General features: G+C 35.0%; 1 protein-coding gene and 1 pseudogene across 5 annotated transcripts; both read left to right on the top strand.

The window, feature by feature from the left end:
- Positions 1-9,179: 9,179 nt before the first annotated feature.
- LOC100517245 (DNA primase small subunit pseudogene) lies at positions 9,180-10,211 on the top strand (annotated as a pseudogene).
- A 49,169-nt stretch (positions 10,212-59,380) lies between these two features.
- On the top strand, positions 59,381-140,561 carry SCN7A (sodium voltage-gated channel alpha subunit 7). 5 transcript variants are annotated; one of them, XM_084999379.1, is made up of 25 exons: positions 59,381-59,673; positions 72,235-72,476; positions 75,669-75,781; positions 76,134-76,223; positions 77,297-77,425; positions 79,147-79,238; positions 83,143-83,349; positions 84,343-84,406; positions 86,144-86,285; positions 90,213-90,331; positions 97,119-97,212; positions 98,157-98,395; positions 105,113-105,286; positions 107,016-107,372; positions 110,541-110,978; positions 117,781-117,883; positions 119,568-119,722; positions 121,666-121,839; positions 123,849-123,956; positions 128,272-128,550; positions 129,277-129,330; positions 130,469-130,606; positions 132,328-132,429; positions 132,746-133,016; positions 137,673-140,561. In XM_084999379.1, exons 10-25 carry the CDS (start codon positions 90,224-90,226, stop codon positions 138,737-138,739), a joined length of 3,861 nt encoding a protein of 1,286 aa, XP_084855505.1. In that variant the 5' UTR covers positions 59,381-59,673; positions 72,235-72,476; positions 75,669-75,781; positions 76,134-76,223; positions 77,297-77,425; positions 79,147-79,238; positions 83,143-83,349; positions 84,343-84,406; positions 86,144-86,285; positions 90,213-90,223; the 3' UTR covers positions 138,740-140,561. The 5 variants fall into 5 exon arrangements, with proteins under 5 accessions (XP_084855505.1, XP_020930947.1, XP_084855502.1 ...); XM_021075288.2 differs by having other exon boundaries at positions 90,125-90,331; XM_084999376.1 differs by lacking the exon at positions 77,297-77,425 and having other exon boundaries at positions 90,125-90,331.
- The last annotated feature ends 3,618 nt before the right edge of the window (positions 140,562-144,179 follow it).

Here is a 144,179-nt window from a genome sequence, read left to right as displayed (position 1 = left end):
AAGATGAATGAACCACTCTATGGTTTATACACCAGTAGTTTCAACATATTTTTCTTCATATTATTTTTGCACTGCATACATGCTTCCTGAAAGTAACAGTGAACTAATAACTATGTGTTTTCATGTCTTCCTCGTCTAACATTCTAATTTAAAAATTAAAATACCTAAAGTAAGGCATCATAATTTTTTTTAATTCTTTGCCCTCAAAACTTTATATGGAATCTTATACATGGTGGGCATTCAGTACTGGTTGATTTGAACTTTAATAAAGGTAGTTTTGTTCAAGAAAAAAAGCTATTTTCAGCCATGTAAGTCATACTATTAATTTCCCTCATCGGCACACTGAGAAATTTTTTTAATTTGAATAAGCTCCCCTCTCTTAACATGGTTGCTATGTTTTAAATTTCACTGCCCTCACTACAGAATTAGCGTTAAGCACTGTGTTAAGAATCCAAATTATGTTTCTACTTATGTCTGACTTACTCTTTGTCCTTGTATGTCACTTTTTTTCTAGATCTAAATTTCAGATAATACTATTGATTTTTTGTGTGTGTATGTAATGTAGAGAGGTGCCCTTTATCCATTTTCAGTAGGGCATGATTTTCCAGTAAAGTAATATTTTGATGCAATACTGAATGAGCTACCATAAATCCTCTCTCACATATTATTATATAAACATATATGTTTAAATATACATACATACAGAGTCTCACCTATTTATCTTTCATATCAATAGATTCTATTTGTCTAGGGTTTGGGGGAAAGTTTGTATCAATAGAGTAGAATGTGTCCTGTTCACATCAGCGCTCACAAAAAAATGTGGTTTACAAAGGGGTCTAAGATAGCTTTATACAATGATAACATTTTATCAAGATACCAAGTCTTCCCCAGCAAATTCTTGGCTGCTTATAATAGTTTCTTCAACTTGCATAAATATTTCTCTTTTTGTCAATGTACTGTAATAAGATATTTTGATATGGGAAAATTTAGATGAACTCAGATATGACATGGTGATCTTATTTCAATCAGCCTATACTAGGTTTTTTTTAAGCTCCTTTTCTCTGCGTAATATATTTTTTCTCCTTAAGAACATTTACCAGTAGTTAGTATGAACCTATTCCAGTATGTACAGATCACACCCTTAGAGCCTGGGTCTTTTCAGATTCTTTTGAGTAAACAGCCTACTCCATGACCTTCCTTGCCACCTGCCACAGCCAATGGACTAGGTGGACAGTCAGTCCAAACTGGGTCAATTGTAATGTCTCCAAGGAATGTAGAATCATTACCCAGAGAGATTAGAAAATGTAGTCTCTGCGTGGCTGTCACTGAGCTATCAGGAGCAATTTGAACAGAGACAAAAGATGAAAGAAGCTGACTCACAAAAAGAAGCAGGGAAGAGAGAGAATATGAACCCAGAAAGAAAGGCAGAGAGCAAGAAATAGAGGTAATAGCTTTCTTAGTGTCTGATTATTTTACAGTTCTCAGTTCTTGTTCCCCTGACTAAATTCCATTTGGAATTAGGAAAAGTAGAATAATCATAAATATTCTTCACCAGAGCTTAATTCAAGTTGGCGCTGCCAACAACTTAGGACTATATAGGCCTCATAGTAAATACTAAAAAAATGGTTATTGATTTTAAAAACTATATAAATATAGTTTATATATACATATGTATAGACATTAGTTTGTTTAGATAATTTAGTTCCAAGGAATCAAATGGATTATTTAGTAATCTCATATCTGAGAGAATCATGTTACAGAGTCCTTCCTACGTGACAGGTGTTAAATCAATGGTTTTACATTATCTCATTTTATCCTCCAACAAACCTGGAAGTTATATGCTATTTCCAGCATTTTACACATGATGAAACTAAAACTTAAATAACTTTCCTAAGGTCATAGAGGTACTAAGTGGTGACGCCAGAATACAAATTCTGGTCTCCGTTCTCCCCAAAGCTCATTTTTTTTTTTTTTTTGCATATTTAATTCCTGTAAAGTTGGTCAGGTTTATTTTTAGGTACCCAGTTTTTGACTAGGCTATTTTTCCCGTGTAATGATTAAAACACAAAACTAAAGATCACTGAAGATTGCTTAGAATATTTATAATTATAAACTTGTTAAATTAATAAAGTAAATAAAGTTGTGATTAAAGGACACATGAGGTCAAAATTAGCTAATTGCTCAAGAGTAAAAGATCATGGAAATCACTCAAATGCAATGATTTAACATAGGACTGTATTCTGATTGTGTCTTATAGGGAATAAAATGATATATTTCCAATATCTTTAATTTCAACATTATTACCTTTTATGAAGATAAAGTTGGCAACTTGTTTGCTGAAAAATATATACACTTAGTATTTTCTAAACATGTAAGGAAAAAAGGAATGGATAAATACCTTTGTAATAAGAAAATCTGAAAAAGATGATTAATAGAAATGAATATTTTTACAGTATTATTGTATAAGCCCACATTGAAATAGCTTTTACACATGTGAGTAAATGTTTCTTATTAATAAAATGTTTATCTCTGTCAGCAAGTATGCAAAATTAAAGCACTACATTATTTTTAATATAATTTCAAAATTTTACCTTTTAACAAGTGTTAGTGTGAAACTGCCTGTCCAATGAAGAGACTGGTCCAAATTAATGACTCAGGTAAAATATATTCAATCCCTAAATCTGATTTCTACAAAATAAATATATGCAAATAAGTTCAACTAAGCTACTAAAATAAGTCTATTATTAAGCAATATTATTTGCAATTCTGTTTCATTAGTATGTCTAAAGACAAAAAAGGGACTTAATTCTTGTAAAAGCTATTAATTATAACATTTAAAGTTTTTTTTTTGGGGGGGGGGGCTGTGCCCACGACATATGGAGGTTTCCGGGCTAGGGGTTGAATCGGTGCTGTAGCCACCAGCCTACACTACAGCCACAGCAACGCCAGATCCTGGCTGCGTCTGCGACCTACACCACAGCTCACAGCAACTCTGGACACTTTAACCCACTAAGCGAGGCCGGGGATCGAATCCACGTCCTCATGGATGCTAGTCGGGTTCGTTAACCGCTGTGATACGATGGGAACTCCTAAAATTTTAAAGTCTTGCAACCAGCAGGTTAAAAATAATTTGCACATATTTAGGAAAATAATTTTTAAAGCATCACTTTTCTGAAAAATTTTAGAATAGAAGCTAGAATATAGTTATACATTTTAAGACTCTGAGAAAGTTTCCTTCAACGATTTCAAAAGAATTTCTTTTCTTACAGTTATTTTTTTGTTTTTAATGAAAAAGAGATTGAGAGACCAGTACACTCTTTGAGACAGCCTCTATATATTAAACAAATTTGAATTACAGAGAAAAATCCGGAAATGGAAAAGGTTTTCTAAGTGCAGAAATCCTCAAAAATAAGATAAATATCTATGGAACCAAAAATGGAATCAGATATGAAAATCAAAAAGCAGAATTGAAACTTCAGATCTCCTGGGCTTTGCCTACAGCAGCAGGCAGAGTAGACAGGGAGAAGAAGAGATTTAAAATGCCTCATGGAAATAAGACACTAAATTCAGGCTCACTATTTGAATCCAGACCTACAAAGGGAGAGGGGGAGAAAAGAAAAGCTATAACTTTTCCCAAGGAAATGATATATAAAGAGGCATAACGGAAGACACGGGGATGAAACAGAAACATCTTTCCACTGAGAAAAGGTACCAAGCTGCTTGCTAGGCCATAACACAATCTGAGTTTTTCCCAATAACCCCAGAAGATTAAATTACTAAATAGATAATATAAGATCTGGTTATATACACAGGACCATAAGAGCCAAATTAAGACACACAAAACTACAGACAAGGGAAACACAAGCATAGAGAAGGGATGGGAGGCAGCAACCTTCCTCAAAGACAGGCCTACAAACCAAAATTCCAAAACAAATGAGGAAAAATTGCTAATAGCAACAGCTTTAGAAAATCAAAATTCAAGACATTGTTATTTTAGATGCAATACAAAATAATATACATAAGATGACCTTAAAATAAGAACACTGCAGCTTCTCAAAGGTATAGGAGAAAGGAAACCATGAAACACAGGAGCAGGACAACATGAAAAACAACTGGTTGCAAATATCAGATATTAAAAATGTAATGACTGAAATTTAAATATTAAAAGATTGTTTAGGTTGAAAAGGGACACAGTCAAAGAAAGGACTAGAGTATTTTCTTATTTTTGTAAAGAATGTACATAGAATATAGAAGAGCCAATAAAATAAAGAGTAAAAATACAAAAAAAAGATATTCAGAGACAGATGTCAAATGATAGATTTAGTAACAAGATCCAATTTAATGTCTCATAGGAATGCATGAGAAAAACACTGAAGAAGTGCTAGAGAAACAACATTCAAATATGTAAGGCTAAGAATATTCTAGTACAATTGGAAAACATGAATCTTCAATTGGGAAGCACACATGGAATGGCAAGCAGGATAAATAAGAATGAATCACTATAGCAATGCAGCACTGTAGTGATATATGGTAGTAGCATAGTACTAAACAATAGTAACAGTCAAAAATTAGTGCAAGAATAAGTAATGAAAAAAGAACTTCACATTTAAAAATAAATCAGGGCAGACTCTTCTCCCTACAAGGCCTAATAAGTTAAAAAGTTCAGTGTATTCCTTTCTAAAATAAAGTGTTAAATAAAACTTTCAGAATTCCAAGTAGCAAACACTAAATATTAGGGTTTTTTTCTCTTCCATTCTTTTTCCATCCTTTTTTTGTCTAACAGAGCTCAATTTGAAAGAACTGAATTAATTGAATAACCACACCTTTAAATTAAAAAGCACCTTACCACTATCTCTGCCAGTAATCTTTATTTTTGCCATTCTTTCAAGATCACTATTCTTATTCCCCTCATCCCATAGCTAATATGCTTGATCCTCCCCTTAAATATAACTTTTATAAAATATGTAGTGTTTTGTGGGATATTTCTAATTTACCTACATGGTATAAATCTCATTTTGCTTTCTACTTGTTATCCAAACCTCTGACTAGAGGTCTTTCTTTTACTGTTGATGGAACATGCTCCTTTGTTCTTAATATTTCATAGTGAATTTCTGTAAACACCCACAGCATTTAAACATCCATCACATCTTTCCATGATGGACACTGAGGTTATCGCCAACTCTATTACCACAAGCAATACCATAATAAATATCCTTGTCCTTATCTATGTATGGATGCTCTGAAAATTTCTGTTACATCATACAGATCATATGATCATAGAATTTGATTAATATTTAACTTAGAAAAAATTACTTTCCAGATTACTACACCGTGAGTGAAAGTTAACACTACATACACATTTACCAACACTTGTTGTTTCCACCCTTTTGAAATACGGTTTTTCTGACATGAGTAAAGTGATCTTTCACTGCTTTAATTTGCATTTACATGATTATAGGTATAATAATTAGACTGCACATCTGGATACTGTTCAGATGTGCAGTCTAATCTACGGTAATTTGCCTATTTCATTGGTCTACTTTTTTTCCCATTGGAGTTCTAGGTTTTTCCTTGATTAACAGAAGTTATTTCTGTATAAAAAATAACAAACAATCCCTTCTTAGTTTTAAATTTAGCCAATAACTTACCCTTTGTCAATGATATCCTTCATTGAAGGGAAAATCTTACTACTGACATCATAACAACTGGTTTTTTCATTTTGTAATTTATGCCTTGGGGGTCTTGCATAAGTCTTTTCCTACCTATTGTCCACAAAACTATTCTGCTAATTTTCTTCCAAATAGAAGAAAGGTAGAAGAATAACTTTATAGTCTATGGTGCTCATGCTGCAAATTTCACATTATTTGTCTATAATGTATCTGAAACCTGTCTTTGTATCAGAGATAAGAAATGCCTAGGTTTTGTTCTTTCCCCTAATTAGAGAATCTGTTTTACGTAATATCTTTTAACCATTGATTTGGGGTGCCATATTATAAGATATCATGTTTCCATAAATTCATGTATCTATTTCTAAAGTTTCTATCCTATTTCATTTATCTACTTGTCTCTTCCAGCATAAAGATAATATTAGTTTTATAACTAGAGCTTTGCAGAGTGTTTTTTTTTTTTTTTTTTTTTTTTTTTTTTTTTTTTTTTGTCTTTTTGTCTTTTGTTGTTGTTGTTGCTATTTCTTGGGCCGCTCCCGCGGCATATGGAGGTTCCCAGGCTAGGGGTCTAATCAGAGCCGTAGCCACCGGCCTACGCCAGAGCCACAGCAACGCGGGATCCGAGCCGCGTCTGCAACCTACACCACAGCTCACGGCAACGCCGGATCCTTAACCCACTGAGCAAGGGCAGGGACCGAACCCGCAACCTCATGGTTCCTAGTCGGATTCGTTAACCACTGCGCCACGATGGGAACTCCTGCAGAGTGTTTTAATATCTGATCAGTATTCTCATTTATCTTCTTCAAGTAAACCTAGAAATCTATAGATGTTTAGCATAAAATACAAATTTTTGAATGAATTTGTTCAGTTATACCACAGATCTAACACAATTTTTTTGAGATTACATTGGATGTGTAAACTAATTGGGAGAAAACTTGTATTATTTGACATTTAGTATGTTATGCCATTTCACCATGAATGTGATATACCTTTTTATTTATTCAAATTTGTTTAATAAACTTAATACAATAACCATTTACATTTTCTTTTCTTTTTCTTCAGTAGGTGGCAGCAGTTTTAATAAGCAAGGGAGTTAATAAGCAGTTTAATAAGCAGGAGGCTTGTTTTGGGCAAACACAAAACAAGGAGATCGCCATCCCCACCTGCCAGAATCTTAAGAATTTTTAAATAGCGGTCTTAACAGGGCTTAATCCCATATACAGTCCAGGTGGTCTCAATAACACATTACTCTCAAAGCTGTATCCTTGAAGTGGCTTCTAATATGTTCAGAAAAGGGAACATATACTCCAAGGAAGAAGAGGAGAGGGGGTTAAGGAATTTGTGAGTTAAGTGGCAATCATGTCTTCTCAATGACCTCCCATGAAAATTACTGATAGAAAAATAAAGTATAAAATATTCTATGCCATATGCTCTTTTTTAATTGGACTTCTTAGATTTTATAGGATAGGACAATAATGCTATTCAGCTGCAAACATGCCTTATTCTTCAAGAAAAGGGGAGAATGACCCCGGGGAAAAAAAAAAAGGCTTATATATACAGAGAAGAACAATTTGGTGGTTGCCAGAGGCTGAGGTGGAGTTGGGTGAATGAAATGGGTGAACTGGGGTCAAAAGTACAAACTTCCAGTTATAAAATAAGTAAGTCATGAGCATGCAACGGAAAACATGGTGACTACAGTTATAACATATTTAAAAGCTGCTGAGAGTAAATCCTAAATATTTTTATCACAATAAAATATTTTGTAACTGTGTATGCTAAAGGATATGTACTAGACTTACTGTGGTGATCATTTCACAATATATACAAATAGCAAATAATGTTGTGCACCCTAAACTAATATAATGTATATCAGTAATATTCATATATGATTTTGCTATTTGGATGAGACTTTGGACTTTGCCTTTAGAATTAACTCTCAAAAGATTTAAGACTTGGGTTTACTTGAATGGCATGAATGATGAGAATGGCATGAATTTTGTGGGGCCAGGAGTGGAATAGACTCAATATAGACTCAATTGTGTCCTTGGAAAATTCACACTTTGGAAGTCCTAACTGCCAATGTGATGATAACTGGAGGTGTGGTGATAGTTAGATTTCAATGAGGTCATGAAGCCCTTATGATTAGGGTCCTTATAAGAAGAGACATCAGAGAAATTACTTCCTCTCTCTCTCCACCATATGAGGACACAGTGAGAAGGCAGACTTCTACAGCCCTAGAAGAAAGCCCATATCAGAAAGCTGAATGTTCATGTTCAACTTCCCAACCTCCAGAAATGTGAGAAATAAATTCCTGTTGTTTAAAGCCATCCAGTCTATGGTATTTCGTTTTAACAGCCAAAGCTAACTAAAACGAATTTTGTCCAAATTTCTTTGTATTTATTTTATTTGTATTTTTTTTTCATTTTTCCTTTCCTGCCCTGAACTTGACAGAGCAAATTTCCTTTGATGGGTTTAAATTCATACATTCTTCAATTTTTTTTCTGGTTGCTACCCCTCATTTTTTTAATTTAACAATATATCTATCTTGCTAAAATATAAAATAGATACTTTAATATAGAGAAAAGATAATAGATACTTTAATATATTTTACCTTCCATGGCCTTCTCCTCCAGCAAGTTCTTTCACTAGACTTTTAAAAAATGCATTCTAAAGAAAATAGAGACACATATTTATGATCTTAGGATAAGAAAAAATATTCTTAAGACAGATCCTCTCCCAAAAATGTGAGTAATGCTAATTTTTTGTGTTGTTTCAGACAGGTAATAGAGAGTCAAATACCAAATGCCTGGTTTCATTCTTTTTTGAAATTTTGATTACTAGGTCAGAAAGAATCAACTGAAGTTTCACCCAGAGAGAAACTATGTCTTATTTTGCCCATGAAGATTTGGAGACTAAGTAGATTGGAGAGGAATAAGTAAATTCTGAATCCCATCTAATGTTAACTCATACTCCATGGTGCTCACACTCCTGGCAATAGTTCCACCTGAGCAGAGTGGCGAATAAGCTTGATCCTTCCCCTCTGTTTCAACCTCCTCGTTCTCAGCTATAGACAGGTTTTGCAGCACGTAAGCCGTGTCTTTCTAAAAATCACTCTGGGATCTTCTGGGAACAGAACGGAGATTTGGGAAACCTGTGCGCCTCAGGAGGACATGGAAGTTGCCGCCCCTTCCTACACGCCTCGCTCTATGTACGTCATCTCTTCACCAGACTGCCCATTCTCAATATGCTCGAGGGCCCAGCTTTCTGCAGAACTTCTTTCCGGAAGAGGCACACCCTCTTTCCGTCCACCTGAGCGGTGGACCCACTGTCAGGGCAGATGAGAGGTGGGACAAAGGCCCCAGGATCCAGGTTGTCTCCCAAGCGGGAACTGCAATTCTCTGCGGCGGCTGCCGCGGAACCGCTGAGGCCACACTGCGCCTGCGCATCCACGGTTTGTTGTTCCCGCCAATTCTCGTGGACAGCTCGCCTGACCCAGCGCCGTGATCTGTGGAGATGTTCGAGCCCGCGCAGCTGCCGGAGCTGCTTAAGCTTTAGTACAGAGGCCCTTTCCCAACATCCAGTACTATTGGCAACTCAACTATGGCGGAGAGGTAAAGAATTACTTTCGACCCTATGGATTTTCATTTGCGCTGGCGGATGATATTTACTTTCGCTACCAACCCTTCAGCAACTACAGAGATCTGGAAAAGGTGATGTGGAGGTGTATTGTAAATGCTGAACTCTCATGACAATGCCCATGTATATCATCAACAGAGCACCGATGAAGGACTTTGGAGTTAAGCATCCTCTCTAGAAGAAGAGGCGTTTGGTACTGGGTCTGAGATAAATCAGAAAATTGCCTCCCACAGTGCGTTCTGAAGTAATTGAGTATTTGAGGCTTATTAATGTGGTTGAAACGTTACAAAGTTCATCTAAGTGAAAAAGTTACCCCTTTTGTCAGAAAAATCTATAAACATGATTTAAAAAATGTATTGAAGAATATACTTTGGTTAATCAAGATTTTCTAGAACATTGGTTTAAGATTTTAGCCCTTGTTTCTGAAACAGTTCTTGAGGAACTTCAACAAAGCATCAATGTTGGGAGCGTTTAAAGAAGGTAGCCAGCATATATCAGCGTTTCATAGAAAATGCCAAATGTGGACCTTGGCATGAATGAGAGATCATGCTCCGGTACTGTTTTCCACAGCTGGATATCAGCATTAGTGAAGGAATCAATCATTTTCTGAAGAGCCATTTTAGGGTTCATCCTAAAACAGATTGCATCCTGTGCTATTTACTTTCAGAAAGTGAATCATTTTGATCCCTTTACTATTCTAGCCATAAACTCCATCTGCCATGAATTGGATACTATTCCCACTAGTGATGAGCGAAAAGAGGAGAAGGAAGTTGAATCTGGTATCAAACACAGAATCTATAAGACCAGTCTAGCTATTTATGTAAAAGTTTCTGAACAGTTTCTTGAAAGTTTAAGTACATCCCAAAAGGAGAAGTAATCAGGAAGAGTGATTTACAAAAGCGCTTCTGAAGAACCCCCTTCAAGCCAAGGTAGGTATCTTCTACCTTCAACCAAGAATCAAATACTTAAAGAACCATTTAATATTGTAGAAGCCATGTGTGAATTTTTAATGCTCAAAGCAGGTTTTTTGTTGTTGTTGTTGTTCCTAAGAAACAATTATGTTGAGAAGATTCCTAAGACCACCGAAAGAGAATGTCAAGTTTCCTGGAAGGAGCTGTAATGGGCAGAATAAGTGGATTTCAGGTAAAATTTATAAAATTTAATATTATACAAATAACTTCTAGGATTTCTGATATGAATACACAGTTCTACCAGTTGCCATATTCAAAGGTAAGTGAGCAGTAATATGTCTAAGACTTTAATCTTGGTTCGCTGGATACAACCTCCACATATCTGAAATGAAAGTTCTAGGTGAGGGAGTGCTTTGTCCTTAAGTCTTGGACAATTACACATGGAGTGTGTATTCAGCCAATCCCTAATTTTGCTTACTAATAATATTGGTCAAGCCACACCCCACTGCCTATCTTTTAGAAATTATTTTGAACTGGACATCTAAATCTTCCAAAACTTCAATTCGAAAGATATGTTACTAGATCTACAATATTAGGGGCTAACAAAGTAGAGTATTTTTTTTACAGCTATTGCAGTTGTTGCTCCGAACTTCTTCCCTCAGAGAACAATTAGATTAGTCTGCCTTAAAGAAGCAGCTTAGAAAAAATAACCAGCTTCATTTCACCAACATAAAACCAGTTGTATTTTTCAAAATTCTTGGACTTTCTATATATCTACAAAGGTTGAATTTTAAAGGTTTTGTTTCTTCTATGTTTAATTTTTTGTGCAATAGGTTTTTTTAAAAATTATTGGAGTAGTCAACTTACAATGTATTATTTTCAAGTGTACAACAAAGTGAATCAGTTACACATATATCAATTCTTTTTCCCATGTAGGTTATTACAAGCTATTGTGTAGATTTCCCTGTGCTTGTTGATTTTCTACTTTTTATATATAGTAGTGTGTATATGTTATTCCCATCTTCCTATTTATTCCTCCCCCACCCCATATTTTCCCATGGGGTAAGCTTAAGCTTCAGAATCTGTGAATTTGTTTCTGTTTTATAAATAATTCATTTGTATTATGTTATTGGATTCTATGTATAAGTGAAATCATGTGATATTTGTCTTTCTCTGTATGATTTACTTCACTTAGTATGATAGGTCCATCTGTGTTGCTGCAAATGCCATTATTTCATTCTGTTTTGTGACTGAGTAGTATTCTATTGTATGTATGTACCACCTCTTTATCCATTCTTCTGTCGATGAACATGTAGGTTGCTTCCATGTCTTGGCTATTGTAAATAGTGTTTCAGTGAACACTGGGGTGCATGTATCTTTTAGAATTATGGTTTACACTGCGTAGATGTCCAGAAGTGGGATTGCTGGGTCTTATGGTAGTTCTATATTTGTTTTTTTAAGGAATCTCCCTCCATATTGTTCTCCATAGTGGTTTCACCAGTTCACATTCCCACTAATGTGAAGGTGTGTATTACCCTCTCCAGAATTCATTTTTTGTAGACCTGTTAATGGTGGCCACTCTGACTGGTGTGAGGAGATACCTCATTGTATTTTATACATGCATTTGTCTAATAATTAGTGGTTGAAGTGTCTTTTTCATGTGCTTTTTGGCCATCTGTCTTCTTTGGAGAAATGCCTATTTAGATCTTCTGCCCATTTTTTGATTGGGTTGTTTGTGTGTGTGTGTGTGTGTGTGTGTGTGTGTGTGTGTGTGTGTGCGCGCGCGCTTGTGTGCTGCATGAGATGTTTGCATATTTTGGAGATGAATCCCTTGTTGGTTGCTTTGTTTGCAAAGATTGGCTCCCATTGTGTGGGTTGAGTTTTTGTTTTGTTTATGGTTTCCTTTGCTGTGCAAAAGCTTTTAAGTTTAATTAGGTCCCATTTGTTTATGCTTGTTTTTATTTTCATTACTATAGGAGATGGATCAAAAAAGATACTGCTGCAATTTATATCAGAGTGTTCTGCCTACATTTTCCTTAAGGAGTTTTATAGTATCCAGCCTTACTTTTAGGTCTTTAATCTATTTTGAGTTTATTTTTGTGTATAATGTTGGGGAATGTTCTAATTTCATCTTTTACGTATAGCTATCCGGTTTTCCCAGTTCGTGTGACAGATTTTGAAGTGTCAGAATTATTTTGCCTGGTTTACAACCAATCTAAACAAAATAATTATTTGGGTTTACATTCTGTCTTCTGAGAAACAGTGAAGAGCAAGCTACTGGGCTAGTGCTTTCTGTGACTTAATGAAAATTTTCTGTCCTTTAACATTGTTTTCTCCTAGAGGCACACAGTCTTTTTATTTTTCTTTTATGTTTTGGTTTTTGTAGAACAGATGATGTAATGCCTTGAATTTCTTTCTTTTTTCTATTCTTTTAAAGAAATATTGAAGACTGTGCAAAAAAATGAACACTCTGGATTGTGGTCTGTATATGAGTATCAAGGAAGTGGCTCTGTAAGAAACAACCTAAATTAGTATTGATCTGGGAGAAAACTCAAATAAGCATGCCTTATGAGAAGTATTAAGTGAGATTTTAGTTCCACCTAATGTCCTATAGTGGAATCACATCTTGGAAATAAAATCTAATATGTCATAGTCAAGACTCAAAGATTAGGCAGCTAGCAGGAGGCTGGGTGGAGCTGACTCAAAGCAGATATTTTCAAAGGGATGTTGCTTTGTTTCTTTGTTACTATCCTGAAAAACAACCATGCTAAAGAAGCTATTCTTATATCTAAGGAATTTGCAAAATATTTACAGGACCAATGTATAGAAGTACTCATTCATATATCAACTTTAAAAATAGGAAAGTTTGAGATGATAGAAACCCTGATATGGTATAAAAAGAAGATGGTCATTGAAGTCAGAATGACAGTAATGACTGGGGATAAGAAAGTTCACACACATCTAAAGATAATTTTATATATGCATGAATAAGGCCATATTGTGTGATTTTTTTTTTCTTTTCGTGCAAGTGGAAGATTTCAATTCTCCCATTTCAGAATTGAATTGAGATAGTAGATAAAAACAAGTAAACACATACAGGCTATAAATAATGCAACTGGTATATCTGGTTACATAACTATGGCTATATATGGGAAGGGACTAAATTCACTTTAGAGAACAATCTTTATTATATATCTATGGGAATTTTTAAAAAATAGTCATGCACTTAGCTAAAATGAATATCTTAAACCCAAAATGTAAAATATTTATATTTCACATTCTACTAATATAATAAAACTAGAAAGAAGTTTAAATATACCATAATCATTTGGAAGTTAAGCACATCCAACTCTTGACTCAAAAGAAACAAAAATAATATTACAAACTAAAAATCAATGAAAAGGAGAATATTCTATTACTGAACCTAGTGTTTACAGATAAAGCAGAATTGAGAAAAAAACTGTATCCTGATAATACTTTGTCATTAATTTAAAAAGATGAAAAAATAAAGGCGTTAATATTACCTTAAGCTATTAAAAAAAGAGTGACAATCTCAAATAAGTAAGAGAATTGGTAGAGGTGAAAAGGACTAATTTGCTTTAAAACATTTTATTAAGAAACATTAATATAAAACAAAAACATGGATATTTGTGTCTAGTTGGAGGGGCCAAGCACAATATTATTTCAAAGTCATCACAGCAGTTTTCAAATTCTGGCTGCCTCATAAACCCAAATCAGAGGCATGTTAACATTTTAATCTTACCTTTTTCAAAATGTATCCATATTCTATCTAATTTTGAGTTGCCCTAAATGTTCTTTCCATCCAAGTCCGTCCTATTTTGATATTTCACATATTCCTGCATAGAGGTTAGAAGTTATTGCCAAACATTTTTTTGTATAAAGCCCAAAAGTTAATATCTTAGACTGTGAGTTGGAAGGTATCCAGCATCTGTCTAAACCACTCAACCCTGCCATTGTTGCTCAAAAGCAGCCATAATCAACATATAAATGAATAAATGTGGTTATGTTTCAATAAAAATTTGTTTATATGAAAAAAGGAGGGATTTGGGGTTGAATTTGGCTATGGGGTATGTTTGCTGATCCAGGGTTGGAGTTAAATACTGATTTCAATAAATGAATAGGCACCAAAGATGTGTATGTGAATATATAAGTACGTTCAGTTCAAAAAGAGGAAGATATTCAAGAACAATAATAATGATAATAATTATGGTTACTGTTATAGGTATCATTCTGCCGGGACCTTTCTGTAGGTCAGGCATTTTATATAGGGTTTTACAGGTAGTTTCTCATTTAATATCCACATCAACTCTGTGAAGTAAGTACTGATACCATTACCCTATGCCAGATAAAAAAAACAGGTGTTTAGATACTTAAGATATTTATCCAATATTCTAATTGAAAGATAGCAGTTTGGGATTTAAAGTCATGTCTAATCTACTGAGGAGTTCCATCGTGGCTCAGTGGAAGCAAATCCAACTAGGAACCATGAGGTTGCGGGTTCGATCCCTGGCCTCGCTCAGTGGGTTAAGGATCTGGCATTGCCGTGAGCTGCACAGTCACGTACACAGCTCGGATCTGGCCATTGCTGTGGCTCTGGTGTAGGCTGGCAGCTGCAGGTCCAATTTGACCCCTAGCCTGGAAACTTCTATACGCTATGGGTGCGCCCCTAAAAAGCAAAAAAAAAAAAAAAAAAAAAAAAAAAAAAAGTCATGTCTACTGAATCCAAGTTCTAAACAGCTCCAGATAAATACTTGTAAGTTAGGCTGTCATATACCTGGCAAGTCATGGCATTTTTCCTGGATACAGGGAGCTATGTCTTCATGTTCAGTTTTTTATGAAGGAACTTTTACTCCATTTCCCGGAAAGTAATACTTCATCCCATCCTCCTTTCCCACCTTGTTCCAGCATTTTCTCCCCAGGGTAGAAGAAGTAAGCATGACAATTAAGTGTCTGCCCTTATCTGAATCACATAATCATGAAGTTAGGACCCAAACATTATAATTTAAGCAGTATAAACCCAATTCTCTCTTGTCCTTTGGAGAGAACTATATCTAGGCAAAGCTAATGTTTGCTCTTGTAAATTCCATGGAGTAAACTGAAGAAGCAGGGCTTCTTTTAGGCCCAGCTTATCCACTTTCAATGAGACAGACAGGTCAGAGACTTGAGGGTTTCAAATCCTAGGATCATAATAAAGGCAGAAAGGCCCTGCTATATTCTTCAATACAGCTTTACTGATAAAAATTTTGAGGCTATTTTAATACTTACTGGCTCTTTGACTTAAATTGTTTAAGTTCCCAAAGATGGGAGAAGTGATTAATTAGGCTCCCTCAAACCTCTTGACTATGGGAACCATAGATGTTATAGTACATGTCTGAAGTTACTTAAGAAAAGTCCATATTGTTTCTGGAGTGTTATCATCTACCTAGAGTGAACCCAAGGGTGAGGTAACTCTAAAATCTGTGAATTTCTCTACATTTGACAACTCTTTAAGAGAGTTTCTTAAATGATTGCCTAAAATGAAGTTAATGGAAGACTAACAAATTACAGTCTGATCATGAAGCAGACTGGAATTGAGCCTAATGAGACAATGTGAAATTGCAAAAGACTGGAAAGAATGACAAGGGTCATGGTAGTCACTACTTAAATGAACTGTTTGACATGATGACGTTCAATTGCAAAGTGATGACTGATGCAAGAACAAGTATGTAAAAAGAAAGACAGTCATCAATTCTCTATTTTTGTGGAGTTTTAATGTTTGTTCATCCTTAATGTAAGAAGAATTTAATTCAGGCACAAAGATAGTCTTTAAACTGAAAAAAAAATGGTAGCAAGGCAAATAAGTTACTGAAAGAGGAAAAAATTCATTTGTCTATGACATTTTTTTCCTTTTTAGGGCTGCACCTGCAGCGTATGGAAGTTCCCAGGCTAGGAGTCAAATCGGAGCTACAGCTGCCAGATTACACCACAGCCATAGCAATATGGGATCTGAGCAGTGTCTGCAACCTACACCACAGCTCACAGCAACACCAGATCCTTAACCCACTGAGCAAGGTCAGGGATCGAACCCACATCTTCATGGATACTAATCAGGTTTGTTAATGCTGAGCCGCAATGAGACTCCCGTGTCTATGACATTTTAAATGAATGTTTTAAATGGCTTTTTACTTAGATTTCAGATGCTAGAGGTCTTATTTAAACCTATGACTTGGGACACTCATGAGAACTGTGCTTTCATGAAATCAGGCAGAAATAACAGATTCTTTTGGCATCTTCTAGTGAGATCACAGCCTGTCAGTTTGCACTCTGAAGCTACTGGGAAAGCAAAACTTTGGGTTGTGAGAATTCTTCCTGCCTAAGTGTACCAGAGGTGAGAGGGATGTCTGGCAGGTAGGAGGTTTTTGCTTAAATTACTTTGAGGATTAAAACTTGTTAATCACACATCATTTAAGAAGCACAGTCAAAAGATACTTAGGAATTATTCCTGATTTATCTACTTGGCATCCATAATAATATGTAAAGAATGTAGATTTTTTCTTTAGTGTGTTGTGTTTGAATATAAGATTATACCACAATATGAATTATTTGCACTATTATTTAAATATAAATCCAATCAGCCTTAGGCACCTTCTGACTAGCAGATAGATAGCACAGATATACAAGAAATGGGAAAATATAAACATGCATTGATTGGATGCAATAGAGATTTTATGTTTTAGATTATGGGTAAATTGATGAAAGACTACTATAGAGGAAAATACACAATTTGAAATGTAAATTATAGTTTAGGATATGGATAAAGGGAGTAATTAACACAGAGTGAAATATAAGCATTGCTTCTAACATGCTAGAATGCCTTTTATATAGTAGAGTTTGTATATCAGAATGATTTACATCATTAACTCTCAGGAGCTGTAGGGGTTTCTTCCTCTAATAATTTTGAACAATGTAATTAAAAATTGGTACTTTATAGATTAAGCACATACCTAAATCAATGTTTGCATGTTTTTACATCTGCATTGCCTCTTTCCCTTCTCCCACTATCAATCTTTTCTCCAGGTGTAATCCAATTTTTGAAGAACTAAGGTACTATTGAAGTCTCTTAAAGCATCTCTGAAAACAAAACAAACCGGTTATCTTTGACTTTATAATATTCCAGGAGTTACTTTGTCCTCAGCAATAGCAAAATAATTGATGCTTTGAGGTGAATCAGTACTAGTCCTTTGTTCTTCTGCCAACCTTATAAAATTTTTTTTAAAAGTTATAGGCATACTATAGGGGTTTTACATTCCTATTGCTGTTGTAGCAAATTATCACAAACATCGTGGCAGCTGTAAACAACACAAATTCGTTATCTTATGGTATGGTAGGTCAGAAGTCTTGAAATCAAGGTGTCATAGGCACCACATTCTTTCTGTGGGCTCTAGAGAGGAATCAGTCTCCATGCCAAGAGACATGGCATGGAGCTTTTAGAGGCTCCCTGCACTCTTTGGGCCCTTACTCCATCTTCAAAACTATTTTTGACTCTGGTACTGGGCTCCTGCTTATAAGGACCTTTGTGGTGATATTGAACACCCTCAGGGGATCCAGAATAGTCTCCCCATCACACAATCCTTAACTTAATCATATTTGCAAAGTCCTTTTTGGCAGGTAAGATAACATAGTGATAGATTCAAAGGATTGGATGTGGATATCTTTGGCAGGAGAGGAGGAAGACAGTATGCTATCTACTTCAGTAGCACTTAGATAACTGAGTCTAAATTTAATGTGGTCTGAGGAAGAGAGAGAAAGTAATAAAGATGATAAAAGTAAAAGGCCGTTTTGTAAACAGTTTAAGTTCCTTCCTTATCACTAAAAACTACAACAAAAGATGTTAATATAAACCCTATGGGATGTTAAATGGGAAATAAGTTTTATTAAGGCAAAAACTGGCCTTTTTTGGAGAGTAATTTTTAAAATCTGGACCATAATGTATTTAAACAATTTATGGATGTAAATTACCTTCCATTGCCCATTTTCTGCCTTATCTGTCCTTCTGCAGATATGTAAATAAAAGTCAAAGAAAAAATTAGAAAAAGAATTTCACATTCAAGAAATTTTGTAAAAAGTATCTGACCAGCTTTAGGATTATATTCAAGTCCAAGCCCTACTACTTCCCATATAAATTATTATAAATATCTAGTTACTAGCATTTTTCCAAGTTTCCTCTAAAGTCTGTCCTACAGATTATTATTCTTAACATATGTCACTTATGGATCATTTTGTCCCTTCAATACCAGATTCATTGCTTAGTCAATTCTTTCATTTGTTAGTTTATTCTACTGATTTATTGGCCATTTTCCAGAGTTTGTGTTAGACACTGTGAGGGAGTGTGTGTGTGACAAGCACAAAGCATATTTTCATAACTTTCCTCAATGAAAGGAGAATTGTCTTAGCCCTTACATAATGGGGTTTTTGAAGTTTAAGTGAACCAATATATGCAAAGTCCTAAATCAGTGCCTGATGCATTAAGAAGCCCTCAATAGATATTTTTTTATTACTCAATGAATTTATCACATCTATAGTTGTATAATGATCATAACAATCTGATTTCACAGGATTTCCATCCAACAGCCCAAGCACATCCCCCCACCCCCAAACTGTCTCTTCCGGAGACCGTAAGTTTTTCAGTGTCTGTGAGTCAGCATCTGTTCTGCAAAGAAGTTCAGTCTGTCTTTTATTCAGATTTCACATGTCAGTGAAAGCATTTGATGTTGGTGTCTCATTGTATGGTTGACTTCACTTAGCATGATAGTTTCTAGCTCCATCCATGTTGCCAAAAATGCTGGTATTTCATTCTTTTTAACGGCTGAGTAATATTCCATTGTGTATGTGGATCCACATCTTCTGGATCCACTCCTCTGTCAATGGACATTTAGGTTGTTTCCATGTCTTGGCTATTGTAAATAGTGCTGCAATGAACATCGGAGTACATGTGTCTTTGCGAGTAGTGATTGTCTCTGAATAGATGGCCAGGAGTGGGATTGCTGGATCAAATGGTAGTTCTACGTTTAGTTTTCTGAGGAATCTCCATACTGTTTTCCACAGTGGTTGCACCAATTTACAACCCCACCAACAGTGTACTAGGGTTCCTTTTTCTCCACCCCCTCTCCAGCACTTATTGTTTGTAGACTTTTGGATAATGGCCATTCTGGCTGGTGTAAGGTGGTACCTCATCGTGGTTTTGATTTGCATTTCTCTAATAATGAGTGATGTTGAACATCTTTTCATGTGTTTCTCAGCCAATTGTATGTCTTCTTTGGAGAACTGTCTGTTTAGATCTTCTGCCCATTTTTTGATGGGGTTGTTTGTTTTTTTGGTATGGAGCTGCAGAAGGTGTTTATAAATTTTGGAGAGGAATGCCTTGTCAGACGATTCACTTGCAAAGATTTTCTCCCATTCTGTGGGTTGTCTTTTCATTTTGTTTAGGATTTCCTTTGCTGTGCATAAACTTTTAAGTTTAATTAAGTCCCATTTGTTTATTTTTGTTTTTATTGTCAGTACTCTAAGAAGTGGATCTGAGAAGATGTTGCTGTTGTTTATGTCAGAAAGTGTTTGGCCTATGTTTTCCTCTAAGAGTTTGATAGTGTCTGGTCTTATATCTAGGTCTTTAATCCATTTTGAGTTTATTTTTGTGGATGGTGTTAGGGAGTGTTCTAATTTCATTCTTTTCCAGGTGGCTGTCCAGTTTTACCAGCACCACTTATTGAACAAGCTGTCCTTTCTCCATTGTATATTCTTGCCTCCTCTCTCACAGATTAGTTGGCTGTAGGTGCGTGGGTTTAATTCTGGGCTCTCTATCCTGTTCCACTGATCTATATGTCTGTCTTTGTGCCAGTACCATACAGATTTGATGACTGTTGCTTGGTAGTATAGTCTGAAGTCCAGGAGCCTCATGCCTCCAGCTCCATTTTTCTTTTTCAGGATGTCTTTGGCTACTCTGGGTCTTTTGTGCTTCCAAACATATTTTACTACATTTTGTTCAAGTTCTCTGAAAAATGACTTTGGTAATTTGATAGTGATTGCGTTAAATCTGTAGATTGCCTTGGGTAGTATAGTCATTTTGGTAATAGTGACTCTTCCAATCCAAGAGCATGGTATGTCTTTCCATCTGTTTGTGTCGTCTTTGATTTCTTTTATCAGTTCCTTGTAGTTTTCAGAGTACAGGTCTTTTGTCTCTTCAGGTAGGTTTACTCCTACATATCTTATTCTTTTAGATTCAATGGTAAACGGATTGCTTCCCTAATTTCTCTTTCTGATCATTCATTGTTAGTATATAGAAAGGCCGTTGATTTCTGTGTATTAATTTTGTATCCTGGACTTTGCCAAATTTGTGGATGAGCTCTAACAGTTTTCTGGTAGAGTCTTTAGGATTCTCTAGGTATAGCATCATGTCATCTGCAAATAGTGATAGTTTTACTTCTTCCTTTCCAATCTGGATTCTTTTTATTTCTTTTTTACTTCTCTGATTGCCATGGCTAGGACTTCCAGAAATATGTTGAAGAGTAGTGGTGGGAGTGGACGTCCTTGTCTTGTTCTTGATATCAGTGGGAATTCTTTCAGTTTTTCACCATTGAGAATGATGTTCGCTGTGGGTTTGTCATACATGGCCTTTATCTTGTTGAGGTAGGTTCCCGTTATGCACACTTTCTGAAGGGTTTTTATCAGAAATGGGTGTTGGATTTTGTCAAAGGCTTTTTCCACATCTATTGAGAGGATCATATGGTTTTTATTCTTCCATTTATTAATGTGGTGTATCACACTGATGGATTTGTGGATATTGAAGAACCCTGGTATCCCTGGGATAAATCCCACTTGATCATGATGTACAATCCTTTTAATGTATTGTTGGATGTGGTTTGCTAGTATTTTGTTGAGGATTTTTGCATCAATGTTCATCAGTGAAATTGTCCTGTGGTTTTCTTTTTTTGTGGTATCTTTGTCTGGTTTTGGTATCAGGGTGATGGTGGCCTCATCGAATGAGTTTGGGAGTATCCCTTCCTCTGCAATTTTTTGGAATAGTTTCAGAAGGAGAGGTGTTAGCTCTTCTCTAAATGTTTCATAGAATTCGCCTGTGAAGCCATCTGGTCCTGGACTTTTGTTTGTTGGAAGTTTTTTAATCCCAGTTTCAATTTCAGTTCTTGTGATGGGTCCATTCATCTTTTCTATTTTATCTTGGTTTAGTCTTGGAAGATTGTACTTTTCTAAGAATTTGTGCATTTCTTCCAGGTTTTCCGTTTTATTGGCATATAGATGCATATAGTAGTCTCTTATGATCCTTTGTATTTCTGTGTTGTCCGTTGTTACTTCTCCTTTTTCATTTCTAATTTTATTGATTTGAGTCCTCTCTCTTTTCTGCTTGATAAGTCTGGCTAGGAGTTTATCAATTTTGTTGATCTTTTCAAAGCACCAGCTTTTTGTTTCATTGATCTCTTCTATGGTTTTCTTCATTTCTATTTCATTGATTTCTGCTCTGATGTAAAGTTAGCTTGTTTATTTGAGCTTTTTCTTGTTTCCTGAGGTGGACTTGTATTGCTATAAACTTTCCTGTTAGAACGGCTTTTGCTGCATCCCATAGGTTTTGGAGTGTCATATCTTCATTGTCATTTGCAGCCAGGTATTTTTTAATTTCCTCTTTGATTTCTTCAGTTATCCATTGGTTGTTTAGTAGCATGTTGTTTAGTCTCCACATGTTTGTGTTGTTGCAGTTTTTTCCTTGTCGATTTCCAGTCATATAGCGTGTGGTTGGAAAAGAAGCTTGATATGATTTCAATTTTCTTAAAGTTACTGAGGTTGAATTTGTAGCCCAGGATATGATCAATCTTAGAGAATATTCCATGTGCACTTGAAAAGAATGTGTATTCTGTTGCTTTTGGATGGAATGTCCTATAAATATCTATTAAGCCCATCTGGTTTAATGCATCATTCAGGGCCTGTGTTTCCTTATTGATTTTCTGTCTGGTTGATCTGTCCATTGCTGTAAGTGGGGTGTTAAAGTCCCCCACTATTATTGTGTTATTGTCGATTTCTCCTTTTAAGGTTGTTAACAGTTGCCTTATATATTGTGGTGAACCTGTGTTGGGTACGTAGATGTTTAAAATTGTTACATCTTCTTCTTGGATTGATCCTTTGATCATTATGTAATGACCTTCTTTGTCCCTTAAAATACTCTTCATTTTAAAGTCAATTTTTTCTGACATGAGTATTGCTACTCCAGCTTTCTTTTGATCCCCGTTTGCATGAAATATTTTCTTCCATCCTCTCACTTTCAATTTGTATGTGTCCCTAGAAGTGAAGTGGGCTCTTGAAGACAGCATATATATGGGTCTTGTTTTTGTATCCATTCAGCCAGTCTGTGTCTTTTGGTTGGGACGTTTAGTCCATTAACATTTAAGGTAATTATTGATATGTATGTTCTTATTGCCATTTTATTAATTGCTTTCAATTTGGTTTTGCTGCTCTTTTTTCTTTCCTTCTTCTCTTGTTCCTTTCTGCCTAGAGAAATTCCTTTACTATTTTCTGTATGACTGGCTTAGTGTTGCTGAATTCTCTCAGCTTTTGCTTATCTGTGAAGGTTTTGATTTCTCCTTCAAATCTGAATGAGAGCCTTGCTGGGTAGAGTAATCTTGGTTGGTTTTATCACATGAAGTACATCATGCCACTCCCTTCTGGCCTGCAGAGTTTCTGCTGAAAAATCTTCCAATAAGGGAACCTTATTGGGGTTCCCTTGTATGTTCTTTGATTCTTTTCCCTAGCTGCTTTCAAGATTTTCTCTTTGTCTTTAATTTTGGCCAGTTTGATTAATATGTGTCTCGGTGTATTCCTCCTTTGGTTTATTTTATATGGTACTCGTTGTGCTTCCTGGATTTGGATGAGTGGTTCCTTCCCCATCTTAGGGAAGTTTTCGGCTATGATCTCGTGGAATATTTTTTCTGTCCCCTTCTCTCTCTCTCCTCCTTCTGGCACCCCTATAATACGGATGTTGCTGTTTCACGTTGTCCCAGAGTTCTCTGAGACTCTTTTCATTTGTTTTCAATCTTCTTTCTCTTTTCTGTTCTGCATCCGTCATTTCCACTAATCTGTCCTCCACCTTGCTTATTCGTTGTTCTGCCTCCTGTATTCTGCTGTTAGCTGCTTCTAGTGATTTTGTATTTCAGTGATTGTATTTTGCATCTCTTCTTGTTTAAGTTTTATATCTTGTATCTCTTTGGTCAGTGTTTCCTGTAAGTTATCCATCGTTGCCTCCAGTTTATTTCCAATGTCTTGCATCATCTTCAGCATCAACAGTCTAAAGTCTTTTTCCTGGAGGCTGAGAATCTCCTCATGGCTTAGCTGATTTTCTGGGGTTTTTCCTTTCTCCCTCATCTGAGTTATAGTTCTCTTTCTTTTCATTTTTATAGGTTTTTGGTGTGGTGACCCTTTTACAGATAATAAAGTCGTAGCCTCTCTTACTTCTGGTGTCTGCCCCCCTGAGGCTGAAGTTGGTATGGGTGCTTGCTGTAGGCTTCCTGATGGGAGGGGCTGATGCCTGCCCACTGGTGGTTGGAGCTGATTCTAATCCCTCTGGTGGGTGGGGCTTAGTCTCTGGATGGGGTTAGAGGCAGCTGTGTGCCTGAGGGGTCTTTAGGTAGCCTGTTTACTGAGGGGCAGGGCTGTGATCCCACCTGGGTTGTTGTTTGCCCTGGGGCTTCTCAGCACTGACTGATGGATGGGGCCAGATTTTCCCAAAATAGCCACCTCCAGAGAAAGGCTCCACTGCTGAATATTCCCGAGGGCTTTGCTTTCAATGTCTTTCCCTCACAACAAGCCACATTCACCCCTGTTTTCCCAGGATGTCCTCCAAGAACTGCAGTCAGGCTTGACCCAGATTCCCATGGAGACTTTGCTTTGCCCTGGACCCAGTGCATGTGAAAATCTATGTGTGCCTTTTAAGAATGGGGTCTCCCAGTTTCCCCCAGTCCCGTGGAGCTCCTGCACACAAGCCCCACTGGCCTTCAATGCCAGATGCTCCAGGGGCTCTTTCTCCCCATGCCAGATCCCCACACATGAGATTTTGATGTGGGGCTCAGAACTCTCACTCCTGTAGGTGAGTCTCTGTGAACCAGTTAGTTTCCAGTCTGTCGGGCTTCCCACCCTGGAGGTATGGGGTTGTTTATATCACGAAATTGCCCCTTCTACCTCTCGATGTGTCCTCCTCTTTTTCTTCTGGGGTAAGATATCTTTTTTTAAGGTTTCCAGTCCATTTGGGTAAAGAATTCTCAGTCTTTTGTTATGAAATTTTTTGTTTTTAGATGAGAAGTTGAGCTCCAGTCCTTCTATTCCACCCTCTTAATCCTGTCCCCTCAATAGATATTAACTATTATTATTTCCCAGTCCTAATTTATTTCTGTACTGATTATCTACTAACCAAAGATCCCCACACTTATCCAAATGATGAGTAAAAGGGGAAGCTGGAGAAGTGAGGCTAGTGGGATTTGCTTTGGCTAAAGTATAGGATTTCTCTTCGGAGAGAAGAAAAGAAAAGGAGAAAAACACAGAGATGACCAAAAATAAAAAGTGAAAAAAAAATAGGGAAAATATTTTTAAGAACATTTCATAATATACTGAGACTTAAGGATTTTGTTTTTTTGGCCACATCCATGGCCTGCAGAAGTTCCTGGGCCATGGATCGAACCCATGCCACAGCCTTGACAATGCTGTATCCTTAACTGCTAGGCCACCAGGGAATTCCAAGCTTAAGGATTTTAATGAGTCTGTAATAGAGACTAAAATTGCTTTCATTTGTTTTAAGTTTGCCAGATCATCTTTTTTCATTCATCCATTCAATAAATTCTTAATGAGCTAATACTATGTATTAGGTGCTTGTGATAGTTGTGAAGAAAAACAAACTAGGTTTCTCTCTGCATTTAGTTTTTGCTCAGGAGGGATAACAAACATGGTGAATAATCAGACATACAGATGTTAATAAAAGTAGAGGAGTTTGACATACTCAGGATGGTCAACAAAGCTTTCCCTGGATACTGAAGGATGATTAAGTGAAGTAGGAACTTCATTTTTCTAGGAACTGTAGGAGGAAGTGAGGCTTAGGGCCATTCAGTCAGGTTGTACTTAGAGTGAAAGGAGACCAAAGGGGTAGAAAGATGTCAGACCGTTTGGGGTCATGGTCTTAATAATGATTTTGATCTTGTCTTTAGGAGAAATGAGTTGATATAATCAGGTTTTTTATCATGAAAGAATTTTTCTTCAAATTGGGACTTCCTGAAATAGAAGATATATTGGTGGACCATAGGAAGCTATTGGATTAGTACTGGTGAGAGCTGGTAATGGCAAGGAATAGGATAGTGATATTATAAGTGTGGATGAATATATGAATTTAAAAGCTGTTGAAAGGGGACAGGTTTCACTTATAATGGTGGAAAAGGTGGAGGATCAATTTAAAAAATGTGCCATAATGACTCCTAATTTCTGGCTTAATACTAGTTGGATCAACAGCAACTGTGTTGTGGGAGGACTGGAGGGGACTAGAAATTATGTTGGATTTATTTTTGTTTTATTTTTATTTTTATTTTAGGATTTATTTTTGATTCATTGAAAAATCCTGTCATCAAAATGAAGCAGAATTTACCTAGAATTAAATCATCACCCTAAAGATAAGCCAAGAATACTGATTAACTCTGAACATATGATATTTTAATTTACTGTTAAAAGGCATACAAGTTAACCAGAGTTGTGATTTGGAGGGAAAGATATACAAACAGGTTATAAAATAGTCTGTGCAGTTTTTTTCTTTTTTGTTTGTTTTCATTACACAGACAAAGCCAGGGAATTATCTATAAAATTGCAAACTAAACAATATTTTCAACCCAAACTGTGCAGAAACTCAGTTTCTAAAGCAATAGGACTCTTCTTGACTGGAAGGTGATGGTCATTATTAGATATGCCTGAATGAATTAAAAGTCATTGCCCTGCCTTGATGGCTAAAGCTAAAGACTTGGCTACTGCTATAAAATCTGAAGGTTTTTGTAAGGGTTGCTTTCTACCAGAGACTGAAGAAATTTTTAGGTAATTCTGAGCAAAGAAGAGGAGAAAATGATTTGTTCAAAAGAACAATAGGAGTTCCCATCATGGTGCAGCAGAAGCGAATCCGACTAGGAACCATGATGTTGCAGGTTCGAACCCTGGCTTCGCCAGTGGGTTGAGGATCTGGCATTGCCATGAGCTGTGGTGTAGTTCACAGACGCGGCTCAGATCCTTTGTTGCTGTGGCTGTGGCACAGGCCAGCAACTACAGCTCCAATTAGACCCCTAGCCTGAGAACCTCCATATGCGGCTAGTATGGCCCTAAAAAGACAAAAAAAAACAACACACAATAGGCTCTTGTTATAGAAGAAAGATGTTAACCATTGAAGAAACACAAAAATACTGTCAATTGTGTGAAGGTCTGCAGGGTCAGACACTAAGAGACAGTATTTCAGCAGAGGACGCCTCATTACACTGGAGGTAGTACAATAACTTAGATGCATATGCAGAATTTAAAACAACTCTTTAAACAAGAAGGATAGAAACAATTTGCCTATGGGTGTAAAGAGAAGAAATTCTACTCTGAGTAACAAGTCAAGGAGCCAGTATTTGGAAGATTGCTACAAGTTGAACCAAGATGTGGAGGAATCTTTTTTCAAGAAGAAATCTGTCTTAATCTCGCACCTAGCACACATCTTGATTACTTCATAAAGTAGTAAAGAATAAAAAAAAAAAGTAGCATAATTGTGGCAGGATTCTTGGTTAAGAAAAAAAGACAGATTTAGGAACTAGATGTCATGGAGGTAAGTCTCAGCTTCTTGAAGAAAGACATCCCAAGCCCCTTCTGGTCTCTTTTGCCAATCTATATTTCTAGGATCACCAGGGCAAGCCTAAGGCAGAGGTGAAGAGAACATTACTTGCAATTTTTTCCTGAAATCAAGGTTGATTACAAGAAGGATTACTAAGATCACTTAAAGACCCATGCCCTTACATTTCATATAACCCTCCTTGAAAAATGATTTTAATTATAAATCTGCTAAATAAACTTGCATATTTCAATATGGTACCTATATGAGTGTTCAAAAATATGTGATTAATGTGCTTTGAGCACAGAGGAGTGACTTACCCTGTCTGGACAGCTTATAGAAGTTAGCCCCAAGGAGTTGTTTTAAAACCAGATTTTATTTTACATTTATTAAAGAGTAATATGTACATTAATATAGTGTATATATCATATCTATAGAGAGTACATATGTAAGTGTATATGTCAGTGAATTTTCATAACATGGATATAATACAGCCATACAACCAACACACAGTTAAAAATATAGAAAATAATAATACCCAAGAAATTCTCTCTGTGCTGCCCCATCTCTGCAATCTTACCCCAAAGAAACCACTACTGTGACTGTTTTTTCTTTTTTTAGGGTCACACAGGTGGCATATGGAAGTTCTCAGGCTAGGGGTTGAATCAGAGTTGCACAATGGCAATGCCAGATCCTTAACCCACTGAGAGAGGCCAGGGATGGAACCCACATCCTCATAGATATAGTCAGATTCATTACCATTGAGCCATGACACAAACTCCCACTGCCATGTTTTTATCACTATATGTTAGTTTGGTGGATTTCAGTATTTTATAGAGACAGAATCCTAAAAGATATACTCTTTTGTAATTAGCTTCTTCAGCTGAATGTTATGATTTTGTGATTCATTCAAATTGCTATATGCAGCAGTATATGAATACACCATAATTTATGTATCTATTTGTACTACCTCAATAGAATAAAGTGTGAATCTAAGGTAGACTCAGTAGATCAAGGATCCATTGTGTAATCTCTAGGAAATCCATCCTTCCTTCTCCCAAAATAATAACACAATCTATAATTAATATAATGGAAAATAGAAATATTTAAAAATGCATTTGATTTCATAAGTCAAGAAAGAAGAAAAATAAAACAAGAGCAAAAGGGGAAAATGGAAAAAAGGAGTACACTGATAGAACTAGATCCAAATATATCAGTGATACTATTGAAATTTGAAGATCAGTCTGGATAAAAATAGATCTATTTTCTGATTACAATAAACATACTTTAAGTATAAGGTTGAAAGTAAAAGGATATAAAAGTTTATGCCATGCAATATCAACCAAAAAAAAAAAGAATGTGTAGCTTTACTAGTCACACAAAAATATTTTAAAGCACGAAGCATCCCTGAAATAAAGATGATATTTCATAATGATAAAAGCTTGAACAAATTGAGGAGATATCACAATGATATCACATAGATATCTCTATGGCCAGAAATATAATTTTAAAGTATGCAGAGCAAATACTGACAAAATTATATGAGAAATACACAGATCCACTATCATAGTTGGATATTTTGCCATACTTCTCTCAGTAACTCATAAAAGAAGGCCACAAAAATCAGGAAACATATAACATAGTTGGACAACATGATTAACAAAAATGACTGACATATAGGACGTTCTACCCAATAACAACAGAATACACCTTTTCCCCCCAAGGGCACATGAAACATTTAACAAAACAGACCATGTCTTCAGTTATAAAGCCCAAGGTTTAAAAATCATACAGAATATTTATCTGACCACAATGAAATTAAGCTAGTAGTAAACAACAAAAACAACAGTTTAGTGATTAAATAACATGCTTCTAAACAGCCTCTTGGACAAACAAATTGTCAAGAAAATCAGGCAATATTTTGAACTACATGAAAATGAAAATAAACAAAAACTTACAGCATGTAGCTAAAGCAGTGCTTATGAGGAATTTATAAACTCGAATATTGTGGAAAGAAAAAAGTGTAATATTAATAATTGAAAACTCATCTAAAGAAGCTAGGAAATATCAGCAAATCAAACCAAAATACAAGAGAAAAAATATAAAGATGAAGTGCACAATGAAATAGAGAAGTGAACAATAGAGGACTCAACAAAACCAAACTTAGTTCTTTACAAAGACTAAGAATTTAAAAAAAAAATAACAAAAATGATTGAGAAAAAGGCAATTACTAAATTAAGAATTTTTAAAGATGGCCATCATTATATATTCTAGTATACAAAGATAAGAGAAAATATAATAGACAGCTCTATTCCAATAAGTTAAATATTTAGATGAAATGCACAAATTTCTTAAAAATGTAATTTTTCAAATTTTGCTTGGGAAGAAACAGGAAACGTGAGTAGCTCTATACTCTTTTAAGAAATTCGAGGAGTTCCCGTCGTGGATCAGTGGTTAGCGGATCCAACCAGGAACCATGAGGTTGCAGGTTGGATCCCTGGCCTTGCTCAGTGGGTTAAGGATCCGGCATTGCCATGAGCTGTGGTGTAGTTTGCAGACGTGACTTGGATCCCGCGTTGCTGTGGCTCTGGTGTAGGCCGGCGGCTACAGCTCTGATTGGACCCCTGACCCAGGAACCTCCATATGCTGTGGCTGCGATCCAAGAAAAGATTTAAAAAAAGAAAGAAATTGAATAGGCGTTAAAATCAGTTTCACATGTGAACTCTTCTAGACATATACAAAAACTCATCTAGAAAATAGAGAAACCACTTGAATTTGGTATGAAGTCAGCATAATCATGGGTCCAGTATCTGACAAGGATAGTACACAAAAGACAAATTTCATACTAATGTCTCTCATGATCATAGATGCAAAAACCCTAAACAAAACAATATCAAATCATATCTAATAATATATAAAAAGGAGGATAATATGCCATGATCATGTTGACACATCTTCACGAATGGAAATGTTGTGGGACATGAGTAAAGCATTTTATTATAGACTCCCTTTTGCAAGCCAGGGTTCATTCTCAGCTGAATTCTGAACCATTTGCTTCTTTTGCTTCTTGATTTTTTTCCAACTTAATTTCTTTTAGATTATCATGTTTCCTTTCTCTTGCCTTTCAGAAGTCTTCTTAGTCTTAAATTAAAATTTGTAGTTGTACCTACCCATCACAATTCCAGATCACCTTTTAGCAATACTCAGCAGCCTTGGGTGAACAGTTTTGGGCATACAATTCTCCTTCCCTAGTAGAGCAATTTCTAAGTTCCCTAACTCAGGCTTCTCTGGTGTAGTGTATTTCTGTGTCCCTACAATAGGAGCTGAGAAAACTCCTTTACCTTTTGAAACTTGCATTAGGGCTAAAATTATGCTATAAACACTACCCAGCCAGCTACATTCTCTTAATTAAGGATTACATAGAAAATGAATCTGCAGTAAAAGCTTATGTGTCTGCTTTTTATCGATGATTGCAATACCACAGGAGCTGAGGTCTGCGGGACTGCAGTCACCAGTAAAGCATAAGCAAATAGCTTTTGCTTCAGATTCTGATTTTTTTAAAAAGTGAGAACAGATATACAGGAGTGAGGCAGCCACACTTTTGTAACAAGGACAAGTTTTTGCTTTGGCTTGATGGATGTTTTCATGGAAGCAGTACAGAACTTCTGTATCTGAAATAGTACAAATTGGGGTAATGTTGAGAGGGAATTTTTTCTGGATCTCTCTGGACTCTTACCCATCATCAGTCCAAGTTTTCCCCTTGGGGGATTAATTTGCCTTTATTTACAACCTCACCTGACTGTCTCATGTCCCATCAGGAAGCCAAATTCCTCTACTTGCTGGGTGGAACTCTTTTTTGAGTCAAGACTGATGGGAGGAGCAAGTGTCATAAAATTTAGCATTAGGTTGTGCTGTGATAGTTAGGACAAGGTCCATATAACATCGGTACAGCAACTGGACAAAAGAATTGGCCTAGGAAACATAGATGAGCTTGAGGTCTGTGGTGGCAATGAGTGGTGCTCAATACTCATGTGGCCCAAGTCTATCTGTTAAACTCTAGAAATACACTCCATACTTCCACTGCTGCTGTTTTAATGAACAAAATCATTTGCTGGTTTATAATTTGATACTCACAAACACTGTTAGATTAACTTTCTGATTTATTGGCAAATTCCATAGTACTGCATTTTTTAACGTCTGGGACCTAACTCCTAGCAGAGCGCCTCCAAGATCATATCCCAAGTAATTCAAAAAAGAAATCATACATCGAAATTCATAATGTATTAATAAGACCAATGCTAATAGCAAGCTTTACGAAAACCAGTAATTCTACCCAAATACATTTTTGTTTCATATCTTATAGCACTTCTTAGAGTACACTCATTAGTTGTGTTAACCTTTCTTGAGTGCCCTGTGCGCTTCTCAGACATTATAAAACTTGGTATGATGACTAAAACTGGATTGAGGATATGGTTATAAATAATCATCACTGTAAAGTAAATTTAGAAATACATTCAGAAAACAGTGAAAATGGAGAACAGGTAGTTAAAAATAAGGAATAAAAATGGTCAATATGCTAATTGGTTTATACATTGTTTAACACTTCTCTTTTATAGACAAGTTATAATGAAACTGGAAATTCTGTTATCACATAAGCAATGGCTACTTCCATCCTTCCATTCCTTTTAGCATCTTCATTAATTGCATTTAGAAGACAGATTAGAATTAGGATATAATTTGTCACTGATGGCTCTTAGTAAAGCTTGGAGAGAGTTTCTTTATTCAGCACTCTCCACTCAGCGGTCCCAGTGGGCTTGTGAAGAGTATTATGTTTTTCCAACTCTTGGCATAATATTCTAAGATGGCAATGCTTAGCCAGAGCAGTTACATTAGGAAAAGTGAGTGTTTGGAAGAAGCCAGTGCTGCTTTTCTTGGATAAACAGAGCATCTTTAGAAGGGAGCTTGCCTGGTACTGGGCAGTGGTGCATGGAGGTAGCTGACGGTGAGTGAAAGTTACTAAGAAGCTGGCTCCTCAACTGGTACAGACAAAATACCTGATGCTAACATGTACAAAATAACTCCATTATATTTGTGATCCCTACCAAACCAGTATATCCCAGTACTTCAGTATGTTTATAGGTAATCTGGTCTGCAGATTAAAATGTTGATCCTTGTAACTCACTCCATATCCCCTGGATTTGCAATAATTTCTTCAAACTATTTTTATGTAAACCAAAGTTTGAGGACTATAAATTGGCTTAGAATATAAATGCTAAGAGGTTATCCAGTAGAGGTTAAGAACATGGACCCTGGAATAAATCTACCTGAACTCATTTTATATATATATAAATGTTAATCTTTTTTGAGCCTTTAGCTCAGCACATAGTATGTGCTGAATGAATGCTGACTGTCCTGACAGTTGTTAAAGCAGAGCTCCATATTGTCAATGCCTTAGCTCCTTCTTTGAATAAATTCATTTACTTTTAAGAATACCCTGAAAGATCACTTTGACTGAATTTCAAACTTGCAGAATTGGGAGTGTTTTTAATTGAAAATAAAAATAATTGATGTTCTGTATTTTCTGCAATCAGGGCCTATTTATTATGGTCTAGTTCTTTATACTTGGAAAAGCATAGAAATACTGAAGTAGAAACATCATTGTTTAACTCTCTTAAATGTCAGAGGAACATAGACTGAATTGCCCCCAAACTCCGTTAAATGTCAGAGGAACATAGACTGAATTGCCCCCAAATAACCAGTAAACAATTCAGGATTCTTTGAAGTTTCAAAACAAGTAAAGAATAACTTAGTTGGATAGAGAATGAAGGAAACGGTAAGGAGTCTTGACATCCTACTAAAAAGAGAGTCTGGGCTATTTTCAAGCAAACAAATTATTGGAGAGTACACTACATTATCCACATACTCCATTATGCTTCTGACTTCAATAAATAATTAACCCTGGATAAAATGAATATCTACCATAAGTTTGAGTTTGAGCTGAAGTATATATTATATATAATGTTCTCAATAAAATTTTCAACTATAAATTTTAACTGATTTAAAGTAAAATTAATCCATTGTGTTTCAGATACAATTGTGAGTTATCAGATGACCACAATATTCTTAGTCTCAAGGTCCCCAAGACTCCAAGAATTGCCTAAGCAGTAATATATTTCTTACATCATCTTCACTCTCTAAATGCATTTTGTTTTTCTTTCCTGTTCTTGGACTATTGAAAATCATTACCAGCACAGCAAGGCTAATTTTTGTGCCATTACAAATGCTGACATTTATTCTTAATGACTACGAGGGTGGAAGCCAAAAAGTAATTGCAATCGATTATACACAGAAAGTTCTTTTAGTCACAATTATAGTATTTGTATAAATTTTAAAACCTGCAGTTGTAGATATCTCAAAGGAAAAATTCTCAATTATCATTAAAATACAAAATATAGTTTCCTAAAACAAATGTTTTAACAACATAAGATCTCAAAACTGCAACTAATTCTGACCTTCAAAATGTTGTTTTTTTTTCTTAGATCCCAATATAAATGGTCACTTCCTCAAAATGTAGCAAAAATTTCCTTGCATTCTGAGTTCTTGAAACAAACTATCTTATTAAGATAAAGTTTAAGCATTGATTTCATATAAATTCTCTTTGGTCTGCCTAGAATTTCAAATGTTATTCTTTCTGAAGCACTTTAGTGCTATTATTTTTTACTGAAGTGACTGCAAAACTTTCTAATGGCCTTCCTGCCAGCTTACTTGTTTCTCTCTTCATTCCTTGGCTATCCCCATGCTTGGGTTAGGGGAGGCTCAGCTATGTAATCAGGGTGAGAATGAGTTCTGAGTTTGTTTTTGTTTTCTCCTTATACATCAATTCCTATATCTAAACAAATATGGCCTCTAGAAAAGTACACTCTGTGCTCTCATACCCCATGGCCAAATTTCGTATAACTACAACCAGACTACTCTGGGGCTATTGAAATTGCTGTGTTCAAAACTTAACCACCACTTCTGGTGAAAAGTGTTTTTGATCCTTGCCATCTAGATTCACAATAATTTTTCTTGATCCTCATGGTACCTTCTATTATTTTAATTCACTTATCACATTGTACCAGAAGTCCTATTAATCAGTATCCCCTGTTATAGTATAATTTTAATAAGGGAAGGAAGATTCTGCCTTGTGCCTAACACAATATCCGGCACATAATAGGTGTTCTAACAATATTTTTGTGTAACATTAACAATGAAAAATCCCATTTTGCTTGTCTTTAAGACAATTGAAAAGGAAATTAGGAAGGAAACTAGGAAAAAATTAAGGAGGAAAAAGCCTGAGTAGTGGGTAGGACATCTAACACCCTATCATTAATACTCTGTTATCTTAAATGTTCCTTGTGAATTACATTTTAACTTCTATAACAAGAGAGGTGAAGCAGATGCTCTCTAGAGATCTGGATGTCTAATGATACCTTATTATGGCTATTCCTTAATGTGGACAGGAAGGACAAAAGGCAAGCTAAATGAATGTACATCTTGGCAAATGTGTATAAATATATAATTAATGAGAAGAAGGGAGGTGGAAAGGAGCAAGGGGAGGAAGGAGAATGAGTTAAAGGGAAAGCAAATACAGATTCTTAAATTTAGATTTTAGACAGGAATTATTTCAAATGTGCCAATTGAATCAGCTCAAACATGCAAGGTATAATTATTAATCTCACTAAAATCAGGTGAAATGAAAATAGCTCTATCTGAACCAAAATTTTGCACAACACCCTACCTCTAAGAAGAAAAACTGAAATAAAACAATAGGAATGTGGGGGTAGAGGGAGGTAGACTGTGTAGCATGTAAGACTTACTTTAACCACCAGGGGGCAGTAGAGTATTTTTATTCAAAATGTTACATATCTAAAGGAAAAACTTAATTTGAAACATTTTTCCATCAGTTACATTTACTCAGTGCCCACTGTGTGCAGACCTTTGAAAAATATGTTGAGGAAATTTCTTAAGAAATAATGTACACAATTCATAGGCATTTAAAATTGAATAATTATTAAATCCATAACCAACTCTGTTACCTCATTTGTCAATGCTTCCTAATTCAGTTAAAACAGAAGTAACTAATATGTTTGCCTCTTATAACAGCAATCTTTAAATTATTTTTATTGAAATATAATCGACATATAACATATTAGTTAAGGTATACAATGATTCAATGTATGTATATATTGTGAAATGTTCACCACAATAAATCTAGTTAACTATCACCACACACAATTACAATTTTTTTTTCTAGATAAGAACTTTTAAGATCTACTTTATTAGCAACTTGACTATAATTCTGGAGTGGCATTCTACTTCTTTTGTGCAAATACTCTCTGAATAAATGTCAATAACTGACTGAATGCTAATTCTCTTCTCCAGTAGTCAGCCAGCTTCAAATCAGAAAAAGGAAAACCTTTAGGGCTTATGTTGTCAGAAAATCGTGATTGTTTTTCATGTGAAGGAACACAATCAAAATTTTAGAGCTAGAAGTAGAAGGAATCATTGAAACCTGCTGTCCTGACCCTTTGTTTTTGCACATGAAGCAACTGAAAAGAAAAATGTCTTCTCCAAGATTACCCTGTTTTCTTGCACTCTACTGTCCAGTATGGTAGCCACTAGCTACACATCACTAGTTGAATTTAAATCAATGACAATAAATTAAAAATTTACAGTCCAGTTCCTCAGTTTCACTAGCTCTGTTTTAAATGCTCCATAGCCATATATGGCTAATGACTACTGTTAGGCAGATATGAAACATTTCCATCACTGCAGAGAGTTCTTTTGGATAGCCCTGGACTAGAGAAAAAGCTGAAATAAAACCTGGCCTTTTGAAATGATGTGCCAGAGAAATTGAATTAGAAAAGTATGGCATCAGCAAATACAAAGAAAAGGATAGTTTCAAAAAGAACATAATAAAACAGAGGTGTTAGGCAGATGGAAACTGAGAAGGGTCCATTGATTCTGACATTTAGCAAATCATTTTTCACAACTTTATACAATGTCTGATAACTTCCCAGTATTGTGACATAATAATATGATTTTCCAGAGATGGAAAGCAATTGTAACAAAATGAAATTACTGAATTATGTCATAACACATAATGTCAGTTAATCGACATTGAAACATATCCAATTTTAATTTTTATAGTGTAAGCTTGTAAAATATTTGTGAAAATATAAACTGAAGGAAAGATAAACTAATTTGGCAACTGATGGAGACAACAGCCACAATCTGTATGTCCTTTGCAAGTGATCTTATTCACATAAGATGTTCTTATTAGTGACCTAGCTAGAAGTATTTCAGTGGGAAAGAGCCTAAAGCCAATTCCAGAGTAGAATGAAAGAATGAACGAGGAGGAAGCAAAAACAAGTATAAGCTTTTCTTTTAAGGTAGCAGAAAAAAAGAGAGTATGGTAGCCTACAGAAGACCAGGAGTTTGTTTCACTGCACTATCTACTTTCAGATAAATAAATGACCCCTCAGGGAGTTCCCATTGTGGCTCAGCAGTAAGGAACCTGATTAGTATCCACGAGGATGTGGGTTTGATCCCTGACCTCACTTTGTGGGTTAAGGATCCCACATTGCTGTGAGCTGTGGTGTTGCAGATGAGGCTCAGATCCCACATTGCTCTGGCTATGGTGTAGGCCGGCAGCTACAGCTCTGATTTGATCTCTCGCCTGGGAACTTCCATATGCAGTGGGTGCAGTCCTAAAAAGACTAAATAAATAAATAAATGTATAAATAACCCTCAGACTGGTTTATGACTCATAAAACTAAATGCCAAACTTTCTGGGTTTGTGCCTTTTTCTGTAGATAGATTGTGTTTTTACAGGTTTGTCTAAGAAGAGAATAAGATTTTCAAAAAGGAGAAAATTGATCAAAGTTCCAGAGGAAGGAGGTAAAAAAAGAGTAAGAAAGAGAGGGAAGAAGTAAATCTTAGGAGAGAGTAAAAAAGCCTCAATTTTGGCCACCATAGGGAAGAAGGCTGTGTAGGCAGATATAGACAGTTCTGAATTATCAAATTGAAACTGTTTACAGAGTTTTAAATTTCTTCTTGATTTCACCCAGCCTATCTCCACCTATTTTTGCAAAATATGACCTCTACATAGAAAAATGTTTCTGTTAAACCATTTGTTACATTTTGGGAAAAATGTCTAAAAGCACTAATTATATACTAATTTATGAGCAAATACTAATTAGCACTTCAGCTGATTACACTCATTACTGTGTTTTAATATTCTTACACACTTGTACCTAGAGCAGAATTATACAGAGAAAGACCTAGTGCAATATAACTTTTTTTGGGGGGGGGGGTTGTTTCCATGTCCTGGCTATTGTGAACAGTGCTGCAATGAACATGCGGGTGCACGTGTCTCTTTTAAGTAGAGTTTTGTCCGGATAGATGCCCAAGAGTGGGATTGCGGGGTCATACGGAAGGTCTATGTATAGATTTCTAAGGTATGTCCAAACTGTTCTCCATAGTGGCTGTACCAGTTTACATTCCCACCAACAGTGCAGGAGGGTTCCCTTTTCTCCACAGCCCCTCCAGCACTTATTTGTGGACTTATTAATGATGGCCATTCTGACTGGTGTGAAGTGGTATCTCATGGTAGTTTTGATTTGCATTTCTCTTATAATCAGGGATGTTGAGCATTTTTTCATGTGTTTGCTGGCCATCTGTATGTCTTCTTTGGAGAAATGTCTCTTCAGGTCTTTTGCCCATTTTTCCAGTGATTGATTGGCTTTTTTGCTGTTGGGTTGTATAAGTTGTTTATATATTCTAGAGATTAAGCCCTTGTCGGTTGCATCATTTAACTATTTTCTCCCATTCTGTAAGTTGTCTTTTTGTTTTCTTTTTGGTTTCCTTTGCTGTGCAAAAGCTCTTCAGTTTGATGAGGTCCCATGGGTTTATTTTTGCTCTCATTTCTATTGCTTTGGGAGACTGCCCTGAGAAAATATTCATGATGTTGATGTCAGAGAGTGTTTTGCCTATGTTTTCTTCTAGGAGTTTGATGGTGTCCTGTCGTATATTTAAGTCTTTCAGCCATTTTGAGTTTATTTTTGTGCATGGTGTGAGTATAACTTTAATAATAATTTTCTACGTATAGTATATTTGGAAACCTTAATTTTTCTTTCCTACTCATCATGCCTAATTTATTTTTTGCCTTTCTCTAGAATGTCCAAAATCCTTATTATACTTTACATTAAGTAGTCGCAGTTCCTAGGAATCCAAATTATAGTGTAATACTATTTCCTTTAACCTCTCTATATCTGTTTCTCTGTGAAGTAGATGTTTGGAAATTGAGTTATTCTTCTGTTATTTTTCCTTAATAGTCTGTAATAAGTTCAATAACAATAAAATGCAACATTTATTAAGGAAGTACTATAAACAAGCCTTATATACCTTCAGTCATTTAATGATGCCGATAATTTTAGACATTGGTACATTAGTATTTTATTTTACAGGTAACATATACAATTCTTGAATCTCTCAAGTTCAAGATAACACAGTGTTAAGAACAAATGTTCTCTGACTCCTTGAGTGTTAAATTCTGGAAAGAAGATGTAAATTAAACAAATAATGACATAATTAATAACTTACTTATAATAAGTAATATGAAGACCGATAGGTGAGGTAATTAACTCAGTCTGGTAGGAGGCAGCAAAGGGTTTCCTAAGGATTTAAATATGAAGGATAAACAGTTGAAAGGAAAATAAAGCAAGAAGAAAAATGACTTGACATACACTTGGAGAAGAAGCTAACTCAGAATGAAATGATAGCTAATTCTTTCTGTTTTATATAACACACTGAAGGAAAAAAAAATTTGATTCCTTTGTCATTTATAAACATTTCAGAATGCTGGATTTAGATGATTAGCTACTTACTTTAACCAGTGTCTATTGTGTATCAAAAACGATGGTATTGGCAATATATGAACTCTATTGAACTCTTGGTTCATTCAAGATTTGTTCTCTCCATCATCTGTAATATTAGGAGCATTGGCAGGGCAGACAGGGAAATGGGGAAGAGGGGTGGGAGCTGGTCCTGAAAGACAATTACGTTCTGTTTCTGGAAGGGATACAATTACTTCTGGAAGAGAATTGCCATAGAAGGGATGTTGACTTAAAGAAAAATGCACAACTTAAGAGTTGTAAGTTTGTTTTATTCAGGAACCTTAGGGAGGAAGATAGCCTAGGAGACAGGTGCTCAGTAGCTCTAAGGAAATTGCTCCCAAGAGGTATGGAAGAAGTCAGTTTACGTATGATTTTTTGCCTGAGGAATACACGCAGTCAAGCATATATCTTGGCAAAAGATTACTGCTAGTCCCGATGAACAGATATCTCAAGTTAATAATTTTAGTGCTTTTCATTGTATGGAAAGATGCAAGAATCAGTGTTCATTAATATTCTTCCTAAAATACACATTTAACTGTCCATGGGGCCTGTTTACTCAAAGCACTGTGCTTCCTCCTGTTTTTCATCCTGAATTCCTCTCAGAGCGTGCATTGTTGGTCAGAGACTGCAGTGGCTAAAACCTTAATCCTTGTAGTACTTAGTAGTGAACAAAACACACTTTGTTTTCATTATTTACAGAAAGTTAGAAGGACCCTGTGGATAGGCTTCCTTGAATATGGGGTGGAGTTTGGAAGGATGTGTAGGTGAAATTCTCAGACTCTGGCTATAAATGCAACATTTGCTTAACGAGTGAAGAGCCAATTGAAGATCTGGTAGCTTTGTGGGCGTTCCTCTCATTCCTGGTGAGGTGAAAGATGGGGAAGACTCTCTTCGGAGAGTCATATCTTTAGGTTTTTTTTAATATGTGTATAGTCATATCTTTAGGTTTTTTTATATGTGTGTAGGTTTTTTTTATATGTCTCTTACTCCAAGTTTCTTTTTTCTTCAGTGGGATAAAGAGATAAAGCAGCAGTCAAGGGGAAAGGTGGGACATTATTTATATCCTCATGTTAGTGTTAGTTTCCCATAACTTCCTGAGAAATTATGCATTGACTTTATTTTCAATTAGTTTTATGTTTCATTAAAGTAAAATGTAAATGTAGATTAAAAAGTTAAATGTTCCTAAAAGGCATATCAAAACTGTCTCCTCTTGACTTTAGGCAGGCAACTCTTTAAATCGTTTTAGCTCTTTCATTTGTAATCTTCTTCCAAATTTACAAATAATACGTGGATATTTTTCCTTTTTGATTCATCAGTTTTAGATATTATTTATCACATTTCTGCTGTGGAGAATTAGCATTTTCCCTCTCTCTCACCCCCTACCCATGCAAACATCCTGCCAAGTATTGCTATATGACACTGATTAAACCCACGTTGGTTGCTTTGATAGTAAGATTCTGCTAGGTCAAGGAGAGTACCATAATCATATTTGCTTTATGATTATATATGTTTTTATTTTTCTATGATTAATATTTAAATAACTTTTTAATTTTCTTATTTTTAAAACTATTGACTAGGGATTCTCACACTTCAGAATTTCTGTAAAATAACACAGGTACCTCCACCTCCAGTCTGGACTGGATGCTTCGGGGGCCTGCAATGAGCTTACATCGTGGCACATTTATTCTATTTTGAAATGATGTTTATTATATCCCACAGGCACTTTTGCATTTTTCTCTCCTTGGATAAATCACGTTTTTCAATAATTTCTGGTTTTTTATTTTTGGGGTTTTTTTTGGCTATGCATGCAGCATGTGGAAGTTCCTGGGCCAGGGATCCAACCTGCACCATAGCAGCAACCTAAGCCACTGCAGTGACAATGTGGATCCTTAACCTGCTGCGCCATAAGGGAACTCCAGTTTCTTAAGAATACAAAGATGAAAAAGTACATGGAAAATAAAGTTTTGAGAACTCCCATGTCTGAATATTATTTATATCTTTCTCTTATGTTGACTGAGGGCCTAGCTGTGCTTAAAATACTACATTGGAGTTCATCCTTTCTCTAAATATTTGAACTTACCAGTGCTGCTACTGATAAACCCTTTATTATTTATAGCCCAGTACTTTGTTATATTGTGGTTTTAATATACAGATTTTATTAGAATTTCACTAGTTTTCTCACCGGTGTCATATTTCTGATTCAGGATCCAATCCGAGTTCCACATTATATGTACTTGTCTTGCCTCCTTGGTCTCTTTAATCTATGACAGTTTCCTTGGTCTTTCTTTGCCTTTATTGACTTTGACACTTTTGAATAATATGGACCAGTTATTTTTCAGATTATCCCTCCATGTGTGTTTTTCTCATGTATTATCCTGATTAAATTGAGTTTATGAATTTTTAGCAAAATATTAATTGCATATCTTATTATTGGTGATGTTGATTTTGATCATTTCATTATGCTGGTGTCTGTCAGAATAACCTACTGTAAAGTTGCTATTTTTTCCTTTGTAATTAATGCTTATTTTCTGACTAGGTTCTTTGAGAATATGGGAATATGCTATTTCTCATTATACTTCCATCCTAATAATACTTTATTATTTCACAGCAGTTTGAGATTAATAAAAAAATTTTTTTTGAAAAAATAATGGAGAGTCCTGTATCCCCACCCACACCACACACACAGTTTCCCCTACTATTTATATCCTAAATTAGTATGTTGCCCTTGTTATAATTGATGAACCAATATTGATACATAATCATTAACTAAAGTCCATAGTTAATTCACATTTCTTTAGCTTTTAACATAATATCCTTTTTTTTTCTGTTCTAAGATCCCATCCAGCTTATCATATTTACATTTCTTTGTCATACCCTCAGGCTCCTTTTAGATGCAAAAGTTTCTTAGACTTTTTCTTGTTTTGATATCCTTAACAGTTTTGAGATGTACTGGTCAAGTATATTGTAGATTAATCCTCTATTGGAATTTATCTGATGCTTTTAGCTATGAATATGAGTTTTGGGTGGATTTTCACAGAGGTAAAGTACTATTTTCATCAAGTCATATCAAGAGTGCATATTATCAACATGATTTATGACTGTGATGTTGACTTTTTTATTTTTTAAGTTTCATTGAATTATAGTTGATTTATAATGTTGTGATAATTTCTGCTGCACAAGAGTGACTCAGTTATACAGGTATACACATCCACTCTCTTTCAGATTTTTTCCAACATAGATTATCACAGACTATTTGGTAAAGTTCCCTGTGTTACACAGCAGGTTCTCTTTGCCCAGTCATTCCCTATACCTCACTGTGCATATGCCAATCCCAAACACCCAGTCCATCCCTCCCGACCCTACCTGTCCCCCTTTGGTAACTTTAAGTTTTTCAAAGTCTGTCTTTCTATTCTGCAAATAAGGTCATTTATATCCTTTTTATAGATTACACATGTAAGTGATGTCATATGATATTTGTCTTTCACTGTATGACTAACTTCACTTAGTATGATAATTTCTAGGTCCATCCATGTTGCTGCAAATGTCATTATTTCATTATTTTTATGGCTGAATAATATTCTGTTGTGTATATATACCACATCTTCTTTATCCAATCTTCTGTCAATGAACATTTAGGTTGCTTCATACCTTGGCTATTGTGAATTCTGCTGCAGTTAACCTTGAGGTACATTTTTGAATTATGGTTTTCTCTGGGTAGATGTCCAAGAGTGGGATTGCTGGGTCTTATGGTAGTTCTATGTTTAGTTTTTTAAGGAACCTCCATACTCTTCTCCATAGTGGTTTCACCAGGTTTACGATGCCACTGACAGTGTAGGAGGGTTCTCTTTTCTTCAAACCTTCTCCAGCATTTATTGATTATAGACTTTTTGATGATGGCCATTTTGACTGGTATGAAGTGATACCTCATTGTAGTTTTGGTATGCATTGTCTAATAATTAGTGGTTTTGAGCATCTTCTCATGTGCTTTTTTGGCCATCTGTCTGGCTTCTTTGGAAAAATGACTGTTTAGATCTTCTGCCCATTGATTGGGGTTTTTATTGCGGGGGGATATAAAACTACATGAGATGTTTGAATATTTTGGAGATTAATCCATTGTTGGTTGCTTCATTTGCAAAAATTGTCTCACATTGTGTGACTTGTCTTTTTTGTTTCCTTTGCTGTGTAAAAGCTTTTAAGTTTAGTTAGGTCCTGTTTGTTTATTTTTGTTTTTAATTGTCATTATTCTAGGAGGTAGATCTGAAAAAATATTACTTCAGTTTATGTTAGGGAATGTTCTGCCTATGTTTCACTCTAAGAGTTTTATAGTGTCTGGTCTTACATTTAGGTCTTTAATCCATTTTGAGTTTATTTTTGTGTATGATGTTAGAGGATGTTCTAATTTTATTTGTTTGCATGTAGCTAACCATTTTTCCCAGCACCACTTATTTGGGAGACTTTGTCTTCTCCATTTTGTATTCTTTCTTCCTTTGTCATAGATTAGTTTACTGTGGATGTGTGGGTTTATTTCTGAGCTTTCTATCCTTTTCCATTGATCTGTATTTCTGTTTTTGTGTCAGCACCATACTGTTTCAATGACTGTAGCTTTGCAGTATGGTTTGAAGTCAGGGAGCCTGATTCCTCCAGTTCCATTTTTCTTTTTCAGGATTGTTTTGGCTCTTCAGGGTTTTTTGTGTTTCCATACAAATTAAAAAAATTTTTTTGGTTCTAGTTCTGTGAAAACCACCATTGGTAACTTGAAAGGGATTGCGTTGAATCTGTAGATTGCCTTAGGTAATATAGTCATTTTGGAAATATTGATTCTTCCAATTCAAAAGCATAGTATATCTTTCCATCTGTTTGTGTCATCTTTGATTTCTTTCATCAGTGTCTTCAGTGTCTTATAGTTTTCAGAGTACAGGTCTTTTGTCTCTTTAGGTAGGTTTATTCCTAGGTATTTTATTCTTTGTGATGTGATGGTAAATGGGATTATTTTCTTAATTTCTCTTTCTGATCTTTCATTGTTAGTATACATAAATGCAATAGATTTTTGTGTATTAATTTTGTTGTTGATGTCGACCTTGATCACCTGACTAAGGTAGGATTGTCAGGTTTCTGCACCATAAAGTTACTCATTTTCTCTATTTCCATACTGTTCACTTTGGAAGGAAGTATCTATGTGTAACCTACACTTAAGGGGTAAGGAGTTATGCTCCCTCTCTTTTGCTGTAGAGAATCTACATAAATTATTTAGAATTCTTCTCCATGGGAGATTTGTCTCTTCTCCCACATTTATTAATTTATTCAATCATTTATTTATATCAGTATGGACTCATGGATATTTTATACTTTAGGTTATAATCCAACACTACTTTATTTTTTGTGTTGCTCAAATTGTTCCAGCTTTAGTCATTAGTAGCTCTTTCAGTTGGCTTCCATGTCCCTTTGTTTTGGCATACCCTCATAAATGTGAAGTTTTTTGAGCACTTATTTCTGGTACTGCAAGATGCTCTAGACTCATCTTATACATTTCTTACCCCAGTCGTGTAATCAGCCATCTCTCAAAGGAATCCTGGTTGATTTTATTGGAGAATGCTTTTACATCCAAGAACAATAGAAATATAACTCATTTTTTTTCTGTCTGAGAGTTTTAAAATCTTATATTTATCTAAAAATTCTAATCATTCATGATGATTTTCTTTGTTAAGGAAATATTTTCATTTAAACTGATTGGCCCTTTGTGGGCTCATTCATTGGGAGACTTGAATCCTTCAACTCTGAGAAAATATCCTATATTGTATATTTATTTGATGATTTACTCTCACTTGTTTTCTGTTCTTTTACTGGAATTCTTGTCAGCTGAAGTTTGAACCTCTGAAATTAATTCTCTGATTTTATATTTAATATCCTATTGTCTATTTCTTTGTACATGCTTGGTCGTTTTCACAATTTCATTATCCAAACTTTTCCATCATCATCATCTATCATAGGTTAAGATTCTAAGAGCTCTTTCATTTACTATTCATTTCAAATAAGACATCCTATCCTTGTTCCATGGATCCTTGTTCCATGGATATATCGTTCCTTTTCCCCATGTTAATTATATTTTCTTTGAATTTTCTTCTGTGCCTTGCTCTATCTCTACCTCCGCAGAGTTGCTTCATTTAGTAGATTTGTTTCAGTTGCTCTCTGCCATGTTGAAGGCATTTCTCAAATGTCCAGTGATTCTGTTTAATGATCACTAAGTAATTAATTGGGTACTCTCTACATTTATGCATATGTTTGAGGATTGGGGATGTTAATCCTGTGGACTAGAAGACTTTATCCTAGGATGATGCAGTAATTAGTTAACTTTTTTGTTAAAGACATGAAAATACCAGTATCTGTGGCTCTAACCTGTGTGGTGGGTCAGATTTTCCAGAAGATCTTAACCTCTTCCTTTTGAAATATAAAATTTGACTATCAGAGTACTAGTTGCTGATTAAGGGGAATTACCTAGAACAAAGGGGAGAGTCTCATCATTTAGAATACATTTATTAATGTTCTTCTTTTCAGTCCAACACCTCTCTTTATTCTCCTCTGTTTAGTATTACAAATTTCAGAGCCCTACAATACAAATTCTAGAGAAATATTTCCTACCATGAGTTGAGGAGGAGGGCATTTAGTAGGGTGGGCTAGAGTTAGACCTCTTGTGGCCTACATATTTTAAAACAATTTCCTGTTTTTACTACCCAAACTAGCCCATTTGCAAGACAACCAGGTCTCCTTAATTCCAGAGACTTTTCTAGCTGTCTGTAGAGATGTTTAGATTGACTCTCACCAGTATCACTCTTTATAGGCATGAAAGCTAATACATTTGAGGAAACAAACTAGAATCTAATTTGTGACAAATCCAATTGGCTGTTCTTCAGTCTGAATTTCTTGCCTGATAATTTAGGTGGAGAGAAGTGTTTATTGATAAATTTAGTCATGCTTTTGTAAGTTCTTAAATCTTTAGAAGTCACACTTCTTTTTTTCTAATTTGCTGTGTGATGATGTCATCCAGTCTAATTGAAATGCCAATTACAGATGCAAACATGGAATGGCAGAAGTTGCTAGTCATCCCCTAATGTTTATTTTTACTTTTCTCTATATTGGTAGAAATCTCAAATTCTAGCTCATTGATTGAATAGACATCAGAATAATCATTACATTCCCCAGCCTTCCTTTTAGCCACTTGTACCTATGGGATTAAGTTCTGGCCAATGTGATATGAACTCAAGATTGCAAAAATTAAACTTTTGGATTTTAATTTAGTGGAATGGGTATGAATTCTATTTCCTGCTATCCGACTACAAATATGTTGGTTAGCCATCCTGAATCATGCAAGTGTATAATATAGTAAAGATGGTAGATCGACAAAATTGAAAGAGCCTGATTTGGTGTTATTTTGCACCCCTGAACTATTTATACCTAGATTATTAGGTTTGAGAGAAATAAATTTCTACCCTGTTTAAGCCACAGTTATTTTAGTTTTTTGTTACAGTGGTATACCTGACTTTTACATATGGCATGCATATATTCAACTATCTCACATGCAGACACACAGATAAGAATGGGACATTCAAATAAATGACAACAAAGTATGATTTTGTAATTATCTAGGTTTTTTATTTTATTATTTCACTTAAAAACATTCTGGATTTCTGTCAATACTGGTTAAAAATCACATTCTGGATTTCTGTCAATACTGGTTAAAAATCTGGATACAGAATTGCAAAATGGAATGTATTGTGATCAGAAACATTGTGAACACAAACTCCAGATGTGTCTGTGGTTTGTCTAATCTGATTCCTGGTAACATAGAAAACTATGAAATAAATATAGGCACAGAATGGTCCACCTTATACTATATGAATGTGTTTTCCAAATGAGATGTTTGACATATTTTCCCCTCCTGATTTCTGATATTTATTTTGGCTTTTCACTAGTAGTCTTTATTGACCATGCCTACCTGTTGAAGATTTTTGGAAAGAGTCCAACTGGGACATTGTGTCCATGTGTATATATTCCAGGGGATCTGAGAAATTGAAACCAGTTTAGTAACTTATCCACTGATAATTAAAGCTCTAAAAGGATTTTTGCCCTTTTTTTTATAGAGTACCCAATTGATTCTTAAGATCCATGGTCTATTCTTTGATTTCTTAGAATCCTTATATGTCAAGATATTTATTTAATTCCTCTGCAACTGTTTAAACAACTTTTTACAGTTTCATTCAAACTCAAATAGAGTTCTGGAATTTGGGACAGAATTGAAGATTGTACAAGGTTTTCTTGGAACAGTTCTAAGGAATTGAAACATATAGTCAGAATCATAAGTAAAATACTATACAAATAAAAATAATGATGGAGTTCCCGTCGTGGTGCAGTGGAAACGAATCTGACTAGGAACCATGAGGTTGCGGGTTCAGTCCCTGGCCTCACTCAGTGGGTTAAGGGTCCAGTGTTGCCATGAGCTGTGGTGTAAGTTGCAGACACGGCTTGGATCTGGCGCTACTGTGGCTGTGGTGTAGGCTGGCAGCCGCAGCTCCGATTAGACCTCTAGCCTGGGAACCTCCATATTCCGCAGATGCGGCCCTAAAAAAAAAGACAAAACAAAATAAATATATAGAAATAATGATAAGGAACTGATTCTGGCTTTGCAGCACTGTCTTGATGTAGGTAGGTGAGGATGATAAAAACTGAAGGTATTATAGATGTAATGTTAGTATCCTCCTCCAAAAAAATTCATGTGTTGAAACCCTACACCCCAGTGTGATGGTATTAGGAGACAGGGCTTTTAGAAGGTTATTAGGATTAAGTGAGATCATAAAGGGAGGAGCCCTCATGACTGAGTTTAGTGCCTTTATAGAATCACGAGAGAGCTTTCTTCTTCTCTCGGTTCTTCACCACCTGAGGAAGCCTGCAGTCTGCAACCCAGAAGAGGGCTCTCACCAGAACCTAACTAGGCTGGCACCCTGACTTCAGACTTCCAGGTTTCAAAATTGTAAGAAATAATTTTCTGTTATTTATAAACCACCAAGTTTGTGATATTTTGTTATAGCAGCCCTAATGAATAAGACAAAAAAGGATCATAAATATTTGCCTGTGATATTACATGACACATGGAATGTTAACTAGCATTTGCTAAAGAAAATATGAAGTCTTAGGAGTTATGAAAGTCAAATGATACAGAGACATGTTTCTACAATATGGTTTATTTCATATTCATCCTTAAAAATATCTAGGCCAGAATTTTTACAATTCCAAATGAATGTCTTAACCTTACTATACTAGAATAAGGATATAGTTTTTTGTTGTTGTTGTTGTTGTTGTTTGTTTGTTTGTTTTGATGCTGAATACTTTATTTCTCTGAATACCTTAGCATTCCTTATAGACAAAATTGGACTTTCTTATTTTTCCACTTCTTTTCAGGCAGGCCTATGCTTTGTATCAAGATTCTTACAGCCAGGGGGAATTTTCACACCTGTGTATTACAGAAACATTAAAGTGTATAAGTATCAGAGAATAAGCAGAATGAAAGCAGTTCTCATGTTCTTCATATTACATATACTCTATGTTCTTCATATTACATATACTCTATGTTCTATTTCTATAGTGAATCACCACATTCTCCCAAGAATCACACAGTGGCCTGAAAACATGCTTGGTAATCATTGCTTTTGCAAATGTACTAGGTACCTACTACATTACAATCTCTGTTTTAAGCATTCCCTTTGTTATGCAGATGCATTTGGGTGGAACAAGACAAAAAATAAACAAAAAAGCAACTGATATTTAGCATGTAAGAAATGTTATAAAGAAAAATAAGCATTTGCTAGCTATGACAAGATTCAAAGATTGAGTGTGAAAATTAATAGCTAAGGTAGAATGGGAAAATTTATCTATTAGGGAGGAAATAGAAGCTAGGCTATTGGATATGTCATCCAAATGGTTGTTTGCATCCAAATGGATGAGAAAGTTGTTTATAGGAATAGTAAGTGTCCAAACAGAAGGGATTATAAATCCTTAATAAATAAGAATATTTATAAAGTCAGAAGATGAATGCTAACCCAAAGAAGAAAAGGATGATACAGCTAGCAGACATATCTTCAAAGGAAGTGTTTTGATTAGTTTGTATTTTGGGAAAATTGTTTGAGGTTTTACCAACCCTGGATGTGGTTCCATGGAGTGAGAATCAATCACCAGGCCCATACACAGTCCTGATACTAACATCTTTGAGGTTAGAATGAAGAGCCTTCACTTAAGCAGGCTGCAAAGGAAATAATTTTCTCAGAGGCTTATCTGATTCAAGTGTAGTGTGATAGAAAACTTTCTCTTGATGAGGAAGGGCATGCAGGTCTAGAGCTTCTACCTTCTGAGTGCATACTTAGGAAACATAGCTTAGAATATAGGACTCTAAGGTTCTTAAAGCAGAAGTGTGGAAAACAAACAGCAACTGATCTCTCCCACCACACACACTTCCCTCTGCCAAGCAACGCAGAGGGGTCTCATCAGCTTGTTATTAGGAGCATAATTTCCAAAAATTGTCAGATTAATTCAATAATATTAATTAACAGTAGCGACAGAATATTTGCTCCAGAATAACAACAACAAAAGATGGTTGTCCAACTCAAGGTAAATCCAGTAGCATTGATTTCCCTTCTCTTTGCCTCTTATGTCTATTACTGGTTGGCACAACATCTTCGGATTAATTTCCTGTTATTGTTGTACATTATACAAAAGAGTACTTATCTTCATTTATGTTAGATGTCTTATTTAAGCTTTAAAATATTTTATATACTTATTTTTGTTAATTTTATATTATTTATATTATGTTTAAATGTACAGAAAGATGCATAGAATTTTACTGGGTTTGAAGGTTCACATAAATTGTATTGCTCCAAAAATTTCAGTATGCTAGAAAATTCGCTTGTAGGTAGTGTTACCACAAAGTATGAAGAACAAAAACTGGTAATCCAGATGTAATCTATTAAAAATAAATCAATTGGACCATAGTGGGGATCAAGCTGGTGGAGAAATAGGACATGGAGCTCACATTCTCCCACAAGCACATCAAAAAAAAAAAAAAATCCACATGTAAAATGATTTTCATAGAACCTCTGTTGAACACTGGCAGAAGACCTCAGACTTCCAAAAAAGGGCAAGAAAACCTCCACATAACTGGGTAGAACAAAAGGGGAAAAAAGAAAGAGAAAAAAGAGAATAAATGAATCAGGATGGTCCCAGCTGTGAAAAGGAAAGGAATCCACACACCAGAAGGCCACCTAACAGGCATGGAGATCTGCCATAACAGAAGGGGAGCCTCAAAACCTTGAAGAAAAGCACAGCAGCTGGACTAAGGAATGCAAGGCAGAGAGAGAGCCATGCAGCTGACTGGAACCACAGCCCAGCATACCATAGCTGAGACACTTTGGCAGGGGCTGGATGCTGAGGCTCAGGCTACAGTGGTCAGTCTCAGGGAGAGGACCAGAGTTGGCTGTGTGGAAACAGCCTGAGGGAGCTAGAGAGTGATGCGCCTGGTCCTGCCAAAGAAGAAAGGTGCCATTTTTGAGGAGTGTGAGAGGAGGGAAGGTGGAACTCCCATAGGAACTTCCTTCTTTGCATACACATAAAGATTCAAGTGGAAGGGAACCTCTTGTGTGGGCTGCAGGGGCAGGTACAAACCACTGCACCATCTTGGACTCCAGAAGTAGGCACAGCTCAGCACCATTGAGATTCTCATGACCAGGCACCACCTGCCTCCCCAATCAACCCAGGTATTGCCACCACAGAAGCACCTGCAACTGAGCACTGCCCATTGCCCCCAGCTCCCTAAGGGTCACTGCCACTGCTGAGATCCCTAAAGTTCAGGCTGTTGCTCCCACCTACCCATGGGTGACCAGAAGCCAACCATTGCTTCCCCCTCCCTGAAGTACAGACAGGCCATGCACCTGCACACCTTATCAAAGGGCTGACAGTGTGGACACACTGAAGAAATAGAGAGCAAGGATCCAAACCAAAAGCAGCCCTAGTGACAAAAATAATAATAATACACAAGCTACTCAGGGATACTCCTGCGTATAAATGGCCCTCCAAAACTGTAGTAGATCATTGTTTTCCATAAACTCACAGAGTAGGAAAAACATAAGCAAAATGAAGAGGTACAAGAACCATTCTCAGTTAAAAGAAAAGGAGATTCCCCTGAAGGAGCTAACAATGAAACAGACCTCTGCAGTCTAATAAACACTGAGTTCAAAAAGAGGTAATGAAAATAATGAATTAAGAAAGGTTATCAGCAATAATGCATATTACTTTAAAAAGGATCTAGAAATTATGATAAAGAACTAAGAAAAATTAGAAAATGTATTTGCAGAGACAAAAGCTGAGCTAAAGGCATTGAACATCAGAATTAATAATGCAGAGGAATAAATAAGTGACTTGGAGGCTAGAAAGGTGGAAATCACCCACTCAGGACATCAGACAGAAAACCAAATCAAAATTTTAAAATGAAAGCAATATAAGAGATCTATGAGATAATATAAAGCATGCCAATCTACACATAATAGGGATTCCAGAAGGAGAAGAAAGAGAAAAGAGGATTGAAATAATATTTGAAGGAATTATGGCTTAAAACTTTACCAATGTAAAGAAGGAAACAGATATCCAGACACAGGAAGCACAGAAGACCCTAAACAAGATGAACCCAAACAGACTTACACCAAGACATATTATAATAAAAATGGCAAAAGTTAAAGATAAAGAAGAGATTCTAAAGGCAGCAAGAGAAAAACAAGAGTTAGTTACAAGGAAACTCCCATAAGACTATCAGCTGATTTCTCTACAAAACAGGCCAGAAGAGAGTGGCGAGATATATTCAAAGTTCCAAAAGAGAAAATTTTGCCTGGAATACTCCACCCAGCAAGATTGTCATTTAAAATAAAAGGAGAAATAAAGAATTTCTCAGACAAGCAAAAACTAAAAGAACACAGGAATACTAAACCTATCTTAAAAGAAATATTGAAATATCTCCTCTAATGGGAAAGAATTAAGAAGATATAGGATACTTTCACCTATCTGTGAAAGCAATGATAAATGCATCAAAGAGTAAAGGATAAACATGAAGATGTAAAAAAGGAGATCAGAACCAAAAAATGTAGGGAAGGAATGTAAGAAAATCTACACTCCTTTTTTTAGAAAGTGTATATAAATAGCCTATATGACTGTCAGTCTAAAGCAAGCATATATAGGAACGATTTAACATACTTGAAAAACAGGCCAACCACAAATCAAAAATAAAAATAGATTCACAAAACCAAAAGGAAAAGCATGAACGTAAAATAAAAGGAAATCATCAAAACACAAAAAAAGAACAAAAGAATGGAACAAAAAGAAATAGAATCAACTGGAAAACAAGGTTTAAAATAGCAATAAATACCTATCTTTCAACAATTACTTTAAATGTCAGTGGACTGAATGCTCCAATCAAATGACATAGAATGAAAGACTGAATTAAAAAAAAAAGCCTACAATATGTTGCCTACAAGAGACCCACTTAGGGCAAAGGACACACCTAGATTGAAAGTGAGAGGATGGAAAAAGACATATCATGCAATGGAAAGGATAAGAAAATGCAAATCACAATACTCATATCAGACAAAATAGACTTAAAACAAAGGCCATAAAAAAGATAAAGAAGGACACTATTAATGATAAAAATATCAATTCAAGAAGAGGATATTACACTTGTCAACATATATGCCCCTGATATATGAACACCTAAATACATAAAACAAATACTAATGAAAATAAAAGTAGAAATTGATGGCAATACAATAACAGTAGAAGACTTTAACACCCCACTCACTCAATAGACGGAAAATCAATAAGGTAACTGAGATCCCAAATTACACAATAGAACAGTTAGACCTAATTGATATTTTCAGGACGTTACATCCAAAAAACCCAGAATATACATTCTTTTGAAGTGCACATGGAATATTCTCTAGGATTAGCCACATATTGGGCAAAAAACTAACCTCAATAAATTTAAGGATATATTCGATTCCAGATATAAGTGATATCATATGGTATTTGTCTTTATGACTCTCTTCACTTAGTATGAGAGTCTCTAGTTCCATCTATGTTGCTGCAAATGGCATGATTTTATTCTTTTTTATGGCTAAATAGTATTCCATTGTGTATATATACCACCTCTTCTTAATCCAATCATCTGTCGATGGACATTTAGGTTGTTTCCATGTCTTGGCTATTGTGAATAGTGCCGCAGTGAACATATGAGTTCATGTCTTTTTCAAGGAAAGTTTTGTCTGGATATATGCCCAAGAGTGGGATTGCTGGGTCATATGTCAGTTCTATGTATAGTTTTCTGAGATGCCTCCATACTGTTTTCCATAGTGGTTGTACCAATTTACATTCCCACCAACAGTGAAGGAGGGTTCCCTTTGCTCCACATCCTCTCCAGCATTTGTTATTTGTGACTTATTGATACAGCACAAATGAACCTTTCCACAGAAAAGAAAATCATGGACATGGAGAAAAGGGCAGGGAGAGGGAGTGAGGTGGATTGGGAATTTGAGGTTAATAGACGCAAACTATTGCCTTTGGTATGGGTAAGCAATGAGATTCTACTATATAGCACTGGGAACCATGTCTAGTCACTTATGATGGAGCATGATAATGTGAGAAAAGAGAATGTATACATGTATGTATAACTGGATTACCTTGCTGTAGAGTAGAAAATTGACAGAACACTGTAAACCAGCTATACAGGAAAAAATAAAAATCATTATAAAAAATTTAAGAATATAGAAATTATTCCAAGCATTCATTTTCTATGATCATAATGGCATGAAACTAGAAATCAACCACAGGAAAAGAGAATAAACTGACTACATGGAGACTAAACAACATGCTACTAAAAAACTAAGGTCAATGAGGAAATAAAAAAGTAAATTAAAATTACCTTGAGACAAATGACAATGAAAATACAACCATACAAAACATGGGATGCTGCAAAAGCCATTCTTAAATGGAAGTTCATAGCAATACAAGCCTTCCTCAAAAATAAGAAATGAAAAGTGAGAAATCTCAATGGATTCTTCAGAAATACAAAAAAATAAGAGAATTATATAAACAATTATATACCAACAAATCCTACAATCTAGAAGAAGTGGACAACTTTCTGGAAACATATAGCCAACCAAAACTGAATCAAGAAGAAATAGATCAGTAGAATGAAAGAGACTGATCACTAGAAGTGAAATGAAATATGTAATGAAAAAACTCTACTAACAAAAGTCCAGGACCAGATGGTGTCACAGGCAAATTCTACCAAATATACAAAGAAGAATTTTTACCGATCCTTCTTAAACTCTTCTAAAAGATTGAAGAAGAAGGAACACTCCCAAAGACATTCAATGAAGCCACCATCACCCTAATACCAAAACCAGACAAAGATACTACCAAAAAGGAAAATTATAGGCAAGTATCTTTCATGAATATAGATGCAAAAATTCTCAACAAATTTTAGCAAGCCAAAATCCAACAACACTTTAAAAAGATATTCATGACCAACCCCGCCATGACCAAGTGGGGTTCATCCCCAGCTCACAAGGGTGGTTCAACATCAGCAAATCGGTGTAATATATGACATTAGCAAAAGTAAAGTCAAATACCACACAATCATCTCAATAAATGCAGAAGGAGCATTTGACAAAATTCAACATCCATTCATTATTGAAAAAAAAACTCTTACCACAAAGTGGGTAAAGAGGGAATGCATCTCAACATAATAAAAGCCATTTTATGACAAACTTATAGCCAATATCATATTCAACAGAGAAAAGCTGAAAACCTCCCTTCTAAAATCTGCAACAAGATAAATATTGCCCATTCTCACTACTCTTATTCAACATAGTAGTGGAAGTAGTAGCCACAGCAATCAGACAAAAATAAAAATAATAAAAGAAAAAGAAAGAAATGGTATCCAAATTGTAAAAGAAGAGGTAAAATTGTCACTCTATGCAGATGATATGATACTATGTTTAGAAAACTCTAATGACTTCACACAAAAACTGCTTGAACTGATCAACAAATTCAGCCAAGTGGCAAGATACAATATGAACATTTAGAAATCAGTTGCATTTTTGTATAATCACAATGAAATATGAGAAAGGGGATATAAAAAAACAATAATTTTTAAAGTCACACCAAAAAAAAAAAAAACCACCTAAGAATAAACCAGACCAAAGAAGTGAAAGACATATGCTGAGAACTATAAAAGATTAATCAGGGAAATTATAGCGGATTCAAAAAAATGGAAAGATATCCTATGCTCCTGGACCGAATGAATTAATATTATTAAAATGCCCATACTACCCAAAGCAATTATAGATTTAATGCAATCCCTATAAAACTACCCCTGAAATTTTTCATAGAACTAGAACAAATAATCCTAAAATTTATATGCAACCATTAAAGACACAGAATTGCCAAAGCAATCCTGAGGGAAAAAACAACACAGGAGGCAAAGCTCTCCCAGATTTCAGACAATATTAAAAAGCTATAGTAATCAAGGCAATCTGGTACTGATACAAAAACAGACAATCAATGGAACGGAAGAGAAAGCCCAGAAATAAACCCAGACATCTGTGGTCAATTAATCTTTGACAAAGGAGGCAAGAATATAAAATGGGAAAAAGGCAAGTCTCTTCAGCAAGTGGTGCTGTGAAAACTGGACAGTTGCATGTAAATCAGTGAAACTAGAACACACCCTCACACCATGAACAAAAATAAACTCAAAGTGCCTTAAAGACTTACGTATAAGACAAGACACCATCAAACTCCTAGAAGAGAACATAGACAAAACATTCTCTGACATAAACCATACAAATATTTCCTTAGATCAGTCTCCCAAGACAATAGAAATAAAAATAAACAAATGTGACCTAATCAAACTTACAAGCTTTTAACACAGCAAAGGAAACCATAAAAAAAAAAAAAAAGACAACTACCGAATGGGAGAAAACAATTGCAAACAGTGCGACTGACAAATGTTTCATCTCCAAAATATATATATATATTTACATAACAACCCAACAACAAAAAACCAACAACCCAATTGAAAAATGGGCAGAAAACCTAGACATTTTTCCAAAGAAGACATACAGATGGCCAGTAGGCTCATGAGAAAATGCTCAACATTGCTAATGATTAAAGGAATGCTTGGAGTTCCTGTCGTGGCACAGTGGTTAACGAATCTGACTAGGAACCATGAGGTTGCAGGTTCAATCCCTGGCCTTGCTCAGTGGGTTAAGGATCCAGCGTTGCCATGAGCTGTGGTGTAGGTCGCAGATGCGGCTTGGATCCCGCATTGCTGTGGTTCTGGCATAGGCCAGCAGCTACAGCTCTGATTGGACCCCTAACCTGAGAACCTCCATATGCCACAGAAGCAGCCCTAGGAAAAAAAAAAAGGAATGCTAATCAGAACTGCATCAATCAGTGTGATCATTTCTAGGTCCATTCACGTAGATGCAAATGGGATTATTTCATTCTTTTTTTATGACTGAGTAATATTCCATTGTATATATTACCACATCTTACATTTACCAAAGAGGAAATGTGGGGTGGGAAAAGTAAATTAGAGGGTTTGTATTGACATATATTCACTGCTACATATAAAATAAGTAACAGGGACCTATTGTATAGTACAAGGTAATCTACTCAATAGTATGTAATAATCTATATGGGAAAAGAATAAAAAAGAATGGATATATGTATATGTATAACTGATTTATTTTGCGGTACAGTTGAAACTAACACAACTTTCTAGGTCAACTATACTCCAATAAAATTTATTTTAAAAAAAAATCTATAACAAGGTACCACCTCACAGTGTTCAGAATGGCCATCATTAGTAAGTCTACAAATAACAAATTCTGGAGAGGGTGTGGAGAAAAGGGAACCCTCTTACACTTTTGGTGGGAATGTAAATTGGTGCAACCTCTATGAAAAACAGTATAGAGGTCCTCAGAGAACTAAAAATAGAACTACTATATGATCCAGCAATCCCACCTCTGGGTATATATCTGGACATCCTATAATTTAAAAATATACATGTACCCCTGTGTTGATATTCACACTATTCACAATAGCTAAGACAAAGAAACAACATAATGTCCATCAACATGAATGGATTAAGTTGAGGTAAATGTACACAATGGAATACTACTCAGCCATAAAAAAGAATGAAATAAGGCCTTTTGCAGCAACATGCATGCAACTAGAGATTATCATACTAAGTGAAGTAAGTCATAAAGAGAAAGACAAATATGGTATTATATCACTTCTATGTGGAATCTAAAATATAACGCAAAGGAACCTATCTACAAAACAGAAACAGACTCACGGACATAGAGAACAGACTTGTGGTTGCCAAGGGGGAGAGGGGACGGAGTGGGATGGATTGGGAGTTTGGAGTTAGTAAACGCAAACTATTACATTTAGAGTAATAAACCATAGGTCCTACTGTATAGCACAGGGAGCTATATCCAGTCTCCTGGGAAAAACCGTAATGGAAAATAATATTTTAAAAAGAATGTATATATGTGTATGATTGAGTCACTTTGCTATACAGCAGAAATTGGCTCAGCATTATAAATCAACTATACTTTAAAAAAAATAAAAATATAAATAAAGCGTGTGTTTGACTACAAAATAATAATTGTTAATTTTTAGGTATGATAACTGTATTGGGTTGTATTTTTTACAAGTCTTTATCATTCAGAAACATGCTGATGTATTTTTGGATAAAATGATACAATATCTGGACTACTTTCATTTATTTATTTATTTATTTATTTTTGTCTTTTCTAGGGCCGCACCCGTGGCATATGGAGGTTCCCAGGCTAGGGGTCTAATCAGAGCTGTAGCCACCAGCCTATGCCAGAACAGCAAGGCAGGATCCGAGCCACGTCTGCAACCTACACCACAGCTCACAGCAACGCTGGATCCTTAACCCACTGAGCAAGGGCAGGGATCGAACCCGCAACCTCATGGTTCCTAGTTGGATTTGTTAACCACTGAGCCATGACGGGAACTCCTGGACTACTTTTAAATTAATCCAAAGTGAGAGGGTAGGTAATGATAAAACAAAATTGGCCACGTGTTGACAATAGTTGAGGCTGAATGATAAGTACATGGGAGTTTATTATACTTTCTTTGTATTTTTGTATATATTTGAGATTTTTTCATAGCAAATGTATAAAACAAAATAAATTTAAATTCAACGAATTTTTTTCAAACAACATACAGGTAACAAGGCCTTTTCTATGAATCATGGATGAAGCATGCTGTTTCTGACATGGTTTGCATAGAACTAATATTAGCTTAGTTCCAGTTTATTTTTTTGCTCAGTGCCTTTAAATATAAAATGTGAGGCTCTTAAAAATATACATAATTTCTTTTCTCTTTTCCTCATTTCTATTACCTAAGATGTGTTGTAAGAATCATATTTTTAAGAAAACTTCATCATTTTTTAACAAGATTGTGTTATAAAATGAATGTTCTATAATGCAGCAGCATTTTCCAAACTTCCTTTGGGAAAGAGGTCTAACACTTCCTTCTTGCACACCCAAACTAAGCTGTTGCATAAATGTTCCTCCGTCCTTATGTCTCCAATCAGCAGAATGGGAAATAAATCTAGAGTGAGAAGCTAAGGTAGCTCCAACTCATTCTTTCCTAAACACCTACACACAGCTATACACACACACACCCCTACACACAGCTACACACACACACCCACACACACCTACAGCAATGTCCAGATTTGAATGTTACAGGCTGACAAGTGCCTCAAACAGGCTTTTTGAGGGCAGCTAGGCAAGGAGAGAGAGCAAGCAACTAGAGGTAAAGATTCGAGTTTACTGCCACCTTCTCCTCCTCTCCCTGTCCTGTCCCTTCTGTTCAGTCTCTTCCCCCACCTCCCAATTGCACCCCTGCTCTTCCTCTATTCTGTATTTCTTGGTGCCTTTGCAGCCCTCTTCCTCCTCCCTCTCCTCACCCACCCTGCTCCTCCCCCTCCCCTCTCTTCCCGACATCTGTTAGAGGGGACACCCACTGCAGCTGCTGTTTTCCAGCAGCAGCAGCAGCCTCAAGCTGACCATTTCTGGCAACATCACCCCGCCCACGCCAGATCTGAAGACAGAAGTCCGGCACCAGCCTGGGCATGAGGGGGGAGGAGAGGGTGGAGTGGTTGGGAGAAAGGAGGGAGGAGTAGGAAGGACTCAAAAACAGCTTCCAGCCAGCGGTGCTGTTCCACTGTGCATCTGGTCAGGAGGGATCTCTGTGTCAGCGGCTGGACTGCCGCCCCAGCGACTCTTTCTAGCTGACAATTTAGTAAGGTCCGTTTACTGCTGAACTGTCATGACCTGAATGGCTGGTGAGGGCAGATGCCAGCCTCTCATCACCTCCTAAGCAACCAGAACTCAGCAAACCGGAGATCCTGGAAGAAAGAGAAGCCCAGGAAGAGAAAGGGGTTCAAGAAGCGTGGCTTTTCAGGGGCTTTCCTTAGGTGCTGGTGGAGACCTTTCACATGGTAGCAAGTAAGTGCCTTTTTCTTGCTGAGTGCCCAGTCCTAGGATGGTGATAGGTGACATCTGCTGCCAGCCTTTCAGACTGTTTGCCCCACCTTATCATATACATCATTAGGGTCCTCAGTAGGAGATTAAGATTCTGGACCTGAATTAAGAGAGCTACTTCAGAGCAGCAGTGGTCTGTGAATGTTTGCTATGCACTGCATGTATGTGTGTGTGGTCAATTTTCTCATCCCACCAGGTGAGCCTCTGAAACCAAGATGCTCTGTTAGTGTTTCTTGAAACCCTATATGACTTTTAGATTTCATGATATAATGAAAAAACAGAAGGAATAAAAGCTTATACAGAATGGAGTATACTTCTAAGGAATCTTATCTCTTACTCCAAGTAACTTAGTGATTTCAAAATTGATGTTTTGCATGTAAGAATCGACAGGATAAAATTAGAGGCATAGATGTAATGGGAAGTGACATTCCCAGTCATTTAAACATTTTGGTATTGTTTGGATCAATAGGGTTTATTTTTTCTCATTTATTAGCTCTCTAATATGCATACCTTCTGAAGGTTTTCTTTTCTTTCCCCAATACATTATTTTTTTTCTACTGTACAGCATGGTGACCCAGTTACACACACATGTATAAATTCTTCATTCTCACATTATCATTTTCCATCATAAGTGACTAGACATAGTTCTCAGTGCTACACAGCAAGATCTCATTGCTAATCCATTTTCTTTTAAAAGTGATGGTGAAGTGTACATTGTGACTCTGGTTATATGTTACTTTCCAATACTTAAGCTATCCATGTAAGCAGAACAAATGATGACTACATGTGGAATGACACACTGATGGACTCCTTTTATTAATGGAAATGATAGAGTCAAGTGTCTATATTGGCCAGAAAAATCTCTTGAAAAGGGAAGGAGTTTGGCTGATGATTTTTGTGGATATTTTTATTCCTGGCTATCATTCAGGAGAGTAGTTTATAGCAAAATAGAAGGAAGCTAGGTCTGGTAATAAAGAGTGCTGAGCACCAAACCTGCTGTGACTAACCCTAAGTAAAGTTTCTATAATCCAGCCTCTAGTTTTACAAGTAAAGAAGATAAAGCCCTCGAGTAATAATTTGATGAGGTTATGGGCTAATCAATGATGCGCTGAAAGTCCAATGAAGAAGACCTTCAACTTAGAATGATAAAAATTGATTTTTGCTCTTGTGAAATTGAAGTTGTTTAATTTTTTATTAAACTTTATTTTTCTTATTTGTAAATTACACACAAAAACTTACATATCCTGATAAGGAGAAAATGACAGATATTACATGAAGGAGTTTATGAAAGTAATACCATATGTAACTGTTGCTTATCTAAGAAATTGTGCTGCATTTTTTATCCACTTCACTCTGTAGCTCTCATTTAAAGTCCAGTTCAAAATAAGAGTAAAAGGGCCTTGACAGCCCTCACTAGAATGCACTAGAGGAAATGAAGTTCAAAGCCAGTACAGTTCAAAGTGTATTCTAACCTGTGAGCTTCCATCATCACAAAATTGAATATTCTCAAAATATACTTTACCCTATTCCTCTTTTTAGTTTTAAATTTTGTTTTAGCTATATGCTCTTACTTTCTTGGTATGAAACCATGCAGTATATTGGATATCACTGAATTTATTTGATCCACCAATTAGCATAGGAGAAATTGAAGTTTAGGCATAAACGCACTACCCATAACTGCTGGGATTTATTAAAATTCTGCACTGAGGGACAGATATGGTGAGCTCCTTTTTTTTAACCACCAATGTGTTTAAAACAATAGGAGAAAAACTTGAAATTGGGTATAGTTTCAGAAAGAGGAACCAATAGATTTGAAATGACAAGGGTAAGCCCCAGGATCTGTTGCTGTGTTATCAGTCTACCCTGGAGAGGGGGATGTAGAGCTAAGCACCTGGGAGCCAGACATACTGTCTCAGACTCCTGTGGGAGAGGTTCTGGGAGGGTAGCTGATTTACACTCCCACTAATTTTGCCCAGTTAGGATGAATACAGGTCTTAAAGCACACTGAAAATGGAAACAACAGTATTGTGCTCATCCCCTCACTTAGGGAAGAAATATCCTAATATGCCCCAGCCCTGGATCTCATGATAACAATCTATAACACAGCAAGGGTACTCAGAAACTGACCCATAATCTAAACCTACCACCATAGACTCTTTCTTGAAAGCTCATGGTTGGAGATATTAGCATAAAAGAGACATTCTTTCTTCCTGGGAGTCTGGTCCCCTGTTTCCACTAACCATATCATGATTGGCCCGTTGTGAAAGGCTATCTGTAAACTCTGCCCACCCTGAATAGCTAGCTATCAGCAATGCAGTCACCCACCATCATAGGACACTAACTTGTATATACAGATCTCATTTTTCCCTGAGTTGGTCCCCTTCTTATCTATTAGTGTGAAATAATCAAGGCCATGTAAGTAAGGTCTCACCTCTGCAAAACTGAAAAAGGGAACCTTTAAGGCTGAAGAGAAAGTTTTCATCAGAAGGCTTCTAAGGATGTTTTTTAGCAGATTGTGTCACCCAGCTGGGATCCTGATTTGCATGTATTTGTTCATTTGTTGCTATTTATAAACCAGGCTTCTTCTGGTTATACTCAGCGCTGATGGGGGACCCCCATTTGTCTGGCTAACAAGGATCCCTGTTGTATACATAGAATTTCTGACTCGAATGGCACAGTTTGCTGCTGATTGAGGACAGCCAGTTCTGTGGACAGTTTTGATTGTGGTGATAGCCAGGTGCCAACTGACTCTATCAGCATCAAACAGGAGCTTGACAAAAATACTGAAGCTAGGGTCCCACCCAGGGAAATTTTGATTTTGAAAGTCCAGGGCATTTGGTTTTATACTAGAACATGAGAGGATGCAGATTTGGGGGCCATAGACTCTGGTTAAATATATGGTGTTGAGTGGAATATACTTTCCGTTCTGCTATAAATGCCAGAGTGAGGCTTCCCATCCAAGCCTTTCACTTTATGAGTTCTCCCAGAGGCTGAATGGTCTAAGAACATAATTATAGGCTATTTGGCTCTGGTCCATATCTGGACTCACCCTAATATGTTTCAAGGCTCCTCTCTAACCATTCTCAAATTTGAGAAGGAGCTGGTGTCTGTGTATTTGATTCCACATTTGAAAAGCTAGAATAGTTTCAGGGGTATGAGTAGATCCTAGAAAAGCAGACCAACTCTTTCAGAGTGGTCTGGCCTAAGCCAGACCTGGCAGGGCCCTAAGCCAGTTCTAAAAGGGTTCTAGAGTTCCAGTGAATGTGCTAGTTCTGGAAAAAAAAATTTTAATTTTCTGTACCACAGACTCAGTGATCTAAAACCATAGGCCAAAAGGTCTCAGAATTACTGACGAGACTGATGAGTATAGAAATTACATGCATAACAAGCTCTTCTTTGTATTATTCTAGCAGGGGCAAGAATAAATTAAATGGCTTATGGCCAGATTCTTCTGGTCAAATGTCTGACTGACTAGGGTCACAAGAACAGGTTGTTCTGGAAAAATACTAGCCTTTCTCCAACATGCTTGTTTTGGTATACTGGATAGGCACAGCTTAGAAGTTATTATCATATCCATAGAAACAAGGGACCCTGCTAGTAAACCATGAGATTGCCATAGAGAAGCTCAAGTGGGCATAGTTAAAACCCAGTCAGCTTTCCTTCATGTTCCTGGAACCCTTCCCTGCCTCCATTGCCAGTGCTAATGACTCACCATGGTGAGACTTCATCTCCCACAGACACTTGCTGTCCTGCATCCCCTCAAGGCATTCAAACATCCACTGACCTTTCCTTGAGCTCATTCTTCTAAATGACTGTGAAAGGAGACCAGGTGCTAAGATCTTGTCACATGACACCCTTGTCCAGGGTTCTCTTCAGTGTAAGTCATACTACTCTCGAATGTGTGACGTGAACTCCTCTTCCCTGGAAAAATGACACTTGCAAAGTCCTCAGTGAACCATCACTGGAGTTAAAGTTTGGGAGGAGTTCAGTTCTCAAAAGAGAACATTTATTTGGGGAAAGACATCATGTGTCCCTTTGGATCTTTTCTGATACTTGCTTATTTACAAGGCTGTCTTCCTAGTTTTTGAATCCAAAAAAAACCTTGAATACAAAATTCTAAAGAAATCAGATAAAAACAAAATGACAATGTGCACGTATGTCTTTGAGAAAATTACACATTTACAGTTTTCCTCAGCAAGATGAAATATTCTAGGAATGTTTTGGTTGAAGTTGTCGGAGTGAGAGAGTTGAGCTGAGAATTAAGGGGATATATTGAAGCCAAAATAGGCTGATCTGGTTGCAGAACACAGCTGCAGGCAGAAACCAGGCCCAGGGACAAAGGAAAAAAAGTCAGTTTAGCCAGGTAAGATAAACTGTATGCCAGAAGGAAGTAAAAGTGTAGGAGTCAGATAATCAAAGCTAAAGTGAAAAATAATCCAAAAGCCAGAAAACCAGGTAGGTTGGTCAAAGGGAACAAACAGCTGCAAAATTCCAGGTGTTATTCAGGTCAATCTGTCCTTTATTCCCAAGCTTTCAGTGTGTAAACTTTCCATTTCTGGATTTTGGTAATACGTATGCATGGTAAATTATGTTCAAGTAGTATAGAAATACTAACCAGAAAGCAACATAACCTTCTAGCACCTTTTCAGTCCCTCTTCATAGCTATAGCAGTTTACTTCCTTTCAGAGAGAAAACAATGTGGCATGTGCTCACATATGTGCCACTGTCTATATAATCCTCATAAAACATTTTATTCAGAGCTGTTCTCTGAATGCGGTGTAAGCTGTTTTCAACATGTTTTTCACTAAATGATGTAACTGGGGAATCTTTCCATACAAACACAGACATATCTGACTCATTCATTATTACTAACTAGTATTCCATGATAGCAGCACACTAGAATTGATGATGTTAGCTCCTTAGGTTGGATACTTTGATTTTTTTTTTTCTGGTATTTGAAATTTAAAGTGTGTTGTGATTAACATCTCTGCAAACATGACTTATTAAACTTCGGCAAAATATTCATAGTCAATTTAATTGCTGGGTGAAAGAGCTCCTGCAACTTTATTTTAGGAAGTATTTTCAAGCAATCCTTCAGAACAAAATGCATTTATTTTCACTCTCACCTGAACTGTGAAAGCTGGCCCATTACTTCTATATCTTGGCCTGCCAAAGATTGCATCCATTGAGAAGAGTCTCGATTGTATCTCTAGAGCTTTACTGTTAAAAGTATTGATTGTTTTCTTCTTATCCATATCTTTCAAAATTTCATGAGCTTCAATCATCTTCCTTTATGTTTCCTAAAAGACAAGATAATATTTTTGTATCCTCCACAAGAAAAAAAGCAATGCACTTAATATCATTTGAATTCTAAACACTGGAGAAGAAAAAAATGATAGAGAGCAGTCAAGGGAAAGGCTTTGCATCAGAGAATTTAGTTGTAAGTCATCCTAGGACATGGGAATAATGAAATATAAGCCATAATATATCTACAAAGTGCAGTCAAGAGACCCCAGTGAACAAAAATATGATCTAAATCGGTCGTTTCACTAAAGTAAGTGTGGTTCCTACATTCTCAACAATATGATTCCATTAATCATCACATGAACTCTGTCTCCTTCCCTTATGCACGCAGAACCTTTTAGTCCCAAGTTCATGTGTTTATCAGCCTTGTCATTGCTATCATTACTTCTTTTTTTTACAATTATGTGAATGTAATTGGTGCAAGAGGCCTTTTGCATTGTCCATGTCTGATAGACAGCATAATTGTTTCAAAATAATTTAGAACTGAGAAGTCATTTTACCCTTTATTTCCTATTTCATGCCAGAGTGAAATTGACCTTTTTCTAAGTTACCCTTAATTTATGGATTCACTGTCCTATTTTTTTTGCTTTACTTTTCTTAATTTATACTACCTTACTGTATGGTCCTACACCTTTGTAAGCTACCCTAAATCTTTTGATAATGCATTAAGAAAATATGTAAATATGTATTATCTGTTATGGAGTAGGATATTTCATAATTCTCTTTGGCAAAGCTACTCTAGCATCTGTTTCTCACACCTAGGATCAATTTTAGCTTCCCAAAAAACATATAGGTTGATTACTTAGATTCTGTAGTTTTAATTCCCTAGGTGGGAAAAAATGAAAGTGAGGAGGTTGTTACCACTCTGGGCAGTCACCTCCTCCTACATGTACAAAATCTGTCTTCACAGCTTGACTCTGTTAACTGGCAGGCTGGGCTCTGAGAATCAAACTGAGAGAAGAGGGAAGCAGTAAAAAGTGGGAGCTGGAGAGAGAGGAAAGAAATTGACTTCTGAAATCCCCTTTCTTCCCTGACCTTCATTATCTCTAAGACGATGCAGCTGCAGTTGCTAATAGAAAGTGCTATCTATCCACACAGCCCCTTCCGTGGGAACTATTCTACAGAGAGGCCGAGCATTGGCTCACTGATTGAGTGCCTCAGATGCTTTTGAAAAGGAAAGAGAATGCTTTTAATAATTAGTTCTCAGCAACAAGCATAAACCCAAACTGTCCCCAGAACCCTGTGACTTATGGTCATGCTACTTAAATATGATATTGAATGGGTGGGAAACAAAGGAAAAAGTGGAAGAAAAAAGGTAGATTTGTTATTTTGGAGGAAACTGGGACAATGGAATAAGGTGGATGTCCCAGTTCTTTTTTTTTTAATTTCAATCTTTAGAACTGTTTTGCACCAGAAGCTTTGTGGTAGAATCGCAACATCTTGTCAGGTCATTGCCAAACAGGCAACCAGAGAATAAGGAAGAGCTGAGGGAGAGAAGGTGTCCAGAAAAGAGAAAAGCATGGGGTACTTCTAGAAGAGTGATATTTTAAAGCAGGTATTTGCCTCGGCAATTCTGGTATAAGCCTCATCTCTCATACTTAGAATATCAGACAAGAAAAAAACAACCAAAGAAACTGTCTCTGCTTGATTTATAAATGTGGATGAAGCTTGGCTATCAGCCAAAGGAATCTTTCTGTCTAGCAGTCTGCATTAGATTTATCCCAAAAGACCTCAGACCAAGATTCTCTGAAATTGTCTGGGTTGGCCTGCTGGCTCCTACTTCAGTATTAGCACCAGGAGATTTCTAATATGCAGTTGTGAATTGATATGATTCAGGTCAGCTACACTGAGAGGATTTTCTTTCCCTACAGCTCTCAATACCAGGGTGCTGATCAGAGGCCACCATTCTCCTCCCCACTCTATCCTCTCAGAGGCCCCAGGATTCATGAACTGCAGATTTGACATTATCACATCTAGTCAGCTTCCCAGAGTCTGGTATATTGTTGAAGGTTTTGTGAACATTGAAGCTAACCCAGAACCAGACTAGGTGCTGGAGGTTTATGGTTGCCCTTAGATGACAACTGACTCGGAGCTCTGCCATCTGGTCACAGATTTTGGGCATGGTTTGTCAATCTATGAGCATTGTTCCATCATTCAGAAGCTGGGCAGCAATGAAGGTCCAGGAAAATCCAGTCTCACTGCAGAACAATCTCATGCATATAAATTGGTTTGAGTGTATCCATGAGGTAAATTCCTATTGCTCAAATTGCTAGGATAAGGTGTATACATTTTAATTTACTAGTATCAAATTACTTCCTAGAAAAGTTGAACCAATTTAACATTACAAAAAAGTTTATTAGAATGTTTTATTTCCTCATATCCTAGGTAACACTTCATTAAAACTAGACTTTCATTTTAAATTACTATAAAAATATCTACTATTGCTTTCTTTTATAAGTTTCATTGTTTGGTGTTTTTTAAATTTTATTTTTATTTGAATCATTGAGCCATCTAAACTTATTTGGATATGAATGTCACTTTCTTAGATCCATGAGATCCTGGAAAAGTCATTTTCTGGTCCTTTCCACTCCTATTGCAGAAAGTCTCCACCATGATTCATACAATAGGAAATTCCTTTAATCTATGTAGATGATCACCAGGCTAGGTAGTGATCTATGTAGATGATCACCATACTAGGTAATCTATGTAGATGATCACTTCCTCCCTCCAAATTAATGTCCACTATACATTAATTACAAAATTTTACAAAATATTTGACTCTGACAAAATTTGCATAAGGAAAATTTCTAGACAATCCCACCTTACCTCAACCTGTCAGCTGCTCAGTGAACCAAGTTATCCCAGTGAGCCTATTGGTTTTTAGATCTCTCTAAAGTAGCCTTACTGAGGTATCAATTTTTTTTACTTGTCTTAAAAGTTTACAGCTTATAAGCACTTTTGCAATGAAGTTTATAGGTACCCAAATTTAGATTTAGACACACCTGGGGTTAGCAGCTATCTTCACTGCTTATCTAGCTGTATAATGTTACAAAAGTCATGAAACTCATCAATGTTTCCTCATTTGTAAAATGGTGATCACAAAGATAATATGTGAAAATATGAGGGAATAGTATCAGAAACATCTGACCCAGTGCCTCAAAATGGTAGTCACTCAGCAAGTTTAGCTATAGTGATAATTGCCATAAATGTTACAGTAACTATCTGCTCACATTCAAATGCTTAAAATTTATTTTTAGGAGAATTTTTTTCTATAAAAATTCACCTCTTTTCTCTATACTGATACTGGTATTGCTACTTCCATCTAATGTGCAAGAGAAATGGCTTGTACTTAAATCAACAGTATAAAATATTAGTACAACTGAAAGGTGTTAGAGTCCAAACACAAGTTGACTTTGATATAATTCTTGCCAAAATCTTATTTTAGCTATTCAGTTTTTTAGAAAGGCAATCTAGTGGTTGGACTAACTATTACTCTTCCTATATTTTTCAGGCATTAGTGCTGTATTAAGATCACTCACCAAAAAGCATAGTGCCTGGACCATATTTCATAAATTCCCCATAGAAATGCTTTTGCTGAATTATGATTTAATGATTAATAATTTACAATCTGCACTCAGCCATCTAAAAATCAATGCAGGCCAGTTTTATTTGATTAAGTGCTTGCATTTCTTTGTCATAGCACAGGAGACAGTGATCACTATCCGTTCATTCACCTAGTCAACAACCAGAGTAGTTTCATTCAACATCAAAATCATGATGAAAGAAATCTTCCGAGATAATGAACTGGGTTGGGAGAGATAATTAGCACTGACAAAGTCAGTACTATTGTGAAGACTTTCTGCATGTGGTCTATATGACCCTGTGAGATACCTGCGGAGTTCCATGTTTACTCCGGCTATCTTCTTAAGGTCTCATAGCTTATAGATGGCAGACTGAGGAATCAAAGGTTGTTGTGGTACAAAGTAATATAGAAAGAAATAGAAGATTAATATGAACTATAAAATAAGAATACTGGCTGGCAAATTAAAATTTGAGGTTGTAATAGATGATGTCCAAAAATATTTTCATTAATGGCAATATCTTTGCAACAAGTTGAAGCCTCCCTTTAGTATCTGTTTTAAGGACAACATTCTTCACACACACAAACAATAATTTTTTAGCATTTAGAATGGATCCCTAAAAATATAAAAGACTGCATTTACTGTAACATGAAAAGGTAGATGTCAAAATGCTTCTGATTTTGCTAATTCAGTGCTGCATACATTTATTTTGGCTAACTTTTAGCCCAGACTTTTAGATCATGTGATACTCTGTGAAAATTCATTTCAAAGATTTTAATACTAGAAAGTTCTAAAACTGTTAAGTTCACAATCAATCAATATTTGGACCCATTTAAATTTTCTTTCCTACTGTTAACAAGTCCATGCTTCCACACTGTTAGTCGCAGGGAAGAATTAATGTCCAAATCAACCTATTACATTTTTCAACAGCTGTTTAGAAAGAGCTTTATTATCTTAAGCCAAATTTGTTCTGGCTTCAGCTCATTGCTCCTAATTCATCTTATTTTTTTAAATAATACTTAAGTCTGATTTCCCTTCTATAGGAGAATCATTCAGATACTTGGAAACAATGATGTTCTACTTCAGTCTTTTCTGCTTCAGCTAATACATTCTCTTAACTGGTGTATAGATGGCATGAATTGAGTTTTAGCAACATTCTGATCCCACTTGAAGACCCTCCAGTTTATATACATTCCCTTTGGTTGTGGTCATGGAATACAGCAGAAGAGAGAAAAACTACCTCCTCTATCTTCCTTCAATACAGATAAAGATTATATTAGCTTTTCTGGCAGACACACATCAGTATTCATTGATATTGCAATTACTATTAAGTAAACTCCTGTTGCAGTTTTCTCTGATGCAAAAATGTACCAGTGCACTTCTGCAGATGAGTTGTTTTGATGCAAATTTCATGTATTTCTATTGTATTACTATTCTTTTGGGTTTGGCCAATCATTCTAATGCATGAAATCATATCAATTTAAAAATTATGTTTACTTTAAACCTATTATGTGCCAATCATGGTACTAGGCATTTTCACCCATGGTTTTTATTTTATCCTTATTTAACAGAAGTCAGAATCCCAATTTTACAATTGACAGGTTCAAGGATATTAAAGTAGTTTAACTGAGACTTCTAAGAATGTTAATAACAGAATTTAGAATTTGCAAGTAGGTCTAATTCCAAAGTAAGTAAGTAGGGAAAGCCATTTCTTAGATAAAATGCAATAGAAACTAAAACAAAAGCTGAGAATACTGTGATGCCAAGAAAGGCAAAAGGAGTTATTCAACTAATTATTTTCCATTTTTATTTTTTCAGGATGCAGAAATGGACTATTTGTCCTCACCTTGAATGTCTATGAGATTGCAATTTGTATAATTTTTTTTTTCGGTTTTTCAGGGCCTCACCCATGGCATATGGAGATTCTCAGGCTAGGGGTCGAATCAGAGCTACACCTGCTGGCCAAGGCCACAGCCACAGCAATGCAGGATCCGAGCAGCGTCTGTGACCTACACCATAGCTCATGGCAATGCCAGATCCTTAACCCACTGAATAAGGCCAAGGATTGAACCTGTGTCCTCATGGATGCTAGTCAGATTCGTTAACCACTGAGCCATGATGGGAACTCCAGCCATTTGTATAATTAAAATAATTCCTACGCACTTCTTCATTATGCTAGTAGGAGCCTGATTCTTAAATGATTGGTACTGCATTATGATTAACTAACTTATTTTTTCTTTATTTCCATTAATAACAACTAATGGATTAAACTATTAAACAACTCGATTTTACCCAGCAGTGGAAAATTCTGAGTTGGCATATGTGTGTGTGTGTGTATAGGTGTGTGATTTCTGTCTTAGGAAAATATTATAGAAGAAATAAGCTAAGGCCAGCACTGTATGAGACAAAGTATGAACACAGAAAGTATTATAGTATCAAGTGCAAATTTTCTTATCCTTAACTGCAATAACAAAATTACAAAGAAGGCTAAGAGGAATGTATAAAGAATAACAAATCAGTTGTCGCTGAGTAAGATCACTTAAGGAGTAGGTTTTGACAGGAATTGGGCTGAAAAAATCAGCAAAAGAACATACTTTTATTTGAAAAGAAAGAACAAAGTTCATAAATGGAGAATTGATGCATGAAATTATATTTAGTGAAAACTAATTTGAGTGGCCTATAGGATGACTTGAAATAAAGACTAGAATTGAGAGAAACCTAAAAAGATTACTAGAGCCATCCAGATACAGAATTACAAAGATGACTACCTTGATGCAGGCATATGAATAATAGATAATATTTAAATACCTAATGGAAAATATTGTATGGAAGGTAATTTTTTCAGAGGAATTAATGACAAAGAGAAACATTTCCTGAATAGTTTTCAAGGTAGTGGGTTTATATATGTGTTTTTATTTTTACAATGACTGGAAGGTTAAAGAGGGATATGAGTCATAAGGGAAAACAAATTTTGTTTTTACTTGTTAAATTGCTATCATCAGTGATATCACATACGACTGAGGGAAGAGAGTGTTTTGGGAATGTACTTGGTAAATAACCATGTACAGTAGTTAAAACTCTGTGTTTGCCTATGTATTTACCAAAAATATGAATATAACAGGGGAATAAAACAGATCTTTAGAGGATATCAAATTTAAAATTTGAGAGGAAAAAGTAACTCCAGGGAAGTAATCAGAGCTATAAGAAGAGATAAAGAAGAATGGGGCCCAGGGCCAATGAAAACTCCTTCCCTCCGTTTAGAGAAGGAATAATCTAATAAATAATCTAATAAATAGCTGGGAATGAAATAGTATTTGGGCCTCCAACAATCTCTAACCACTTTAGAACTCTCACTACAGGAGAGGAACTGAAAGACAGATTTCAGTAAAAGAAAGAGGACTCAGTGGATGACTAAGCAAAGTAGAATGAGTTATTCACGAAATTAAAAATTAAGTCTAATGTTAATTGAAACAAAACCAAGATTAATATCTCAGATTTCTTTAAAACTCAGGAATCTTCTTTGAATGCATTATTCAGCTTGTTGTTTTCTTGTATTCATATCCTAGGCTTTTATCATTTAAAATTTTTCTTTGTATACCCAATTTTTGTACAGAACTGAAGAAAAATACTTTTATTGCAGGTACAAAATTGGAAATGGCTTCCTCAGAACTTAAGGGCCTTATCCCCTTCACCAGAGAATCTCTTGAACTTATGCAACAGTGTAATGCTAAAAAACACAGTGAAAAACACAAAGCAGAAGATTTAAAACCCAACATTGACTTGGAAGTTGGAAAAGAGCTTCCATTTGTTTATGGAAATCTACTTCGAGCAATGGTATCAGAGCCATTGGAAGATGTGGACCCATACTACAGGAATAAAAAGGCAAGGATTAATTAAACTCATTGTGACCACATTTTTATTCATATTCCAGATGTGTAAAAAGTGTAACTGAGATAGGATGGAAGAAGAATGAAGAATATATCAAGAGATAGTTTTAAATTATAGAAAAGTGGATAATAAATTTCACACACATTTGATATTTTTATCAAAAGTGATTATTTGCCTGGTAGGTTAGTGTGTTTGGAGTTACTTTACCTTGTATGTAATATAGTCTATACTGTTGTGCCTTACTGTAAATAATTTGTTTTATGGGAGCATAATGATTGGCTACTTAAGGTTATTGATGTTAAAATAACTATACTATAAAATCTTATAATATGTACAGCAGTTTCACTAATCAACTTGATGAACTTATCCAGTAGTTAGGAAATTAAAGCCAATATATATTTTATTTATAAATTTTATTCATTCAGACAGTCACATCCTATCTTATCCCCAGAATAACTTGAGGAGCCTACTAAATATTTGAACAATCCAAGAAAAATCACAAAATGATAAAAATAAGAATAATTATACTTAGAAAAGACAGAGATCTGTGTGGACTGACAAAGCTGGAAGAGTCTTCACTAAGGAAATGAAATTTGAGTTACTGGAGAATACTTCAAATTTTTACAAGGCAAAGGGAAGATCTTCTATAAATAGGCAAGAGAGAGATTAATTCTAGACTAGGAAAGAGACCGGGTGATGATAAAACTAGAATCCTGCAGCTGGGTTGCAAATTGTGGGAAACAAAATGAGATAACGGAGATGAAAACATAGCTTTAATGTGGTGGCCAATGTACCAAAGTGATGAATGCAATCAATGTTTAAGTAAGATTAATCTGAACCTTTCTAAATTGCTATTGCATGGAAGAAATAGGGTCAGAAAAATGAAATAGGAGAGAGTAACCAGGCCTGAAGTCAAGAGGCCTGGTTCATAGAAGTATCTCATGGGAGAGAGAGAGCTAACACGCCAAAGAAGAAAACAGCAGGATTTGAGAGCTGACTAATAATACCAAGGTTTCCAGCTTGAAAGAATAGAGGTGCTTCTGACAAAAATGAAATAACTATAAAAAAATTTCAAATATGGAGGAGATGAGAATTAGCCCCATTATGGACAATGTAATTTGATATTTTTGTAGAGCATTCAGTGATATTACCAGATGAGTGAAATGGAATTCAATCAATTTCTGGATGGAAGCAAAGTGATAATTTTGTATAATCATAATTTTTTCAAATACTTTCCATGGTGGAAATGTATTAACATTTTAGAGTATAAATGTATATATTATCAAGAACACTCCATTGTCTTTGGTAGCCCCAGGGACATTATGCAACATTCATTGTAAAATCCCTGGAGGAGTTCCTGTCATGGCTCAGCAGAAACAAATCTGACTAGCATCCATGAGGACGCAGGTTTGATCCCTGGCCTTGCTCAGTGGGTTAAGGATCTGGTGTTGCCATGAGCTGTGGTGTAGTTCACAGAGGTGGCTTGGATCTGGCATTGCTGTGGCTGTGGTGTAAGCGAGTGGCTGCAGCTCCAATTCAACCCCTAGCTTGGGAATCTCCATTTGCCACAGGTGCATCCATAAAAAGACAAAAAAATTTAAAAATAATAAAATACCTGCAAAATTCTAAGAACCTTTTACTGAAACTCTAGTCCTCGTTTCAGTTATCTCTGCTTTCACTTTTTCTATATTTTAAGTCATTAACAGCTGATATAACACAGTAACCTTAGAAGTAACTATTATAGCATAGTTGCAAAGTTGAGTTCTTTGTAGTGTATGCAGATATGACAGGCAAATCTAGGTTTGTTATTGAAGACAAAATTGAAGATTTCAAAAAAGTAAAATAAACCAAAAACCTTAAGGATAATAACACAAAGTTATTAAAAATTTGAATTACATTTGGTTTACTCTGTTAATGATTGCATATAAATGAATAATTCTAAAATTACATGAACAATTTCAACACTTAAACATTAATTGGAAAATTTTTATATCTGGAAGTACTCATTCCTTCACAATGACATAAGCTGGTTGGCTATATCTTGTGTGAAGTTTGAGATTGTTTTGAAAAATACATGGAAAGGACATTTTAAATTATCAAATTTATTTGGCCCTATTTATTTTCCCTTTGCATTTAAATGGAAAGAAGGAAGATAAATACAATCAGACCAAAATATACAGATTGTATATTGTAGAAGTGTACTACGAGGAGAATTATAGCACTGTTTGGTTTCTATTTAAAACATGTATTCATAAAATATCAGTGAATATATATTTGTATATATAGATACCAATATGTAGCCACCATATACACCTCTGCATAATTTTATATTAAATGTAATATATATTTGGTATATTTTATTACCTTGCATTATAGACTATATATTATAAACTAACATTAAAATCTGTATAATGTTTACTACGTGTGATATATACACCATGAAAGTGAATTTTCCAAATGAATATGTGTATATAATAAAATGCATATGTATGTTATGTATATGTGTGTCTGTATACACACACAAGTATATATACATACATATACACTTGTGCCACATCTATATTATACACACATATATACACATATATGCAGATATATGATTCCCTTTTAAGATGTTTCTGATTTTTTCATTTTAATACTTCTACAACTCAACATATTAGTTTTACATGATATAAATTTCTTTCTTTTCCAGATGTGTTTATGTCAAAAATAACATACAAATGGGGTTTTATGCTATAGGTAATTACTAATGATTAATTTAATGTTTGAATGCATTGGGTCATTTTTACTACTGTAATCCCATATCTTATTTGCTTCAAAATAAAATTAACTTATTTTACATTCATTTAATTTTATTATATTTAAATGCATATCCATGAGTCCATGAGCCATCAGATATAGATTTCTTCCTATTATATTAGTTCCGTGGGAAAATTTGAGCATTAATGTGTGTTTTCTTAGAACACTGACAAAAAAAAAGTGGCAGATAAGCCTAAATGTCAATAAAAATAGCTTTAAAAAGCCCTTTCTGTTTGATTCAGTCTGTAAAATAATATCAAAATATAAGAAGTGTGACTGTTAGACTTCATGACTGAAATCATCATTGACAATCATGACATGATCTCATAATTGATGAGATCATAGTTCTTAGTTCTAATTTCACTTGTTCTTTTTTTCTTCTTACAGACTTTCATGGTATTAAATAAAAAGAGAACAATCTTCAGATTCAGTGCCACCTGGTGTACATTGTCTCCTTTCAATTCAATTAGGAAAACAGCCATTAAGATTTTGGTACATCCATATCCTTTTCTGTTATCTTTTGACTGTGCTAATATCAAATGTAACTATTCTGTTCTAATATCGCTTCAGTCTTTTACTCCTTTGAATTAATATCTCATTTAAGGTCATATTGAAATCTTGATTATCACTATACTGTGTTCCATATTTGAAAATACATTTAAAATATATTCTCTAGCACATACAATAATAATAAATATTAACAAATTTTAATCCTCATTGTTTTTCAACATGAATAGTATATTTTTGACACTTAAGAAACTATTTGATTTCATATGTGTACATATATAGATTATAGAAACATGTATTTCCAATGTTATTTTTATTATTCATTATTCCTTGACTGTAACTTACCTTTTTCCGACTGCTAATTTTAATTAGCGTCCTGATTGACTGTGTGTTTATGTCCATGATTGATATGCCAAAATGGGGGCTAGCATTACAGTAAGTTATATAATTTTATTATGTATAACCACATGTATGACTACATTTTATATTTTATACTTTGTTACAGTAGGTTGTATATTATATAACATTGTACAAATTAATATTTGTATTTTACATGTGACATACATTGTATATAATATAATATTTATACACATTCCATGATTAGTGAATATTCCTAATAAAAAAATATATTCATATGTTGACTAATCAATTTTAATCTTTTTTTTGCCCCTTCATTACTCTTAATTGGATTTTAAATGCCTCTGTTTCCCAGCGTGTTAGGTTAACATGACTGATTTATTTATTTATCTTTTTAGGGTCACACCCACAGCATATGGAAGTTCCTAGGCTAGGGGTCAAATTGGAGGTATTGCTGCCGTCCTATATCACAGCCACTGCAATGCAGGATCTAAGCTGTGTCTGTGACCTACACCAGAGCCCATGGCAACACTGGATCCTTAACCCACTGAGCGGGGCCAGGGGTGGAACCCACATCTTCATGGATACTAGTTGGTTTTGTTACCACTGAGGCATGATAGGAACACCCAAAGAAGGCTTTCTTGATGCTACTCCTCAAGGTTTGATGCTGTTCTTAAAACTAGTTGACTTTGGAAGGTAAATGTACTGATTCACTCTAAAAGTCCTTGTATGTGCATATAATAAAATTGGTTCTTTCATACTTACATTCAGTTATTTATTGTATGATTACCAATGTGGAATAAATTTTATATTTTATATTTTCATTATTTGCCAAAATATATATAAACACTATAACCCTCAGCTAGAATTTGTTGAAAAAATTGATAATCAAATACTAGACCAGAAAAATCTCCTGGACACTTAGAAGAGTATCCTAGCATATTTGATTCTCTGTCCAGTCTACATTTTATTTACCTGCTCACTCTATATCTTTATCTAACTTTAGTTAGAAGTCCCAATAAAGACCTATCCTATGATTGTCAGTTGATTGGTTGGTTGATTTGTTGCCAAATAATTATATAGACATAGAATTTCAGAGGAGATGAAGTATTAGTCTCACTTTTAACATTTATATGAAACATTTTCTGTAGGAATACTTTGCTTGGAATTTACACATTCGAAATACTTGTAAAACTCATTGCAAGAGGCATCTGGGCAGGACCTTTTCATTTCTTTGGTGATCCATGGAATTGGCTGGATTTCAGTGTAACTTTGTTTGAGTGAGTATTTCTTTCAAGTTGCAAACATCTTAATGCCTTGCTAAGCAAATGCTGTTCATAAAAAAACATTGAAGTTGGCAAAGTTTCTGCATGTAAAAATTCTGTGAGTAAAGCATAATTCATAAATCATAGCCATAATGAGTTCTCTCAGGGAATCTCCAACTGAACTAGTCCTCTGAATATGCATTGAAAAATGAAAGGAATGGAATATTATCTCTGTTTTCTGCCTTAAGCAAAAAGAATAGACGTTGAATTTTTGCATGTGAAGTGATTATTTCCAGTGACCAGAAAAATCTCCTGGACACTTAGAAGAGTATCCTAGCATGTTTGATTCTCTGTCCAGTCTACATTTTATTTACCTGCATTGCTTACGACCAGTAAATATTCTAGATAACAGAATAAGATATTTTACATACATGCATATTTCTAGAATGATGTGTTAAATTCTAATAATTTACATGTGTATTGATTTTTTTTCAGTGCTTCTAATTAGTGTACTCTATATTATGCCTAAAGAAATTATCATTGACATCAAATTCATGTTAAAAATAATTGAAAATGACACTATTTATAGATTCGGGATCAATTTTTTAAAAAGAAATAACCTTTATAAAGAACATAGTTAGTGTCATTCGTGTTGTAATTAAAAAATAGTAGCTGGTGTCACTGAAATATTATCACCACTACTTCTATTATCACTACCATTATTTCTGCTGTTGCCATCGCTATTAGCTAACACTTACCCCTTAGTATGTGCCAGCTGCTTTGAGGAATCTGAGGCAAAGATTAAATAATTTTTGCATATCACAAAGCTAGGAAATAGTGGAGCCTTTATTTCTACAGACAGTCTAGCTATAGAGTCTGTGTACTTAACCACTTTATACCCTGCCTTCTGGTATTATCACCATCATCACCATCATTATTACCACCAGAAGTTTAAATACTTAAAATTAATTTTATTCCTTAAAAAAAAAAACCTATGGGTTTTTCTTATTTTTAACTATCTTTTCACCAGTTAGATTACAAAATATTTATGAACATAATGTAAGCATATTTGATGTGGAATTCTGACTACTCATAGTGTCTAGATTTTATAAGCTCTTATAATTTGTTTGTAGATTATTATTTACTCAGATACTTTGCACCGTGCCAATCTTTGTCTTCCAATCAGTAATAAAACTATTTATAGGGAGTTCCCGTCGTGGCTCAGTGGTTAACGAATCCGACTAGGAACCATGAGGTTGCGGGTTCGGTCCCTGCCCTTGCTCAGTGGGTTAACGATCCGGCGTTGCCGTGAGCTGTGGTGTAGGTTGCAGACGCGGCTTGGATCCCCTGTTGCTGTGGCTCTGGCATAGGCCGGTGGCTACAGCTCTGATTCGACCCCTAGCCTGGGAACCTCCATATGCCACGGGAGTGGCCCAAGAAATAGCAAAAAGACAAAAAAAAAAAAAAAGAACTATTTATAAAAAAGAACATATATATATGTATAGGTATGATTCACTTTGTTATAAACCTGAAGCTAATACAGCATTGTAAATCAAATATACCCAATAAAATTAAAATTAAAAAATGATAATAAAACTGTTTGCAAAATGGAATAATAAGAGCAAGGGTAATGTTCAGATATATGGTTTTAAAAGTATTTTAAATAGTTTAAAAACACAAAGATAAGTAATGTAGACTGTATATGACTTCTAAATGACTCTAATTTAATTCCACAGGCATATAACAAGATATTCATCTTTAAACTTAATTTCAATATTTGGAATTATAAGAAATTTAAGAATTTTGAAAATTATTCCTTTAAACCAAGGTAAGAAATGGCTTTGAGTTCTTTTTCTTCACTTTGTTATATGGATTCCCATGTGTTAATTTCAATACCCCTTTTTTTGCTTGAAGAAATACTACATTGAAGAATGTTTCAACTTTAAAATCAGTGAAAGATCCAATATTAAAACTCATTTCAGTTACTCCTGGAAGGGCAAGAAAAAATATCACATATGTTATTTATTTGAGGTGGGTTCAATGCTTATTATAACAAAATGTAGAACTGAATCAAAATATATTATTTTTCTTATTTATTTATTCTTATACCTTAAATGTGAACTTATAAAATCATCCTTAGACTTCTGAGAGAGATAGCAATCTAGACAGATATCTAATCTTCCTTCTTTTTCTCATCTACAAACCAGTTGAAATGAACAAAATAAAGTAAAATAAGGTAAATTTCCTTTTGCTTTCAGTGCACGTTAGTACAAGAGGAATACACTAACTAGAATTGGGAGCACACAGGCTATTTTTTTAAGGGAGAAAATAATCAAGGCACATACAAGCAACATAGAGTGTATGAAAATGTTTTGTGATACAGAAAGAGAAACATACTATTCAAGAGAATAAAAATTAAACTTTTTTTCTTTACAAAAGAAGGAATAGAGGCAAGCATAAGAAACCATTTGTTTCGTAGTTCTGGTAGGAAAAAAAACCTAGACTTTCTCAACCAGAAGATGAAAATGAGATAATAAAATAGAAAAAGTACTTTTAAGACAAAAAAAAAGTGATAAAAATTATATCCTTGTAAAATAGCAGCAGTAAAATATAATATTATCTGTATCGTATAGTAAATAAACCACTTGTGTAAAGAAAAACTAGAGAACCAGTAGAACCAATAATGGGATGTGTTGATGAGGGAGAGAAAGCTAAGTTTCATTGCATGGATAATTGGTGTACCTAAAAAAAAAAAAAAGAAACCAGATTAAATGCAAAAGATAAATTATTGAAAAATACACTAAAAATTTTTAAGTCCCTTGATTAAGAAAGACCTTAGTCACAATTGGAAAAGGCTCATCTTATACTAGATTTAAAAACAACTAAAACATACACTTAAACATATTATAAAATTTTGTAAATGTAAAGCATTAAAGAATAAAATTATTATAAAAAAGCAAAGAAAAAGCCTCTGGAAGGCAAACCTCTTGATAAAGCTGAACATGAATAGGCAGTGGAGTTATAGAACTTGGAGAAAGCACGGGTATAGACACCAGAATTCAATACCTGTTTGCCATTCATATGGAAAGTTAACAGAATGATATTCTCAGCCATACAAAAATTCTAAAATTTTACATGTGTTATTGTTCTTGAAAAGCTACTGAAAAACAAAACTATGAAAATAAAATATTCATCAATGGGAAGATTTCCTACCAAAAGTAATGGCAATGAACTCTGAAATTATGGCAATAGAAAATGAATTCCATGTTACTGTTGTTAATGGGTTGCCAAACAGAATACAGTATTATAAATCAGAAGTTATAGCGTGGACATCTTTAGGTTATTCTTCAACTAGAGACAAGCTTTGCTTGTGTTCTAGAAAACTTTGAAATAGATACTAACATTATAAAAACCTTTATATAAAACAATATTAATTAGAAAAATTATAATGATTTAAACATTAAATTCTAAATTAAATTGGACAAATTATCAGCATTGCTGCATAGCTACTGCCAGCTATATTTGAGGAGCAGCTGCCTCTTTCAGACAGACATGTTCACCCAAATCCCCTTCACTTCCTGTTTATATAAATTTGTTTCCCGAGGAGTCTTTGTAAGGATTTGAATGTTCATGAAATATAATTTGCATGAAATCTATAAGCAAAATTCATAAAATTCAACAGTTATATCTGGGTCAAAACTCCAAAGTTATGTAAATAAACAAAAGCTGAGAAGTGGGAATAGAGAAATACAAGAAAGCAAATATGGTTATTTCCTTATCTTACATGGTGAGATTGTAATAGAAACAGAACTTAAGTTTGATACAGGAGTTCCCATTGTGGCTCAGTGGTTAGCAAATCCGACTAGGAACCATGAGGTTGTGGGTTCGATCCCTGCCCTTGCTCAGTGGGTTAAAAGATCTGGCGTTGCACTGAGCTGTGGTGTAGGTCGCAGACGCGGCTCGGATCCTGCATTGCTGTGGCTCTGGCTGTGGCTCTGGCATAGGCCAGCGGCTACAGCTCCGTTTTGACCCCTAACCTGAGAACCTCCATATGCCACAAGAGTGGACCAAGAAATGGCAAAAAGACAAAAAAAAAAAATTTGATACAGGTTATCAAAATAGTTAAATTTTACTGAAACTACTAGAAGAAAAAAACTTAAAGGAAATTAGAGTCTATTTAGAAAGGATAGGACACATGTTAAATCATAAGGCAAATGTAAAGATCAAAATACAAAATGGTAAAGGCCAATCCCAAAATAAATTTATGAAAATGAGTATAATTACGTTAAAAATTTCCATCAAAATGTAGAGATTTTAATATTAAATCAGAAATAAGTTAAAATGCCACAAAAGATAAACATAATCTAAAATGAAATGAAAGCTTAAAAATAAAAGAAAAAACTATACCAAAAAATCAGTCAAAATTGGCATATTGCTCGGAACTTTGAATGATAGTTACCAAGAGTGGCAGATAACAATGAAACCTATTAGCAAATTTGATTTGTTTTTTACCTTCCAACAAAATGTCACCTCTAAAATGAAAGCTCCACGACAAACTTAGTTTTGTATATATTATGTATAATATATGCACACATTTTATTAATAATTTCTATGTATAGACTTATAAACACATTTTATGTATTTGTATAAATATACAGTATAATATTATTAATAACATATATTGCATTAATATATATTTATATATGCATACATATTCTTATTTAAGAATTTCTGTTCTTAAACATAATTTCAACCAAACAACATGAAAAAATTTTTCAGTAGAAAAATTACAGAGGACTCATAAAAGTTACCAAATAAAAAAATCTTTGTATTTTTTTTTAACATAATTTCATGAGGTTGTGAGTTTGATCCCTGGCCTCGCTCAGTGGGTTAAGGATCCAGATTGCCCTGAGCTATGGTGTAGGTCACAGATGCAGCTCAGATCTGGCATTGCCGTGGCTGTGGCATAGGCCAGGAGCAACAGCTCCAACTGGATCCCTAGCCTGGGAACCTCCATATGCTGTGGGTATGGCCCTAAAAAAGACAAAAGACAAATATATATATATATATTCTGATATTAATGCCACCTACCTATAATCACAGTTGTGTGTTTTTCTCATTTCTAATCATTAAAAGTTTTTCATGTTTTATTTAGTCATCCCCAAAATTTTCTTTAAAAAATAACCAAATAGTATAGAATACTGTTATTTCAAACTATTTCTTGTTTCAACATTTGCAACCCATATTGATTTATAGCTCTATACCTTTACCTAAATAATTAGTGAAAAGCAGTAACCAAGAGAGAAGGCCTGTTCTTTATGTAGGAAAAAGAAGTAAATAACTAATTTTAAAATACTGGAACTGTATTTGATCACTTGTGATGAAACATGATGGAGGATAATGTGAAAAAATGTGTATATATACATATGTATGTATAACTGGGTAACTTTTGCTGTACAGTGGAAATTGACAGAACATAGTAAATTGACTATAATAATTTTTTTTAAAATACGGTGTCTAAATTATTGTCAAGTGTAATAAATTAGCAATAATATAGAAACCTCAAAGTTTAGGGTTTGATTCATTTTAGTCATTTAGACCTAGGTAATGATGAATTAAATTATAAAACCCAAAGCTATTGATTTCTATGGCATCTGCATTTGCCATGGGAGAAGTCTGCTAATGCTGCTTTACTAAAATATTTTATCAGAAACAAACCTTTCTCTTTTCAGGACTGAAGTCTTTTGCAAGGATCCTGACCCATTGTTTGAAGAAGCTTACTGGGGTCATTATCCTGACTCTGTTTTTTCTGACTATATTTTCTCTAATTGGGATGGAACTCTTTATGGGCAACCTGAAACATAAATGTTTGCGATGGCCCCAAGAAAATGAAACTGAAATGCTGCACAACAGAACTGGAAATCCATATTATATTAGAGGTAAGAATCTCTTGCCATCTATATCAAAAAAAAGCATTCTTCACAGAAATGTTGAACATTAAATTTCAAAACAAATTCAACTTCAGAACAACTTTCATGTAAGTGCTATAACCACACTCAAGTACTAATTTATATCAGTTTCCTTCATCACAATAGCAAAGTTCCGGTCTTCGACAGTAAAATCAGGGAAATTTTGAATTGCTAAAATTTTCATGTTTTATCCTTTAAAAACATAAATAAATATGACCACTGACTCAGGACTGATCTCATGTGGTTGATCTTTGTAATTTGAATTCAGAACCTAAAAACCAATGTTACTAAGCATACATGTTCCCACCCCTAATTTATATCAAGAAAAACACAATTTATATTTTGAATGATAGCAGATTAAAATACCTGGGTAAATTCTATGGGCTATGACTCAGATTAGCTCAGGTTATGATTGAAATTAGGTGACATCAGGGCAAGTAATTGGCACTGGATGCTCAAGGTGGAAAAATAAGCTTCAGAGTGAACATAAATTAAACCCAAAAAGGAAAATCTGCTCTTCTACTCAAAAGATCATCAGGAATAAATTCTGGAAGGAACAATCCTCAGCTTTCAAATGATTAGTATCTGGAATTTTTCCTTCAGTGTCTGGTCACATCTGGCCGGATTAGGTGAATTATCAGAAGTCTTTTGGCCTGTATATGGGATTCTAAGAGCCTCCTAGATTAAAAACTGGCCAGGCTAAATGCTCCTTTCTTCTCACTGTAGAGAAGGATGTTCATCTGTGCAAAGTCAGTTGGGTTTCAGGTATGCTTTTCACTCAAAATTAGATATAGAGGAGTTCTCTTGTGATGCAGTGGGTTCAGGGTAGGGCGTTGTCACTGCAGCAGCTTGGGTCACTGCTATGGCTCAGATCCCTGGCCCTGGAACTTCCACATGCTGTGAGCATGGCCAAAAAAAAAGATTAGATATAGAATATAATTTCATTTTTCTTTTCAAAAACAGAAAACTTTTATTATTTGGAAGGAGAAAGATATGCTCTTCTTTGTGGCAACAGAACAGATGCTGGGTAAGTGGCGTTAATGTTTTCGTCTATCAAGTCTGTATCACTGATCGGTAGTATTTATTGCATGATTATTGCTTTTATGATGATTCCCATTTGATTACAAGATCTCATTTTACCATCAAAACCATGCTGAGAAGTGTACCACATGGAATACTATTAATCTGATTTTATAGAAAAAAGTAATGGATGAGCTAAACAATTTATTCAAAGTCAAGAAGTTAGTAAATGGCAAAGCTGGGACTTAAGAATCTGATTTTCTGTTTTCAGTGTGTCCCAGAGATAATAAGAATTATCAAGAAAGACAATAAAATTTTTTCTTTGGCCGAAAGCCTTTGAAGAAAAGAAATATTAAAGATATGTTATTTCACTTGTTTTATGGCTTGTATGTCTTTAAGTACTATAATTTACATTAAAAACAAGCTTATTGCTCTCAAAAACAGTACTTATAAATAATTCTTCACTGAAATGACAAAACTCTCAAGTTTTATTGTCTCATAACTTCAGATGAAGAGCTAATAAGGTAAAAATAAAGTGCTTCTCAACAGTACTATGACTAAATTCCTTATGTTACTTTCCTCAACTGGGATGACTCAATATCCATCTATATCTCAGCTCTTTCTTAGAGGCTCTGTGACCCAGACTGACAAAAAAAGCACATAGAGGGAGGGGAGCATGTGTTATGTACTTTAGTTGTATTAAGGTGATTTAGCCATTTTGTCACTTACTCAACTCTTTGCTCAGCTGCTGCTGGGCTTCCATTTCTGTTTTCAAGTCCTGATTGTGAGAGCATCTCATTGTGTCTGCCCCATCCCACTCAAGCTAATCCTTTTTGTGGACATCCCAAACTCAGATATGACCTGAAATACTTGTTGAAGATATCTGATCATGGAGAGTCAGAATCAGAATGCTATGTTATATGAAAGCCAGAAGAGAAAATCATGCAGTGTTTCACCTGTAACCATCATACTTTGCTGCATGTTAAACTATCCAAAAATTTAGTGCTTGAAGACATGGACAAAAATTCATTTGTTCAGATTCTGTGTCAGCAATTTAGCAAGCCTCAACACACAAGTACTTTTTAAACCTCTGTTTGCATCGCATTTTTTAACCACTAACAAATATGCAAAACAAGTTACATGGATAGAATCAGCATGATGTGGGAGGGAACTACACAAAGGAGTGGATGGAGGAAGCATGATTTATTGGGCCATGACTATCATAATGGACCACAACACCCAAGCCCCAGTAGGTAAAAGTATGAAGACTCATGAAAAGAAATGGAATAAATATTTAATCGGATCTTTCTACCAAAGTGCCAGTACTACTTATAAATTATTGATGTGATAAATGTTTTCTCATCCTTGAATAATGGGATCAAAGGGTTTGAGGTGAGATCATTTTAAACCCTCAACTACTGAAGTTTTATTTTTATCATTGTTATTTTCTATCAGTTATACATTCACTTTGATACTGGGTAGTAAAGAAGTTTTTACCAAAGGCTTGGCAAAAACCTTTGTGAGGCCCTGCTGTCTTTTAGCTTAGTTAATCCTCTTCACTTATATCAATTTAAAATCTATGTCATTTTCAGCTTGTTTTCACTGAGAATTGTTTGGGAGGAGAGTATACCCTGTGGGAGAGGGAGCCCTTTATTATTCATGGGTGGATCTTCTATACTTGTGATTTGACCATAATCTGAAAGTCACTTAAGAATAAGTAGTTTTTCCTTTCTGTTTTCTTTAGGCAGTGTCCTGAAGGATATGTGTGTATAAAAGCTGGTGTAAATCCTGATCACGGCTACACAAATTTTGACAGTTTTGGCTGGGCCTTATTAGCCCTGTTTCGGTTAATGACGCAGGATTACCCTGAAGCACTTTATCACCAGGTAAGAACCCAGAGACTCTGCACTACGGGTAAGGAAGGTGTCATGCCCTTCCTTCCTAAAATAATGATCAAATGTAATGTACTTTGGTAAATTTTTATGTCAAGAACAGTTTGAGGTCAGAAGAAAAGAGAGCCAGCATTATTGAGTGTCAAACTGAAATGTTAACACTGAACTCAAGTCTGTGTTCTTATGTATGATATTGATATCTTATTTATCCCTGAAAAAAATGCTACAAGATCAGAATATAAATATGTATATGAGCTTTTTATCTATAGATCCTAAGATTAGAGCAGTTAGGTAACCTCCCCAAAGTTAAAATACATGTATCTCCAGAGGTCAGTCTACTGTTCTGTGGTCTCATATGTTTGACATTAACTAAGTAAAGAGCATTTCTAGGTACTAATCCTTTAGATAAAAATTTGAACCTATGAGATTAGCATGTAATAAATTACTTATGAAATTATACTCTTTCTTTTTAATTCTTCTACTTCTTCTCATTCTCCTTTAATCTTCAGTCATGTTCCAGTTAGAATAAGAGGAAGCTTGCTATCAAGAGACTTGAAATCAAAATTCTGAGAGTCTCCCTTTTGTAACTGATGATTTGTGTGCCATGCTTTCAACAGAAGGGTATAATATGTACTCATTAAAATAGAGATTCTGTTTTTATTTTTAAGAAGAGTTCCGGAGTTCCCTGGAGGCCTAGTGATTAAGGATTTGGCATTGTCTCTGCTGTGGCTGGGATAGTGCTATTGCTTGGCTTCTATCCTTGCCCTGGGAACTTCTGCACGACATGGGGATGGCCAAAAAAAAAGCATCACAAATGGAATATGCAGTGTTATTTCAGCAGCATAATTTATATCAAAGGATATTAAATAAAGTAAATAAATTACTTTATCCAAAGTACTTACAGTTGAAGAAGACACTCTTTTTAAACATACACCCCACTTTCTATGATTGAATAAATTACTGTGTATATGTGTGTTTATAGGCCATTAATAATGATAAAGATAATATATTTTGGCACAAAGATTTATAATATTAAATGAAAATCAAGTAAATCAAACATGCTTGTATTATAATTCTATTTCTAGAAGTACATAAAATATTGCAAGTGATTTTTTCTTTATCAAACTGTATTTTTCTAACTTTGTAAAAGTAGCATATTTTTATTTCCCAAACTTTTTGACAAGTATCAATGCCTCCTCTACAATACTAGAAACTTCTTATTTCAAAAATAATTTATCATGTTATCCTCCTTCTAAAAGTCCTTCAGTGATCTCCAGATTTCTTTGGGATGAAGTTCAAAGACAATATGCATGGCCCATAGTGCCCTTTAAGATCTAGTCTACCTACTTCTCCAGATTCATTTCTTAACAATATCCCAATATAGGCTCTCTGCTTTATTTTGAGTCAAAAGACTTACTGCTTCTGTTTCCTAAATGACCTTTCCCCATAATTTGTTGTTTCAGTGTGCTATACTTTCGGCCAAATTCAGGTTTCTTTTGTCTTCATTCTCATGCTTCAAATTTATGCCTCAAAGCAATATTTCTTCTTTGAGCTTTTCCCCAAGCCCTCCTTTCAAAGCTAGACTTATCTGAAACAAGAATTACATGCTACCCTGTAACTGCCTCTGATAGTAGTTACTTTAATTGCTAGTTCAATGTTTCCTTCCACTAGGAAGTATACAACCTATGAAGTATTTTGTCTTATTTTAATTTTTGTGTTCTCAGTATCTAACATAGAAAAGAAATTTTGATTAAAAATATAAGTGAATATTTATGATTTATGTTATTTATAATAGTGAATGCCTTGCATTTTTATTTGCAGCTTTCAAAATGTGTTAGCTAATTTTCTTGTTAGCATTGGTTTAAAGGAAATCCTCTCACACAACCTGTAAAGTGAGAAATCAGTCTGGACATGCCTTGGTGCTGGATTCTTACAGGACCTTCTACATTATTGTACTCTAGGTTTTTATTGACTATTGTAGATAAGGACTGGTTTGATTTGGACTATATTTGTACTCTGAGCCTTGCCCTACTGAACTGAATTGACTATGACTAGAGAAATTCAGCAGTTATTCCCAAAGAGTACAGCTCATGTTTTAGAGAACATCTTTTGCCATTCGTTTGGCAAATACTTACTTGATCCAAGTGCTCTTTGATAACAGCATCGGTACAGAAATAAACAAAGGATATGGTCAATCCTCATGGAATGGAGTTATGTTTAACAATAGTTAATGTTTATCACATATTTGCCATGTGCTAAAATCTCCTCTTACATTATTTCATTTGATTTTCACAACAAATCTATTATAAGGGGCTGTAATTAGCCCCTGTTTCCTGCTAAAGTATAATAGAACTATACATTTTTCCATTCTAATAAGATTGTAGAAGTTCCTATCGTGGCGCAGCAGAAACAAATCTGACTAGGAACCGTGAGGTTGTGAGTTCAACCCTAGGCCTCACTCAGTGGGTTAAGGGTCTGGCGTTGCCATGAGCTGTGGCGTAGGTCACAGACACTGCTCAAATCCTGCGTTGCTGTTGCTGTGGCTGTGGCGTAGGCCAGCAGCTGTAGCTCTAATTCAATCCCTAGCCTGGGAACCTCCATATGTCATGGGGGTGTGGCCCTAAAAAGAAAAAAAAAAAAAGATTGTATACTTTTATTCTTTATTAGCTTTATGTGATGAAACAAACAAAATTTTTTAATTTAGGCTTTTCCCTACAGCTGTGAGATCTTTGCCTATCTAATTTTCATTTCTTTTCTGCTTATTTGAAATAATAACAAATACCACATAAATATGTTATACAGAATTAATGAGATAATAAACATAAAGTATTTATAAATGTGCATGTCCTGCAGTATACTCCACAGTATCTATTACTGACTCCTAAATATACTGTAAGTGACAGCTATTTAATGGGAAAAATATTTAACCAAATCCTAAATAGCTGACCCATTGGGATAATAGAGTTTATTAAAAATACTTTTAAAGAAAAGTGTATTATAGATTCTATTGAATTCAATAAAATTGTTGATTCAAATGGATGCTTAAAAATTAAAACTATTCCCATTTGTTTTCTTGAATTTTGTTCATATACTTTTAATCAATGAGGATAAATCAATGAACTATATTTTGGATTTGTAATATCTACTTATAATTTTCTAAATTTTTAAATTTTCTGATATATTTTAGGTATTTGTTATGAAATAAAAGCTAGTCAATGCTCAGTTTGGAAATCTACAGTTTTGTATTTTTCTATCCATAAATGACTTCATATAAGTAAATTATATGACTTTCCTATGTGGTTTATCTAGAGGTTCTTCATCAAAGCAGATATTCTGACATATAGAAATACTCCCATTCCTCACCCATTTTGTACTTTGTTGTGATGTTTCTATACAGTAATGATGAAACGAAAGTAATCTCCAAACATTCATTTTTCAACTTTATTACACTTCATATATTTGGTCTACTACAAAATAAATAATCTTTCATATTCAGACTGTCCATCTTTACTGAAAGATGATAGTTTTTTCCTTTCAGTATGTTTATTCTGTTAATGAAGACATAAAAGTCAAATGCTTGCCCTGAATTAATTGTTACTATATTCTTTATTGTTTTTATACCACATATTTTGTGCCTTACATATAGTCTAAAGTTTAAGAGCTTTTCAGTTATTTCTTCAAATAAAGCCAGTAGTTAAACTGTCTTGCGATTACATTCCATTCTTCTTATAACTAAATTATTTTCATAACAAAATTTTATTTTTCATTTTAAAATAAGAGATTACAGGAACAAATAACATTTCCTCTTTGTCCTGTTTTCCTCCTCTCCTTAGATTCTTTATGCTTCTGGGAAGATCTATATGATATTTTTTGTCATGATAAGTTTTTGGTTTGCCTTTTATATAGCAAGTTTGTTCTTAGGTATACTTGCTATGTCCTATGAAGAAGAAAAGCAGACAGCTGCTGAAAAAGCTAAGAAAATTGAGCCAGAATTTCAGCAGTCTTTAACGGAACTTCAAGAAGGAAAAAAAGCAACAGAGGTATAGATTTTTTAATGCTTTCTTAGAATCAGAGATTAAGTTATCCTTTCAAAGTCTTAGAGTATATTACCTTCTAATAGATGCTCGGTATCTGGGTGATTACTTAAGAAGTATTTAAGTGATATCTCAGTATCACTTAAGAAGATCATAAGTGATTTTCATAAGATGGTTCACTTTTGCTGTTAACATTATTTCCTGAGTTCATTGTGATAAGAGTGACCAATATCTTTAAGATTTCCTTGATATATACAATGTTTCTGGCTCCAAATTGCACATTATTATTGCTGATCTGTGGATATATGTATATTTTGAACTTGACTTCTCCTAATGCAGGTATAGTTTATTGATTTAAACTTGCTTCAGACAGCACATCAGAATTAACTTCACAAAATTTCAGTTCAACTCAAAAGTGATGGTGAATTATTATATAATTGTAACTCATAATTTATACATCAAAAATACTAAAAGCATGGATGAAAGTATAGTAATGAAGTTTTAAAAAGAGAAAAAATTCACTTTATTGAATTTCTAGCTCATTCAAGAGGAAATGCACTGTGCATCACAATATAGGGAGGTATTTTATCCATGGAATAATTAAATCCATAATTAGTAAAACTTAACATAGTTTTACTCTAGTTTTCAGTTCCCTTAGTATTGTGCTTGAATATATTTTCAGATGTTTAGCCTCATAGCAAAAGGTTTGGTCTATGAATCTAAAAGTATTGACAGAAGTAACATTTAAAAAGTGGAAAACTACCTTTAAAAATCTAAATTATGCCATAAGTGTGCTAAAAGGAAGAACAGGACCATGAAAACAACCTGAAGTAGTTTCTTATGTTCCACAGAACCTGGTGATTTCACATTTCTTGCTAGGTATAGAAGGGGGATAGAGTTAGCCCAGTCTCCAAAGATCTCTACCCAGAGCTATCCAGGTGTGTAGTGGCAGGGACCAAACCAGCCTAAGGTGGGATGGAATCCATGTCTCTTCTGGGTGTTTCTTCTTTCCCCTGCATTAATGAGGATCTCTCCTGCCTAAGAGTTTGTTCTTTGGAGGGTGCTTGGCCCAAAGTGGTCACAGCCAAGTCAAGTGCCCCCACTCATTGGCCTGGTTACAGGGCCCTCATATGTGGGAAGGGAGCCACAACCTGCCTTCTTTTTCATCCCTCTGGATTTGTTTCTATATTGCCCTTTTAACACCTGTTAATGAAGGTTGTCTACACAGGGAGAAAAACAAACTACATTTTCTAGTAGATATAAAAAGGATAGATTAAGGGAGCAAACAGAGGATAGAAAGGACCTATATCCAGGATCCTCTCATATAAAAATGATAAAAAAGTGTTGGGGTAAAGTAAAAGGGCAAAGTTCACTCTGTCATAAGTGGAATGTGTAGTATGGCTGGCTAAGAGTTGCATTAATACCATAGGTCCCTGCTGGGCCTAAAAAGGGGAAAATGTTAACTCCCCTAATATGTAACTTTTTTGTTAACTCATCAGAAAAGAAGCTCTAGAAAAGTCATTCCACTAAAAAGTGGAACTGAATAACATGATGGAGGATTATACCAAATGACCAGTTATTGATAGAGACATGTTATCTACGAGGTTTCAATGCATACCTTTGAAACAAGAAGCAATTAAAGACCAAATGAAGAGAGCATGTATAAAAAGAAGCTCTTGAGTATAGCCATTATATCACTCATAAGGAATTCACAGAAAAACAAATTACAAAAGCTTTCTGTCTTTGGAAAAGAGTCTGAGGTCCTTCAGATTGAATGGTTGTAATCTGAATGATATGTTGAATGTGTAATTTGTTTTGAAGCATTATTTAAAATGTCAAGGACTACACAGAAATGTATCCAAGAGCACAGTACTTCTCTTATTCCAGAGAAGGTGCCCTATTAACTCTGCTTGTGAGGAATTTAGATTATTTTCTAAGTTCCCAAAATCTCCATTCATTTGGCTGTTCTGGATTACATAAATACTTTCTAATTTTTTTTTTTTTTTTTTTTTTTTTTTTTGCCTTTTCTTGAGCGGCTCCCATGGCATATGGAGGTTCCCAGGCTAGGGGTCTAATCGGAGCTGTGGCCACCGGCCTACACCAGAGCCACAGCAGTGCAAGATCTGAGCTGCATCTGTGACCCACACCACAGCTCATGGCAACGCCAGATCCTTAGCCCACTGAGCAAAGCCAGGGATCGAACCCGCAACCTCATGTTTCCTAGTCGGATACGTTAACCACTGCGCCACGACAGGAACTCCAAATCCTTTCTAATTTTAATTAAAATCTTTCAATTATAAATAATTTCTTTTCATGGAAGAGTACTAGAACATTTTGTCATGCAAAAGTTTCATGAGAAATGAGAGTAAAGGTCATTTTCACAGGGTGTATTTTATTTTATTTTGATTTTTGATCTATACATAAGAAAACACTGGGGACTGAAGAATTTAAAATGAAACATTCTGAGAACCCTTTAGGTGACTGACTTAACACTAGAGAGATTCTGGAATTATTAGGAAATTACATATATGTTTCATATTCTCACACTATAAGAAAACAATAGATCATATTGGCTAAAATCACACTTTCACAGTCATATAAATATAGACTTCAGTTCATTTTAGCTACTTAATAGATGTATGATATTTGCCAAGTCTGTTAACCTTTCTAAACTTCAGCTTCTCCATCCGTAAGCTATATGTGATAATATCTATGGCATAAGTTGTTGTGAGATTCAAATTAAATAAATGCTTGTAAAGCATTTAACAGTACTTAGAATATACTAAGTAAAAAAAAAATGGTAATGGGTAATAAGAGGAAACATAGGAATACAACTACAAGAAGGCAGAAAAGTCCATGTGGAGAATACTTTTCAATATAAAATTCTTAAATATTTAATTATGTCCCCCCTTTAGAGATAAGTTAATAATAATAACAACAATAGTATATAATGTTTGTGTCAACTATGTGCCAGACATGTAATAAGTATCTTCATAAATTTCCAAATTTAATCCTCATTGAGTTCAGTTGCAAAATTTGATCTATATTTATTGATATTTGATTTCCCAACACTGAGAAAGAAAACCCATTTTTCACCACCTTATATCATTATTTTGAAAAATCAGTGCTGGAGCAATATTATTCTATCAATTACACAGTTTACAGGTGAAACTTTCCTGTGAATTATCAGTTACTGGCAAAACTTTAGAAGAGAATCAGATATATACAAACTGTAGGAATGTAATTTTTTTTTTTTTTTTTTTTTTTGTCTTTTCTAGGGCCACACCTGCGCAGCATATGAGGTTCCCAAGCTAGGGGTCTAATCGGAGCTGTAGCCACCAGTCCACACCAGAGCCACAGCAACGCGGGATCCGAGCTGCATCTGTGACCTACACCACAGCTCACGGCAACACTGTGCAAGGCCAGGGATCAGACCTGCAACCTCATGGTTCCTAGCTAGATTTGTTAACCACCGAGCCATGATGGGAACTCCAGAATATAATTTTTTTTAATTTTCCCATCTAAATTGGCATCCTTATAGTTCATATGTATAATTAAATAAAACATTATTGACAGTCTTCTAAATGCTAGGCATTGTACTAAATATTGGAGATTTTAAATTAATAAATACAAATACATTATCTGTCTTCACGAAGCTAATGTTCTCTTGGGGAGATAAACTATAAAATTATTACAAAAAATTATAACTCTAGGACCACCAGACATTATGTTTCCTTATTTATGAAATAGAAAGCATAAAACACCACATACAATATATTATTGCCAAAATCTGGTAGTTCCTGTTGTGGCTCAGCACTAACAGATCCGACTAGTATCTATGAGGAGGCAGTTTCGCTCCCTGGCCTTGCTCAGTGGGTTAAGGATCCGGCGTTGCCATGAGCTGTGGTGTAGGTTGGGCCACAGATGCAGCTTGGAACCTGTGTTGCTGTGGCTGTGGTGTAGGCCATCAGCTGTAGCTCTGATTCGACCCCTAGCCTGGGAACTTCCACATGCCATGGCTATGACCCTAAAAAGCCAAAAATAAAAATAAAAAAATAAATACCCCCAGCTAAGTCTAATAAGCCTCTAGATTTAACCATCTTTTTATAGAGACTGTAGGAGTGAGAAGAATGCATTAAATTACACTAAAAATACACAGTCTGCCAAATCAAGAATGTGGAAAATTCTATAGTAAATCACCTAGGAAAAATAAACTAAAATCATGAGATAATCAATAAAGCTTCAAAACAGAAAAAAAAAAGGGTATCTGTTTTTTACTTTAATTGAAACAAATTAACTAATAGAATGTTTCTGAGCAATGAAAGAAAATTGAGCATGGTCTGGGTTTTTGTTAATAAATGTGATAATGGTGTGATTTTTTTTTAAAAAAAGAAGCTTATTCTGATAATTATATGATGTCTGAAATTTGATTTAAAATACTTCAGGAAAAAAGTAGAGTGAGCAATATACAGAGAAATGAAGAGTATAATGTCATCATGGTTGAAGCAACCTATTGAATCACCGTATTATTCTCCACTAAAAAAACTAAGTGAAAATGTGGAAAGTACTGCAAAAGTGGGAAGCATAGTGCTTTGAGAGCCTGTAATAAAGAATTTCTCTGAGTCAGAAAAGGTTTTAATGAGGAACCAGAATTTGAACTGATAGCTGAAGAATGAGTCCATGCTCTCTCAGGGGAGGGATCAGGATGAGTCAGTGAATTAAAAAGGCCAGTGTGGCTGCAGTAGAGAGAGTAAGTAAGTCTGAGTCCAAGATGAACACTTTAGGTGTACATTGCTAAATGCCAGAAATATGACTGGATTCTTCCTTATCCATACCTTCCCTCCCAAGAAAATTCAAACCAGTGCTGAGAAGAAGAGTCCTACCTCTTTCTCCCTGTCTAATTTTAATGTTGGATTGTCTAAAATTCAGGCATATGCCCTTTTTAGCTCTTAAGCTTTCAAAAAGGAGATGTCATGATCCTCTCAATTTGCATTGTAAAATAGCTATGTCCTTAGTAGTCAGACTGCTGTGGGCACCTAGTCAATATTTTTGAGAAGCTCAATTGAGGTAAATATATTTCTAGATTGATCTGTGATTTGTTCATTTTATACCCTAAAATATATATATAGTTCAAGCCAAATCAGTAGAGAACTGAGCATTGACTATATCAAGAATAACATTATTACCCTCTTCACTCCACTCCCTGCTACACACACACACACACACACACACACACACACACACACACACAGAAATGATTATCGTTAATGGAGTGCTCTTGTGTGAGTCCATCAAACATTGTCACTATCAGAATCATTTCTATGAGAAATGGTTCCTCTGAACTAAGAATATAGTGGAGGTCATTATTCACAATATGACAGTGTATCATCTTTATGAAAAAAAAAACACCTGGATAATTCCTGACAGACTTTAATGATATAAAAAATAGAGTTCTGTTGACTTTTTAACTCATGGAAATTTGGAATATATAAATTATCACGTATTTTATGTAGCTTTGTAAGCAGTTAGAATACATTCTGAAATAAGCATGGTTTAAATAAATAAATTAGCTTCCTCTCCTGAGCCTTTGCTTACTTTTTCAATGAAATAAGGTGAGACAACAGTTATCTGTTGACCTGCAGAATCTGTCATTTTTCTGATGGAACTCAGTATGTAATACGTTTTGTTTTTACCTCCTCTCACTATAGTATTTATGAAAGTAGAGGAGACTTTACTGATACTGAGTGAGGTGAATATGATGATTCCCTTGATATCAATCATGGGACTTTAGAGAAACCACAGCAGAACTTTCCAGCTGGGGTGTGCTGGGTATGGATTATCAGTGAGCCTCAGTGTTAGGGCAGCAGCAGCCTCATGCCTGTTATCTCTATTCAAAAGCACTCACTTATTTAAATTTTACTATTTATTTCACCTATTAAGCTCATCTGTTTATCAAGTTATCAAACATACATATATTATTATTCTTTGTGTGTGCCAAATGTAAAAACAATTGGGAACACTATGGTGCTATCATCTACCCATTGTCAATTTCTTACCATTTAAATTCAAATATAAATTTTATACATGGAACACCTGGAGACATACTTGTGATAATCATGAGTATGTAGAAAACTGGTAACATCTGCATCAAAGCCTAGGAGGTTTGAGTACTTTCCAGCACAGTGATTCTTTTGAAGTCAGTGTAAACAGAAAGTGTCTTAAAACCATTACTCAAGAGATATAAGCGACAGAAAGAAGTGATTTCTTTTTGGAATTATCATATATGTTCTAACCCAAACTATCCTTTTAAATTCATTTTTACTTGATATTGCACAGGACATGGTTCATCATCTCAGCACCAAATAATTTTGATTTTATCAAGAGAGTTTTAAAAGTTACAACATTAACACATCCTCACAAAGGTACAAGGTGTTAGAGAAATGTAAGGTGTTATTGTTCAATAGCGTGTTTAGCAACTGGATGTTTCTTATAATACTAAATTGTACATTGAATTCTTTATCAAATATGAGTAATACTACTAGAATTCTCTGGTTTACTGCTTTTTTAGTTGACCTCATAGTATAAAATGATTTTATTGAGTTATAAGAAGCACACATTCATTTTCCAGATAATCCTAAATCAGCTTAATAGTTCCAAGGGTGGCAAATTATGGAACCCAGAAAGGCTTTTGAAGAATCAGCATTTTTAAGAATGTTACAAACCTTCTTATAGTTATAGTTTTGGATCTACAAAGAGGAGAAACCAGTATTAGACTCATCAAATTTCTTTTTAGACCAAGACCACACAAATAGAAATGAAGAAAAAATCAACTTCTATGATTACTTCTTTGGATATGCTGGATGATGCTACTCTCAGACATAAAGAAGGTAGGTAAAAAGTATTTAGACACTATGAAAGGTATCATTCATATGATCCGCTTTTAAAGAAATCTTCCAATTTCTTCAGAATTTTAGATGATAATAACAAAATTTAAGGATTAACATGAGGGAGGTCCCATCATGGCTCAGTGGTTAACGAATCCGAATGGAATCATGAGGTTGTGGGTTTGATCACTAGCCATTCTCAGTGGGTTAAGGATCAGGCGTTGCTGTGGGCTGTGGTGTAGGTCACAGACGCGGCTGGCTCAAATCCTGCATTGCTGTGGCTGTGGCGTAGGCCAGCAGCTACCGCTCTGATTAGACCCCAGCCTCGGAACCTCCATATGCCACAGGTGCAGCTCTAGGGGGGGAAAAAAAGGATTAACATGAAAATATTGGGATGAACAATACTTAAGATTTTCATAAGTGTAGTGTTTTAAACACTAGAAAAGGTCACCAAATAGTACCAAGGAATTTTGTTTAACACTGAAAATAACATGAAGTGTTAACTAGTAACTAAAAATAGAGATTGAAGTATATAACATTAACTTATTAAGATCTTTTCTATACCATCCTTGCTTTTTTTTTTAATGTATAACCAGTAACTCATTATTGTAGACAATATTTAAAGACATAATTTTGTAGATCATATAAACCTAGAAATTATAAATATAATACTGTCAATTACATTCTGTATTTGTTTTCTTGAGAGATATTCCTGTTTTGATTCTATTACATAATTTGTTTCATTTTCATTTGTCCAATTCAGCAAGCATGGACAAAAAAGAGGAAATTTACATTGCTCTGATTTTTTTATTAATATAAAATACTTCTATTTGCTAATTTCAAATCAAAAGTCCAGTTTCAAATCTCCTTTGCATGCAAAAGTCAAATTTTTCTACTAGTTAGAACTTAATTAACTAATGATTGACTTTTCTATTCTTTTATTTCAGAACTTAAAAAGTCCAGAAAGAGATGTGCATTTCATTGGTATAGATTTTCTAAAACTCTCTTGATCTGGAATTGTTCACCCTGTTGGTTAAAATTGAAGGACTTTGTTCATGTGGTTATCATGGACCCATTTACTGATCTTTTCCTTACCATATGCATAATTCTAAACATACTTTTTTTGGCTTCGGAACACTATCCAATGAGTGTAGAAACTAGCAATGTTCTCAGCATTGGAAACATGGTAAGGTTCTCATTATACATTATTTTCTTTTGCAATTTCAACTTTTTATTAGTCATCATTATCCCCATTATTTTATTTTATAACTCCAAAATGTTGCAAATGCATTATATGAGTTTTATTTTATTTTTTGTTATTTCCCCAATACAATTATTTTTTCTACTGTACACCATGGTGACCCAGTTACACATACATGTACACATTCTGTTTTCTCACATTATCACACTCCATCATAAATGACTAGACATAGCTGTTATTGTATGTATTTTAAAGAAAAAATTTAAAGGCTTTTTGATTTACTCTTCCTTCTTTGCTCTTACTCTTACTCCTCCATTTACTTATATCTTTCTTTTCCTTCGCTCTATATATTTTCAGTCACCATCATCCTATATTTCCTCATATGTGGTGTTTAAGATCCATCCTTTTCATTCTAAAAAGTGGTTTTTTTAATTTCCCGAATACATTTTTTTTGGCTTTTTTGTTTTGTTTTGTTTTGTTTTTGTCGGGCCACTTCACATGGCATATGGAGGTTCCCAGGCTAGGGATCAAATCGGAGCTGTAGCCGCCGGCCTACACCAGAGCCACAGCAACGTGGGATCTGAGCTGCATCTGCGACCCACACCACAGCTCATGGTGACACCAGATCCTCAACGCACTGAGCGAGGCCTGGGATCAAACCTGCAACCTCATGGTTCCTAGTCGGATTTGTTAACCACCGAGCCACTATGGGAACTCCATAATTTCCCTAATATGTTTTTTTTCTGCTGTACAGCATGATGACCAAGTTACACCTACATGTACACATTTTTTTTCTCATATTATCATGCTCCATCATAAGTGGCTAGACATAGTTCCCAGTGCTACACAGCAGGATCTCATTGCTAATCCATTCCAAAAGCAATAGTTTGCATCTGTTAATCCCAGGTTCCCAATCCATCCCACTCCCTCCCCATCCCCATTGGCAACCACAAGTCTATTCTCCAAGTCCATGGTTTTCTTTTCTGTGGAAAGGTTCCTTTGTGCCATATATTAGATTCCAGATATAAGTGATATCCTATGGTGTTTGCCTTTCTCTTTCTGACTTACTTCACTCAGGATGAGAGTCTCTAGGTCCATCCAGGTTGCTGCAAATGGCATGATTTTGTTCTTTTTTATGACTGAGTAGTATTCCATTGTGTATATATACCACCTCTTCCTAATCCAATCAACTGTTGATGGACATTTGGGTTGTTTCCATGTCCTGGCTGTTGTGAATAGTGCTGCAATGAACATGCGGGTGCATGTGTCTTTTTCAAGGAAAGTTTTATCTGGATGTATGCCCAAGAGTGGGATTTCTGGGTCATATGGTAGTTCCATGGATAGTTTTCTAAGGTACCTCCACTATGTTCTCCATAGTGGTTGTACCAGCGTCCATTCCCACCAACAGTGCAGGAGGGTTCCCTTTTCTCCACACCCCCTCCAGCATTTGTTATTTGTGGACTTATTAATGATGGCCATTCTGATTGGTGTGAGGTGGTACTCATGGTAGTTTTGATTTGCATTTCTCTAATAATCAGTGCTGCTGAACATTTTTTCATGTGCTTATTGTCCATCTGTATTTCTTCCTTAGAAAAATGTCTACCGGGATCTTTTTCCCATTTTTCCATTGGGTTGTTGGCTTTTTTCTGTTGAGTTGTTTAACCTGTTTGTATATTTTAGAGATTAAGCCCTTTTCAGATGCATCATTTGAAACTATTTTCTCCCAATCTGTAAGTTGTCTTTTTGGTTTCCTTTGCTGTGCAAAATCTTGTCAGTTTGGTTAGGTCCCATTGGTTAATTTTTGTTTTTATTTCTATTGCCTTGGGAGTCTGACCTAAGGAAACGTTTGTATGGTTGATGTCAGAGAATATTTTGCCTATATTCTCTTCTAGGAGTTTGATGGTATCTTGTCTTATGTTTAAGTCTTTAAGCCATTTTGAGTTTATTTCTGTGCATGGAGTGAGGGTGTATTCTAGTTTCATTGTTTTACATGCAGCTGTCCAGGTTTCCCAGCACCACTTGCTCAAAGGACTGTCTTTTTCCCATTTTATGTTCTTGCCTCCTTTGTTAAAAAATAATTGACCATAGCTGTCTGGGTTTGTTTCTGGGTTCTCTATTCTGTTCCATTGGTCTGTATGTCTGTTTTGGTACCAATACCACACACTGTGTTGATTATGGTAGCTTTGTGATATTGTTTGAAGTCTGGAAGAGTTTTGCCCCCTGGTTCTTTGTTTGTTTGTTTGTTTGTTTTCCTCAGGATTGCTTTGGCAATTCTGGGTCTTTTGTGGTTCCACATACATTTTTGGATTGTTGGCTCTATTTCTGTGAAAAATATCATGGGTAATTTGATAGGGATTGCATTGAATCTGTAGATTGCCTTGGGTAGTATGGCCATTTTTACAGTATTACTTTTTCCACCCCAGGAGCATGGAATATCTTTCTGTTTATTTACATCCTCTTTAATTTCCTTGATTAATGTTTTATAGTTCTCAGCATATAAGTCTTTTACCTTCTTGGTCAGGTGTATTCCCAGGCATTTGATTTTTTGGGGTACAATTTTAAAAGGTTTTGTATTTTTGTATTCCTTTTCTAATATTTCATTGTTAGTGTATAGAAATGTGACTGATTTCTGAATGTTAATCCCTTTTTTTTTTTTTTTGTCTTTTCTAGGGCCACACCCACAGCATATGGAGGTTCCCAAGCTAGGGGTCTAATTTGAGCTGTAGCCTCTGGCCTACACTAGAGCCACAGCAACTCAGGATCCGAGCCACATCTGCAACCTACACCACAGCTCACAGCAACAGCAGATCTTTAACCCACTGAGCGAGGCCAGGGATCGAACCTGCAACCTCATGGTTCCTAGTTGAGTTCGTTAACCCCTGTGCCCTGAATGTTACTCTTATATCCTGCTACTTTGTTGAATTTTTGGATCACTTCAAGTAGTTTTTGGGTTGAGTCCTTAGGGTTTTCTATATATATAGTATCATGTCATCTGCATTCAGTTTTACCTCTTCTCTTCCTATTTGGATGTCTTTTGTTTCTTTTGTTTGTCTAATTGCTGTGGCTAGGACTTCCAAAACTATGTTGAAGAGCAGTGGTGAGAGTGGGCATCCTTGTCTTGTTAGATTTTAGTGGGAAGGCTGTCAGCTTTTCTCCATTGAGTATTACATTTGCCGTGGGTTTTTCATAAATGGCTCTAATTATGTTAAGGTATGGTCCCTCTATACCCAATGTAGTAAGAGTTTTGGTTATGAATGGATGTTGTCTTTGTCAAATGATTTCTCTGCATCTATTGAGATGATCATGTGATTATTGACTTAGATGAGAATGAGATGAAGATGTGTCCATGCTTCCCACCTCACCTCCCCAACCCCTGCTTTGTAAATATTCTTATCATCTAATACATTTATTATCATCAAACTACATTTAAATTTAAGGTTTCTAGCTAGCTGCATGGCAGTCAGGTTAAGTAGAAATTATTTATTTCTCCTCTCTTCCCAGATATCCCCTCTCTTGGTACGGTAGCCCTAAAATCAGAGCAGAGCAAAAATGAAATAACAGACACAAGTTCTTCACTGACACCTGAATTTTGAATCCTAATACAGTTGCATTTAACCACATCTGTCCTAACCAACTGTTTTGCCTTAAATTGGACCTATTCTTTTGGCATTATATTTTGAGTATTCACCTATCCTTTTTTCACATACAATACAAAAGACAAATATTTCTGCATCTTATTGAGATGATCATTTAGTTTTTGTCTTTTCTTTTGTTGATTTGGTGTATCATGTTGATTGATTTGTGTATGTTGAACCATCTTTGTGACCTTGGGATGAATCCAACTAAGGATGTATGATCCTTCTTAATGTTGAACTAATATTACTAATATTAGTTTAGTAATATTTTGTTGAAGATTTTTAAATCTGTATTCATCAAATATATTGACCTGTAATTTTCTTTTTTAGTAGTATTTTTGTTTGGTTTTGTTATCAGAGTGATGGTGGCTTCATAGAATGACTTTGGTAGTGTCCCCTCCTTTTCAGTCTTTTGAAAGAGTTTGAGAAATATCAGTTTAAGTTCTTTGTATATTTAGTAGAATACCCCTGTGAGGCCATCTGGTCTTGGACTTTTATTTGCAATGAATTTTCTTTCTTTTCTTTTTCTTTTCTTTTTTTTTTTTTTTTTTTTGCTTTATAGGTCCATACCCATGGCATATGAAAATTCTCAGGCCAGGGATCAAACTGGAGCAACAGCTGCCAGCTTACCCCACAGCCACAGCAATGTGCAGCAAAGTGGAATCCAAGCTGCGACTATGACCTACACCATAGCTCAGGGCAGTGCCAGATCCCCAACCCACTAAGCAAGGGCCAGGGATCAAACCCACATTCTCATGGATACTAGTTGGATTCATTTCCACTGAGCCATGACAGAACTCCATGCAGGGAATTTTTAAATTACAGATTCTAATTTTACTTCTAGTAATCAGGATGTTCAAGTTATATATTTCTTCTGGATTCAGTTTTGGTAGGCTGTATGTTTGTAGAAACTTGTCCATTTCTTCTAGGTTGACCAATTTGTTGGTATAGAGTTTTTCATAGTATTCTCTTATGACTTTTATATTTATGTGATATTGATAGTTATTTCTCTTCTTTCATTTCTTATTTTGTTTATTTCCAGTCCAACAGTTTGTTGATTTTGTTTATCCTTTAAAAAAAAAGAAAGAGAGAAAAGAGCTCTTGGTTTTATTGATTTTTTTTCTGTTTTTATGTTTGTTTTATTTATTTTCTCTCTGATCTTTATTATTTCCTTCCTTCTGCTGACTTTAGATTTTGTTTGTTCTTTTTCTAATGCTTCTAGGTGGTCAGGTTGTTTATGTGAAGTTTTTCTTGTTTTCTGAGGAAGACTCATATTGTATGATGTATTGTATGAACTTACTTCTTAGGATTGCTTTTGCTGCATTCCATATATTTTGTATGATTATGTTTTCATTGTCATTTCTCTTGAGGTAATTTTTTTTAATTTCCTCTTTTTTTTTCATTGTTGACCAATTGTTTTTAGTAGCATGTTGTTTAGCCTCCATGTAATCATTTTTTTCTCTTTTCCTTTCCTGTGATTGATTTCTAGTTTCATGCCATTATGGTCAAAAAAGATGCTTAAAATAATTTCCACCCTCTTACATTTGTGGAGCCTTGTTTTGTGTCCTAGTATACAGTCTATACTAGAGAATGTTTCATGTGTGCTTGGAAAGAATGTGCATTCTGGGGTTTTTTTGGAGGTAATGTCCTAAAAATATCAATTAAGTCTGACTGTTCTATTCTGTCATTTAGGGTCTCTGTTGCCTTGTTGATTTTCTTTCTGGAAGATCTGTCCTCAGATTGATGTCAGTGGGATGTTAAAGTCTCCTACTATTATTGTATTCCCATCAGTTTCTTCCTTTATGTCTGCTAGTGTTTTATGTATTCAGGTGCTCCTGTATTGGATGCATATATCTTAATGAGTATATTATCCTCTTCTTCTATTGATCCTTTTATCATTAAAAAATTTACAAATAATAAATACTGGAGAGGGTGTGGGGCAAATGGAACCCTCCTACACTGTTGGTGGAAATGTAATGGGTGCAACCACTATGGAGAATAGTCCTTAAAAAACTAAAAATAGAGCATATATCCAGAAAAGATGAAAATTCTAATTTAAAAAAAGATACCTGCACCTCAATATTCAAAGAAGAACTCTTTACTGTAGCCAAAGCATGGAAGCAACCTAAATGTTCATCAATAGATGAATGGATAAAGAAGATGAAATATTATTCAGCCATAAAAAGAGTGAAATAATGTAATTTGCCGCAAAAATGGATACACCTAGAGATTATCATTATCACTCACTTGTTGAATCTTAAAAATGATACAAATGAACTTATTTATAAAACAGAAATAGACTCACATATAAAACAAACTTATAGTTACCAAAGGGGGAAAAGTGAGTTAGAGGAGTGATAAATTAAGAGTTTGAGATTAATATACACACACTACTGTATTTTAGATAAATGAACAACAAATACCTACTGTATAGCACAGGGAATTGTGTTCAATATCTTGTAATGATGTACACCTGAAACTAACAAATCTTTGTAAATCAACTATATTTCAGTTTAACAAAGATTAAAGCAAACATATATTTTATTTTGCTTTTATTGTTGTAAAATAAACATAGCAGCTTGATATCAATACAAATAGCCAACTGCTTCCAGTTTTGAACTATACATTTATTTGACACCAAACAGTATTTTAGTTATTTCTTCCAATAAAATTTTCAAATAACAGTTTACATGGGTCTACTTTTTTCTGGATCATGTATACTTTACAAATTTATTCTATAGTTAAAAAAAAATTAAATATCTTAAGATGTGCTCCAGATCCCCAAAGGAACTATTCAAAATGAAAAAATGTTTACTCTCAAATACTCTTTTGTTTTTTTCCAAGAGGGTTTTTATTAAAGTAGTTGAAGACTCTGTGTATAGTGTTTGACATTGGATTTTTAAACAAAATGTATGAGTTTGTCCTTTTAATATACTCTGAAACTAAATCATATCTTGTCAGAAGAAATATGAATAGGTGGCATTGAAAAGTTACAGTTTCTGTGTATGAGTGTTCTGATAGAGCTATTGGGATCATATTCTCATCATAGCATTTTGTTTTTATTTAGGTATTTATTGGAATTTTTACAACAGAAATGATTTTTAAAATAATTGCCATGCATCCATATGGGTATTTCCAAGTAGGTTGGAACATTTATGATAGCCTAATTGTGTTCCATGGTTTCACAGAACTTTGTCTAGAAAATTTTCATGGACTGGCTGTTTTTCGATCATTCAGGGTGGTAAGTAGAATGCAAGATCTAAATTTTGTTTTATGGAACTTCATCTCAGTTTCCTCAGACGTAAATTGGAGAGAATAGTAATACCTATGGCATTAGTATATTGGGAGTATTAAATGAACTAATTCATATATTACAATTTTAATAAAAATTAATTCATACATAACAATGTAGGAAAAAGTAAGTAGTCTCCAATGCTCTTATATGGTGCAAGCATTAAAGGAAATAAGCCATATCTGCAGAAAATTTGAAATGTAGTCCTAGAAAGCAGAGCCAGAATTACTGGGTCAGTTTTGAGAAGCAGGAGAATAGAGTCCCAGAAGCTGAATGCCAATGTGTAACAAAAAACTAGAATTAGGTGAGTATATCTAAATATAGGGTAGAGAACTGTGTAAAATAAGAACAGTCAGGTCAAAAGAATGTCATTATGAAAATTAGGTTAGAATCACTATCTACCTTCAGAAAAGAAGGTGGTAAAAGCATCAGTAAAACTAGGCAATGAAACAATGTTGTTAGAATGCTATTTATGGGAGTTCCTGTCGTGGATCAGCATGTTAAGAATCTGACTAGTATCCATGAGGATGTGGGTTCGATCCTTGGCCTTGCACAGTGGGTTAAGGATCTAGTCTTGCCACAAGCTGCAGCATAGGTCACAGATGTGGCTGGGATCCCACACTCCAGTTTGACCTAGCATGGGAACCTCCATACGCCACAGCTACCGCCCTAAAAGAAAAAAAAAATAATGATATTTATGGAAATGTTAAGCACTTGATAAGTAATATTTTGTCTCATTCTAGTAATAGGTTGAAGGAATGTAGCAAGAATAAAGAACAATCAGGTAGATTTCATCTTATCTAAATATTCTTCAGAACTCTATCTTATATCCTAATCCATAGACGTTTCTAATGAATAATAGAAATATATAAAAGATGTAGTTATCAAATTTATGGATGAAACAAAACTGGGAAATACAGAAGATGTGATAAAAGATAGTATCAAAATGTCTGAAAGAGTAGTAATGAATTAAATCTAAGATGATTAAGTTTTATATGGGTAAATGTTATGTCACACCCTTAAGTCCAGAAAGACAACCATATACCAAAAAAAGCTGGGGAAGGTATAGCACATATAAAAATAATGTACAGTTTTTAGATAAACCAAATATTGATGTGATTTTGTACATGTAAATAGAAATTTTAAAATCAAGTGAAAAGAAGTGAAATATTCAGACTAAACCTAGAATGGTGTGTTTAGTCTTTCAAATGTTATTTTTTAAAGTTAGCTATGTGATAGAATTGTCAGTGAAATTCAGTGCAACCTGAAGACTTTTCCAATATTCAGTTTCTAAATATCCCCATATTTTCCAAAATGTAGAAAATATTCAATAAATTCTTTAAAAGCACAAAGAATGGATACTTCTTTAACAGACATTAAAACATAAAGCTCGGATAATTATAATAGTAAGTTACAATATTAAATGAGATTGACAGATCAATAGAAGATGACATACATGGATTTAGTGTAAAAACTGTAGAATGTGTAAGATCTATTAAGAATTATTCATAAAATGAATTTTCAGTTGTTAGTATTGATACTCAAAACTGAATATTACATTAAAGATTATGCGTTTGTGTATGATGCTGATAAAAATTTTAAATATACATCCCAATGAATAGTGACCAGAATTTTGTTATTTCTTCCTTTTCTTGTTGTTTTTACATTTTTCTTTTAGTTGCGTATTTTCAAGTTGGGGAAATATTGGCCAACCTTTAAGATTCTAATGCTGACTCTTGGTAACTCAATTGTCACCCTGAAAGACTTGGTCTTGCTCTTGTTCACATTTATATTCTTCTCTGCTGTGGTTGGCCTGAAGCTGTTTGGTTCGAATTACAAAGAATGTGTCTGCAACATAGATGAAGGCTGTCAACTCCCACACTGGCACATGAATGATTTCTTCCACTCCTTCCTGAATGTGTTCCGGATTGTCTGTGGAGAGTGGATAGAGACTTTGTGGGATTGCTTTCAGGTAGCAAGCCAGTTCAGTTGTATTCCCTTTTACATGATGGTGATTTTAATTGGAAACTTATTGGTAAGTAATCCATGCTTTAAAATTTTCCTTGAAAAACTGGTGTATTGTAGGCTCGCATGTTCCTAATGTGGACTTATGGCAGCCAGTGGTCTATAACTGTGATATTTGATATGGTGGCATCTAGCCACATGTGGCCATTGATCTGTTAAAATATGAGTGATCCACTTGACATAAGTGGGAAATACCCACTGAATTTGAAGTCTTAGCCCCAAAAAAGAATGTAAATGATTTCATTAATAATTTTTATTTAATGAATTTTAATTATAATATTTTAGTTTATATTTTTAACATGGGTAGTAGAAAATTACATATGTGATGTACCTCATATTTCCATTGCATAGCACTAGTTGTAATCTGCTACTCAAAGTAGCATTGCCTTTTTGCGGAAGATAGTTTTTAATGCAGACTCTCAGACCCCATCCCAGACTTATGAAAGCAGAAACTACATTTTAACAATATACCCAGGTGATTTCTAAGCACATTAAATTTTAAGAAGCACTTAAATGTAGCACTGGTTATCAAATTTGACTGCATATGAGCCTGGTCATAAGAATTTTTTTTTAAATCCTCATTTGATTAAATTGTGCAGCAAAGATTGAAAAGCACTGATCTATAAAACTATTATGTATTAACTAAGAGGGAACACTTTCACTTTCAAATTTCCAGTAATTGGACTGATACTACATGAATTGAAGTACCTTTTATTTCTAAGAAAAAGAAATGTCTTAGGAGATAAAATTGGTTTTACAGGAAAAAAAGATTCAATATTTACTTTTTACTCATAAGTCATAGAGATCAAGCACATCTTCCAAAAGACAGGGAAAAAAAACACAAGTTAGGCTCCATTCTATTGGTACATTTCCTCAATGATTCTATTTACCCTGGGCATACCTCTGTCACATACTTATCACATTGGCATTATGTTTAATTGTTCATGAATTTGTCTAGTTTCCTTATTAAACTGTAAGCTCCATTAAGAAGACTCCACCTATTAATCTTTTAAGAGACTAGGCCATTTTTAATTCAGAGCACATTTAAACAAAGCAGTAATATTTTACAATGTTATAAGTTTCTTTCTTTATGTTGTAGTTTCAGAGCATTTTGAACTTAATTTTCAGCCTTTTAACATTCTTATTGTGTATTTATGCATGCATAAATATGTGATACAGAGAGTGTGTGTGTGTGTATCTTTAAGATATAAGAAATCTTAGATTATAAGCTCTTAAAAATACAATTGTTGTAGTATAATTTTTCCTTCTCCAAATCCTGGCACAAAAATAATTATTCCACAAGTCATTAATTACTTTCAACAAGTATTTTTTATCACCTACTTTGTGCTTAGCATTGTGCTAGTTATATTTATGAGAGAAAACATGGTTCCTGCTTACATGAAGCTTTTTGTCATGAAATTCTTAACTGACACCCTTTTCCTGTTTTTTACCATGAATAATATTTAATCAAAGGAAAAAGAAAAAAAAACAGTTATTTTAAATTATATTTGGCCTTGCCCTTTGTCCTTTGAGAATGATAGAGCTGCTAGTAGTATAGTTCCTGTAAAGGACCATGGAGCCCTTGCACAGATTATCTGTAAATAAGCTTTCATGTCAAAATGGGACAATAGTGGGAGAGCAACCAAACTAATCTGGGAGTATTGGCATTCAGTTATTGTCTTTTCAGTTTTTATTTTTTTATCCTTGAGATTCTGGCATTGTAGGTTATAAAGAATGTATCTGTTGTTCAGATGATCTTAACTGTAAGAAATTTCCAATGTAGAGCCATCTTATACCCTCCATTTTATTGCTATACCAAAGCTGTGGTTACAATTAAGGTGATCTATTTTATGGACTTTATCATCTGCAAATGTATTTTGATTTTTCCATGAGTGAGTCTTACTTGAGCTTTCTCTGTTCCTAAGCTGGGTATTGAGAGATAAAAGCAGTCCATTAAAATTGAACGTGATTTGATAAGTACTTAATTTTATTTTAGGTGTTTGTGTGCATGAGAAACACAATGATTATCAGAATGTTTGATAATTTATCCCCTCACATTGACCCAAAATTCTGAAAAATATTTTAATAAAGAAATGTTGCAGGTTTTCAAATACTTAATTATTTTATTTTATATACACATAAATTATCATTATAAGTATTTTAAGAGTAGATCTTAATAAGTGAAGAAACCAGAAATAGAGCCACAGCGCTAATTTGACACCTAGCCTGGGAACTTCCATATGCAACACATGTGGCCCTGAAAAAATTAAAGAAAAAAATAATATGTAAAGCATAAAGCAAATTAAATCTTTAAAAGTGTAAATATCAGAAGAGAAGGGGAAAAAACTTCCAGAATAGAGAATATGTTCAAACTATTAAAATCTAAGAGAATAATTAGTATAAATCTCCAATATAAGAATCCAAAATTGTAATCAATACTCTACAGCTGTAAACAAAATAAAAATCTAACTCTCTAAAAACTGAACATGCCTTGATCATATTTCTCAGGATTAGTAAAGGCCGAAATATACATTAACATCAAATTTAAAATAACTTGAATGTATTAGAATGATTCTTCCATCATTCATCTCTTTCTTTTTTGACCAAATTTATTACCATAGAGAATCAGCTAACCTACCCTATCCCTGTTCTTGCACATGACAGGGAAATGATATGTGTGCCTCAGGACCAAGGATAGCTCCCACCTCATGAGATTCTTGGGTTTGCAGAATCCATGAAGATGTCATTACACATTTTCCTTGGTTAGGGTTGAAAGGAAGTCAGCCACGTGGAGCAGCAATTCATTTTCTCACCTTGGGAGAGTCAGCCTGTCTTTGCGAAAGAAAGCAAACTTTGGAATAAGACAGACATGAGTTCAAACTGTGTGATCTTTGATAACTTGGCATCTGTAAGCTTTGTGGGTTTTTTTCATCTGTAAAAGAGAAAGAAGTGATATGTCATACAAAGTTGTACCCTTGAGATGAGATCTGGCTATACAAACCCCTAACACAGCACCTGACCCACTGTAGATGAGTAAGAACTAACTGCCTTAAATAGCACTGTAGTTTCATATATTGTTTTCAAATCTCAGCTCAACTTTTTTAAAAGATTTTTTGTTGTTGTTTGAAAGGAAACAAAAAAGTGAGCTGCATTTAACTTCAGTTTCTTTCTCATTCAGATACTTTACCTGTTTTTGGCATTGGTCAGCTCATTTAGTTCATACAAGGCTGCAACAATTGAAGAGAATGATGAAGCAAAAAATCTCCACTGTGCAATGGCAAGGATTAAAAGAGGAATAAACTATATGCTTCCAAAAATATTATGCAAAAAGAAAAAGGTTCTAGAGAAAACAATGGATAATATAAGTGATATATATGTTAAAGAGAATATTTCTGACCATACTCTCTCTGAATTGAGCAACACCCAGGATTTCCTCAAGGATAAAGAAAAAAGCAGTGGCACAGAGAAAAACACAATGACCGAAAATGAGAGTCAGTCACTTATCCCCAGTCCAAGTGTCTCAGAAACTGTACCGATTGCATCAGAAGAGTCTGATATAGAAAATCTGGACAATAAGAAAATTCAGAGTAAGTCAGGTGATGGAAGCAGCAAAGAGGTAAGTTGTTTTAATATCATGATTGCTTGTTGTTCATTTGACATTGTTGATAAGGAAGTGAATCCGTGCTGAAATTCTAGAATTCCATAAACCATTCTGTCCCTACCTATAGTACTCCTTGCTCCTGATGTTATCCTCCTGATAAAGTTTCTTAAACTTTCTAAGCTTCAGTTTCCTCACCATAAGTGAGAATAAAATTTTATCTGTTTCTTAGAGGGGATATAAGGATAGAGAAAAATAGTTTGATAGTGTATAGAAGAATGCCCAACATATAGTAAGTACTTAGTAAATGTTAGATAATATAATTATAATATTCAATGAGCTAATAAACAGGCAGCATGGGGTGATGAAAAGCACATAATGAAACATACATTTTATAAATCAATGTGTATTATTGGATAAATCATTAAGTGCTCCTGGGCTTTATCATCTAAAATTTAAGATTGGACTAGAGTGCTAAGATACTTGCTTGCTAAATTTTAAGATTCTTGTCTGTTAATTTCTGCAACATATATATAATTGAGTTGGATTGAAAGAACAAACTAAAAATCACTTTGAATTGTGAACATTTTGTAGCTTAATAAACCCCTGGTCAAAAAGAGGGGTGGGGTACATTCAAAGAAGGGCAGATACTGCTGTTCAATCAGCTTCTAAAAGTGTGCTCTACTGGATACAGTCTTACTGTCTTCATTTATAAGCAGCATAATGTCTTACTAAGAGGTATCATTTAATATGAAGCTGTATCTACAGAGATCATATCTACACTGTGGGCCTCTTGCATTGGACCTCACAGGAGAATCGATTTAGTTCATTCCCTGGATGGGAAAAGGCAGAGAATGTCTTTTTGCTGGTCTCCAAAGTTTCTGGCACCACCTTATCTCCCAGACCTCTTTTGGCTTGGCAGCTGCTCTCTTTAATAACTTATCAAGTTGGCATTCTAACAGGAATTAAGTTTCAATTATCCAGAGTCCTTCCATTTTCTAATGAAGGCATCTTTGTTTTAGAGAAACGTTTTCACTCCTCAGCACACCCAATATTCTCAAGTTCATTTTCCTTTAAGTAATACCATTATTAGAAAATGAAAAATATCTTCTCCATCACACTTCTATATCTTCAGTTAAATAAAATATTTATGAGTATTTAGAGAGTGCTAGCTGATTTTATTTAAATTACAACACTATAAGTCAGGTACTGCCATCCACTTCTGTGTAAAATTGCTACTTGTTGCAGCACATCATGTGAAAATGTTCTGGGAAACTTCTTGCCAATCTCATTAGAAAGTCTGAGATATGAAAATATATGGGGAAAAAAGGAGTTCCCATGGTGGCTCAGCAGAAACAAACCCAACTAGTATCCGTGAGGACTCAGGCTCAATCCCTGGCCTCACTCTGAGGGTTAAGGATCTGGTATTGCCATGAGCAGTGTAATATAGGTCACAGACACAGCTCTGATCTGGCATTGCTGTGGCTGTGGTGTAAACTGGCATCTGTAGCTCTGATTCGACACCCTAGCCTGGGAACTTCAATATGCCATAGGTGCACTCCTAAAAAGCAAATACATATGTGTATATATATATATATATATATATATATATATACACATACACACACACTATATATATACTAAATATACTAAATATGCTATATGTATAATACATAAAAATGGAAAAAATGGAACTTAATATAATTGAAAATGTTGACGCCTCAGGAGTTGTCATTTAGGTTGCATAATTACTTGATTTTTTTATATTACTCAATGAATTTATTACATTTATAGTTGTACAGTGATCGTCACAACCAAATTTTATAGCATTTCCATCCCGAACCCCCAGCACATCCCCCCACCCCCAAACTGTCTCCTTTGGAAACCATAAGTTTTTCAAAGTCTGTGAGTCAGTGTCTGTTATGCAAAGTTCATTGTGTCCTTTTTTCAGATTCCACATATAAGTGATAGCATTTGATGCTGGTGTCTCATTGTATGGCTGACTTCACTTAGCATTATAATTTCTAGGTCCATCTATGTTGCTGCAAATACCATTTTTTCTTTCCTTTTAATGGCCAAGTAATATTTCATTGTGTATAGGCACCACATCTTCTTGATCCACTCTTCTGTCAAGACATTTAGGTTGTTTCCATATCTTGGCTATTGCAAATAGTGCTGCAATGAACATCGGAGTACATATGTCTTTTTGAGTCATGTTTTTTTTCTGGATAGATGCCCAGGAGTGGGATTGCTGGATCAAATGGTAGTTCTATTTTTAGTTTTCTGAGGAATCTCCATACTGTTTTCCACAGTGGGTTCACCAATTTACATACCCAGCAACAGTGTAATAGGGTTCCTTTTCCTCCACACCCTCTCCAGAACTTTTTGTTTATAGACTTTTTGATGATGGCCATTTTGGCCAGTGTAAGGTGCTGCTTCATAGTGGTTTTGATTTACATTTCTCTAGTAATGAGTAATGTTGAACATCTTTTCATGTGTTTTTTTTTTTTTTTTTTGGCCATCCATATGTCTTCTTTGGAGAATTGTCCATTTAGGTTTTTGGCCCATTTTTTGAAGGTTTTTTTTTTTGATATTGAGCAGTAGGAGGTGTTTATAAATTTCAGAGATTTATCCCTTGTCAGTCACTTCATTTGCAAAGATCTTCTCCTACTCTGTGGGTTGTCTTTTTGTTTTATTTAGGGTTTCCTTTGATGTGCAGAAACTTTTAAGTTTGATTAGGTCCCATTTGTTTATTTTTGTTTTTACTGTCATTACTCTAAGAGGTGGATCTGAGAAGATGTTGCTATCATTTATGTCAGAGAGTGTTTGGCCTATGTTTTCCTCTAAGAGTTTTATAGTATCTGGTCTTATATCTAGGTCTGTAATCCATTTTGAGTTTATTTTTGTGTATGGTTTTAGAGAGTGTTCTAATTTCATTCTTTTCCAGGTGGCTATCCAGTTTTACCAGCACCACTTATCGAACAAGCTGTCCTTTCTCCATTGTATATTCTTGCCTCCTCTCTCATAGATTAGTTGGCTGTAGGTGCGTGGGTTTAATTCTGGGCTCTCTCTCCTGTTCCACTGATCTATATGTCTGTCTTTGTGCCAGTATCATACAATTTTGATAACTGTTGCTTGGTAGTATAGTCTGAAGTCCAGGAGCCTGATGCCTCCAGCTCCATTTTTCTTTTTCAGGATGTCTTTGGCTACTCTGGGTCTTTTATGCTTCCAAACATATTTTACTACATTTTGTTCAAGTTCTCTGAAAAGTAACTTTGGTAATTTGATAGGAATTGCATTAAATCTGTAGATTGCCTTGGGTAGTATAGTCATTTTGGTAATAGTGACTCTTCCAATCCAAGAGCATGGTATGTCTTTCCATCTGTTTGTGTCGTCTTTGATTTCTTTTATCAGTTCCTTGTAGTTTTCAGAGTACAGGTCTTTTGTCTCTTTAGGTAGGTTTACTCCTAGATATTTTATTCTTTTAGATTCAATGGTAAACGGAATTGCTTCCCTAATTTCTCTTTCTGATCATTCATTGTTAGTATATAGAAAGGCCGTTGATTTCTGTGTATTAATTTTGTATCCTGGACTTTGCCAAATTTGTGGATGAGCTCTAACAGTTTTCTGGTAGAGTCTTTAGGATTCTCTAGGTATAGCGTCATGTCATCTGCAAATAGTGATAGTTTTACTTCTTCCTTTCCAATCTGGATTCCTTTTATTTCTTTTTTACTTCTCTGATTGCTGTGGCTAGGACTTCCAAAACTTTGTTGAATAGTAGTGGCGAAAGAAGACATCCTTGTCTTGTTCCTGATCTCAGTGGGAATTCTTTCAGTTTTTCACCATTGAGAATGATGTTCACTGTGGGTTTGTCATATATGGCCTTTATTATGTTGAGGTAGATTCCCTCTATGCCCACTTTCTGAAGGGTTTTTATCAGAAATGGGTGTTGGATTTTGTCAAAGGCTTTTTCTGCATCTATTCAGAGAATCATATGGTTTTTATTCTTCCATTTATTAATGTGGTGTATCACACCGATTGATTTGTGGATATTGAAGAACCCTGGTATCCCTAGGATAAATCCCACTTGATCATGATGGACAATCCTTTTAATGTATTGTTGGATGTGGTTTGCTAGTATTTTGTTGAGGATTTTTGCATCAATGTTCATCAGTGAAATTGTCCTGTGGTTTTCTTTTTTTGTGGTATCTTTGTCTGGTTTTGGTATCAGGGTGATGGTGGCCTCATCGAATGAGTTTGGGAGTATCCCTTCCTCTGCAATTTTTTGGAATAGTTTCAGAAGGAGAGGTGTTTGTTAGCTCTTCTCTAAATGTTTCATAGAATTCGCCTGTGAAGCCATCTGGTCCTGGACTTTTGTTTGTTGGAAGTTTTTTTTTATCACATTTTCAATTTCAGTTCTTGTGATGGGTCCGTTCATCTTTTCTATCTCATCTTGGTTTAGTCTTGGAAAATTGTACTTTTCTAAGAGTTTGTCCATTGCTTCTAGGTTTTCCGTTTTATTGGCATATAGATGCATATGGTAGACGCTTATGATCCTTTGTGTTTCTGTGATGTCTGTTGTTACTTCTCCTTTGTCATTTCTAATTTTATGGATTTGTGTCCTCTCTCTTTTTTCCTTTGGCTAAGGGTTTATCAATTTTGTTCATCTTTTCAAAGAACCAGATTTTCATTTCATTGATCTTTTCTATGATTTTCTTCATTTCTATTTCATTGATTTCTGCTCTGATCTTTATGATTTCTTTCCTTCTACTAACTTTAGCTCTTGTCTGTTCTCTCTCTAGCTGCTTCAGATGTAAAGTTAGCTTGTTTATTTGAGCTTTTTCTTGTTTCCTGAGGTGGGCTTGTATTGCTATAAACTTTCCTCTTAGAACGGCTTTTGCTGCATCCCACAGGTTTTGGAGTGTCGTATCTTCATTGTCATTTGCTTCCAGGTATTTTTTAATTTCCTCATTGACTTCTTCAGTGATCCATTGGTTGTTTAGTAGCATGTTGTTTAGTCTCCACGTGTTTGTGTTTTTTGCAGTTTTTTTCTAGTTGTTGATTTCCATTCATACAGCATTATGGTCAGAAAAGATGCTTGATGATTTCAATTTTCTTAAAGTTACCAAGGTTTGATTTGTCACCCAGGATGTGATCAATCTTAGAAAATGTTCCATGTGCACTTGAGAATAATGTGTATTCTGTTGCTTTTGGATGGAATGTCCTATAAATATCTATTAAGTCCATCTGGTCTAATGCTTCTTTCAGGACCTATGTTTCCTTATTGATTTTCTGTCTGGTTGATCTGTCCATTGCTGTAAGTGGGGTGTTAAAGTCCCCCACTATCATTGTGTTATTGTTGATTTATCCTTTTAAGGTTGTTAGCAGTTGCCTTATATATTGTGGTGAACCTATGTTGGGTGTGTAGATATTTAAAATTGTTATATCTTCTTCTTGGATTGATCCTTTGATCATTATGTATTGTCCTTCCATGTCCCTTAAAATATTCTTCATTTTAAAGTCAATTTTTTCTAATATGAGTATTGCTACTCAAGCTTTCTTTTGCTTCCGTTTGCACAGAATATTTTCTTCCATCCTCTCACTTTCAATTTGTATGTGTCCTTAGAAGTGAAGTGGGTCTCTTGAAGATAGCATGAATATGGGTCTTGTTTTTGTATCCATTCAACCAATCTATGTCTTTTGGTTGGGGCGTTTAGTCCATTAACATTTAAGGTAATTATTGATATGTATGTTCTTATTGCCATTTTATTAGTTGCTTTTGATTTGCTTTTGTTGCTTTTTTTCTTCCCTTCTTCTTTTTTTCTCTCCTCTTGTGGTTTTATGACTATCTTTACTGTTGTATTTGAGTTGATTTTTCTTATTTGTTTGTGTATCAATTATAGATTTTTGGTTTGCAGTTACTCTGAAGTTTTGATGTAAGAGTATATATATACAAAATTGTTTTAAGTTATTGGTCTCTTGATTGCAAGTGCATCTCCAGTGTTCTGCATTTGTACCTTCCTCTTCTCAATTTTATATCTTGTATTTCTTTGGTCAGTGTTTCCTGTAAATTATCCATCTTTGCCTCCAGTTTATTTCTAATATCTTGGATCATCTGCAGCATCAACAGTCTAAAGTCTTTTTCCTAGAGTCTGAGAATCTCCTGATCACTTAGCTGTCTTTCTGGGTTTTTTCCTTTCTCCCTTATCTGAGTTATAGTTGCCAAATTATAAAATGCCAAAACATTTTAAAATTTTTATTTATTGTCTACTCTCAAATCAGTGCAGTGCTATATCCTTATTTTATCAACAATAAAGAAGATACAAAAGGAAATGAAATAATTTTTTTAAAGATTTGCTCATTTAAGGATATTTTATTTTTTTTATTGGCACCAGAATTTCTTACAATTCACCATATATGGTTTAAAGCCAACAAAGCTTTCTAATTCATTTCTCTGACACATACTGTGCAAAAAATTAAATGATATACAAAATATAATTTCCTTTTTATATACTCCACCTAGAGCTTCTTTTTTAGAAACTGGAGATAGCCTATATATACCTTTTAAGAGAACAGTGTTATTAACTGTTAGTTTTAATTTTAAAATTATTTTAGTTAAAATTAATTTTTATATGTTTTAAAAACTTCTACTCCCAGAGGTATGTATGCATTTTCATATCAATCATGAATTTGGCCTAAAGTCTTTTATACCTGACAGGAGTCTTTCTGTATATAATTTTTTTTTCTAAAAATGAGATGAACTTTACCGGGAGTAAAAAACTTTATTCACAACTTTTTTTGGTGGGATTTGACTTTTCAGAAGGTAAAGCAATCTAGTTCATCTGAATGCAGTACAGTTGATATTGCTATCTCTGAAGAGGAAATGGTCTATGAACATGAAAAGCTGAAGCATTTTAAAAATGGTAAGAAAAAAATAAATTCCTTTGATCATTATATTGAAATTAAATCAAAATTCCCTTAATCTAAATAATACTGTTGAGTATACTTTTAATTTTAAAGGGCTTATTAATTTGACTAAGGAATACACTCACAAAAACGTGTTTGGGTGTGATCACACGTGAACATGCCCACAAGAATCCTGATAGAAACTTTTAGTAAACATTAAGGGAAAAGTCAATATTTGGAAAAGAGGGAAAGGGCTTACTTCCTAAGGAGTCTAATGCAGTAGGTTAAGAGAATTGGTTTCTGAAATCAGGCAGCCTAAGTTCAAATCCTGGTCCACTATTTACTAGCTTTTATTTACCTTCTCTCTGACTCATTTCCTAATATGTAAAATGAGGTTAATAATAACACTAAATTCATAGGATTATTAACATATTAAATTAGTGTATGTTTCTGTTTATACTTCATGAAATAGGATCAATATTTAAAATATTCATATGAGGAGTTCCATTGTGGCTCAGTGGTAATGACCTTGACTGGTATCTATGAAGATGCCAGTTCGATCCCTGGCCTTGCTCAATGGGTTAAAGGATCGAGCGTTGCAGTGAGCTGTGGTGTAGGTTGCAGATTTAGCGCAGAACCTGCATTGCTGTGGCCGTGGTGTAAGCCAGTAGCTGCAGCTCTGATTCAACCTCTAGCCTGAGAATTTCCATATGCCACACATAGGCCCTAAAAAGCAAAAATAAAAAAAAATAAAATATTCATATGAAGACATCCTATAACTTTTATAGGAAAACAAATCATGTAATATTTTTATATTCCATATGAATGTTGAGAAATGTATAAGGCTTCAGTCAGTTGACTTATTCATTGGGTATGTAAATATTTAAATTCCTATATTAAAAATAAGAATCTACTTTCAGGAGCTTTAGTTCTAGGATTTGTATCATCTAAGACCAGTGATGAAACATTTCCTATATTTTTCTGACCAAAGATGTATAAATGGACTCTAGGTAAAATTCTAAAATGTGTTGACTTTAAACTCCACCCCCCTCCATTTGTCATTTTCTTACCAATCAATCACTCTCTTCTCAAGCCTCATGTTTTCCTTATGCTAACTCTCTTGAACAGAAGGTAGAATTTCGTCTCATACACCAGTACCCTACCACAAAGCACTCTGCAGCCCAATCTTGTTCCTTAAATTATATCAATCAAAATTTCCATCCCCATGCCACTTAAGTCAATTTAGTCAACTCAATATATATACCTCTTAACACATCCTAAATATTTGTATATTTAAGTGGAAATGCTTATTACGCCATGTGAATCCTCAGAGAATGAATTTTAAGGCCTTGTACAAAAATGTAATATTCAGAAGATGGTGTGTATGTGTGTGTGTGTTTTGTAGAAAGGGGTGGGGGGATAAACTCCATTCTTGGGCTCAGTCCAGCAGAGTGAGAGGATGGTCTAAATTACCCCTGCCTTTCAGAGTTTCTTTCTTCCAACTATTACCAAACTCACAAGTTTTTCTTTTTTTCCTCAGTAATTGAAGTGGTCACTACAGTAGGGGTAAAAATCAAATGTTTGTCAATCAAAGACCACCTATATTAGATTCAATAAATAAATACTTGCTAAAACATTTGAGATGTTTACTTTTTCATGAGTTTTCTAGATTTCTGTTCTTAATATTTTCATTCTCGGCAGGTTATGAACGAAGATCTTCCTCTGCTCAAATCAATAGAGAATCCAAGAAAGGAAAAATTTGGCAGAACATGGGGAAAACTTGCTGTAAAATAGTAGAAAATAGTTGCTTTAAGTGTTTCATTGGCCTTGTTACTCTACTCAGCACAGGTGCTCTGGTAAGTGAAAGCATGTAATATTTTTATGAGAAAAATGCATCCTAAGCCTGTTAATTTATAAAGTCACTGTGCCAAATTATTTTCCCCAGAGTCCTTATTATGGCACCAAATTTCTATGATTCTATGATTTTAGTTTTGGAAGACATATGTCACACTCTTACAGAGTCTGTATGTGCCTCATTAAATATTTAAAAAATCATATAATTTTAAAATATATAAATTATAGCAGAAAAAAGAAAATTATTATTTTAATAAAGTTTCATATAAGAAACAGTTTAATAATATGCATATATTTTTCTATTATTTTTGTATATGTTGCATAAGGAAAGAGAAGTATTGCATATACTTTGAAGGACCTTTGAACTACAAATATATTTACCCACTGACCCAGTAATTTTAATTTGGAGAAATTATCCTAAAATCTTCACATGTATTAAACGCATTTACAAAGCTATGCCCTGAAGAAATTTTTGTAAAATAGCGAAAAATTGAAAAACAAAAACAATCCGTGTTAGGAGTTCCCGTTGTGGCACAGTGGTTAACGAATCCAACTAGGAACCATGAGGTTGCGGGTTCGATCCCTGGCCTTGCTCAGTGGGTTAACGATCCGGCGTTGCCGTGAGCTGTGGTGTAGGTTACAGACGCGGCTCGGATCCCGCGTTGCTGTGGCTCTGGTGTAGGCCGGTGGCTACAGCTCCTATTAGACCCCTAGCCTGGGAATCTCCATATGCCACAGGAAGCGGCCCTAGAAAAGGCAAAAAGAAAAAAAAAAATCCATGTTAGGTGATTGTTTAAATGTACTGTGGTACAGTCATCCAATGGGATACTCTGTAGCGCTCTAGCAAAAACAAGAGCTGTCTGCACGATGATATTGCAACTGCACAAGATATAGTAATAAGTGCAAAAAAGAAAGATCTAGAATAAAGTGCACAGCACACTACACTTTATGTAGGAAAGTAGGAAAAATGGAGTGTATATTGATATTTGCTTGTGTTTGTTAAAAATCAGAGAATAATATACAAGAAATAGTTAATGGTAAGATGCAGAACAGACAAGGAGTCATGGTTGGGAACCAGACTTTGTACAGCATATATTTTTTTAAGTAAACTTTATATTGACATTTAGCACACATACTGAAAACCATATAAATAATTGTACCATAAAGTATTTACACCAAGTGAATATTGCTATGTAACTGTCACTTGGCTTGAGAAGTAGAACATTACTTCCAGGACTCCATAACCGTGGTCTGACCCCTCACATTTACTTCCCCACTCCATGTGGGTAGCCAGTACATGGACTTCAGCTACCACAAATTGGTTTGCCTATCTTTAATGTTTTAATTGAAGTGGAAGTTATCTTTTTATATCAGATTTTGCTTCCTCCACAGTAAAATTGAGATTGACCTATTAAAACTGAGAAACTTTGGAGAAACATTATAGTTTTTTTCATATTCATGTGTTTCCATTGCTTTATCTGATAAGCTTTGTGACTTTTTCATGCAATAGTAGTATGGATTTCTGAAAACACACGTTTTGGGGGTTTTGTTTATTTCTGCTCTTCTATTAGCAAGCGGCATGTATACATATGTGAGATAGCTATGTGGAATTAGAGATAAGAACCGTGTCATATGTGACTAAAAGTTCCACCTCAAGTTTGATTAACTGACTTGAGAGAGACTTTTTGGATCAATATTTAGAACAATTATGAACCCACGTTCAGTCTCTATAAGTAGAGGTTCTGGAATCAATGATGTCTGCTATAGGAATGGGATCAGAAAATGGATATGGTTTGTGCGAGTAGATCTAAACCAAGTGAACAAGCCCTTGAGACTAGAATCTATGACCATGCTCACCATATAGAAATAGGATCTCATTCCCCTCTATGCCAAAAGAGTTTTTAAAAATTACATGTACACTAATCCTTAAATTTTTTACCCACAGGCTTTTGAAGATATATATATTGATCAGAGAAAGACTATTAAAATCTTATTGGAATATGCTGACATGATCTTCACTTACATCTTTATTCTGGAAATGCTCCTAAAGTGGATGGCATATGGTTTTAAATCCTATTTCACTAATGGCTGGTACAGACTAGAATTCATAGTTGTTATTGTACGTATTTTAAAGAAAAAATTTAAAGGCTTTTTGATTTACTATGACTTACTCTTCCATTTACTTATATCTTTCTTTTCCTTCTCTCTATATATTTTCAGTCACCAACATCCTATATTTCCTCATATGTGGTGTTTAAGATCCATCCTTTTCATTCTAAAAAGTGGTTTTTTTAATTTCCCTAATACATTTTGTTCTACTGTACAGCATGGTGACCAAGTTACACCTACATGTACACATTTTTTTTCTCATATTATCATGCTCCATCATAAGTGGCTAGACATAGTTCCCAGTGCTACACAGCAGGATCTCATTGCTAATCCATTCCAAAAGCAATAGTTTGCATCTGTTAATCCCAGGTTCCCAATCCATCCCACTCCCTCCCCATCCCCATTGGCAACCACAAGTCTATTCTCCAAGTCCATGGTTTTCTTTTCTGTGGAAAGGTTCCTTTGTGCCATATATTAGATTCCAGATATAAGTGATATCCTATGGTGTTTGCCTTTCTCTTTCTGACTTACTTCACTCAGGATGAGAGTCTCTAGGTCCATCCAGGTTGCTGCAAATGGCATGATTTTGTTCTTTTTTATGACTGAGTAGTATTCCATTGTGTATATATACCACCTCTTCCTAATCCAATCAACTGTTGATGGACATTTGGGTTGTTTCCATGTCCTGGCTATTGTGAATAGTGCTGCAATGAACATGTGGGTGCATGTGTCTTTTTCAAGGAAAGTTTTGTCTGGATATATGCCCAAGAGTGGGATTTCTGGGTCATATGGTAGTTCCATGGATAGTTTTCTAAGGTACCTCCACTATGTTCTCCATAGTGGTTGTACCAGCGTCCATTCCCACCAACAGTGCAGGAGGACCTTGGTCTTCTAAATTAATTCTTGCATATTAACCTTTTACTTCAACCAAAGCAGACTATGCCTGCAACCCACCTTCCTATTTCTTTATTTTTATTCTTTTGTGTCCACATCCCTCTATGCTTATGTATGTGATACCTTTACTTCAAAGCCAACTTCAAGACCAACCATCTCTTTAGTAGAAAGTAAAAGAGAACGTTTTTTCACTTATATCACCTTTAACATACAGAAAATATGAAGGTACAAAAAAGTTAATAATAGCTGTACCACCTCGTTAATCTCCATTAACTTTTATTGGACTTAAATCATATTTGTGCATATATGTTTACTTTAAAAAATCACTTAAGTATTTTACTATATATTTTGTAGTAAATACTTGAACACAACAATATTTATTTCCTCCTTGGTGCCTCTTCTCTGAAATCCTATTTTGTATATTGTCTTAACTATATTTACATTTGGATGTATATATAAATATATTCCAAATTTTGTTTTAATGAATATATTGTGTACTATTACTATATTGAAAATAATCATGAAATTGAGTCTTAATATAGTTTCAAAATGAAAGTGAATATAAATATTAATTCTTGCCATAAAGAACGTCAAATATACATTTTTTTTTGCTTATCTCAATAACATATATTCCTAGTACCAGAAAATAGTTTTGTTTTATCTTTTTAAAAGTGATTTTAAAACAAAATGATTTTCATGGAGTTCCCGTCGTGGCGCAGTGGTTAAAGAATCCGACTAGGAACCATGAGGTTGCGGGTTCGGTCCCTGCCCTTGCTCAGTGGGTTAGGGATCTGGTGTTGCCGTGAGCTGTGGTGTAGGTCGCAGGCGCAACTTGGATCCCACGTTGCTGTGGCCCTGGCGTAGACTGGTGGCTACGGCTCCAATTCGACCCCTAGCCTGGGAACCTCCCTATGCCGTGGGAGCGGCCCAAGAAATGGCAAAAAGACCACAAAAAAAAAAAAAAGATTTTCTTATACCTTTCTGTAAGACATCAAGATATACTGAAATACATATTATATTTTACAAATTTTTAGTAGACTTTGACTATGTATCTTTTCTGTAATAAAAGATCATTTTATTTTGATTGAAGTTTAAATTCTATTTGCTTTTTTAAAATATATCCAGGTGTTTTGTCTTAGCTTAATGGGCAAATCTCGGGAAGAACTGAAACCACTTATTTCCATTAAATTCCTTCGTGCGCTCAGAGTTCTATCTCAATTTGAAAGAATGAAGGTAAGAGCAAAGTTTCTAATTTAATCTATAGATTTTTATTTAGGATTAATTCATTTCCATAAACTCACAAGCTTTGTTGTTTTCTTGTTTGTATCTTTAACAATATTAATACAAAAACTTTGTATGCTGCTAATTAACACACATAAAAAAAGCTTCATTGGTTATACTTACTAAGATTTTAGACCTTTATTGCTCATGAGATATGAAAACTAATAAAGATAAGCAAAATATCTCATAGATGAGACAGAAAATATAGTTTCAAAAAGTAATACCATTCTAGGAGTTCCCATCATGGCTCAGCAGTTATCAAACCTGACTGGCATCTGTGAGGACACGGGTTCAATCCCTGCCCTTTCTCAGTGGGTTGAGGATCCAGGTGTAGGTCACAGACATGGCTCAGATCCAGTGTTGCTGTGACTGGTATAGGCCAGCAGCTTCAGCTGTGATTCACCTCCTAGCCTGGGAACTTCCATATGCTGAGGGTGTGTCCCTAAAAAGACGAAAAAAAATAAATAAATAAAGTAATACCATTCTAACCCAGATATATACAAATATAAATGAAATTATCTCTCTCCATATTAAAAATATAACTGATAGAAAATAAAACTTTAATCAGCTGGATAACCTTTTTAAGTGATAAGCATATCATGCACACTAATTGACTTACTAAATGAAATAGCAATTTGAATTTTAAAATAAATTCCCTTTTGTCACATCACGAATTTTATGAATTCTTGCCAGTCCTCCCTCTCCCATGTTAAAGATTCTTCTGAACAATGTGAGGGAAACTAATAGGTTGAACCATATGAAATGGCCAGTGTTCAATCTTTGGGCCTATAGTGGAAATCCCTTATGGCCCAGCCTAAAAGAAAAAAGAGACTTTGACCACCACAAATAGTATAATTATGTAGATATACAGTGATCAATTCTATGTAGAAATGTGAGAAAAAGTTTAATTTTACCTTTTTTTATAATCGTACATTTATATTTCCTTGCCTTTGTCATTTATATGGATTATTTAACATTAGCATGACTATTCGACTAATATTATGGAATATCACGTATTATATGTAGGTAGATACAGTAAGAAATTTATGTTTAAGTTGTATTGTTTTTATAGTTTATACATTGTATATTACATTTAAATGCCATTCATTAAGAAACTACAATACTTAAATTCTTTCCACTTGGGGGAGTTCCCGTCGTGGAGCAGCAGAAATGAATCTGACTATGAACCATGAGGTTGTGGGTTCGATCCCTGGCCTTGCTCAGTGGGTTAAGGATCCAGCGCTGCCGTGAGCTGTGGTGTAGGTGGCAAACATGGTTCGAATCTGTCATTGCTGTGGCTGTGGCATAGGCCAGCAACTCTAGCTCTGATTAGACCCCTAGCCTGGGAACCTCCATATGCCGCAGGTGCAGCCCCCAAAAGACAAAAAAGACCAAAAAAAAATCTTTCCACTTGGATAAAAGGTGGATATTTATTTTTATTTCAAAACTTGAAATTATATTGAGTTTACTATTATAAATCCAAACAGAAACATAAGTAATTTAAAATATATATTTAACCAAAATCTTACTTCCAAATTTTAATAGTACCACTTTATCATTCACTGTAATATGATTATATGATATACATGTGTTTACATATGTTTATACATTGTAAGCATGTTAATTATATTTTAATACATATGCAAGTATATGATTGACAATATTTTGTAATTAATATGACTCTCTTACTGGTCAATCTAGTCCCCAAATGCATTTGATGTGCTGGTGTTGAGAAAGAAATATTTTGATTATGTAGCAAATACAGAAAAATTCCAACTATCATATACCTAGAAAACAAAAATCTAAAATGTTAATTGTAATTTATGAATTACAAATGTAATTACAAATGTAATTATAACTTATGAAACATTTAATTAACAATATTATGGAAGTCCACAAAGTGGTGAAATACCCCAGTGCTTTTAAACCAAAATACAGAGGAAAACAAGCTGAAAATAGAAAATGAAAAGAAATGTAAGATTCAGGAATGATGATACAACCAAATTTCTAGCACAAATTCAGTTTAGTGACAGGAAAATTTCATAGAATATTCTAGGATTATAGACTACCCATGGCCTACTAACTCAAAACATAAGGGCTGTGAATGGGGGAAATGTAGAGATGTTTTTCAAAGGATACAAACTTTCATTTAAAAATATAAGTTCAAGAATCTAATGTACAGTATGGTGACTGTAGTTAATGATACTGTACTCTATAGTTGAAATTTTCTAACAGAGTAGATAGATCTAAAACATTTTCACCATATACCTAAGGATAGATGTTAATTAGCCTAACTGTGGGACTTATTTCACATTGTATATGTATATCAGGTCATCACCTCGTATGTCTTAAATTTACACAACTTTATAAATTATACCTAAATGATAGCTGGGAAACACATGCACTCATATTCACCAACACAAACAAATTAGATAATGAATGTAACTAAAATAGCTCTTCCTTATTGTAAAAAACATTCTGGGATAATATCAGGTGTTTTGGGGTTTGTTTTTTTTCCCTAATAAATTTAGATACATAAAAGGTGAAGAAAGAGTACCAAAATCAGTAAGTTGTCTGCCCTCGAATTAGAGAAAAGTAGGAACAGATTTGCTTCGGAAGCTGCCTCTGTCAGAAGTTAAGCATTGTACTTTTTGATGCTGTGAATTTATTAGAATGGCAATGAGATAGTAGCCACAGACAATTCAAGGTCAGTTATGGTTAGATCAAGGTCAATTCCAGATCTAAATCTTCATCTCATCCTCTGGAAATTCTGTAGTTGAATTATCTCTGAAGGTATATCATGAGGAAGCTACCTGATTACAAAATTTTATGTATTTAATAATCTTTGGGTCTTGGAAGCTCTTACTACTCAGATATTTGTTTCAACAATATCTATTGCTTTTTTTTCTTACATTTGTGTGTATTTTCTAATAGCATTTTTTTCATCAGAGGCATCAGTGCATCTCTTGAAATACCTTAAGTGTCAACAAAGAATCTGTAACTTAATTTTACAAATAAAATTAAATGTAATTAACAGCACAATTAAATATAAAAATATTAATTCAAGGACATAAAACTAAGGAATATAAGCAAGAAAGCACATTCGAAAGGCTATGTATCCAGTAATGGCTAAAGAAAGGAAAAGGTTAGAATGGTGGAAAAGAGAATGATGCCTCAGGAAAAAAAAAATAAAAAGAGAGAGAGTGTGTGTGTTTGGGGAAAAGAAGTCAAAAGTATAAATAACAGGGAGTTCCCATCGTGCTCAGCGGTAAGGAACCCGCCTAGTAATCATGAGAATGCAGGTTCAATCCCTGGCTCACCCAGTGGTTTAAGGATCCATCATTGGCATGAGCTGTGTTTTAGGTCTCAGATGCGGCTTGGATCTGGAGTTGCTGTGGCTGTGGTGTAGGCCATCGGCCATCAGCTGCAGCTCCACTTCGACCCTTAGCCTGGGAACTTCAACATGCTGGGGGCATGGCCCTAGCAAAGATTGGAAATATTTTATTGGGTATAGCCACTAGCTTACATTTGCCATGACAAATGATAAGAATAAGAGTCTAGTGGTAATAATTAAAGAAAAAAAGGATTTGAGGAAATGGAGACAATGGTCATAGACTATTGCTCTTATTCAAGTTTAGGTAGCAGATTCACTTCCCATACTCCCCACTCTGGAGTGACTCACAAGAGACTGAGTGGTTCAGAGAAAGCTGTGATTGTAAGAGGCACAGTTGCCCATTCAGTGTTTCTTGAAGCAGTCTCTTGACTTGGCTTCATTGCTGTAGTCTCTTGGTCTTCCCCTTATCTGCCTGGCTACTCCTTCAACCTATCCTTTGTAGGCTAATCCTCCCTAACTTTAGAATACCCATCACTTAAGCCTAGGCCTATTTCACTCTCATTTTAATGTTTTCTAGATCATTTCATACATATATATAACTTCAGTTGTCTTGCCCATTTATGGCACAGTATAGGAAATGGATAAATGTGTTAAATCAGTAAAATGACTATTTATTCTAGTATTTATATTGATCAGTTCTGTTGCCGTTTAATGATTTTTTTAGTACAAGAATTTTGAGAATATCTGTAGTTTTAATATATTTTTAACTGAAATTTGTTATTTAGGTTATTCAAATAGGCATATGGCCTATTAAATCTTTAGTGATGGCCCTTTTTGTTTCAATATGACATTACATTAATAAATATTTCCAATTTAATTAAAATACTTTGACATTTCTTATCTAAAGTTTACATGTTTGTTTTTATATGGCAGGTGGTAGTGAGAACTTTGATAAAAACAACTTTACCCACGGCAAATGTGTTTCTGGTCTGCCTTATGATCTGGCTGGCTTTTGGCATCATAGGAGTACATTTATTTGCTGGCACGTTCTATGAATGCATTGACCTAACAAGTGGAGAAAGGTTTCCTATATCTGAAGTCATGAATAGAAGTCAATGTGAAAGCCTTGTATTTAATGAATCCATGCCATGGGAGAATGCAAAACTGAACTTTGATAATGTTGGAATCAGCTTTCTTTCACTGCTTCAAGTAGTGAGTACATGTTTGAATTTGTGAATTTTATACTCATCCATATGACGGTGAACATAAAGGACAAAATGTAGATGATTAATAAAGTTGGTTTTAAATTATTTTAGCAATTATTAGTTATTAGTTACATATTATGGAACATACTATATTACGCTCATTGGGAAAGACAAAAGTGAAATATAGTACTTGCTCTTTGGGGAGAAGGAAGTGGAAATAAAGGTAGGACTAACAGAGGAAATGGCAGATACTGGGCAAACCTATTTCCTCCACCACTGATCAGATAGTAGTTTCACAATTTGTAATCCAACTCGGTTACTACAATTTTGTTTCTACTTAGTGCTTGAGGAATAGCTACTCTGTCACCTAACATCTAGCAGATATAAAGAGGCAGATCATTCCGGTCTTACTTCCCTCATAGTAAAGCACATATATAAAGTGACTAGGACACTTGGGCAGCATGTATTTATTTACCATTTATCCATCTACCTAATCAGTTCTCTCCCTTTTTATTTACACTATGCTAAAATCTTTTAAGTTACTTACTACAATTAAGCTAAGTAGTTTTAAGTAGTTGTTAATAGACAAATATAATAATGAAAATAAAGATCACAATTACATGGAAGTATAGTCAGTCTTACTAATCAAATGTTTTACTGTATTAATAACAGATTGATTTTTAATTTTTATTTGCCACGAAGTTTCCCTAAGAAATACTTACCATTTTTACAGGCAACATTTAATGGATGGATCACTATTATGAATTCAGCAGTTGACTCTACTGGTGTAAGTATAAATAATGTTAAAGGTCAAGTAGAGTAATTTTTGTAATTCAAGAACTGGGCACAAACAATAATTGAATAATTAACATGGTAAAAGCAAACATTTATGCTAGGTAGAAATTAAATACATTACAGATTGAACATTTCATAAACAGTGAACTGCTCATATTCAATGGCTGAGGCCCAACAGGTTCATTTGAAGGATTATCACAACAGTGATTAAACCAATGCAATAAACCTTAAAATCCAAATAAGAGTTCCTGGAGTTCCTGTTATGGTGCAGCAGAAATGAATCCAACTAGTATCCATGAGGATGCAGGTTCAATCCCTGGCCGTGCTCAGTGGGTCGGGGATCTGGTGTTGCCATGAGCTGTGGTGTTGCCATGAGTTTGGATCCCACGTTGCTGTGAAGTAGGCCAGCGGCCATAGCTCCAGTTCGACCCCTAGCCTGGGAATATCCATATGCCATGGGTGCAGCCCTCCCCCAACAAAGGCCAAAAAAAAAAAAAAAAAACAAGCAAATAAGAGTTCCCTGGTGGCTCAGTGGGTAAAGTATCCAGCATTGTCACAGTTGTGGTATGGGTTTGATCCTGGAAACTTCCACATGCCAAGGGCAAGGCCAAAAATCCCCAAAATACAAACAGAAAAGCAAATAAAATTCAAATAAACAAAGCAATGATATCCCTTCACCAAAGAAACAAAGAGGAAATTCTGCCTCAAGGAGAATTGTTGGATTTTCTTGTCATAAATTGTTTTCTAAATCTTATGTTTTAAAAAGTCAGTATCAGTGTATCCTTACTTTCATACTTTTTAGTTTATTTTTATTTTTAAAAACATTTTTTAGAGTAGTTTTAGATTTACAACAAAATTGAGAAGGGGGACACAAAGATTTAACACATGCATAGCCTCCCCATTGTTAACATCACTCACCACGATGTACATTTTTACCAAGGATGAACCCAGACACATCTTGATCACCCAAAGTCCGTAGTTTACCTTAGGGTTCACTCAGTATTGTACATTCTATTGGTTTGAACAAATGTATAATAATATATCCTTCATTATAATACCATACAGAATATTTTCACTGCCCTAAAAATCCTCTACGCTCTGCCTTATTTTGCTTATTTCTTAACTTTTAGGTAGATATGCAGCCTAATTTTGAAAATAACATCTACATGTATTGTTACTTTGTTGTCTTTATTATTATTGGATTATTTCTTCCTCTGAGTATGTTGATTGGTGCAATTGTTGCTAATTTCAACAAGTATAAAATGAAGGTAAGTATAAAAATTGTCCTGCTTCGAATAATTGGTTTTGGATGCAGCATAATATCATTTTTACTTGGTACTTTTCTTTAAAAAAAAATTGATATTCTGGCATATTGATAAATATTGCTAAAATGTTCATATTTACATTGTTTTCTATATTCATACAGGCAGACAAGTTTAAATGTTAAAAATTACAAGTTTTTCTGTATGTATGTTTGTAAATTATGACATGCTGAAAATTAACCCTGTTGCCCATCTGCACAAATATGTGAAAATGTTCAAGAAAAATAAACCACACTTTTTTATTCTCTGATACACTCAAAGCTTTCAAAGTCATAACTAGCAGAGACATCTTTGTCAGATGGAATAGCTTTTTCTGCTAGAAATAAAGTCATAAATCCTAACTAGATGGCCAAACAGGAGTGCTTGAAACAAATAAGAGAGAATGCAGAAGCAGAATTGAACAACCTCTGGTATCATCTCCAAAGACTCCCTTCAGGGCTTCCATTAATACAAAAGCCTCAAAAGGCATATAAATCCACTTATTTTAACCCTAGGGACCTATTTTTATTAGGTGTAGGAGTGCCTTCCAATAAAGGAAAAAGAGTTTAATCTTCAAATTCCATCTTTAGCCATGTCATCACAGTTTGACTATGTGCAGAATCTGGTAAACAAAACCGCTTGGAAACTGCATTTATCAGATGGGATTAGAAAGGCTAGTAGTCAAATATTCATTGAATTGATGCTTAGGTTTCCTAGGGATTTCAACCCAATGGGATAACATCCTAGGTTTTGCTTCAAATTGGTGGGTGTGTCAATTTTAAGTGACTGAGTCCCTGGCTTGGACAGTAACAATTCCTAATTCTTAGATTAGTACATTAAATGTTTACCTCTTATTCACTTTGGGTATTCTGTATAAAATAGTGAAAATAACACTGGGAACACAAAGATGAATAATCCCTTGAAGTTTCTTTAAAGAAGTAAACACAAAGTACTTCTGAAATAATAGTGAAAAAGGATTTTTTGGTAGTATTTGGAAAATTAAGTAGCATCTGAACATATAAAAACATGTATATTACCAATTTTATTTTCTTCCTGATGATTAAAATGCACAAACCAACTTTACCTCTAACTTTTGAGTTCAGATTTTCTTGATAGCCTTTCCAGATACCATCTGCTATTCTCCCGTGTCTTTGTCAAACAAGAAATAGACCTCAGTAATTAAAGTTAAATACGATCAACTACCCACAGGAAAGTGAATTAAAGAATTATTGAATAGCAGTAATTTCCTGTGTTTTGTATGGATTTTTGTGCAGAAAATCAGACATGTTTAAACATCATTTAATTCATTGTAGGTAAGCTTTTTTTAAGAATTAAATTAATAGGAGTTCCCGTCGTGGCTCAGTGGTTAACGAATCCGACTAGGAACCATGAGGTTGTGGGTTCGATCCCTGGCCTTGCTCAGTGGGTTAAGGATCCGGCTTTGCCCTGAGCTGTGGTGTAGGTTGCAGACATGGCTCGGATCTGGCATTGCTGTGGCTCTGGCGTAGGCCGGTGGCTACAGCTCCTATTAGACCCCTAGCCTGGGAACCTTCATATGCCACGGGTGCAGCCCTAGAAAAGACAAAAAAAAATGTAATAATCACCAAGCTTTCTGATATGCATATTAATATAAGATGAAATTTGAATTAAATATTTTTTAATATTTTTTTCTTTCATGTCTTCCCAAGGGAGGCGCAAATATATTTATAACAGTAAAACAGAAGAAACAATACCGTGCACTGAAGAAGCTGATGTATGAGGACTCTCAAAAACCAGTACTTCGCCCAGGAGTAAGGAAACATCTAGATGTTTTTTAAGTTTTTGAAAAAATTTCCTATACATATTCTGTCTTGCAAATGAAAATGTGTTTTTAAAATTCTTAACAACAAATGCTTTTAACAGAATTTTTAAAATATAATCCCTTGACAAAGCTTTTGATAAAGAGTCTTGTTTAATTTGCCTGAATGCTATAATTATAGTTTGGTAAAAACTTATTCCTCACTTATTCTCCTGTTTATGCTGGGAGAGAAGTTGAAAATCAAAAGAGAATGTGTATGTATAAATATCCTATTAATAAAAATATTATACCTTTTTCCTCCCACACAGAACAAGTTCCAAGGATTCATCTTTGACTTGGTAACAAATCAAGTTTTTAATGTCATCATTATGGTTCTTATCTGTTTCCAAGCAATAACCATTATGATACAAAGTGATGAACAGAGCCTGCAAATGGACATTGCTCTCTACTGGATTAACTCAGTTTTTGTTATGCTATATGCTGGAGAATGTGTGCTGAAGCTCATCGTTTTCCATTGTAACTATTTCACTAGTGGATGGAACATTTTTGATTTTATGGTGGTGGTTTTCTCTATTACAGGTAAGATTTTGCTTAGTCAAACTCAGGCAAGTTTTTATAGTAAATATCTCCTGAGATATATTCTTTGAATAAGCAAGACAGGTAGGATCCCTTTTATTTCCAACTGGAATGCCTTACATTTTTGTGTTCATACAAGTGGACATGCCTGGAAGATATAAGTTATTAAAAAATACTTCTTGAATTTATACATAGACTTCATAGACCACCAGGTAAGTGCTTAATTACCCATTCAGTATATCACATGCTTTATTTTTTCTAAGATGACACTAGAAGGATCTTTATATATAAGCAAGTTATAACCTTTCAAACTCATTATTATGTCCTTTCCTCTAATTTCTAAAGCTGTTTACCACTTTCATAACACTAAAGTTTTAGGCTTTAATGAATTTGTTTTAAGTTTTCTTACTTTGAGATCCCAGTCCTTTATTTAACAAATATATTTGATTTCCCTCTTTGTGAAGAGATATTATGTTATATGCAAAGAATTCCATAGCAAATAAGTTAGGCATAATTCCTGTTTATACACAGTTTATAATCTATTAAGAGATAAATATAATTAAACAGCAGATTTTAATGTTGTGCTGTTTAGTGTATGATAAGGAAAGAGGTGCTACAGCAGCACACCAGAGTGAGGAGCACCTAATCAGTAAGTAGCGGTCAGAGAAAACTTCAGGGAAGAAACAAAAATCTGAAGAGAGACCTAGTAGATAAGGAGGTAGCCAAGAAAGAATCTAGGATTAAAAAGTTTTAGGCAGAGAAAAGTCTGTTTACCTTCTGCCTTCCATGAGAGACATACTAGAATGTTATCTCCATAAGAGTAGGGACAATATTTGTGTTATTGTGAAGTACTATCTTCTGCAGTCAGTAGTGAAAAATGTAGATAAACAGGGTGCCCAGTTGTGTATCCAGAAAATGCACTCGTTCAGCTGGTAGTAGAAACAGTGCAATTAATATTGATAGACAAGTATAAGAAACTTGCTAGAAAAGTAGAAAAAGTCGAGAAAAGGCCGATAGGAAGAAAACAGAGGAAAATGGAATTAAAGAGCCCTATGAGATTGAAGTGAGAGTTACTGACATCTGGAAGGAGAGGAAATTGCAGTACAAGACAAAGTTGTTTGAATTTGGGATCTCAGAAGGTCAGGTACCCTGGGTCCAGCATGTGGCCATAGATGGGTATGACTAAAGTAAAATGATGGAGATTACTAAAGTTAGGAAAGCCAAAGACTGAATGATTAGCCTTTCAATGGGTTGTGGATGGTAGGTGCTCGGATGGAAAGGGTGAAGGTAAGCCATGTGCTAAAGTCTCCAGTGAATATAAATGAGGAGGAATGAATAGATCACAGAGCTGAGGAATGATAGGAGATGGTATAGTTGAATGGCATGATCTACAAACTGTCAAAGATTTCTTTCTTTTTTCTTTATAAAATTATCTGGAAATCACATTGGAAGGAAAGAAAAATGCTTGCTTTATCTTTCTATCTTGAGAACTATGGAATGGGAAAAAATGAGCTGTCTGTGCTTAAAGAGTATTTGCTAGGGAAATAGTATCCTCAAGATAGAGTCAGATTTTAGGTAAGAAAGGCTATGAAGAAAATTTAGAGGTGAGGAAGTTAAAACATGTTTACAATTAAATGGGGAAACCTCCTTCATGATGGAAGACTTTGGAAGATTGAGGAGAAAAGAAAATTTGAGTCAGAGCATAAGGTTTGCTAAAGCACTGTGGAAATGAGGATATCCATAAGATAGAACATCAGAGAGAATGCCATCATTGACAATTGACAGTGACTGAATTAACAGAAATGTGAGACATGAACCTTTCAGATTCAACAAACTTACCATCTCATTTAGAAGCTTCATGGGATTTTCCCCTCCTCCACCTTCTCAACTCAAAATGTGACACACAATCTTCAGCACTTCCAGAGAGCATCCCTTATTTTTTTTTTATTAACTACAATTTCACCTTGTGTTCGTTATCTCATTCCCATAGTTCCCCCCATTCTACACTGCCAAAAAGAAAAGTTCTAGGCAAAGACTAACTTATTCAATTCATATTTAAAGCTCCTAAGGGCCCAGAAACTATTTGTGGACTAAATAAGTTAAATTACAACCTGTGAATCACTGAATGCCAAATATTTTTGTAATTACATTTATCAACAAGTCTGTCTTGCATTATTTTTTTTATATTTTTTTTTATTTTCCCACTGTACAGCAAGGGGGTCAGGTTATCCTTATATGTATACATTACAATTACATTTTTCCCCCACCCTTTCTTCTGTTGCAACATGAGTATCTAGACAAAGTTCTCAATGCTATTCAGCAGGGATCTCCTTGTAAATCTATTCTAAGTTGTGTCTGATAAGCCCAAGCTCCCGATCCCTCCCACTCCCTCCCCCTCCCATCAGGCAGCCACAAGTCTCTTCTCCAAGTCCATGATTTTCTTTTCTGAGGAGATGTTCATTTGTGCTGGATATTAGATTCCAGTTATAAGTGATATCATATGGTATTTGTCTTTGTCTTTCTGGCTCATTTCACTCAGGATGAGATTCTCTAGTTCCATCCATGTTGCTGCAAATGGCATTATGGCATTCTTTTTTATGGCTGAGTAGTATTCCGTTGTGTATATATACCAGCTCTTCCGAATCCAATCATCTGTCGATGGACATTTGGGTTGTTTCCATGTCCTGGCTATTGTGAATAGGGCTGCAATGAACATGCGGGTGCATGCATCTCTTTTAAGTAGAGTTTTGTCCGGATAGATGCCCAGGAGTGGGATTGCGGGGTCATATGGAAGTTCTATGTATAGATTTCTAAGGTATGTCCAAACTGTTCTCCATAGTGGCTGTACCAGTTTACATTCCCACCAACAGTGCAGGAGGGTTCCCTTTTCTCCACAGCCCCTCCAGCACTTGTTATTTGTGAATTTATTAATGATGGCCATTCTGACTGGTGTGAGGTGGTATCTCATGGTAGTTTTGATTTGCATTTCTCTTATAATCCGCGATGTGGAGCATTTTTTCATGTGTTTGTTGGCCATCTGTATATCTTCTTTGGAGAAATGTCTATTCAGGTCTTTTGCCCATTTTTCCATTGATTGATTGGCTTTTTTGCTGTTGGGTTGTATAAGTTGTTTATATATTCTAGAGATTAAGCCCTTGTCAGTTGCATCATTTGAAACTGTTTTCTCCCATTCTGAAAGTTGTCTTTTTGTTTTCTTTTGGGTTTCCTTTGCTGTGCAAAAGCTTTTCAGTTTGATGAGGTCCCATGGGTTTATTTTTGCTCTAATTTCTGTTGCTTTGGGAGACTGACCTGAGAAAATATTCATGATGTTGATGTCAGAGAGTGTTTTGCCTATGTTTTCTTCTAGGAGTTTGATGGTGTCCTGTCGTATATTTAAGTCTTTCAGCCATTTGGAGTTTATTTTTGTGCATGGTGTGAGGGTGTGTTCTAGTTTCATTGCTCTGCATGTTGCTGTCCAGGTTTCCCAGCAATGCTTGCTGAATAGACTTTCTTTTTCCCGTTTTATGTTCTTGCCTCCCTTGTCAAAGATTAATTGACCATAGGTGTCAGGGTTTATTTCCGGATTCTCTATTCTGTTCCATTGGTCTGTCTGTCTGTTTTGATACCAGTACCACACTGTTTTGATGACTGTGGCTTTGTAGTATTTCTTGAAGTCTGGGAGAGTTATGCCTCCTGCTTGGTTTTTGTTTCTCAGGATTGCTTTGGCGATTCTAGGTCTTTTGTTGTTCCATATAAATGTTTGGATTGTTTGTTCTAGTTCTGTGAACAATGCCATGGGTAATTTGATAGGGATTGCATTGAATCTGTAGATTGCTTTGGGTAGTATGGCCATTTTTACAATATTGATTTTCCCAATCCAGGAACATGGAATATCTTTCCATTTCTTTACATCTTCTTTGATTTCTTTGATTAAGGTTTTATAGTTCTCGGCATATAGGTCCTTTACCTCCTTGGTCAGGTGTATTCCGAGGTATTTGATTTTGTGAGGTACAATTTTAAAAGGTATCGTATTTTTGTATTCCTTTTCTAATATTTCATTGCTGGTATACAGAAATGCAACTGACTTCTGAATGTTAATCTTATATCCTGCTACTTTGCTGAATTTATTAATCAGTTCAAGTAGTTTTGGGGTTAAGTCCTTAGGGTTTTCTGTGTATAGTATCATGTCATCTGCATACAGTGTCTGTCTTGCATTATAATTAGCTTATATGTATACTTCTACTCTTTATATTATATGGTCTCTGCAGACAGGAGTCATGTTATTCATCTTAGCATATTTTCATGACACTTTCATTAAGTATCCAATAAAGCTTGGGTTGAAATAAATTTCTTGATCTAACTGCAATCAGAAAAATATGACTACTGTTCTATATTATGGATTCATTCTATCTGTGATTCCTGAAGTGCTTGACTGATAATACTCTTAAAATGATGGTAGAAATAATTCCCTTCCAAATTTTGCTAGATACTCTGAGCATTGCCACAGTTAGTATTTGGCTATCCCAAACTTTCATATGTGCTAAATGTTATATTGGAAGGATTAATAAGATTACTTTAGCATATAGGACAAAACCAATGAAATGTGAAATAATTTATATTCCTCTAAATAATTATATGGCCTGCTTTCCCTCTATCCAGGACTATTTCTGCCTCTGACGGTAGGATATTACCTTGTACCTCCTTCCCTTGTGCAACTGATACTTCTCTCACGGATCATCCACATCCTGCGTCCTGAGAAAGGACCAAAGATGTTCCATGATCTGCTGCTTCCTTTGATGCTGTCACTCCCCGCATTGTTGAACATCAGTCTTCTCATCTTCCTGGTCATGTTTGTCTACGCCATCTTCGGAATGTACAGTTTTGCCTATGTTAAAAAGGGAGGTGGAATTAATGATGTGTCCAACTTTGAAACCTTTGGCAGCAGTATGCTCTGTCTTTTCCAAGTTACAGTATTTTCTGGTTGGGATCAAATGCTTGATGCAATTTTCAACAGCAAATGGTCTGACTGTGATCCTGATAAAATTAATCCTGGGACTCAGGTTAGAGGAGACTGTGGTAACCCCACAGTTGGGATTATTTATTTTGTCAGTTATATCCTCATATCATGGCTGATCATTATAAACATGTACATTGTTGCTGTCATGGAGTTTTTAAATATTGCTTCTAAAAAAAAAGCCAAGACATTGAGTGAAGATGATTTTAGGAAATTCTTTCAGGTATGGAAGAGGTATGATCCTGATAGAACCCAGTATATAGACTCTAGCAAGCTTTCCGATTTTGCAGCTGCTCTTGATCCTCCTCTTTTCATGGCAAAACCAAACAAGGGCCAACTCGTTGCCATGGATCTTCCCATGGCTGTTGGGGACAGAATTCATTGCCTTGATGTCTTACTTGCTTTAACAAAGCGAGTTATGGATAAAGATGTGAAGATGGAGAAAGTTCTTTCAGAGATAGAATCAGGGTTTATGTTAGCCAACCCTTTTAAGATCACATATGAGCCAATTACAACTACTCTGAAACGAAAACAAGAGGCAGTCTCAGCAACTATCATTCAACGTGCTTATAAAAGTTACCGTTTGAGGCAAAATGACAGAAACACACCAGACAGTCATGTGATAGACAATGACAAGGAAGTCCAGATTATCAAAGAAGATTCTGATTTTGAAAAGGCTGAGGGAAAGGCAACAATTCAAAGTCAAATCTAATCCCACACTATCTTTTCACCTTCTTTGCATATCCTGCAAATGTTAAAAATTTAAATCAGAAATAAAAGCAAAGATCAGAGAAAGAAAATATTTTACTTAATAATCAATTGTTTACAACCCATAGCAGATAATCTTGTACTCACAAGATCCCATGCCCAGTTCACTTTTACCTCTGTATATTCAGTCTAGCCAAGACAACCCCTTACTATCACTGGAGAGTTAAACTGGGTTAAAATTGTCATTTGATAACCCAGTGCTTGTTTTCTCTGTATGGCTTACATGATATGCACTTCTTCTGGAGGATGGGGGAGGTAGTGGCTGCAATTAGTAGCAAAAGGACTTTCTTATATATTTTATGTCTGCTTTAACTTGATAGATTCAAGTCACCACTGATAGGACTTAAGTTCCAAATAAACAAGTACTTTCTTAATGTGGGGTGGTGTTTAAAAAAAAAATTGTACAGTGCTACCAGCCATTAAATCATAAATTTGCCTAAACAGATGGCAATCAGGGGAAGAAGAAATACAGTTCTTAGAAAGTGCCTTGGAGATCAGTCACACAGACTCTTGGGGTGATTCAAACCACTTTTGAAAAAGATTAATTAGAGCTTAAGTTCTGTTTCTGATTGCTTTTGTTTTATTTTCTTTTTGATAACTGTGGATTAAGGTTGTTTCATTTTTCATTGTGGTTTCTTATCTTTGGCTAGTTCCAGCTAAGGTCCAGCTCTTTAACAGAATGGATTCCTACAATAATCAGCATAGAGGAAACTATAGTTATGGTCTACATTTTTTAAATTTTCTTATTTCTCATTGGGAAACAGTGGCCTCTTTAAAGTACTTTTCACTGTACTTTATTTTTTTTTATAACTTTGAGAAAAAAGTGATCACTAAAACTATGTGGACTCAAATAGGAGATCAAAGTGTGAGTTTATTGGTTGTGGTGTTTTATAACGTTAGTGAATGCAAATTAGTTTGCACTGATTTATTTTTCCAAGTTTTTTTTGTTGGTTTGTTTTTATCACGTACATAATAACTCTGTAAAAAGTTTTATGTTTGAAAATTTTTAAAGTCCTAAACATTAATTTTCACTAGTAAAATTGTTTCTTAAGGATAGGCACAAATATGAAGAAAGCATAAAAATGCAGTCACTTGCATCCCTGTAGTCTGAGATTCTGATATTTCTTCCATTTGTATTAAGATTGATTTCAATGTGCCTACAAAGTCCTAAAGGATTCAAAAAGAAAATATATATACTCTTGACTTAAATGACGTTTTAAATATGTTGTATGACATTCAGTATCACTTAAATATCAGCAATTGTATTTTATTATGAATGCATGATCCCGATTGAGCCTTAACTATTATAATCTATTTCTGCTGCTCAGAAATGTATTAACCTGACCAAGATGCCTTTGGGGACCCCCCCCCCAAGCAAATGTAATTTCAGGGTTCTGTTTCTTTCAATAAGTGTTCCTTCCTTCTCTCCTCCCCTTCTCCATCATGTGTTGGAGACCAGTGAGGAGTCAGTACTAATTTAGGGGCATGGTAAGAGCCAGTGCTTTATCTAAGCTTCTCAGTTTTCTATTTCTTGGAAATGCTTTGATGTGGAAACTGCTTCAAATATTTAAACTTAACTTGCTTCTGTAAATTCCATAAAGATTATGAACTGATTTTAGTTTGAAAATTGTATCTTTTAATTGAAATCATTTGCCATTAACCTCCCAAAAACTATGTAAAGAATTATTTTTAACAAAGTCTTACAATATATTCTACTTTTTAGATACTAAAGAAAATAATAAATCTAACCTGTTAACCACACTAAACTTTGGTTCTTTTTCTTTGGTAAATTAGGTTTGTAACTTTGTATAATAAGAATATTTTATTTTATTTTATTTTGCTTTTTAGGGCCACACCTGTGGTATATGGGAGTTCCCAGGCTAGGAGTCGAATCAGAGCTGTAGCTACCAGCTTATGGCCACAGCAATGCAGGATCCGAGCTGCATCTGTGACTTATACCACAGTTCACAGTCAACACCAGATCCTTAGCCCACTGAGCCAGGCCAGGAATGGAACCTGCGTCCTCATGGATACTAGTAGGGTTCGTGTCTGCTAAACCACAACAGAAACTCCCTAAGAAGAACATTTTAAAATGAGCCTTACATTAAAGTTTTTTCATTTAGGCTCAAAATTTAAAACTGAAAATGCTTGTGCTTCCTTTGGATTAACTTAATTTTGTAAAATAAATAAATCTTAGGAAGCTTACCAGAGACTCTTAACGCACTGACAAAATGTAGAAAGCACTCCTCAATTAAATCCTAAGTTTACTAGATGTATCTTCATATTATTAGAATTTGCTTTGTGGAAAATAATGCTGAAATTAAATTTATTGGTATGGTACTATTTATCAATACCTGCTTCTTTAAAATTTTTCTTTATTCTTTAATAAATATAATTCACTTTAAAGTAGTTTTAAAGATATTAGAAATAGCTCCCATTTATGAGCAGACTGTTATGTCCAGCCTTGTGCTAAGTATTTATCATGCATGAACTCAGCATTCACAACTCATGAAGTAAGGCTAATTCTCAATTTATAGATAGAAAAAGCAGGCTTAGAAGGTAGTGCTTTTATATGATACTTGTAATTAACAAGGACAGGGACCCAAACCAGGGCTATTTTCAGAGCCTTAATATTTCAACACTCTACAATAATGATCTGTTAATAAATGACCTGGGTAAAGACAGAGGAAGTATAAGATGAATTAAATTTTTGTACAGAGATAAGGAACCTCCTCCCCTCCCTCTTCTCTCTTTCTTTCTCTCTCCCTCCCTCCACACCCAAACCCCTAATCTCCAGCCCCACACCCTCACTCCTGTGAAGGGATTATTATTTTATTTTATTTTACTTCATTTTATTTTTGCTCCCCCCCCCTTTTTTTTTTTTTTTTTTTTTTTTTTTTGCCTTTTTAGGGCCACACCCGTGACATATGGAGGTTCCCAGGCTAGGAGTCGAATCGGAGCTGTAGCTGCAGGCAGTACATCACATGCACAGCAACACAGGATTCCAGCCGCGTTTGCGACCTACACCACAGCTCACCCTCATGCCAGATCCTTAACCCACTGAGCAAGGCAAGTGGTCGAACCCGCGTCCTCATGGATGCTAGTCAGCTTTGTTAACTGCTGAGCCACGACAGGAACTCCCTAACGGAATTTTAAAAGTGGTGATGACCTCTGGAAAAAGGAAAGGCACAAAGGATAAAATGTAGAAGTTGTTCTCATTCAACATTTATCAAATGCTAGATACTAGAGGTAAACCCAGAGCCTGGATAGATATACATGCAAACACACATATATTCATACATATATACAAAGCCATACAAAGGTAAATCTGAGACAAAAGAACTTACTGCTGGGGGAAACATAACTTTACAGTTGGATATAATATATGGACCTTTTTATAATAGTCATATAAACTAATATGTGCATAGGAAAGAATGATGGGGATTCTGCATTAGAAATTACAGGCGATGTTAGTAAAGTGAGGATTAGTAAAGTTTATTCTGAAGATAAAGTTTTTATCAGAGAAGGACACTGTATTCAACACAGAGACAGTTTTAAAGAAAGGAGTTCATCATGGAGATGAAACCTAAGGTTCCAGTTTCTAGTTCTTCAAGCTAGAGAGGGGAATCAACAAGAGGATACCAATTTCCCAGTTTGGACAGAAAACTGGAGGGGAATTACTCTGGGCACCCTGAATCCCTTCCCAGACATGCTTTAATTTGTCCTTTGATTCTTGAACCCTCTCCTACATTAACAGTTCCTTTCAATGAATCCCAGGTCCACCTTCTCAATTCTAACACTCAATCAAGTGTCCCAGTGAATAACCAAGTCTTTACTCCAATGGTGGGGATTTTCATCTTTATATTAGATAACCTAAAACTGTGAGGGTCAGACACTTAATCATCTCCTTATGTGTAAGTAAACCTCTTATCTTCATTGACTTCAAAATTACAAATCATCTCAAAGGGGTTCCTCTCAACTCCAGCTATTTCCTCTATTAACCATCCAGGTGGCATATCACCCCTATACCTAGATTCCAGGCTAGACCACTTAAAGGTAACATCTTCAAATGACCCATAAGTTAAAAGTCTCCAATAACACAAAATTTCAACACTTTTCTTCCCTTCTTTTATCCTTCCCATCTTTCCTTTCATAAAAAAAATCTGTTGAGTACTTCCTAGATATTAGGCATAGCAATTTAGAGATAAATAAGATTGCCTTTGTCCTTAAAAAGGTATTAGTCAAGGTTCTCCAGAGAAAAGGAACTAATAGGATACACAGAGATATACAAGAGGAGATTAATTATCAAAGCAATTCGTTGACACAATTATAAAATCTGAGATATGCTCTGTGCAAGCTGGAGAACCAGAAAAGCTAGCAGTACAGTTTAGTCCAAATACAAAGAACTGAGAACCAGAGAAGCCATGATGTATCTTCTAGTTCAAGGCTGAAGGCCTAAGAATTGGAGAGGGACACTGGTATATGTCTCAGGATCTGAATCTAAAGGTCCCGGAACCAAGAAATCCAATGTCCAAGATCAGGAGAAGATAGATGTCCTAGCTCAAGGACACAGAGAGAGAACTTAGGCTTCCTCTACCTTGTTGTTTTATCCAGGCCCTCAAAGAATTGGATGAAGCCTATGCATTGGTGAAGGGAATCTTTCTTTTTTTCCCTCCATTTACTTTCAGCAGACATATGTCACTGAATTTAAAGTGGATTTCTTGTAAGCACTATATGACTGGGTCATATTTTAGTCCACTTTTAATTGGTATATTTAGACCATTTATATTTGAGGTAATTATTGATATAGTAGCACTTAAGTTTGCCATTTAATATTTGTTTTATATTTGTTTCCTCCAGTCTCATTGCTCTGGTTCTCTTTTCTTACTTTCCTGCACATTTCTGAACATATTTTAGGAGACCATCTTAATTTATTCACAGTGCTTTTAAGTATGTCTCTTTGTATATTTCTGGTAGAGTTTTTTTCTGAATATTACCATATCTACTTATCTATATATCTGTCAATTACAATTTATACAGTTATCAGCATTTTGCCACTTTGAAGTGTGGAAACTCAGTCTAATTTAAATCCCTTTATCTTCACTTTAAAGTGCTATCTATGGTCATGGGAATCAGAGGGTGCTATAATTTCTGTTCCAGTCATCAAATATGGTTTTAACACTCATGAGGAAAAGAGAATTGTCCCTTGTATGTGCCCATATTTCTGCTCTTTGCATTATCCCTCTTTCCTTCCTGATGGTCCATCATTTCTTCTTTTTATCAATTATTTTCTGTTGGAAGAATTTTGCCTAGTCAATCTTTAAAAGTAAGAGATTTTATTTCTGTTTAGTATTTTTATATTTTTATATGTTGAAATGATAACA

This window comes from Sus scrofa, chromosome 15 (assembly GCF_054392235.1).
Source record: "Sus scrofa isolate SSC_HxYL_T2T_F1_AM1 chromosome 15, Sscrofa_HxYL_maternal_Yorkshire_Landrace_v2.0, whole genome shotgun sequence".
NCBI lineage: Eukaryota > Metazoa > Chordata > Mammalia > Artiodactyla > Suidae > Sus > Sus scrofa.
Note: the sequence above shows the minus strand (reverse complement) of the source record. Positions and strands in the feature narration are given on the sequence as shown.

Coding starts and splice junctions, on each gene's coding strand:
- SCN7A (XM_021075288.2), top strand. Junction 84,407..86,143: donor GGCAACAGAACAGATGCTGG/GTAAGTGGCGTT, acceptor TGTTTTCTTTAG/GCAGTGTCCTGAAGGATATG. Junction 132,430..132,745: donor AACCAGTACTTCGCCCAGGA/GTAAGGAAACAT, acceptor CCTCCCACACAG/AACAAGTTCCAAGGATTCAT.